Below are 112,205 nucleotides of genomic sequence, written 5' to 3' on the forward strand. Positions count from 1 at the left end.
GGAGATGGGTGGCGGACACATTTAATTAATTAATTAATTGTGACCTGTAAATGCAGAGGAATCTCTTCAAACCAGTGGAGACTTCAGCTCTTGTGGCTAGAACAACATTTATACTTTCTTTTCCTCTCTTTATTCATCATCTAAAGAGGCATGTTCCCTACTTGACTCAGAAGTATAAAACAAATTTTTTTTATCTCATGGTATTTGAGCTTTATATTCACATTTCACTATTCACCTTCCCTCATTTTCTAATTCCACCTTTTCTCCAGTCACAGGAGACACCATTCTCCCACTCTTAATCTCTCCCCCTTGGTGCCTTGTTTTCAGGTAAAATTTCTACAACGTCCATCACTTTGAGTTCTTTATTTGGAACTTTTTTTCTTTTGATCTTTCTTTTTCTTCAGGATTAATCAAATTGTAACAGGTTGCTACTTGGAGTTTCAAACCTTTCTTAGCCGCCTAGAGTCATGAATGTGAGAAGGGCAGCTGTATCAATTGAACTAACTAAATAAAGATCAGCAGAGATCTTAATTTTCCTAACCCATCATCACTTCCCTCCCTGTATCCCTACCAGCCCCCATCTTCCATCGCTTAAGGCCTGAGTATGGTAACAACCACAAGACACAGGCTGTGCTTCAAGGTTTGCCTCCTTGTTCTTGTTTTTTGACCGACCTGCCATTTCTGACAGGATTTTCCTCATTTTTCTGGCCTCCTGGAATCTCTAAAGATCCTTCAGAGCTGCTGTTCTTGAGGAAGCGAGTTTTGATCCTGCACAGAGATCTCCTCAATGTTCACAAGATCACAGACGGTTCCTCCACATTAATAAGAGGAAGATCTAGAAACTGCAACATGCTGCAGACGCCACCACCCTGCTTAAACAGGCCATAAGTTAGAGGGGCCCTTTCCTTCCACTCTGGTTGGAATATATTCTTTATTTCTGTCAGGGGAAAATCCTCGTTAACGACGAGAGACATATACACCAAAACACTGACCACTTCAATTCCAAACTCTCACTTCTTACTACCTTCCCCCCCCCTTTTGTTACGAAATACACCTCAGGGTGCAACCCTGAACTTCCACACTTCACTGGGGTTGATCAGACCCCAATAAACGCCAGCTCCCCTTCGGGTCCCAGCCACGGAAACACCGGACTGTTTTGCCTCCAGGGCACGGCAAATTCCACAACCTTCAATACCACAAATCTCCCACCCTCCTAGGGAGTTCCTTCTTACCTCAGAACCTGAAGCGGCAGTGTGGGCGAACGCTGGAAAGGAGCAGCTGTTTCAGCATGTCCTTTCCTGGGCAATGCACCAAAACTGTCAGAGGAAAAACCTCGTTAAGTACGAGAGACATACACACCAAAACACTGACCACTTCGAAGTTCTAAAGGTTTTATTAAATGTTAGTTCAATAAACAAAACTGAGTTCAAGAAGCAAACCATTACATACTTCCTTAACTTCCCATTGCAGTGAGGTCCAGCACGAGCAAGCGGTCAGGTAGACAGCTTAGCCGTGCGGCCCCGAGCCCCTCCCAACAAACCTTTTTATTCTTCAAAACCACACACCACAATTATGACGCCCAGGATGAGCTACCATCCTTGGTGCTAATTATTCACCCCTTCCCTGTTCCTAACCCTAACCCTAACCCACAGACCTTCTATCAGCACTTTACTTTGTCCATCTATTTCCAGGATTCCGGTCCATGACTGGAAACTTTAGTCCACATAGCAATTTTCTTTATTGCTCTGTAAGCTTGTTTTATTTGGTGTTAGCATTTATTGCTTTATAGCTAGTTTTATTAGTATGTTTCAATTAACAAAGACCTTAAGCATTAATAAATCATTTTTTCCCCCTCACATTTCCTTGCAGTGGTGGCTGTCCTTTTACAATGTCGTGAGGAAAAAGAAAGGCACGCTTTAAAGACAATGGATCAGTCCTTCTTCAGGGACAGGTTTCCCCAACATCCAATCCTCTCCCCCACCCCCCACCCCAATCATCCTTCTCAATCCTTGCAATTTCAAATCAGTCTCCTCTGGGGGCACAGCCAGTGAAGAAGCAGCAGCAGCAGCAGCAGCAGCAGCCCCGGCATCAGTGATTCTCCATCTCACAAGGTTTGCCCTCTGTACAGACAGAGACACTCACTGAAATCTTGCTTCAAAGTCACAAGAGTGGATTCCAGTGAGTATGAGGCTTGCAAAGCCAGGAGCCCATCCCAGGAAGTCATAAAGTAGAGTTTGTAGAAGTTGTGCGAATGTCCTGAAAGGGGGACGAGGTTAGCTCACATCGGCTGCCTGAGGAGGCCTTGAACTCTCCCTCTGTCCTTCATGTTCCTCCCCATTACCTCCAACCCTGTAACTAGCAGGCAAGAAGCAGGTGTGGGGAGAGCACGTCCTGCAGAAGCTGAGGCAAATGGGAGAAACGCCAGGAAAAGGGTGAAGTGGGGACGTCGGATGGGGCAAGGAGCCCCAGCCTGGAGTTAGGGGAAGAAAACCGGGGCAAGAGGCCAGATGTCACCAACAAATCTCTTCTCCTTCTGAGGGCTGAAGCGGTTCAGGAGAGAAAGCAGGCAGCTTGGTATTTACTCACAAGCCCCACCGCTTAACAGGGGACAAGACTTCCCATATTTTTCGAACTTGCAATCAATGAGTTCACAGACTTTCCAAAATACACTCTCCTAAATACCACCCAAATGTTTTCCATGACAAAGGGTAGGAGGAGCAGGAGGAGAAGGAAAAGGAGAAGGAGAAGGAGAAGAAAGAATCCTAGGTTGATGGGAACACAGACCCTTTCTCCAACTCCCAGCAAGCACAGCCGACTGGGGCAGGTAGAGTCTCCAATTCTTCCCAGGCAGCTTAGAAATCCTTCAAATCACCCAGACCAGCAGAGGTGACAGGTTCTCACATATACACACACAGCTTTTTTAGCATGGCAGAGAGAGAGGTTGTTCAATATGGCATGAAAACAACAGACACAAGTTTGAAACCATGGAAAGGAAATGGCATAAAAGAAACAGCCTCAGAAAATAGGAGGGCATCAAGACACTTGTAGTAGCCCCATCAGGACACAGATCCTCACGGTTTGATTCAGAAACTTGATGGGTGCACACACAGACTCAGCGGGCTCAGTAAAAGATGCAGAGGCTCATTATTAATAACAAGCCAATTATTATTATTAATATCCCTAAGGGCCAGGAAGGTAGCCAGAGCAGAAAACAAGCTAGCTAGTGCTGGAAGTGAGACTTGCACTAAAGGGGCCCTTCTCTTGGAAATTGGACTCAATCAGCCGATGCAATTGTTGCTGAAATGCATTCTGTGCTTGCCTTCCGTGGTGGTTGTGCCCACTGGGGACAAAGAACCTAAACTGGCTTAAGCTTAGAAAGCCCAAAGGGGTCTTTATTTCTCAAGTGATGGTCAGTCTGCAGAAAGTGAGGGGAAGAAATGATCAACCAGAAAAAAAGGTTATGTCTAGCATGGATGATGGATGGAGGTAAAGGGGAAGGAAGAGAGAAAGTGGATGGAGAGAGTCAAGGAGATTACAGGACAGCCCTTGGAAGAGCTATAATTTAATTAAACAAGAACCAGAAAAATGTAATAGGTTGAAGATTGCAATTATGTTGAGAAGCTTACTCCAGTTTCAACTGGAGTTTTAAAAGAACGTTTTTTGCAGCTTGGAGTTTTTCTCGCCTTCAAAATTGCTTTTTGTCCCAAGGTGTAATTTAATATCTCTCCTGCTATTCTTTAGCCTACATCTCCAAAGGCAGAGGAGTGACTTCAGATGGAGAATTCCCTCCTGCTTCTTCCTGCAACCTGTCTTGTATTGAGAGGTGCATTTCTGTGATTAGGTACTGAGTGACCGAGAGCAGGGCCTCCCGGAGAGTCTAGGAGAATCCCCAAATTGTGGCTCATTCATTGGTGCATCTCTGTTCAAAGTCAGAGATGGAATTTCTCTGGAACTCTATGGTCTACAAACCCAACCGTATTCAATCTTGCAGAAATTCACTCCGTCTGTTCCTTTCCATCCGGATTCTGATGGCCTCTATGCCACCACTTCCAGCACATCACTTGTTTGGCCTTGGGATGTGAAAAATAACTGGATACCATCAGCATACGGAGGATACCAGACTCTAGGCCAAAAGATGACCTCCCGTAGGAGTTCCATGTACATCTTCAAAAGGAGTGATAACTGGGGAGAGTCCTGGATCACGCACAGAATAACTGTCTCTGGACAGGTCTCTCTTCCACCATGACTACCTCAAAAAGAAGAACTACCACTAAACAGTGCACTTCCTCGGTGATCGTGGATAAGAAGGTGATGGATGGTTGGTGGTACTGAGAGCCATTGAGTGATCAGGGAGGGTTGCACTCCTCCAAACCCTCTCTCTCCATAACTCATTCGTAAGTGCAACTAATAGAATTTCGATGCTGTATCCTGGTTGGGAACATATTGCCAAGGAGCCAAATAATCGGCTTCCTCTCAGGCTCTCTGCAGTTGAAGAAACTCACCCTGTTATCCAAGCCAGGTCAGAAATTGGACACCACAAAGGCTTCTGGAGCTCTACAATATTTTTATGGGGTATAATAACAGAATCTCGAAAGCCTGACAGCGTTTCCTACTGACCTCCTTTACAGGATGCAGAATCAAGGCAGGATTATTTTGACCCTCTTGAGTAAGTAGAAAGCTGAATTCCATTCCCACTCTGTTCCTTGGCTCCCTCTCCTCCCCCTATTCAGGGATGCGACTTTCTCCAGAAGGTTTCTTAAAAATGGAAGGTTGGCGATAGGTCTACTGTTGTCAAGACCAGTTGGATTCAGAAGACTTCCTGATCAGGGGGACACAACAGCCTCCTTACTCCTGGCCCAATCCCATGGATTTGCACCCTTTCTCCCCTCTTTGGATTAGCACCTACGTTGCACAGAGGATCCAGCAGGGGGCTCCCTCTGCAAACAGAAGGAAACACCATGCACTTCAGCATTGGGCCACTGGAGGGAGAATGCCACAGGTGACTCTCCAGAGGAGGGAGAAGGAAGTGACATCATGTAGGTGTTGCCTCTCTAGGATGCTGCACTCTCTCTCTCTTTAACCCTTTCAGCTTCACAGGAACTAAAAAGATTGCAGGAAGGTCTATTGAAAGCAGAGCTGTGTTGCAAATCCAGGATCCCCAGGAAGAAGGTGGGGATGTGGGGAAGCCTTTCCCACACCATTTCCTGGAAAAAGCCCCTGAGAAGGGGGAGGGGGAGAATTTGCATTGCAAACTCTAGCGGGATATAAGAAAAGGTTTCCAAGGAAGGAGATACAAAAGATTGTGCCTGCATTCTCGCCATGTGCTGCATGAGACTAAAATAGGGTTGGATCCTCTGCAGTTGAACAGGAGGGTGAGTGAACCAGGACATCAACTTAAGCTATGTTCTCTCAAGGCCTGTTTTATGTGAACTAGGTTGATTTGTTTAGGCTTAGGGGATCTTGTGAACCCGCCTGCGTAGTAATAGTGTGACTTGGCTCTTAAGAAACAAGCCCTGAAGAAAGGGAAGGGGAACATCCTAAGCCAGGGTAATTCCATTAGCATTTCATTTTATGTGAACTGAACTTTCTTGGTTTGTTGGCCTGTTTGGGGTTTGGCATATTGTATGAACCGTGCTTGTACGAAAGTGTAGATCTAGGTTTTTAAAAAGCAAGGCCTTCTTTGTAAGAAAAAGAAATAGAAAATGCTCCGCAATGCATTTATTCCATGTTCCTTGATAGAAGTCAATCCCATATTTTGCAACACACACACAGACATACACACACACACGCATACACACAGGGAAGATTTACCTGCTCAATGCCACTGCAATCGTGTACCAGCTCAGAAAAATACTTCCTTGCATGGGGATGAGTGTTGTTGAATGGTTAAATCCACCACCTTCAAATTCTTGGAATTTATTTTCTTTTCCATCTCAGATACACAAACCAAAAACCATTTGTACACCCTCACATACAGACTAATTTATCTCTTGGGCAAAGAGGGCTGAATGTCTGCTGTGGTCATTCCTGCGGCTACAGTAATGTTCCAATGAATGACAAGGCTTTTGGAGATCCGCAAGATTCCTTGGATCCATTTGGAGTTGTGTTACAGGACAGAGAAAAAATGGAGAGACAACCTTTAGCGAGTGAGAGAACTGGAAAAGGCCGTTGTGCTGTTCAGCCTGGGAGCTGTGGGGAGATCCAAGGAAGAAGTGGGCAGGAGATCCTGGAGGAGGAATCCATCCATTCAGAAGTTCAGCCCTGGAACTTCAGGAGTGTTCAATACCAGGAGGCTGAGGGTCCCCGAGGACTTTGCAGCCGACTCCACTACTTTTGTAGTCGATGGTTGAGACCAGAAAAGCACACAAAAGCACAGATGCTGGACCTGGTTGTTCTGGAGCAGTTCCTGGCCCTTCTGCCCCTGCAGATGGAGAGCTGGGTGCAGGAGTGTGGAGCAGAGACCAGCTCCCAAGCGGTGGCCCTGGTGGAAGGCTTCCTCCTGAGCCAGGCAGAGGAGCAGAAGGAGCAGGTCGAGTTGCAGGTGAGAGACCTTCATCTTGGGAGCCCAGAAGAGGTTTGAATGTCATAAACAATGTGTTTGAATTCTTAACCCTTCCCTACCAGAGTTTCCTGGCATTCATAATAGGTGGAAATATTTCACTCATTCTTGTAGGCCATTGTTCCACTATCCATTCCAGAAGATAGATTTGGGACAGGCTTTCTTTTCTTACTGTGCAGCCACATTGATGGACATTGGGGGCTTTGAAGTTGTGTTTTTAGAGAACAGGAATCCACTTCATCTTGTATGATGTCGGTTATTTCTTCTTCTTTTCTCCTGCCTACCATTTCAAGTCCTTTGCTGTGGAGATCCGAGATCCTGCGGGAAGGAGGAATCCATCAATTCCCTCTCAGGAGCTGTTTTTCAGGAGGATCTCCTTGGAAGATCCAAATCAGGACACCTCAGGAGGTAATACAAGGTCCTCCCATTCCCCAGAGGGATAATCCCAGCTGTCTCATCTTCTCAGCATCTTCTGTTCTGTAGAATTCCTCCTCCTATTTTATTAATTGTGCATTTTGAAATTCTGTCTCCCTCACAGGGAAGCATGGAAGAAAGTTGACTCCTCCTTATGGTGGAGCGGAAACCGTGGTTGAACCTCCAACTCAACAAGTAAGAGGAAGAAATTTATGTATTGGATTTGTATTCTCCCTTTCCTTCAGGAAGTCAAGTGGGTGTACTCAGCACTCTCTCCTTCCATTTTTCCCTCTTGTTTGTGCTGAGTTATTTTCGTGTTCCTGAGCAATATGGCAGATTCAACTGAGAGTCTTATTGGGAAATCTCTTCTTTTAAGACCAGTACCTAACTCTCCTTGTTCTAGTTACTCTCCCTAGTTTTCAATAACTACTTTTTACACAATCCTTGAAAAGACTCATTCTTTTTGATTCTCTTTGAATTGGAATTGTGCAAGACTGCTCAGAAATAACTAAATACTCACTCTGGCACATTACCATTTTTTAAAAGCCTTGTTTAAAACCAATGATAAGAAAAATACAGACATCAGATTAAAAGATAACGGAGACTATTAAAATGGAATGAAGGTATATGGATAGAAGTCTCTGAGTACAAATTATTCTGAAACAGCACATAATCAAGGCACTTTTTGTTGCAAAATAATTTCTAATCCTCTGATTTGTGCCTGGATTTGGAAGCAAAAGAATCTAGCTTTGCAAAGGCTGAGAAATCTCCTTCTCAGGAAATTTCCTCTGCTTTCTTTTTTCCTGTTCAGCCAATGGCTCAGACTACTAGCAGTTTCCTTGAAATCTGAGGAGGAGCAGAAACTGGGTTGCCTGTCTCTGGATATTGAAGGGAGCCCACACACATCCCTGGCTGTGCTCTCCCAGCACTTTCATGAAGGTGCCCAGGATTGGTCCCTCTGGGACACCATAAACCATTTCCAGAAATGCTAGAAAGAATCCCCCCTCTCCCCTCCATTTCCTTCTGCAAACACAGGAAGAATTGGAGTCCCTGATAGCTGGGGTTTCCTAGGCCCACCTGCCAGTTGATTCTCTCTAGACATTGAGAGTCTTTTCATGTTGCATGGATGGATCGATGCAGAAGGAAAGTGGGGTTGCTTTCACTGAATGGCACTGAAATCTCTCAACTTGATAAAACCTGCCTGAAATATTTTTTCAGTCAGAAGCTTTTGGCTCTGTCCATTTTCATACCCTAAACCTTGGAATCCTACCAGGCATAGCCATTTTACTTGGTATATATCTTTGCTCTGGGTATTTGTGAACAATAGGACAGGTCTTGCAAATCCTCCGGGGCCTGTTCTCTTCTTTTTTTCTTTCTTCAGGAGGGTCTTGTGTTCTTCAAGGACGTGGCCGTATGTTTCTCCGGGGAGGAGTGGTCTCAGCTGGATCCTCACCAAAAAGCGCTGCATTGGGAAGTCATGCTGGAAAACTATAGGAACGTGGCCTCTCTGGGTAAGGGTTTCCTACCCTCCAATCAGAGAGTTCAGCAAGACATTTTGTGCTTAGACGCCAGGAGCTATTGCTTATTAAAAAGAACTTGATGTCATTTCTTGGGAGGGAGATTTAAAACATTTGGTGTTTTTCTGCTCCAAGGAAGGAAATCAATCACTGGCCCTCGGCTTAGATGCATCCTGTGCCATTTCCCAGCTGGTGACTTTTTCCATTTTTTTTTGAACAGATCAGTGAGAAAGTAGCTCCTTGGCTTGAGGAGGAGCTAAACTCCATCACACTGATTTCAGCTTTTTGGACTGACATGCTTCCCTGTCTGTCCTCGGAAGGACTGTCATTTATTCAGGCTCTTGGTTTATTGACTTTTCTTCCTTTCCATTTCTATCCTGAGCCTTGAGATGGAGGGGGAAATGTTGCTGTGTTTCCATTGCAAACATGTTGTTCAGGGTTAGTGGAAGAACTCCAGGATTTTTTTTTGCAACCATGAGATTTGGGCAAGAAAAAAATGAACAGGAAATGGGAGATAGTTTGGGTAGGACGAAAAGGATGAGTTTCAAAATCGATTTAGTTCTCACAGATTCCTCCTGTAATTCATCCCCCTCCAACAAATCTTAGGTTTTCCCCTAATAATTTCGTTGATGTTTCCCCCAATTTTTGCTTAACTCAAAGCTGACTCTGTGTGAGATTCAAATATATAAGAATAATTATAAACGAAAAGCTGCTTTAGATTTTTTTGAAGCATTTATGCCTCATGGATAGGGAAATTATCATTTCTATACTATCCCATCATAAGTATGCAAATGTGCAATATATTGGAATTTAGCCAAATTTCAGAAGGAGATTTATATGACTTCCTACAGTTTGATGTTTTTCTATAACCTTGTATCATTTTGATTTCTTTTTTCTGTTGAAGGTAATCTTGGACAGGAGAACAAAGATACCAGTGAACCATTCCAAATGATCTGGCATGGAGTTGGAACGGAGAAGCCTGCAATTCAAATAGAACGAGAAAGTCATGAGAGAAACCAGTCAAATACTGGGAATAAGGAAAGCTTATCTTCCACTGATGCTGAGATTCAAGACTTTCTTCCCTCACAAGGAAAAATAAAGAAAAAATGTATCATGAAAAGTGTACGCCTATTCAAAGACAAATTAGAAATAAATCAACACTATCCAGTCCAAACAAAAGAAGATTATATGTCCAGAGACAGTGGTAATAATTACAATTGCATTTTCACTCTTTCCCATGAAAATGGGTCCCTTACATCTCATAAAAGAATCCACACAGGAGAGAAGCCATACAAATGCATGGAGTGTGGAACGAGCTTCAGTTTTAATAGTTCTCTTACTGTTCATCAAAGGATGCACACAGGGGAGAAGTCATATAAATGCATGGAGTGCGGAAAGAGCTTCTGTAAAAACAGTTCTCTTACTGTTCATCAAAGGATCCACACAGGAGAGAAGCCGTATAAATGCATGGAGTGTGGGAAGGGCTTCAGCCAAAACAGTAAGCTCACTTCCCATAAAAGGATCCACACAGGAGGGAAGCCATATAAGTGCACAGAGTGTGGGAAAAGTTTCACTAACAGCTCTTCCCTCACATCTCATAGAAGGATCCACACAGGAGAGAAGCCATATAAGTGCATGGAGTGTGGAAAGAGCTTCTGTGAAAATAAGTCTCTTACTGTTCATAAAAGGATCCACACAGGGGAGAAGCCATATAAATGCATGGAGTGTGGAAAGAGCTTCCGTGAAAACTCATATCTTACTCTTCATAAAAGGATTCACACAGGGGAGAAGCCATATAAATGCATGGAGTGTGGGAAGGCCTTCACGCAACACAGTAGCCTAAGTTCCCATAAACGGATGCACACAGGAGGGAAGCCATATAAGTGCACAGAGTGTGGAAAAAGTTTCACTAACAGCTGTTCCCTCACATCTCATAGAAGGATCCACACAGGAGAGAAGCCATACAAATGCATGGAGTGTGGAAAGAGCTTCCGTGAAAACTCATCTCTTACTGTTCATCAAAGGATCCACACAGGGGAGAAGCCATATAAATGCATCGAGTGTGGGAAGGCCTTCAGGCAACAGAGTAAGTTTACTTCCCATAAACGGATCCACACCGGAGAGAAGCCATATAAGTGCATAGAGTGTGGAAAAAGTTTCAGTGAGGGCTTTTCCCTCACATCTCATAGAAGGATCCACACAGGAGAAAACCCATACAAATGCATGGAGTGTGGAAAGAGCTTCTGTGGAAATAGTTCTCTTACTGTTCATCAAAGGATCCACACAGGGGAGAAGCCATATAAATGCATGGAGTGTGGAATGAGCTTCCGTGAAAACAGGTCTCTTACTGTTCATCAAAGGATCCACACAGGAGAGAACCCATACAAATGCATCGAGTGTGGAAAGAGCTTCTGTGAAAATAAGTCTCTTACCATTCATAAAAGGATCCATACAGGAGAGAAGCCATATAAATGCATGGAGTGTGGAAAGAGCTTCCGTGAAAATTCGTCTCTTACTCTTCATAAAAGGATCCACACAGGGGAGAAGCCATATAAATGCATGGAGTGTGGGAAGGCCTTCAGGCAACACAGTAACCTAAGTTCCCATAGACGGATCCACACAGGAGGGAAGCCATATAAGTGCACAGAGTGTGGAAAAAGTTTCAGTAAGAGATGTTCCTTCACATCTCATCGAAGAATCCACACAGGAGAGAAGCCATACAAATGCATGGAGTGTGGAAAGAGCTTTCGTGAAAACAGGTCTCTTATTGTTCATCAAAGGATCCACACAGGGGAGAAGCCATATAAATGCATGGAGTGTGGGAAGGCCTTCAGGCAACACAGTAAGTTTACTTCCCATAAACGGATCCACACAGGAGAGAAGCCGTATAAGTGCATAGAGTGCGGAAAAAGTTTTACTAACAGCCGTTACCTCAAATCTCATGGATGTATCCACGCAGGAGAGAAGCCACATAAATGCATGGAGTGTGGAAAGAGCTTCTCTGCAAATACTTCTCTTACTGTTCACCAAAGGATCCACGCAGGAGATAAGCCACATAAATGCATGGAGTGTGGGAAGAGCTTCTCTGCAAATAGTTATCTTACTGTTCACCAAAGGATCCACACAGGGGAGAAGCCATATAAATGCATGGAGTGTGGGAAGGCCTTCAGGCAACACAGTAACCTAAGTTCCCATAGACGGATCCACACAGGAGAGAAGCCATATAAGTGCACTGAGTGTGGAAAAGGTTTCACTAACAGCTGTTCCCTCACATCTCATAGAAGGATCCATACAGGAGAGAACCCATACAAATGCATGGAGTGTGGAAAGAGCTTCTGTAAAAACAGTTCTCTTACTGTTCACCAAAGGATCCACACAGGAGAGAAGCCGTACAAATGCATGGAGTGTGGAAAGAGCTTCCGTGAAAACAGGTCTCTTACAGTTCATCAAAGGATCCACACAGGGGAGAAGCCGTATACATGCATGGAGTGTGGGAAGGGCTTCAGCCAACACAGTAACCTAAGTTCCCATAAACGGATCCACACAGGAGAGAAGCCATATAAGTGTATAGAGTGCGGAAAAAGTTTTACTAAGAGCCATTCCCTCCTATCTCATGGATTTATCCATGCAGGAGAGAAGCCAGATAAATGAATGGAGTGTGGAAAGAGCTTCAGGAGAAGCAGTGACCTAATTTCCAACACACAGACCCATTTGGGTGAGAATCCATGTAAATTCTAGCTATGGTTGGTTAAATCTATGCATTTCCTCTTTGTGTATACTGACTCGGGAAGGAATGTTTTTTGAGCCTGACCTTCACAACTGGCAGCCCCAGAGAGATTAATTTACCAATGGAAATAAAAGCAATGGGTATGTGCCTTCTTAATTATGAACTGTGGATTTTTGAAGGTACTATCATTTGAAGGTGGCCAACGCTCTTGCACGTCAGTAAGAAAAATCCTTTTTCTTCACTTTACCTTTATTTTGGGCATGTCAGATTCTGGGCTGTACAATTTGATGAAGATGTTGTCTTCATTGTGGTTTTACAAGTGAGCTTCTTGCTTGTCAATTGTTTGTTCTTCCCACTTGAGCATGCTGCTGAGAGGGATGTGTACAAGCAGACATGTAAGAGGTCCCCCAAACAGCCGAAGGAGCTGCATCTCCCTGATGCATCTCTTCAAGACAGGTTTTTTAGTTTTCCTTCTGCTATACCAGAATGCAGATAGAAGTTCAACTTCCCAGAGTTTAAACTTTCCTTCTTTTGCTTAGACTACTTACAAGTGTTTCCCACTCCCTCCCTCATTCCTGAATATGTTCAGAGGTCTCAAGCAATATTAAAATCCTAAGGTAACACAGGTTCCATCAAAGAATAGGGAGAGAGATGTTATGTGCTATTGAATTGCCCCCTGAATAATTGTGATATGAAATTAAAAGTAACAACTAAGAGGATTTGTGCTTCTAATTTCTCCCTCCCTCCCTCCCTCCCTCCTTCCTCCCTCCCCCCCCCTTCCTCCTTTCTTCTTCTTTTTTCTTTCATCTTTCTTCTTAGGTCGCTTTCTTTTTGTCTGAGTATTGTTAGGGATACTCAGGAAAATGAGAATGAAAGTGACTCCAGTGTGCTGACATTGTAAACAAGCAATTTATTGACATTTGGGAATCAATGGGGACCAAAATAACATAATATACCAAACACACAAAAATGAGAAGGGGAACTATCTCTGGGAAAAATAATCAGACTCGCATCCACGGTGCAGAACTGAGAGTGGAGGTGACCAAGATGAACGCAGAACCATGGAACTGTTTTCGGTCGAAGGCGTCTCATTATGTGAGACAATTGTCACCTATGTATCAATCACTTATTTGTGGATGAGCTTCAGGGTGAAGAATTCCTCTTTCACAAAAGGAACCAGAAAGACAAGAAGCCCTCAAAGCATGTGCAAAAACCTTTTTCAAGCATTAGGCCTTTCTATGGTATGACGAGGGCGAAGAAAAGGTCAAAATTTGATTTAAAGAAAATTAAATATAAATGGTGTGGTTACTTTCCAGGCATGTATTAAATTCTCCTCCTCTTTAGTTGCATTGAAAATTAGTAACACAGGAAAAGTTTTGGAAGGAGTTGGGTGGGGGGAGACTTCAGGATTTCAGAGGCTCATGCCGGATTGAAGATTTGTTTGATTGTTGAGATTTATCCGCGTGCCTCTGGATAGCCGCTTCTTGTGAGTAGACCAAGGGAGCTTCCGTTTTGTGGTTGGCTTTTGAGGTGAGTGGCTGGCATGCTCGCTCCCAGGCCCTGGTCAGCAGGTTCATAGGGGCCCTTGCCTCTGGCTGTTGCTGTTTAATGCCAGGTTGGTTAAAAACAAGCCCCCCCCAGTGAGGTCCTCCTCACTGAGGAGGGGTGGACTTGGCATGTATTACAGAGACCTGGCTGGGGCACGAGGGGGGGGGCCCTCTCGGAAATGTGCCCTGCTGCATTCATGGTGTGGCACCAGCCGAGATGCCAGGGCAGGGGAGGAGGGGTTGCTGTCATCATCCGAGAGTCCTTGGTGGCCTTCAGGGGCATTGCTGCACAAGTCTCTGGCTGTGAGACACTGTTTCTTATGTTGGGCTCCCAGGAGCAGTTCGGAGTGCTGCTACTGTACCAGCCTCCCTGCTTGTCATCTGAGCCCATGCCCCTCCTGGCTGGTGAAAGCAGCTCAGGAGGTGACATGCGGTTGTATCCAGGCGAGAGTTAATACATCCTTGCGGGAGGGTGTGTTTCCAGCTGCCGTCATCATGGGATGAGGTATCATCAGTATGCTGATGATACTCAATTATACATCTCAATCCCAGGTGAGGTAAGTAATGCCGTGACCGCCCTTTCGCGGTGCCTGGAGGCTGTGAAGGTCTGAATGGGAAACAACAGGCATCAGCTGAACCCTGGTAAGATGGAGTAGCTGTGGATTAATGGCTCCTCTCTATCTGAGACTTTGTCATCGTTGGTGCTGGATGGAGTAGCACTGCCCCAGACAGACCCAGTGCGTAATCTGGGGGTCCTCCTGGACTCACGACTCGTGCACGGAGAACAGGTGGCAGCCATGGCCAGCAGGGCTTTTGCACAACTTCGGGTTGTGTACCAGTTACACTCTCCTGGATCGGGATGCCCTTCGGTCACTCATGCCCTTCTTATCTCCCAGATAGACTCCTGCAATACGCTCTACCTGGGGCTACCCTTGAAGAGTATCCGGAAGCTTCAGCTGCTCCAGAACGCAGCTGTGCGAGCTACTTTTGGGGCCTGAAGAAGGACCCACGTAACACCATTGCTTCGGGAGCTGCATTGGGTACTGGTTTGCTTCCGGGTCCAATTCAAGGTGTCGGCTTTCATCTTTAAAGCCCTACATGGCATGGGACCGGGTTACCTGAGAGACCTTCTCTCCCCCACGTCTTCATCCCGTCCCACCCGATCACACAGAGAGAATATGCTCCGGACCCCCTCGGCAAAAGAGGTCCGACTGGCGGGGTCCAGAAGGCGGGCCTTCTCTGCTGCAGCCCCCGCCCTTGGGAATATCCTGCCCCCGGAGGTGAGATTGGCCCCCTCACTCCCGGCCTTTTGGAGGGATCTGAAGACCTGGCTCCGCCATCTGGCCTGGGGCGAGGAGGGGCACCATCAAGTGAGGGTTTGGCTGGTCCCTTAGAGGCCTGGCGTTGCTGCCTTGAACCATCGGCCTCCTGGATTTTTTCCTTTTATTTTTGTAAATGTGAATTATTATAGGTTTTTAATTGTGTATTTATGTATTGATTTTAACGTGTTGTGAGCCGCCCAGAGTCCCCCATTGGGGGGAGATGGGTGGCGGACACATTTAATTAATTAATAGTGACCTGTAAATGCAGAGGAATCTCTTCAAACCAGTGGAGACTTCAGCTCTTGTGGCTAGAACAACATTTATACTTTCTTTTCCTGTCTTTATTCATCATCTAAAGAGGCATATTCCCTACTTAACTCAGAAGTATAAAACAAATTTGTTGGGGGAGGGGCGGTCTCATGGTATTTGAGCTTTATATTCACTTTTCACTATTGCCTTCCCTCATTTTACGATTCCACCTTTTCTCCAGTCACAGGAGACGCCATTGTCCCACTCTTAATCTCTCCCCCTTGGTGCCTTGTTTTCAGGTAAAATTTCTACAACGTCCATCACTTTGAGTTCTTTATTTGGAACTTTTTTTCTTTTGATCTTCCTTTTTCTTCAGGATTATTCCCATTGTAACAGGCTGCTACAAAGGAGTTTCAAACCTTTCTTAGCCACCTGGAGTCATGAATGTCAGAAGGGCAGCTGTATCAATTGAACTAACTAAATAAAGATCAATAGAGATCTTAATTTTCCTAACCCATCATCACTTCCCTTCCTGTATCCCTACCAGCCCCCATCTTCCATCGCTTAAGGCCTGAGTATGGTAACAACCACAAGACACAGGCTGTGCTTCAAAGTTTGCCTCCTTGTTCTTGTTTTTTGACCGACCTGCCATTTCTGACAGGATTTTCCTCATTTTTCTGGCCTCCTCGAATCTCTAAAGATCCTTCAGAGCTGCTGTTCTTGAGGAAGCGAGTTTTGATCCTGCACAGAGATCTTCTCAATGTTCACAAGATCACAGACGATTCCTCCACATTAATAAGAGGAAGGTCTAGAGACCGCAACATGCTGCAGACGCCACCACCTTTCTTAGGCAGGCCATAAGTTAGAGGTGCCCTTTCCTTCCCCTCCGGTTGGAATATCTTCTTTATTTCCTTGCAGTGGTGGCTGTGGTTTTACAATGTCGTGAGGAAAGAGAAAGGCTTGCTTTAAAGACAATGGATCAGTCCTTGTTCACCGACAGGTTTCTCCGACATTCAATCCTCTCTCCCACCCCCCACCCCAATCATCCTTCTCAATCCTTCCAATTTCAAATCAGTTTCCTCTGGGGGCACAGCCAGTGAAGAAGCAGCAGCAGCAGCCCTGGCATCAGTGACTCTCCATCTCACAAGAGTATGAGGCTTGCAAAGCCAGGAGCCCATCCCAGGAAGTCATAAAGTAGAGTTTATAAAAGGTGTGCAAACGTCCTGAAAGGGGGACGGGGCTCTGCTCACATCGGCTGCATGTGGAGGCCTTGAACTCTCCCTCTGTCCTTCATCTTCCTCCCCATTACCTCCAACTCTGTAACTAGCAGGCAAGAAGCAGGTGTGGGGAGAGCACGTCCTGCAGAAGCTGAGGCAAACGGGAGAAACGCCAGGAAAAGGCTGAAGTGGGGATGTCGGATGGGGCAAGGAGCCCCAGGCTGGAGTTAGGGCAAGAAAACCGGGGCAAGAGGCCAGATGTCACCAACAAATCTCTTCTCCTTCTGAGGGCTGAAGCTGGCAGGCAGCTTGGTATTTACTCACAAGCCCCACCGCTTAATAGGGCACAGGACTTCCCACATTTTTCGAAGTTGCAACCAATGAGTTCACACACTTTCTCAAATACACTATCCTAAGTACCATCCAAATGTTTTCACATTCGCTCATTTATTTAACAAGATGCTTTATTCCTTGTTTTCCTCATGTATTCAATAACAAAGGGAAGGAGGAGAAGGAGAAGAAAGAATCCTAAGTTGATGGGAACACAGACCTTTTCTTCCAAGTCCCAATAAGCAGAGCCCACTGGGGCATGTACAGTCTCCAATTCTTCCCAGGCAGCTGAGAAATACTTCAAATCACCCTGACCAGCAGAGGTGACAGCTTCTCACATATACACACACAGCTTTTTTAGCGTAGCAGAGAGAGAGGTTGAAAAGAGACAGAGAGCGAGAGGGAAAGAGAGAGAGAGAGATTTTCATGGCATGAAAACAACACTCACACACATTTCAAACCATGGAAAGGAAATGGCATAAAAGAAACAGCCTCCAGAAAATAGGAGGGCAACAAGACACTTGTGGTAGCCCCATGAGGACACAGATCCTCATGGTTTGATTCAGAAAGTTGATGGGTGCACACACTCAGTGGGCTCAGTAAAAGGTGCAGAGGCTCATTATTAATAACAAGCCAATGATTATTATTAATATCCCTAAGGGCCAAGAAGGTAGACAGAGCAGAAAACAAGCTAGCTAGTGCTGGAAGTGAGACTTGCACTAAAGGGGCCCTTCTCTTGGAAATTGGACTCAATCAGCCGATGCAATTGTTGCTGAAATGCATTCTGTGCTTGCCTTCCGTGGTGGTTGTGCCCACTGGGGACAAAGAAGCTAAACTGGCTTAAGCCTTGAAAGCCTAAAGGGGTCTTTATTTCTCAAGTGATGGTCAGTCTGCAGAAAGTGAGGGGAAGAAATGATCAACCAGGAAAAAAGGTTATGTCTAGCATGGAAGAAGGATGGAGATGAAGGGTAAGAAAGAGAAAAAGTGGATGGAGAGAATCAAGGAGATTACAGGACAGCCCTTGGAAGAGCTATAATTTAATTAAACAAGAACCAATTAAAGGTAATAGGTTGAAGATTGCAATTATGATGAGAAGCTTACTCCTGTTTCAACTGAGTTTTAAAAGAATGTTTTTTGCAGCTTTGAGTTTTTCTTGCCTTCAAAATTGCTTTTTGTCCCAAGGTGTAATTTAATATCTCTCCTGCTATTCTTTAGCCTACATCTCCAAAGGCAGAGGAGTGACTTCAGATGGAGAATTCCCTCCTGCTTCTTCCTGCAACCTGACTTATATTGAGAGGTGCATTCCTGTGATTAGAAATTCACTCCGTCTGTTCCTTCCCATCTGGACTCTGATGGCCTGTATGCCACCATGTCCAGCACATCACTTGTTTGGCCTTGGGATGTGAAAAATAACTTGATATCATCAGCATACGGAGGATACCAGACTCTAGGCCAAAAGATAACCTCCCACAGGACTTCCATGTACATCTGAAAAAGGAGTGGTAAGTGGGGAGAGCCCATGAGCATGTACAAATTAGCTGTCTCTGCATAGGTCTCTCTTCCACCATACCTCAAGAAGGAGGAGAACTACCGCTTAAGAGTGTACTTCCTCAGTGATCGTGTATAAGAAGGCCACGGGCAGTGGTATTGAGAGCCATTGAGTGAACAGGGAGGGTTGCACTCCTCTAAACCCTCTCTCTCCATAACTGATCCATAAGTGGAACTAATAGAATTTCGATGCTGTATCCCGGTTGGGAACTGATTGCCAAGGAGCCAAATAATTGGCTTCCTCTCAGGCTCTCTGCAGTTGCAGAATGTCAGTCCTTTCAGGCAAGCCAGGTCAGGAACTGGACACCACAAAGCCTTCTGGAGCTCTACAATATTTTTGTGGGGTATAACAACAGAATCTGGAAAGCTGGACAGCCTTTCCCACTGACCTCTTTTACAGGATGCAGAATCAAGGCAGGATTATCTTTAGTCACTTGAGTAAGGAGAAAACTGCCTTCCATTTCCTGTCTGTTCCTGGGCTCCATCTCCTCCCTCTGATCAGGGACGCGACTTTCTCCAGAACCTTTCTTAAAAATAGAACGTTGGACATGGGTCTAACCTTGTCAAAAGCATTTGAATTCAAAGAGCTTCCTGATCAGGGGAAGACAACAGCCTCCTTCCTTTTGGCCCCACATGGAAAATGCACCCTTTCTCCCCTCTTTGCATGAGCACATAAAATCCACACAGAATCCAGCAGGGGGCTCCCTCTGCAAACAGAAGGAAAGTCCATGCACTTCATCATTGGGCCACTGGAGGGAGAATGCCACAGGTGACTCTCCAGAGGAGGGGGGAAGGGAGTGACATCACTAAGTCTTGCCCCTCTAGGATGCTGCATTCTCTTTCTCTTTAACCCTTTGAGCTTCGCAGGAGGTAAACAGATTGCAGGAAAGTCTTGCAGGGAAGAGATCCAGACTTGGCCCTGGGTGAGTGGGGGTGTGAGAGATGGTTAAAATATCTGTTATTATTGACAAATAGTAACTTGAGCATGCTAAGAGTGCAGCTGTGTGAGAGATAAGGAAGTAGTGTTAAGTGTTATGGTTATCAAATAGTGGCAGATGGAGAGGAAGTTGTCTCCTGATGTGGGACAATGTAAATACAAATGAATTTGGAGCGATCTTTATCAGTATAATGCAATTAGCTGAAACCTTGAGCAATTACCTCAATTAATTAATTAATTTAAATAAAAGGTTAAAGATGAGGTGGGAGGGACCAGGAAGAAATCCTAGAGCGGCCGGAAATACTGTACACCCAGAGTACCTTAGCCAATGGAGAAAAGGGGAAGGACTTGCAATCGGTAATGTATATAATTAAGCCGGAGTTTGTATGTGGGTGTGGCTTCTTATTTGCAAAGAAGTCCACTAGCCTTTGCAAAGGCTTCCAATAAAACTTTATTTCTGACTAACCCAGAGAGAGATTTGTGGTGCTTGTTTCACATAATTGGGGGCTCATCCAGGATCCCAACGGTCTCTGGGTAGCCTGGGGGCACCCCAGAGAAGGAAGGCATGCTGTGCTGAGTTCAGCAGTCCTTCAACAGGATTTGCTCCAGGTCCAGTACCCATGAAGAATCCCAGGCTGCTAAATAGAGGTTGGTGAAGAAGTAAAGTAAAGTGACCCCCGGAAAAGAGAGCCTCAGAGAAATCAACCGGGCAACTTTGTGCACAAACCCAGGTGAGAAATTGTGAACGGCAAAAGAAAGTATCTCCTGGGCGGTTGGCGGGTTGGGTAGTCCTGTGGGAAGGGACCTGAATGGTGAGATGTACCTAGGGATTGTGAAAATCCTGGTAAAGTGCAAAGAGAGCGTGAAAGTGAAGCGGTGTGTGTGTCTAAGTCTCTGTAGAAGTGGAATGGTTGGTCTTTAAAAGTAGTCAGCGCGTGCTGGGAGACTAACAGTGAACGGCAACCGTAAAAGTGGGTCCCTTAAACTCACTAATGGTGAATCCAACGTCTGTTGGAGGTGCTCAGACAGGAGGGCAACACGAAGAAGGTCTACAGAGGGTGCAGTTTCAGGTCAGGGAAGTGCCTAGCAAACTATGGTAAAGCACTGTGGGGGATTGCCTAGTAGTTTGTGGTAAAGCAGTCCACAGTAACCAACCTGTGTGCCTAGCAAACTGTAGTTTGTGGTAAAGCACTGTAGAAGGAGGTTGGAGTAAGGAAAATATGTTAAGAAGATCCAGAAAAACCCTGAATTTAAGATTGATCCAGAGGGCCCTTTAGGAAAATTATTACAAGGGTGGACCTCTTTTCCTTATAAGGAAATAATAGAAAAGTTGAAATTGAATAAAGACGATATGGTAAATTTGTGTTGTTATGTGTGGTGGGAAGACAAACAAGTTGCATGGCCCCATGATGGGTCTAACGACTACTTCCAGTGCCATGCTTTATATGAATATGTAAAACAAAGAGAGTGTAAGTCACTAGAAAATGAATTGAATTAGGCTTTAATCTGGACTCCTGAACAGTGGCCTGAGTCAAGCAATAGGAGGAATAGTGAGTCCCTCATGTTGCTCAATGAGGCAGTGGAGGAGGAGAGAAAACTCTTGCCACCACCATACAACCCAGAATATACCCAGGCCAATAACCAGTACCCTAAGCTCAGGAAAGAGCTTGAACAATGTCAGATCTCAAAAATTTACCCTTTTATGACAAAGAAACTGAAACAGGGGCAGAGTGTGCATAGACCTGAAACAGCAACGGCCCCTTTGTATCCAATATTGCAACAAGAGTTAAGACAATGCCAGATGAATTTAATTAATTTTCCCCTGGTGTCTGGAACTAAGAACATTGAGAAAAATAAAATGTGTCCCTTAAGAGAAGTACCTATGGGACAGGGGCAAATTGGATATGTAAATGCCCCTTTAAGTGCTGCAGAAGTAAGGAATTTTAAAAAGGAAATGAGGAATCTCATAGAGGTTCCAGTAGGATTGGCAGAACAATTTGATCAGTTTTTGGGACCAAATTTATATACTTGGTCCTAGTTGATGTCTGAGTATTCTGTTCAGTGGAGAAGAGAGGGGATTAATTAGACATGCAGCTATTGTGGAATGGGATAGGAGAAATTCCCCAGGGGAGGGAATAGTAGCAGGAGGTCAGAAGTTCCCAAGTATAGACCCTAACTGGGATAACAGCAATCCAAATGGGAGAAATAATATGAAAGATCTAAGAAATATGGTGATTCACGGCATAAGGAATGCTGTGCCTAAGTCTCAAAATTTTAATAAAGCATTTGAGATACAACAGGAAAAAGGAGAGGCACCCTCAGTGTTTTTACAGCATCTGAGAGATCAAATCAGGAAATATTTATATACTTCCAGAGGAAGTATGAATCCAGAGGACCCAGTAAATCAAAGTTTGTTAAAAGTCCATTTAGTTTCCAAAGCATGGCCTGATATTCAGAAAAAGATTCAGAAAATAGATGCTTGGAATGAGAAACCACTTGAAGAATTGTTAAAAGAAGCTCAGAAAGGATTTGTTAAAAGGGAGGTGTTGCACATGCTCCTCCCGGGTTCGGCTTATGGCCACTCACTCACACACTCACAGCCTGTCAAGGCACTTCGATCTTGTCAGCCACCTTGCTTTCTACCTGGGTTTTCCAGATCGGTGTGGCTGGAGCAGACAGACACACAGCCCTGGTCAACAGCCGGGAAATAATTAGGGATACACGCAAATCACTTCCAACCGAACACTGAGGCACAAGAGGTTCTTTGTAATACACAGAGACCCAGTGAATTTAAAGTAACAGTAAAACTTTACTGGTTGCAAGGTACATTTGCTCTTTCTCATACACACACGCACGCGCTCATCCACACTTACCCAAGTCCTTCCCAGCTGGGCTGCCAGGCACTAGCTAGGGAGAGGGAAACTGCCAAGTCTGGATCCAAAGGTGACTCAGATGACTCAGAGTGGGCAGGCTTTGGGACCCCTTTCATCCCCAAAAGTCCATGCTGGGTTGATTTCAAGTTGATGGGACTGGGGTCAGGGTTTCCATGTGCTCAGGCCCAACTTCCTTTTTTTGGTTCAGGTCCTTTGTTCCTTAACAACTTGCTTCCTTCTTATCTACCTCCCTGAAGGGATCTCATAGATAAATTTCCTGGCTTTTGTCCTCTCTGCTTACCTGCCTGCTTCATCTTTAGGTTATGGCAGCTTCAGCCTAGTCTCACAGAGGTTGAGAGAATAGAGGAAGAGAGATGGGAATGAGAAGGGAGGAGACATGAGATGGGGAAATCGAACAGGGCCCATTCGACCCCCAGCAAAGTGTTTCCATTGTGGGGAGCGGGGCATTTTATGCACCATTGCCCTAAATTACAGAGGGAAGAGAGAGTCATTCCATTGGTGACATTTGGGGATGGTGAATAGGGGAGTCAGGAGTTTCTTAAGGTCCCACCAAGAACCCTTGAAAAATTTAAAGGTGGGACCTCATGAGGAAGAATTGGTGCTTAATTTAAAACAAAGTTTGATTACTGCCCTCGTGTTGGCTTTACTGTCCCTAAACAAGCCCTTCCATCTGTTTGCAAGGGTAAGCAGAGGAACAGCTTCAGGAGTCTTAACTCAAAATTGGGGAGGTAAGTGACAACCGGGGGCTTATTTGTCTAAACTATTAGACCCAGTAATCAGAGGATGGCCAGTTTGTGTACAGGCAAGTTGCAGCCACTGCTATTTTGGTGCAGGAAAGCAGAAAGTTAACTTTTGAGGAGCATTAGTGGTAAGCACCCCCACCAAGTCAGAACAATTCTACCTCAAAGGGCAGGCAGGTGGCTTACAGATTCAAGGATTCTAAAATATGAGGCAATTTTGATGGAAAAAGATGATTTAGTTTTAACTACTGATTCCTGCCTCAATCCAGCCACCTTCATGTGGAAAGGAGAAATAGAGAACCAAGATCTTGAACATGATTGTTTATATGCAATTGTTAATGGGGAAGCTCAAAATATAGAGGAGGCAGGGTGACTACCAAACACATGGTCTGCTCAAACCTGTGAATTGTATGCTTTAAATCAAGCCTTGCAATTAAAAAAAGAAGGAGAAGAAGAAGGGTACTATTTATATAGACTCAAAGTATGCATTTGGAGTGGTCCAAACATTTGAAAAATTTGGGATGAATGAGGAATGATCAACAATAAGGGAAAGGAGCTAATTCATGGAGAATTAATAAAGCAAGTTTTAAAAAATTTACTTCTTCCTAGAGAAATAGCAGTAGTTCATGTAAATGGACACCAGAAGGGAGACTCTCTAGAAGCTAGAGGAAATAAGTGAGCAGATGAAATTGCTAAGGAGGCAGCTTTAGAACCAGAGGGTGTAAAAATATGCAATCTCATTGCTAGAATACCCACAATAGAGAAGGCTCCCGTTTTTACCAAAAAGGAGGAGAAGGGGTTAAAAGACCCAGGAGCCATTAAAACAGAGAAAGGGAAATGGGTTCTCCTAGACAGAAGAGAAATGGTAAACAAACAAATAATGGAATTAATGGCTATTCTATATCAAGGAAGCCAAAGGGGGGGGGGCACAAGCAATGAATGATCTAATGCTTAGGAAGTATGGCTGTGTTGGAATATATATTGGGGTTGTCCTCTTCTTTATCTTTTCTCAGAAATAAAGGACTTCTAGCACAAACACCACCCTTAGAATTTGCAATCCACAATATCCAACCAGGAGAGTGGGTCCTGATCAAGTCCTGAAAAGAGTCTACACTGCAACCAGAGTGGGGAGGCCCGTTCCAAGCGCTCCTCACCACTGAGACATCTGTAAGGACAAGAGAAAAAGGGTGGACCCACTGCACCAGAGTCAAGGGCCCAATGGAAGAGCCAGAACCTGAGTGGACAATCCAAACCTTAAGAGGACCCGATGGACCTGAAGTTCCAGAGAAAATAAAGTCACGCTGGAGTATGGTGTCCTGGGGATGGGGAGTTTGTTCTATTAGTCATTATTGGGTTGATTGTGGTTTGCTGTGTGGAACGTCAGTTCTTTTGTGGGGAAGAAGTGAAAGAGGAAACAGATCGTGTGGAAATGACCAATGTGTGTGAATGTGTGTGTTTTGTGATTGTAAGTGTATAACTGATTGCTGTTGTTGTGCTCAGTGTGTAGACTGTTGTGTGGTAAGAGGAGGTGTGACGACATGGATTTAAATATCATTAAGGTATAGGAGAAGGAGAATTGGAAAATGTGGAGTTATCTGACACTCCTTCTGAGCCTGATCAAGGTGAATCAAATTAAATGTTCATGGGATGATGAACTATTCCAAGAACATCCTGTGAAGTTCACAATACTTTTAGATTATGGGGATAATGACAAACAAAAGAGTTATGCAGTTTTAGAGAAGTACATGTGCACCTACAGGCCCTGTCCCAATTGGGACCAGGTCTGGTAGACTACTGAAATTGGTGGGTGGACAGGTAGCACTTCCGCCCAAATAAAGGGACTTATAGATATAAAGAAGAGAATTCCTGCTCCAAATTCTGGTGATAAAAACTGTAATCCAATTATAATTACTATAAGAAGTACCTCCTGGCAGGAACAGGGTATGGAGATGCAAATGTCTGGGTAGAATGGGTTAAGTATACTGTAAAAACCTTAAACAAAAACAATTGTTATGCCTATGCATCTGGGAAACCGGTGGTCCAAGTGGTCCCCTTTCCTTTGGGATGGAAAAAGAATTTAAGAGGAAAATGCCACCCTCATTCTCTGCAGCGTATGGAAACCACATGGCATGCCTTACCAGGCAAGGTGTAGGAATCACCACAGCTGTAGGAGAATTAGAATCCTGCACTATAATTGATGGACATGGGAATTACTCTAACCTGAAAATTCCCAGGGCTGATTTATGGTGCTATTGTGGGGGGGAGACCTTGAGATCCACACTTCCTCCCTTCTGGACAGGCACTTGTGCAATTGTACAATTGGCTATCCCATTCACCATGGCATTTGAAAAAGAAGCAATAGCTAAAGGGGCATCCCTAGCAACATCTTTTGGTGACAGAATTTATATTGACGCTATAGGGGTACCCAGGGGAGTTCCTGATGAGTTCAAGGCTAGGAATCAAATAGCTGCAGGATTTGAATCATTCTTGTTTTGGTGGGTAACCATAAATAAGAATGTGGACTGGATAAACTACATTTATTACAATCAGCAACCGCTCCTGATGGAACAATAACTAAAGCCTTACAGGGGCTAACCACTTAGGCAGAGGAATTAGCTGAGAATTCAGGGATAGATACTTCCCTGACAGGATGGCTACAATCTTGGTTTGGGAAGTGGAAAGATATGGTGGTATCAATACTAGCTTCCCTGATAGTAGTGATAGGGATTTTAACTGCATTGGGATACTGTATAATCCCCTGTGTTAGGGGCTTAGCCCAGAGGCTGAATGAAAGAGCTATATCCAAACAAATGCCTCTGAAACCACCACCTTGCAGAGAGAGTGTGTTCCCCTTAGAGGATTTAGCAGAGAACCCCAGAGAAAGGGAATGTGAAAATACGCTTTCCCAACTGGAAGGGGGGTTGGTAGCTCATCACACACTCAAGAGATGTTAGGAGCCAAAGGCAACAGGAAGCTACAATAATGTTACAAGAGCTTGACAGAAATTAATAAGTGTCAATAATAAGAGAATAAAAAGAAAAAAGGTGGATTGTGAGAGATGGATAAAATATCTGTCGTTATTGACACAGAAATACTAACTTTAGCATGCTAAGAGTGCAGCTGTGTGAGAGATAAGGAAGTAGTGTTAAGTGTTATGGTTATCAAATAGTGGCAGATGGAGAGGAAGCTTTCTCCTTATGTGGGACAATGTAAATACAAATGAATTTGGAGTGATCTTTATCAGTATAATGCAATTAGCTGAAACCTTGAGCAGTTACCATAGATGATGTGGGAGGGACCAGGAAGAAATCCTAGAGTGGCTGGAAAGACTGTACACCCAGAATACCTTAGCCAATGGGGAAAAGGGGAAGGACTTGCAATCGGTAATGTATATAATTAAGCCGGAGTTTGTAAGTGGGTGTGGCTTCTTATTTGCGACAAAGTCCACCAGCCTTTGCAAACGCTTCCAATAAAACTTTACTTCTGACTAACCCAGAGAGAGATTTCTGGTGCTTGTTTCACACAGGGGGCATCTTCCTGTGCAAAGACAGAGGGTTCTGGCACTGCAGAAGAAAGACGCATGGCAAGTATTCATCCAGCTTCAATCTTCTGAGTCCTGGGAGTGGAAGAGCCCAGATCCCATGTTTCCCTGTAGCATCTGCAGGTATCAGGAAAGGGGGAAACCAGAGCTGCAGAACAGCCCTGTTGCCCCCAGGCATAAATCTGAGATCCCCAGGAAGGAGGAGGGGATGTGCCAAAACCCTTCCTGCCCCGTTTCTGGGGAAAAGCCCCTGCGGGGGAGGGAGAATTTGCATTGCAAACTCTAGCAGGACATAAGAGAAGGTCTCCAAGGAAGGAGATGCAAAAGATTGTGCCTGCATTCTCGCCATGTGCTGGATGAGACTAAAACAGGGTTGGATCCTCTGCAGTTGAACAGGAGGGTGAGTGAACCAGGACATCATCTTAAGCTATGTTCTCTCAAGGCCTGTTTTATGTGAACTAGGTTGATTTGTTTAGGCTTAGGGGATCTTGTGAACCCGCCTGCGTAGTAATAGTGTGACTTGCCTCTTAAGAAACAAGCCCTGAAGAAAGGGAAGGGGAACATCCTAAGCCAGGGTAATTCCATTAGCATTTCATTTTATGGGAAGTGAACTTTCTTGGTTTGTTGGCCTGTTTGGGGTTTGGCATATTGTGTGAACCCTGCTTGTAGGAAAGTGTAGATCTAGGTTTTTAAAAAGCAAGGCCTTCCTTGTGAGAAAAAAGAAATAGAAAATGCTCCGCAATGCATTTATTCTATGTTCCTTGATAGAAGTCGATCCCATATTTTGCACCACACACATACAAACATACCCCCCCCACACACAAAGGGAGGAACTATCTGCTCAATGCCACTGCAATCGTGTACCAGCTCAGAAAAATACTTCCTTCCATGGGGATGAGTGTTGTTGAATGGTTAAATCCACCACCTTCAAATTCTTGGAATTTATTTTCTTTTCCATCTCAGATACACAAACCAAAATCAATTTCTACATCCTCACATCAGACTAAGTTACCTCTTGGGCAAAGAGGGCTGAATGTCTGCTGTGGTCATTCCTGCGGATACAGTAACGTTCCTATGAATGACAAGGCTTTTGGAGATCCGCAAGATTCCTTGGACCCATTTGGAGTTGTGTTACAGGACAGAGAAAGAATGGAGACACAATCTTTAGCGAGTGAGCGAACTGGAAAAGGCCGTTGTGCTGTTGAGCCTGGGAGCTGTGGGGAGATCCAAGGAAGAAGTGGGCAGGAGATCCTGGAGGAGGAATCCATCCATTCAGATGTTCAGCCCTGGAACTTCAGGAGTGTTCAATACCAGGAGGCTGAGGGTCCCCGAGGACTTTGCAGCCGACTCCACTACTTTTGTAGTCGATGGTTGAGACCAGAAAAGCACACAAAAGCACAGATGCTGGACCTGGTTGTTCTGGAGCGGTTTCTGGCCCTTCTGCCCCTGCAGATGGAGAGCTGGGTGCGGGAGTGTGGAGCAGAGACCAGCTCCCAAGCGGTGGCCCTGGTAGAAGGCTTTCTCCTGAGCCAGGCAGAGGAGCAGAAGGAGCAGGTCGAGTGGCAGGTGAGAGACCTTCATCTTGGGAGCCCAGAAGGGGTTTGAATGTCATAAACAATGTGCTTGAATTCTTAACCCCTCCCTACCAGCGTTCCCTGGCATTCATAATAGGTGGAAATATCTCACTCATTCTTGTAGGCCACTGTTCCACTATGCCTTCTAGAAGATAGATTTGGGACAGGCTTCCTTTTCTTACTGTGCAGCCACACTGATGGACATTGGGGGCTTTGAAGTTGTGTTCAGAGAACAAGAATCCACTTCATCTTGTGTGATGTCCGTTATCTCTTCTTCTTTTCTCCTGCCTACCATTTCAAGTCCCTTGCTGTGGATTTTGGAGATCCTGCCGGAAGGAGGAATCCATCAATTCCCTCTCAGGAGCTGTTTTTCAGGAGGATCTCCTTGGAAGATCCAAATCAGGACTCCTCAGGAGGTAATACAAGGTCCTCCCATTCCCCAGAGGGATAATCCCAGCTGTCTCATCTTCTCAGCATCTTCTATTCTGTAGAATTCCTCCTCCTATTTCATTAATTGTGCATTTTGAAATTCTGTCTCCCTCACAGGGAAGCATGGAAGAAAGTTGACTCCTCTTTATGGTGGAGTGGAAACCGTGGTTGAACCTCCAACTCAACAAGTAAGAGGAGGAAATTTATGTATTGGATTTGTATTCTCCCTTTCCTTCAGGAAGTCAAGCGGGTGTACTCAGCACTCTCTCCTTACATTTTTCCCTCTTGTTTGGGCTGAGTTATTTTTGTGTTCCTGAGCAATATGGCAGATCCAAGTGAGAGTCTTATTGGGAAATCTCTTCCTTTAAGACCAGTACCTAACTCTCCTTGTTCTAGTTACTCTCCCTAGTTTTCAATAACTACTTTTTACACAATCCTTGAAAAGACTCATTCTTTTTATAACTCTTTGAATTGGAATTGTGCAAGACTGCTCAGAAATAACTAAATATTCACTCTGGCACATTACCATTTTTTAAAAGCCTTGTTTAAAACCAATGATAAGAAAAATACGGAGATCAGATTAAAAGATAACGGAGACTATTAAGATCGAATGAATGTATGTGGATAGAAGTCTCTGAGTACAAATTATTCTGAAAGAGCACATAATCAAGGCACTTTTGGTTGCAAAATAATTTCTAATCCTCTTATTTGTGCCTGGACCTGGAAGCCAAAGAATCCAGCTTTGCAAAGGCTGAGAAATCTCCTTCTCAGGAAATTTCCTCTGTTTTCTTTTTTCCTGTTCAGCCAATGGCTCAGACTACTAGCAGTTTCCTTGAAATCTGAGGAGGAGCAGAAACTGGGTTGCCTGTCTCTGGATATTGAAGGGAGCCCACACACATCCCTGGCTGTGCTCTCCCAGCACTTTCATGAACGTGCCCAGGATTGCTCCCTCTGGGGACACCGTAAACCATTTCCAGGAATGCTAGAAATAATCCCCCCTCTCCCCACCATTTCCTTCTGCAAACACAGGAAGAATTGGAGTCCCTGATAGCTGGGGTTTCCTAGGCCCACCTGCCAGTTGATTCTCTCCAGACGCTGAGAGTCTTTTCATGTTGCATGGATGGATCGATGCAGAAGAAAAGTGGGGTTGCTTTCACTGAATGGCACTGAAATCTCTCAACTTGATAAAACCTGCCTGAAATATTTTTTCAGTCAGAAGCTTTTGGCTCTGTCCATTTTCATACCCTAAACCTTGGAATCCTACCAGGCATAGCCATTTTACTTGGTATATATCTTTGCTTTGGGAATTTGTGAACAACAGGACAGGTCTTACAAATCCTCCGGGGCCTGTTCCCTTCTTTTTTTCTTTCTTCAGGAGGGTCTTGTGTTCTTCAAGGACGTGGCCATATGTTTCTCCGGGGAGGAGTGGTCTCAGCTGGATCCTCACCAAAAAGCGCTGCATTGGGAAGTCATGCTGGAAAACTATAGGAACGTGGCCTCTCTGGGTAAGGGTTTCCTACCCTCCAATCAGAGAGTTCAGCAAGACATTTTGTGCTTAAATGCCACCAGCTATTGCTTACTAAAAAGTCTCCAACTCGATGTCATTTCTTTGGAGTGAGATCAAAAAGATATGGTGTCCTTCTGCTCCAAGGAAGGAAATAGGTCAATGGCCCTCTGCTTAGATGCATCCTGTGCCATTTCCCAGCTGGTGAATTTTTCCATTTCATTTTGAACAGATCAGTGAGAAACAAGCTCCTTGGCTTGAGGAGAAGTTAACCTCCATCACTGTGATGGAATGGAATTATAAAGGCCAGGCTCAGGGAGATAAACATTTGCTTAGCTCGCCAGAGGAGTGTGGGAGATACAAGAGGATGAGACTGGCACCTCCTTGAGGAATTCACACTATTGTGGCTGGCTGACTTGGGAGCTGGGGTTTCAGTCTGGGAAGATTCTTGCTGGAGGTTGTAAGTAATAAACATAGCTGAACTGAACTTGCATTGTCTCTTGGAGTTCCTTGGGCTAGGCCTGACAACAGTCTTCCCACACTCAAACCCCAGCTCCCAAGTCAACCAGCCACAACAGTGTGAATTCCTCTAGGAGGTGCCAGTCTCATCCTCTTGTAGCTCGCACGTCCCTCTGGCCAGCTAAGCAAATGTTTATCTCCCTGAGCCTGGCCTTCATAATTCCATTCCATCACAATCACACCGATTTCAGCTTTTTGGACTGACATGCTTCCCATTCTGTCCTTGGAAGGACTCTCATTTATTCAGGCTCTTGGTTTAGTGACTTTTCTTCCTTTTCATTTCTATCCTGAGCCTTGAGATGGAGGGGGAAATGTTGCTGTGTTTCCATTGCAAACACGTTGTTTAGGGTTAATGGAAGGACACTAGGATTTTTTTTTTGCAATCATGAGATTTGGGCAAGAAAAAAATGAACAGGAAATGGGAGGTAGTTTGGGTAGGAAGAAAAGGATGAGTTTCAAAATCGATTTAGTTTTCACAGATACCTGCTGTGATTCATCCCCCTCCAATAAATCTTAGGTTTTCCCCTAATACTTTCTTTGATGTTTCCCCGATTCTTGCTTAACTCAAAGCTGACTCTGTGTGACATTTGAATATATACGGATAATTATAACCGAAAAGGTGCTTTAGATTTTTTTGAAGCATTTATGGCTCATGAATAGGGAAATTATCATTTCTATACTATGCCATCGTAACATCCAAATGTGCAATATATTGGAATTTGCCCACACGTCAGAAGGAGATTCCTATGACTTCCTACAGTTTGATGTTTTTCCCGAACCTTGAATCATTTTGACTTCTTTTTTCTGTTGAAGGTAATCTTGGACAGGAGAACAAAGATTCCAGTGAACCATTCCAAATGATCTGGCATGGAGGTGGAACAGAGAAGCCTGCAATTCAAATGGAACTAGAAAGGCATGAGAGAAACCAGTCAAATACTGGGAATAAGGAAAGCTCAATTTCCACTGATACTGAGATTCAAGACTTTCTTGCCCCACAAGGAAAAATAAAGAAAAAATATATTATGAAAAGTGTAGGCCTATTCAAAGACAAAATAGAAATAAATGAACACTATCCAATCCAAACAAAAGAAGATTGTATATCCAGAGACAATGGAAATAATTACAATAGCATTTTCACTCTTTCCCATGAAAATGGGTCCCTTACATCTCATAAAAGGATCCTCACAGGAGAGAAGCCATATAAATGCATGGAATGTGGAAAGACCTTCCGTGAAAACAGGTATCTTACTGTTCATCACAGGATCCACACAGGAGAGAAGCCATATAAATGCATGGAGTGTGGGAAAGGCTTCAGCCAACACAGTAACCTAAGTTCCCATAAATGGATGCACACAGGAGAGAAGCCATATAAGTGCACAGAGTGTGGGAAAAGTTTCAGTAAGAGATGTTCCCTCACATGTCATAGAAGGATCCACACAGAAGAGAATCCATATAAGTGCATGGAGTGTGGAAAGAGCTTCCGTGAAAATAAGTTTCTTACTGTTCATAAAAGGACCCACGCAGGAGACAAGCCATATAAATGCATGGAATGTGGAAAGAGCTTCAGTATTAATAGTTCTCTTATTATTCATCAAAGAATCCACACAGGAGAGAAGCCATACAAATGCATGGAGTGTGGAAAGAGCTTCCGTGAAAACAGGTCTCTTACTGTTCATCAAAGGATCCACACAGGGGAGAAGCCATATAAATGCATGGAGTGTGGGAAGGCCTTCAGGCAACAGAGTAAGTTTACTTCCCATAAACGGATGCACACAGGAGAGAAGCCATATAAGTGCACAGAGTGTGGGAAAAGTTTCAGTAAGAGATGTTCCCTCACATCTCATAGAAGGATCCACACAGAAGACAAGCCATACAAATGCATGGAGTGTGGAAAGAGCTTCCATGAAAACAGGTCTCTTACTGTTCATCAAAGGATCCACACAGGAGAGAAGCCATATAAATGCATGGAGTGTGGAAAGAGCTTCCGTGAAAACAGGTATCTTACTGTTCATCACAGGATCCACACAGGAGAAAAGCCATATAAATGCATGGAGTGTGGGAAAGGCTTCAGCCAACACAGTAACCTAAGGTCCCATAAATGGATGCACACAGGAGAGAAGCCATATAAGTGCACAGAGTGTGGGAAAAGTTTCAGTAAGAGATGTTCCCTCACATCTCATAGAAGGATCCACACAGGAGAGAATCCATATAAGTGCATGGAGTGTGGAAAGAGCTTCTATGAGAAAAGCTATCTTACTGTTCACCAACGGATCCACACAGAAGACAAGCGATACAAATGCATGGAGTGTGGAAAGAGCTTCCGTGAAAACAGGTCTCTTACTGTTCATCAAAGGATCCACACAGGGGAAAAACCATATAAATGCATTGAGTGTGAGAAGGCCTTCAGGCGACACAGTACGTTTAATTCCCATAAACGGACCCACACAGGAGAGAAGCCATATGAGTGCACAGAGTGTGGAAAAAGGTTCAGTGAGGGCTCTTCCCTCACATCTCATAGAAGGATCCACACAGGAGAGAAGCCATATAAATGCATGGAGTGTGGGAAGGGCTTCAGCCAACACAGTACCCTAAGTTCTCATAAATGGATCCACACAGGAGGGAAGCCATATAAGTGCACAGAGTGTGGGAAAGGTTTCAGTACGAGTTCTTCCCTCACATCTCATAGAAGGATCCACACAGGAGAGAATCCATATAAGTGCATGGAATGTGGAAAGAGCTTCTATGAGAAAAGTTATCTTACTGTTCACCAAAGGATCCACACAGGAGAGAAGCCATATAAATGCATGGAGTGTGGAAAGAGCTTCCGTGAAAACTCGTCTCTTACTTTTCATAAAAGGATCCATACAGGGGAGAAGCCATATAAATGCATGGAGTGTGGGAAGGCCTTCAGGCAACACAGTCACCTAAGTTCCCATAAACGGATCCACACAGGAGGGAAGCCATATAAGTGCATAGAGTGCAGAAAAGGTTTTACTAAGAGGCATTCCCTCCTATCTCATGGATCTATCCACGCAGGAGAGAAGCCGGATAAATGAATGGAGTGTGGAAAGAGCTTCAGGAGGAGCAGTGACCTAATTTCCAATACACACACCCATTTGGGTGAGAATCCATGTAAATTTTAGCTATAGTTGGTTAAATCTATGCATTTCCTTTTTCTGTATACTGACCAGGAAATAATGTTTTTTGAATCTGATCTTCACAACTGGCAGCCCCAGAGAGATGAATTTACCAATGGAAAGAAAAGCAATGGGTATGTGCCTTTTTAATTATGAACTGTGGATTTTTTAAGGTTCTGTCATTTGAAGGTGGCCAACGCTCTTGGACATCAGTAAGAGAAAAATCCTTTTTCTTAACTTTACCTTTATTTTTGGCATCTCAGATTCTGGGCTGTACAATTTGATGAAGATGTTGCCTTCATTGTGGTTTTACAAGTGTGCTTCTTGCTCGTCAACTGTTTGTTCTTCCCACTTGAGCATGCTCCTGGGAGGGATGTGTACAGGCAGACATTTGACAGGTAATGCTGCCCCAAGCAGCCAAAGAGCTGCATCTCCCTGATGCATCTCTTCAAGACAAAGGTTTTTTAGTTTTCCTTCTGCTATACCAGAAATGCAGATAGAAATTCAACTCAACCAATCACTTCCCAGACCTTAAACTTTCCTTCTTTTGCTAAGACGTCTTAGAATTGTTTCCCACTCCCTTTCTCATTCCTGAATACATTCAGAGGTCTGAAGCAATATTATAATCCTAAGGTAAGACAAGTTCCATCAAAGAATAGGGAGAGAGATGGAATTTGACATTGAATTGCCCCCTGAATAACTGTTCTATGAAATTAAAAGTGACAACTAAGAGGATTTGTGCTTCTAATTTTTCCCTCCCTCCTTCCCTTGCAACCTTCCTCCTTCTTTCTTGTTCTTTTTTCTTTCATCTTTCTTCTTAAGTCTCTTTCTTTTTGTCCCATGTTAGGGATACTCAGGAAAATGAGAATGAAAGTGACTCCAGTTTGCTGACATTGCAAACAAGCAATTCATTGATATTTGGGAATCAATGGGGACCAAAATAACATAAGATTTAGAAAAACTACTTCAGAAAACTACTTCAGTTCTTCCAGACCGAACACACAAAAATGAGGAGGAGAACTACCTCTGGAATGTGAAGACACCAAAAAATAATAGACTCGCATCCACGGTGCAGAAGTGAGAGTGGAGGCGACCAGGATGAACACAGAACCATGGAACCGTTTTCGGTCTAAGGCCTCATTATGTGAGACAATTGTCACCTGTGTATCAATGACTTCTTTGTGGATGAGCTTCAGGGTGAAGAATTCCTCTTTCACAAAAGGAGCCAAAAAGACAAGAAGCCCTCCAAGCATGTGCAAAAACTTTTTTCAAGCATTAGACTTTTCTATGGTATGACGAGGGCGAAGAAAAGGTCTAAGTTTGATTAAAAGAAAATTAATTAAATATCAATGGTGTGGTTACTTTGCAGGCATGTATTAAATTCTCCTTCTCTTTAGCTGTATTGAAAATTAGTAACACAGGAAAAGTTTTGGAAGGATTTGGGTGGGGGGAGATTTCAGGGTTTCAGAGGCTCATGCCGGCTTGAAGCTGGTTATTCAAATGCTGCTCACCAATAGTTCTGGGTCAAAATGGAGAATAAAGAAATGGGCTGAAAGGAACAGAGAGTTAACTCCAGTCTTTCTAAATGGCGTTTTAACCACTCCCCCCCCCCTCCATTTTTCTTCCATTGTCACCTCTAAATGCAGAGGAATCTCTTCAAACCAGCGGAGTCTTCAGCTCTTCTGGCTAGAAGAAAATTTATACTTTCTTTTTCTCTGTTTATTCATCAACTAAAGAAATTCCGGTTGCCTTAAATTCTCCAAAGTTCTTAAGCTTCCTGCTCATATTTCCTGAGGCATATTCCCTACTTGACCCATAAGTATAAGAATTTTTTTTGTTGTTGCCTCATGGTATTTGAGCTTTATATTCACATTTCACTAATCACCTTCCCTCATTTTCTAATTCCACCTTTTCTCCGGTCACAGGAGACGCCATTCTCCCACTCTTAATCTCTCCCCCTTGGTGCCTTGTTTTCAGGGAAAATTTCTTCAATGTCCAGGAATTTGAGGTTTTCTGCAATTTGGAACTTTTTCTCTTCATCTTTCTTTTTCTTCAGGATTATTCTCATTGTAACAGGTTGCTACTTGGAGTTTCAAACCTTTCTTAGCCGCCTAGAGTCATGAATGTGAGAAGGGCAGCTGTATCAATTGAACTAACTAAATAAAGATCAACAGAGATCTTAATTTTCCTAACCCATCATCACTTCCCTCCCTGTATCCCTACCAGCCCCCATCTTCCATCGCTTAAGGCCTGAGTTTGGTAACAACCACAAGACACAGGCTGTGCTTCAAAGTTTGCCTCCTTGTTCTTGTTTTTTGACCGACCTGCCATTTCTGACAGGATTTTCCTCATTTTTCTGGCCTCCTTGAATCTCTAAAGATCCTTCGGAGCTGCTGTCCTTGAGGAACGCGAGTTTTGATCCTGCACAGAGATGATCTCAATGTTCACAAGATCACAGACGGTTCCTCCACATTAATAAGAGGAAGATCTAGAGACCGCAACATGCTGCAGACGCCACCACCTAGCTTACACAGGCCATATCTTAGAGGGGCCCTTTCCTTCCGGTCCGGTTGGAATATCTTCATTTCCTTGCAGTGGTGGCTGTCCTTTTACAATGTCGTGAGGAAAAAGAAAGGCTTGCTTTAAAGACAATGGATCAGTCCTTCTTCAGGGACAGGTTTCCCCAACATCCAATCCTCTCCCCCACCCCCCACCCCAATCATCCTTCTCAATCCTTGCAATTACAAATCAGTCTCCTCTGGGGGCATAGCCAGTGAAGAAGCAGCAGCAGCAGCCCTGGCATCAGTGACTCTCTATCTTACAAGGTTTGCCCTCTGCACAGGCAGAGACACTCACTAAAATCTTGGTGCAAAGTCACAAGAGTGGGTTCTGGGGAGTATGAGGCTTGCAAAGCCAGGAGCCCATCCCAGGAAGTCATAAAGTAGAGTTTGTAGAAATTGTGCAAATGTCCTGAAAGGGGGACTGGGCTTTGCTCACATCGGCTGCATGTGGAGGTCTTGAACTCTCCCTCTGTCCTTCATCTTCCTCCCCATTGGTCCCGACCTCCAACCGTGTAACTAGCAGGCAACAAGCAGGCGTGGCGAGAGCATGTCCTGCGGAAGCTGAGGCAAATGGGAGAAACGCCAGGAAAAGGGTAAAGTGGGAACATCGGATGGGGCAAGGATCCCCAGCCTGGAGTTAGGGCAAGAAAACCGGGGCAAGAGGCCAGATGTCACCAACAAATCTCTTCTCCTTCTGAGGGCTGAAGCTGTTCAGGAGAGAAAGCAGGCAGCTAGCTATTTACTCACAAGCCACACCTCTTAACAGGGCACAGGACTTCCCACATTTTTCGAACTTGCAACCAATGAGTTCACACACTTTCTCAAATACACTCTCCTAAGTACCACCCAAATGTTTTCCATCACATTCACACATTATTTAAAAAGAAGATGCTTTAACCCTTGTTTTCTTCATGTATTCAATAACAAAGGGAACAAGGAGAAGGAGGAGAAGGAGAAGAAAGAATCCTAGGTTAATGGGAACACAGACCTTTTCTCCCAAAACCCCACTGGGGCATGCACATTCTCCAATTCTTCCCAGGCAGCTGAGAAATCCTTCAAATCACCCTGACCAGCAGAGGTGACAGCTTCTCACATATACACACACAGCTTTTTTAGCGTGGTAGAGAGAGAGAGGTGGTTCAATATGGCATGAAAACAACACTCACACACATTTCAAATCATGGAATGGAAATGGCAGAAAACAAACAGCCTCCAGAAAATAGGAGGGGAACAAGACACTTGTAGTACCCCATCAGGACACAGATCCTCGCGGTTTGATTCAGAAACTTGATGGGTGCACACACAGGCTCAGCGGGCTCAGTAAAAGATGCAGAGGCTCATTATTAATAATAAGCCAATGATGATTATTAATATCCCTAAGGGCCAAGAAGGTAGCCAGAGCAGGAAACAAGCTAGCTAGTGCTGGAAGTGAGACGTGCACTAAAGGGGCCCTTCCCTTGGAACTTGGACTAAATCAGCCAATGCAATTGTGGCTGAAATGCATTCTGTGCTTGCCTTCCGTGGTGGTTGTCCCCACTGGGGACAAAGAAGCTAAACTGGCTTAAACCTAGAAAGCCCAAAGGGGTCTTTATTTCTCAAGTGATGGTCAGTCTGCAGAAAGTGAGGGGAAGAAATGATCAACCAGAAAAAACGGTTATGTCTAGCATGGATGAAGGATGGAGATGAAGGGGAAGGAAGAGAGAAAGTGGTTAGAGAGGATCAGGGAGATTACAGGACAGCCCTTGGAAGAGCTATAATTTAATTAAACAACCAATTAAAGATAATAGGTTGAAGATTGCAATTATGATGAGAAGCTTACTCCTGTTTCAACTGAGTTTTAAAACAACAACATTTTGTGCAGCTTTGAGTTTTTCTTGCCTTCAAAATTGCTTTTTGAACTGAGGTGTAATTTAATATCTTTCCTGCTATTCTTTAGCCTACGGTTCCAAAGGCAGAGGAGTCACTTCAGATGGAGAAATCCCTCCTGTTTCTTCCTGCAACCTGTCATATTGAGAAGTGGGTTTCTGTCATTAGGTACTGAGTGACCGAGAGCAGGGCCTCCCGGTGAATCTAGGAGAATCCCCAAATTGTGGCTCATTCATTGGTGCATCTCTGTTCAAAGTCAGAGATGGAATTTCCCTTGAATTGTAAGGTCCACAAATCCAAACATATTCAATCTTGCAGAAATTCACTCTGTCTGTTCCTTCCCATTCGGACTCTGACAGCCTCTAAGTCACCACCTCCAGCACATCACTTGTTTGGCCTGGGGATGTGAAAAATAACTGGATATCATCAGCATACGGAGGATACCAGACTCTAGGCCAAAAGATGACCTCCCCCAGGAGTTCCATGTCTATCTTCAAAAGGAGTGGTAAGTGGGAGAGCCCTGGAGCATGTACAGATTAGCTGTCTCTGCATTAGTCTGTCTTCCACTATCACTACCTCAGTAAGGAGGAGAACTACCACTAAACAGTGCACTTCCTCAGTGATCGTGCATAAGAAGGCCACGGTCGGTGGTACTGAAAGCCACTGAGTCATCAGGGAGGGTAGCACTCCTCCAAACCCTCTCTCTCCATAACTCATCCATAAGTGCACCTAATACAATTTCGATGCTGTATCCTGGTTGGGAACAGATTGCCAAGGAGCCAAATAATCGGCTTCCTCTCAGGGTCTCTGCAGTGGCAGAATGTCAGTCCTTTCAGGCAAGCCAGGTCAGGAACTGGACACCACAAAGCCTTCTGGAGCTCTACAATATTTTTGTGGGGTATAACAACAGAATCTGGAAAGCTGGACAGCCTTTCCCACTGACCTCTTTTACAGGATGCAGAATCAAGGCAGGATTATCTTTAGTCACTTGAGTAAGGAGAAAACTGCCTTCCATTTCCTGTCTGTTCCTGGGCTCCATCTCCTCCCTCTGATCAGGGACGCGACTTTCTCCAGAACCTTTCTTACATATAGAAGGTTGGAGATGGGTCTAACATTGTCCAAAGCACTTGAGTTCAGAAAGCTTCTTCATCAGGGGAAACAACAGCCTCCTTCCTACTGCCCCCTCCCCCATGAAAAACGCACCCTTTCTCCCCTCCTTGCATGAGCACCTGACATCCACACAGAGTCCACCAGGGGGCGCCCTCTGCAAATGGAAGGAAACACCTTGTGCTTCATCATTGGGCCACTGGAGGGAGAATGCCACACGTGACTCTCCAGAGGAGGGGGGAAGGGAGTGACATCACTAAGTCTTGACCCTCTAGGATGCTGCACGCTCTTTCTCTTTAACCCGTTGAGCTTCACAGGTAGTTAAAAAGATTGCAGGAAAGTCTTGCAGGGAAGAGATCCAGACTTGGCCCTGGGTGAGTGGGGGGCATTTTCCTGGGCAAAGAGAGGCAGAGGGTTCTTCACTGCAGAAGAAAGAGACACATGCCAAGTTCTCATCCAGGTTCAATTCAATCTTCTGAGTCCTGGGAGTGGAAGAGCCGAGATTTCATGTCCCCCTGAAACATCTTTCCATGCAGGTAACAGGGAGGGGGGAAAGCAGAGCTGCAGACCAGCCATATTGCCCCCAGGCACAAATCCGGGATTCCCTGGAAAGAGGAGGGGATGTGGTGGCCCTTCCTGCCCCATTTCTGGTGAAAAGTCCCTGAGAGGGGGGAGGGGGAGAATTTGCATTGCAAACTCTAGCAGGACAAAAGAAAAGGTTTCCAAGGAAGGAGATGCAAAAGATTGTGCCTGCATTCTCACTATTTGCTGGATGAGACTAAAGCAGGGATGGACCTCTGCAGTTGAACAGGAGGGTGAGTGAACCAGGACAGTATGCTACGTTCTCTCAAGCCCTGTTTTCAGTGAACTTGCATGACGTGTTTGGGCTTAGGGCATCTTGTGAACCCGCCTGCCTAGTAATAGTGTGACTTGGCTCTTAAGAAACAAGCCCTGAAGAAAGGGAAGTGGAACATCCTAAGCCAGGGTAATTCCATTAGCATTTCATTTTATGGGAACTGAACTTTCTTGGTTTGTTGGCCTGTTTGGGGTTTGGCATATTGTGTGAACCCTGCTTGTAGGAAAGTGTAGATCTAGGTTTTCAAAAAGCAAGGCCTTCCTTGTGAGAAAAAAGAAATAGAAAATGCTCCGCAATGCATTTATTCTGTGTTCCTTGACAGAGGTCAGTCCCAAATTTTGCACCACACATATACAAACATACCCCCACACAAAGGGAGGAACTATCTGCTCAATGCCACTGCAATCGTGTACCAGCTCAGAAAAATACTTCCTTGCATGGGGATGAGTGTTGTTGAATGGTTAAATCCACCACCTTCTAATTCTTGGAATTTATTTTCTTTTCCATCTCAGATACACAAACCGAAAACCATTTGTACACCCTCACATACAGACTAATTTATCTCTTGGGCAAAGAGGGCTGAATGTCTGCTGTGGTCATTCCTGCGGCTACAGTAACGTTCCTATGAATGACAAGGCTTTTGGAGATCCGCAAGACTCCTTGGACCCATTTGGAGTTGTGTTACAGGACAGAGAAAGAATGGAGACACAACCTTTAGCGAGTGAGCGAACTGGAAAAGGCCGTTGTGCTGTTGAGCCTGGGAGCTGTGGGGAGATCCAAGGAAGAAGTGGGCAGGAGATCCTGGAGGAGGAATCCATCCATTCAGATGTTCTGCCCTGGGACTTCAGGAGTGTTCAATATCAGGAGGCTGAGGGTCCCCGAGGACTTTGCAGCCGACTCCACTACTTTTGTAGTCGATGGTTGAGACCAGAAAAGCACACAAAAGCACAGATGCTGGACCTGGTTGTTCTGGAGCGGTTTCTGGCCCTTCTGCCCCTGCAGATGGAGAGCTGGGTGCGGGAGTGTGGAGCAGAGACCAGCTCCCAAGCGGTGGCCTTGGTGGAAGGCTTCCTCCTGAGCCAGGCAGAGGAGCAGAAGGAGCAGGTCGAGTGGCAGGTGAGAGACCTTCGTCTTGGGAGCCCAGAAGGGGTTTGAATGTCATAAACAATGTGTTTGAATTCTTAACCCCTCCGTACCAGAGTTTCCTGGCATTCATAATAGGTGGAAATATCTCACTCATTCTTGTAAGCCATTGTTCCAGTATGCCTTCTAGAAGATAGATTTGGGACAGGCTTTCTTTTCTTACTGTGCAGCCACACTGATGGACACTGGGGGCTTTGAAGTTGTGTTCAGAGAACAAGAATCCACTTCATCTTGTGTGATGTCGGCTATTTCTTCTTCTTTTCTCCTGCCTACCATTTCAAGTCCTTTGCTGTGGAGATCCGAGATCCTGCGGGAAGGAGGAATCCATCAATTCCCTCTCAGGAGCTGTTTTTCAGGAGGATCTCCTTGGAAGATCCAAATCAGGACACCTCAGGAGGTAATACAAGGTCTACCCATTCCCCAGAGGGATAATCCCAGCTGTCTCATCTTCTCAGTGTCTTCTGTTCTGTAGAATTCCTCCTCCTATTTTATTAATTGTGCATTTTGAAATTCTGTCTCCCTCACAGGGAAGCATGGAAGAAAGCTGACTCCTCCTTATGGTGGAGCTGAAACCGTGGTTGAACCTATGACTCAACAAGTAAGAGGAGGAAATTTATTTATTGGATTTGTATTCTCCCTTTCCTTCAGGAAGTCAAGCGGGTGTACTCAGCACCCTCTCCTTCCGTTTTTCCCTCTTGTTTGGGCTCGGATATTTTCGTGTTCCTGAGCAATATGGCAGATTCAACTGAGAGTCTTATTGGGAAATCTCTTCTTTTAAGACCAGTACCTAACTCTCCTTGTGCTAGTTACTCTCCCTAGTTTTCAATAACTAATGTTTTACAAAATCCTTGAAGACACTCATTCTTTTTATCATTCTTTGACTTGGAATTGTGCAAAGCGGCTCAGAAATAACTAAATACTCACTCTGGAACATTACCATTTTTTAAAAGCCTTATTTACAACCAGTGAAAAGAAAAATACGGAGATCAGATTAAAAGATAACGGAGACTATTAAAATGGAATGAAGGTATATGGATAGAAGTCTCTGAGTACGAATTATTCTGAAAGAGCACATAATCAAGGCACTTTTTGTTGCAAAATAATTTCTAATCCTCTTATTTGTCCCTGGATTTGGAAGTCAAACAATACAGCTTTGCAAAGGCTGAGAAATCTCCTTCCCAGGAAATTTCCTCTCCTTTCTTTTTCCTGTTCAGCCAATGGCTCAGACTACTAGCAGTTTCCTTGAAATCTGAGGAGGAGCAGAAACTGGGTTGCCTGTCTCTGGATATTGAAGGGAGCCCACACACATCCCTGGCTGTGCTCTCCCAGCACTTTCATGAAGGTGCCCAGGATTGGTCCCACTGGGGACACCATAAACCATTTCCAGAAAAGCTAGAAAGAATCCCCCCTCTCCCCGCCATTTCCTTCTGCAAACACAGGAAGAATTGGAGTCCCTGATAGCTGGGGTGTCCTAGGCCCACCTGCCAGTTGATTCTGTCCAGGCGCTGAGAGTCTTTTCACGTTGCATCGATGGATCAATGCAGAAGGAAAGTGGGGTTGCTTTCACTGAATGGCACTGAAATCTCTCAAGTTGATAAAACCTACCGGAAATATTTTTTCAGTCAGAAGCTTTTGGGTCTGTAAATTTTCATACCCTAAACCTTGGAATCCTACCAGGCATAGCCATTTTACTTGGTATATATCTTTGCTCTGGGTATTTGTGAACAATACTGCAGATCTTGCAAATCCTCCTGGTCCTGTTCCCTTCTTTTTTCCTTGTTCAGGAGCGTCTTGTGTTCTTCAAGGACGTGGCCGTATGTTTCTCCAAGGAGGAGTGGTCTCAGCTGGATCCTCACCAAAAAGCGCTGCATTGGGAAGTCATGCTGGAAAACTATAGGAACGTGGCCTCTCTGGGTAAGGGTTTCCTACCCTCCAATCAGAGAGTTCAGCAAGACATTTTGTGCTTAGATGCCATCAGCTATTGCTTATTAAAAAGAACTTGATGTCAATTCTTCAGAGGGAGATGAGAAACATATGGTGTTCTTCTGCTCCAGGGAAGGAAATAGGTCAATGGCCCTCTGCTTAGATGCATCCTGTGCCATTTCCCAGCTGGTGAATTTTTCCATTTCTTTTTGAACAGATCAGTGAGAAAGTAGCTCCTTGGCTTGAGGAGGAGCTAAACTCCATCACACTGATTTCAGCTTTTTGGACTGACATGCTTCTCTGTCTGTCCTCGGAAGGACTGTCATGTTTAGGTTTAATGGAAAAACTCTAGGACTTTTTTTTGCAACCATGAGATTTGGGCAAGAAAAAAATGAACAGGAAATGGGAGGTAGTTTGGGTAGGACGAAAAGTATGACTTTCCAAATTGATTTAGTTCTCACAGATCCCTGCCGTAATTCATCCCCCTCCAATAAATCTTAGGTTTTCCCCTAATACTTTCTTTGATGTTTCCCCCGACTCTTCCTTAACTGAAAGCTGACTCTGTGTGAGATTTGAATATATAAGGATAAGTATAAACGATGCTTTAGATTTTTTTGAAGCATTTATGGCTCATGAATAGGGAAATTATCATTTCTATACTATGACATCGTAAGCATGCAAATGTGGAATATATTTGAATTTGCCCAAATTTCAGAAGGAAATGGATACAACCTCCTACAGTTTGATGTTTTTCCCTAACCTTGTATCATTTTGATTTCTTTTTTCTGTTGAAGGTAATCTTGGGCAGGAGAACAAAGATTCCAGTGAACCATTCCAAATGATCTGGCATGGAGGTGGAACAGAGAAGCCTGCAATTCAAATGGAACTAGAAAGGCATGAGAGAAACCAGTCAAATACTGGGAATAAGGAAAGCTCAATTTCCACTGATACTGAGATTCAAGACTTTCTTCCCCCACAAGGAAAAATAAAGAAAAAATATATTGTGAAAAGTGTAGGCCTATTCAAAGACAAATTAGAAATAAATGAACACTATCCAGTCCAAGCAAAAGATTATATATCCAGATACAATGGAAATAATTACAATTGCATTTTCACTGTTCCCCATGAAAATGGGTCCCTTACATCTCATAAAAGGATCCACACAGGAGAGAAGCCATACAAATGCATGGAGTGTGGAAAGAGCTTCAGTTTAAATAGTTCTCTTAGTGTTCATCAACGGATCCACACAGGGGAGAACCCATATAAATGCATGGAGTGTGGAAAGAGCTTCTGTAAAAACAGTTCTCTTACTGTTCATCAAAGGATCCACACGGGGGAGAAGCCATATAAATGCATGGAGTGTGGGAAGGCCTTCAGCCAACACAGTAAGCTTACTTCCCATAAAAGGATCCACACAGGAGGGAAGCCATATAAGTGCACAGAGTGTGGGAAAAGTTTCAGTACGAGCTCTTCCCTCACATCTCATAGAAGGATCCACACAGGAGAGAAGCCATATAAATGCATGGAGTGTGGAAAGAGCTTCCGTGAAAACTCATATCTTACTCTTCATAAAAGGATCCATACAGGGGAGAACCCATATAAATGCATGGAGTGTGGAAAAAGTTTCACTAACAGCTGTTCCCTCAAATCTCATAGAAGGATCCACACAGGAGAGAAGCCATACAAATGCATGGAGTGTGGAAAAAGTTTCACTAACAGCTGTTCCCTCAAATCTCATAGAAGGATCCACACAGGAGAGAAGCCATACAAATGCATGGAGTGTGGAAAGAGCTTCCGTGAAAACTCTTCTCTTACTGTTCATCAAAGGATCCACACAGGAGAGAAGCCGTACAAATGCATGGAGTGTGGGAAAGGCTTCAGCCACCACAGTAACCTAAGTTCCCATAAATGGATGCACACAGGAGAGAAGCCATATAAGTGCACAGAGTGTGGAAAATGTTTCAGTGAGGGCTGTTCCCTCACATCTCATAGAAGGGTCCACACATACAAATGCATGGAGTGTGGAAAGGAGTTCTGTAAAAACAGTTCTCTTACTGTTCATCAAAGGATCCACACAGGAGAGAAGCCGTACAAATGCATGGAGTGTGGAAAGAGCTTCCGTGAAAACAGGTCTCTTACTGTTCATCAAAGGATCCACACAGGGGAGAAGCCGTATACATGCATGGAGTGTGGGAAGGGCTTCAGCCAACACAGTAACCTAAGTTCCCATAAACGGATCCACACAGGAGAGAAGCCATATAAGTGTTTAGAGTGCAGAAAATGTTTTACTAAGAGCCATTCCCTCGTATCTCATGGATTTATCCACGCAGGAGAGAAGCCGGATAAATGAATGGAGTGTGGAAAGAGCTTCAGGAGAAGCAGTGACCTAATTTCCAACACACAGACCCATTTGGGTGAGAATCCATGTAAATTCTAACTATGGTTGTTTAAATCTATGCATTTCCTATTTGTGTATACTGACTAGGGAAGGAATGTTTTGTGTGACCTTCACAACTGGCAGCCCCAGAGGGATGAATTTACCAACGGAAAGAAAAGGAATGGGTATGTGCCATTTTAGTTATGAACTGTGGATTTTTGAAGGTACTGTCATTTGAAGGTGGCCAACGCTGTTGCTCGTCAATAAAAGAAAAAATCTTTTTCTTAACTTTACCGTTATTTTGGGCATGTCAGATTCTGGGCTGTACAATGTGATGAAGATGTTGTCTTCATTGTGGTTTTACAAGTGAGCTTCTTGCTCATCAATTGTTTGTTCTTCCCACTTGACCATCCTGCTGGGACGGATGTGTACAGGCAGACATGTAAGAGGTCCCCAAAGAGCCGAAGGAGCTGCATCTCCCTGATGCAGCTCTTCAGGACAAAGGTTTTTTAGTTTTCCTTCTGCTATACCAGAATGCAGATAGAAATTCAACTCAACCAATCACTTCCCAGAGTTTCAACTTTCCTTCTTTTGCTTAGACTTCTTACAATTGTTTCCCACTCTCTTTCTCATTCCTGAATACATTCAGAGGTCTGTAGCAATATTATAATCCAGAGGTAACATAAGTTCCATCAATAATATGGAGGGAGATGGGATGTGATTTTGAATTGCCCCTGAATAATTGTGATATGAAATTAAAAATGACAACTAATAGGATTGTGCTTCTTATTTCTCCCTCCCTCCCTCCCTCCCTCCCTTCTTCTCCGAAGCAATATTATAATCCGAAGGTAACACAACTTCCATCAAAGGATAGGGAGAAAGATGGAATGTGATATTGAATTCTCCCACTGAATAATTATGATTTTAAATTAAAAGTGACAACTAAGAGGATTTGTGCTTCTAATTTTTCCCTCCCTCCCCCTCCCTCCCCCCCTCCTTCTTTCTTGTTCTTTTTTCTTTCATTTCTGTTCTCAGGTTCTTGCATTGAAAATTAGTAACACAGGAAAAATTTTGGAAGGAGTTGGGTGGGGGGAGACTTCAAGGTTTCAGAGGCTCATGCTGGCTTGAAGCTGTTTATTCAAAAACTGGTCACCAATTGTTCTGGCTCAAAGTGGAGAATAAGAAATTGGGTGACTTCCTGTGAGTGCCGTGGCGAGCTGATATCCTGCTAGCAGTGGGACCACATTTATGAGGAGTATGATAGCTGGATGCTGGATCCGGATTGGCAAAATCTTTCCAGAAGAATGAGAGATTGTTGAGATTTATCCCCGTGCCTCTGGATAGCCGCTCCTTGTGAGTAGACCACGGGAGCTGCCATTTTGCGGCTGGCTTTTGAGGTCAGTGGCTGGCATGCTTGCTCCCAGGCCTTGGTCAGCAGGTTCATAGGAGCCCTGGCCTCCGGCTGTTGCTGCTTAATGCCAGGTCGGTTAAAACCAAGGCCCCCTCATATGTGACTTGATCACCGAGGAGGGGTGGACCTGGCATGTATTACCGAGACCTGTTGAGGTACGGGGGAGTGCCCCTCTCGGAAATGTGCACCGCTGTGTTCATGGTGTGGCACCAGCCAAGATGCCAGGGAAATGCAGGAGGGGCGGCTGTCGTCATCCGAGAGTCCTTGGTGGCCTTCAGGGGCATTGCTGCACAAGTCTCTGGCTGTGAGACACTGTTTCTTATGTTGGGCTCCCAGGAGCAGTTCGGAGTGCTGCTACTGTACCAGCCTCCCTGCTGCATGGCAACCTCCCTGCCTGAGCTGCTGGAGGCCGTCTCGGGGCTGGTGGTGGAGTTCCCCAGGCTTATGGTTCTGGGGGACTTCAACTTGCCGTCCCCGGGACGGACCTCGGAGGCGGCTCGGGAGTTCACGGCTACCATGGCAGCCATGGGCCTGTCACAAATTGTGCGGGAGCCAACCCTAGACAGTGGCCACATGGTGGATTTCGTTTTCTTGTTGGAGCAATGGCAAAGTGATCTGAGGGGAGATTTACAGCTGTCCCCATTGTCATGGTCAGATCAAGTCCTGGTGACCCTGAGTTTCTCCTATACCAACCGCCTCCGCCAGGAGGCAGGACCCATGCGCTTGGTCCAGCCCCAGCGCCTGATGGACCCGTCAGGGTTTCAGAGGGAGCTGGGGGGTATTCCCGTGGATCTGCTGCACGGTCCAGTGGAGGGCTTGGCAACTGCTTGGAAGAGGGAGGCAGCCGGGGCCTTGGATAGGATTGTGCCTATGCAACCTCTCTTGCCACATCGGAGTTGAGGGTGCTGAAGAGGGTCAACAGATGACTAGAGCTCCGCTGGAGGAAGACAAAGACCGAATCCGACCAAACAGGTTAGAACCGCTATCAAGGCCTACACTGTGGCGATAAGAGCGGTGAAGCGCCAATAGTTCTCCACCCTTATGGCATCCTCAGAGTGCCGCCTGGCGGCCCTGTTTCTGATCACTACATCCCTCCAGGGGGATCTGGGGATTCATTTGCAGGGCCGCACGGAGGAATTTTCAGAGCATCTGCAGGATAAAATCGCTCGGATTCGTTCCAAGTTAGACTCCGAGCATGGCGCAGGGTCTGGGGAGATACCAAAGGATCGTTCTTGCCCAGTTATCTGGGAACGGTTTGATCCTGTTGTTCCTGAGGAAGTGGACAGGATCCTCCGGACTGTGGAGGCTACCACTTGTCATCTGGACCCATGCCCCTCCTGGCTGGTGAAAGCAGCTCAGGAGGTGACATGCAGTTGGATCCAGGCGAGAGTTAATACATCCTTGCGGGAAGGAGTGTTTCCAGCTGCCTTTAAAGAGGCGTTGGTGCACCCCCTCCTCAAGAAACCTTCCCTGGATGCTACCGGACTGGACAATTTCCATCCAGTCTCCCACCTCTCCTTTTGGGGGAAGACGGTTGAGAAAGTCACAGCTCCAAAGGGTTCTGGAGGAAACAAATTATCTGGACCCCTTCCAGTCAGGTTTCAGGCCCGGTGATGGAACAGAAACAGCATTGGTCACACAGTTATGGATGATCTCTGGCGGGAGCTGGATGGTGGAAGTGCAATCATCCATGCTCTCCTTGATCTCTCAGCGGCTTTCGATACTGTCAACCACGGTATCCCATTGGGACGACTCGGGGAATTGGGGGTGAGCGGCACAGTCTTGTGCTGGTTCACCTCCTTTCTTCAGGGCCAATCCTAATAGGTGGTGATAGGGAGCGAGAGGTCCCATCCTCGGCCCCTCCTTTATGAGGTGACGCAGGTTTCGGTTCTCTCTCCGCTCCTTTTCAACATCTACATGAAACCGCTGGGTGAGATCATACGTCATCATGGGATGAGGTATCATCAGTATGCTGATGATACTCAATTATACATCTCCATCCCAGGTGAAGTAAGCGATGCTGTGACCGCCCTTTCGCGGTGCCTGGAGGCTGTGAGGGTCTGAATGGGGAACAACAGGCGTCAGCTGAACCCTGATAAGATGGAGTGGCTGTGGGTTAATGACTCCTCTGTATCTGAGACTTTGTCATCGTTGGTGCTGGATGGGGTAGCACTGTCCCAGACAGACCCAGTGCGTAATCTGGGGGTCCTCCTGGACTCACAATTCGTGCGCGGAGAGCAGGTGGCAGCCATGGCCAGCAGGGCTTTTGCACAACTTCAGGTTGTGCACCAGTTACACCCTTTCCTGGATCGGGATGCCCTTCGGTCACTCATGCCTTTCTTATCTCCCAGATAGACTCCTGCAATACGCTCTATATGGGGCTACCCTTGAAGAGTATCCGGAAGCTTCAGCTGGTCCAGAACGCAGTGCGCGAGCTACTTTTGGGGCCTGAAGAAGGACCCACGTAACACCATTGCTTCGGGAGCTGCATTGGGTACTGGTTTGCTTCCGGGTCCAATTCAAGGTGTCGGCTATCATCTTTAAAGCCCTACATGGCATGGGACCGGGTTACCTGAGAGACCTTCTCTCCCCCACGTCTTCATCCCGTCCCACCCGATCACACAGAGAGAATATGCTCCGGACCCCCTTGGCAAAAGAGGTCCGACTGGTGGGGTCCAGAAGGCGGGCCTTCTCTGTTGCAGCCCCCGCCCTTGGGAATATCCTGCCCCCGGAGGTGAGATTGGCCCCCTCACTCCCGGCCTTTTGGAGGGATCTGAAGACCTGGCTCCGCCATCTGGCCTGGGGCGAGGAGGGGCACCATCAAGTGAGGGTTTGGCTGGTCCCTTAGAGGCCTGGCGTTGCTGCCTTGAACCATCGGCCTCCTGGATTTTTTCCTTTTATTTTTGTAAATGTGAATTATTATAGGTTTTTAATTGCATATTTACAGTATTTATTGCTTTTAACGTGTTGTGAGCCGCCCAGAGTCCCCCATTGGGGGGAGATGGGCGGGGGACAAATTTAATTAATTAATTAATTAATTAATAGTGACCTGTAAATGCAGAGGAATCTCTTCAAACCAGTGGAGACTTCAGCTCTTGTGGCTAGAACAACATTTATACTTTCTTTTCCTGTCTTTATTCATCATCTAAAGAGGCATATTCCCTACTTGACTCAGAAGTATAAAATGAAAATTTTTGGGGAGTGGGTCTCATGGTATTTGAGCTTTATATTCACTTTTCACTATTGCCTTCCCTCATTTTACGATTCCACCTTTTCTCCAGTCATAGGAGACGCCATTGTCCCACTCTTAATCTCTCCCCCATGGTGCCTTGTTTTCAGGTAAAATTTCTACAATGTCCATGAGATTGAGTTCTTTATTGGAAACTTTTTTTCTTTTGATCTTTCTTTTTCTTCAGGATTATTCTCATTGTAACAGGCTGCTACCTGGACTTTCAAACCATTATTAGCCGCCTGGAGTCATGAATGTGAGAAGGGCAGCTGTATCAATTGAACTAACTAAATAAAGATCAACAGAGATCTTAATTTTCCTAACCCATCATCACTTCCCTCCCTGTATCCCTACTAGCCCCCATCTTCCATCGCTTAAGGCCTGAGTTTGGTAACAACCACAAGACACAGGCTGTACTTCAAAGTTTGCCTCCTTGTTCTTGTTTTTTGACCGACCTGCCATTTCTGACAGGATTTTCCTCATTTTTGTGGCCTCCTCGAATCTCTAATGATCCTTTGGAGCTGCTGTTCTTGAGGAAAGCGAGTCTTGATCCTGTAGAGAGATCTTCTCAATGTTCACAAGATCACAGATTGTTCCTCCACATTAATATGAGGAAGATCTAGAGACCGCAACATGCTGCAGATGCCACCACCTTTCTTAGGCAGCCAGTAAGTTAGAGGGGCCCTTTCCTTCCACTCTGGTTGGAATATCTTCTTTATTTCCTTGCAGTGGTGGCTGTCCTTTTACAATGTCGTGAGGAAAAAGAAAGGCTTGCTTTAAAGACAATGGATCAGTCCTTTTTCATGTACAGGTTTCCCCAACATCCAGTCCTCTCCCCCACCCCCACCCCAATCATCCTTCTCAATCCTTGCAATTTCAAATCAGTCTCCTCTGGGGGCACAGCCAGTGAAGAAGTAGCAGCAGCAGCCCTGGCATCAGTGACTCTCCATCTCACAAGGTTTGCCCTCTGCACAGGCAGAGACACTCACTGAAATCTTGGTGCAAAGTCACAAGAGTGGATTCCGGGGAGTATGAGGCTTGCAAAGCCAGGAGCCCATCCCAGGAAGTCATAAAGTAGAGTTTGTAGAAGTTGTGCAAATGTCCAGAAAGGGGGACGGGGCTTAGCTCACATTGGCTGCATGAGGAGGCCTTGAACTCTCCCTCTGTCCTTCATCTTCGTCCCCATTGGTCCCATCCTCCAACCGTGTAACTAACAGGCTTGGGGAGAGCACGTCCTGCAGAAGCTGAGGCAAATGGGAGAAACGCCAGGAAAAGGCTGAAGTGGGGACATTGGATGGGGCAAGGAGCTCCAGCCTGGAGTTAGGGTAAGAAAACAGGGGCAAGAGGCCAGATGTCACCAACAAATCTCTTCTCCTTCTGAGGGCTGAAGCTGTTCAGGAGAGAAAGCAGACAGCTAGCTATTTACTCACAAGCCACACCTCTTAACAGGGCACAGGACTTCCCACATTTTTCGAACGTGCAACCAATGAGTTCACACACTTTCCCAAATACACTCTCCTAAGTACCACCCAAATGTTTTCCATGACATTCAGTCATTTATTTAAAAACAAGATGCTATAACCCTTGTTTTCCTCATGTATTCAATTACAAAGGGAAGGAGGAGCAGGAGGAGAAGGAGAAGAAAGAATCCTAGGTTAATGGGAACACAGACCTTTTCTCCCAAGTCCCAACAAGTATAGCCCACTGGGGCATGTACAGTCTCCAAGTCTTCCCAGGCAGCTGAGAAATTGTTCAAATCACCCTGACCAGCAGAGGTGACAGCTTCTCACATATACACACACAGCTTTTTTAGCATGGCAGAGAGAGAGGTTGTTCAATATGGCATGAAAACAACACACATTTCAAACCATGAAAAGGAGATGGCAGAAAACAAACACCCTCCAGAAAATAGGAGGGCAACAAGACACTTGTAGTAGCCCCATCAGGACACAGATCCTCACGGTTTGATTCAGAAAGTTGAGGGGGGCACACACAGACTCAGCGAGCTCAGTAAAAGATGCAGAGGCTCATTATAAATAATAAGCCAATAATAATTATTAATATCCTTAAGGGCCAAGAAGGTAGCCAGAGTAGAAAACAAGGTAGCTTGTGCTGGAACTGGGACATACACTAAAGGGGCCCTTCTCCTGGAACGTGGACTCAATCAACCGATCCAATTGTTGCTGAAATGCATTCTGTGCTTGCCTTCCGTGATGGTTCTGCCCACAGGGGACCAAGATCCTAAATTGTCTGAAACCTAGAACACCCAAAAGTGTCTTCACTTCTCAAGTGATGGTCAGTCCACAGAAAGTGAGGGGAAGAAATGATCAACCAGGAAAAAAGGTTATGTCTAGCATGGATGAAGGATGGAAATGAAGGGGAAGGAAGAGAGAAAGTGGATGGAGAGAATCGAGATTACAGGACAGCCCTTGGAAGCGCTATAATTTAATTAAACAAGAACCAAATAAATGTAATAGGTTGAAGATTGCAATTATGATGACAAGCTTACTCCTCCTAAAGCTTACTTTAATATTTAATAATAAACTCCTAAAGCTTACTTTAATATTTCTCCCGTTATTCTTTAGCCTACATCTCCAAAGGCAGAGGAGTCACTTCAGATGGAGAATTTCCTCCTGCTTCTTCCTGCAACCTGTCATATTGAGAAGTGCGTTCATGTCATTACGTAATGGGTGACCGAGAGCAGGGCCTCCTGGTGAGTCTAGGAGAATCCCCAATTGTGGCTCATTCATTGCTGCATCTCTGTTCAAAGTCAGAGATGGAATTTCCCTGGAACTCTATGGTCTACAAAGCCCCTTTTTGTCTATAATTATCCTTATATTTTCAAATCTCACAGAGAGTCAGCTTTGAGTTATCTAAGAATCAGGGGAAACATCAAAGAAAGTATTAGGGGAAAACCTAATATTTATTGGAGGGGGATGAATTACGGCAGGGATATGGGAGAACTAAATTGATTTTGAAACTCATCCTTTTCATCTTACCCAAACTACCTCCCAATTCCTATTCATTTCTTTCTTGCCCAAATCTCCTGCTTGCAAAAAAAACATCCTAGAGTTCTTCCATTAACCCTAAAGAACATCTTTGCAATGGAAACACAGCAACATTTCCCCCTCCATCTCAAGGCTCAGGATAGAAATGGAAAGTAAGAAAAGTCACTAAACCGAGAGCCTGAATAAATGACAGTCCTTCCGAGGACAGACAGGGAAGCATGTCAGTCCAAAAAGCTGAAATCAGTGTGATGGAGCTTACCTCCTCCTCAAGCCAAGGAGCTACATTCTCACTGGTCTGTTCAAAAAGAAATGGAAAAATTCACCAGCTGGGAAATGGCACAGGATGCATCTAAGCAGAGGGCCATTGACCTATTTCCTTCCCTGGAGCAGAAGAACACCATATGCTTTTCATCTCCCTCCGAAGAATTGACATCAAGTTCTTTTTAATAAGCAATAGCTGATGGTATCTAAGCACAAAATGTCTTGCTGAACTCTCTGATTGGAGGGTAGGAAACCCTTACCCAGAGAGGCCACGCTCCTATAGTTTTCCAGCATGACTTCGCAATACAGCGCTTTTTGGTGAGGATCTAGCTGAGACCACTCCTCCCTGGAGAAACATACGGTCACGTCCTTGAAGAACACAAGACCCTCCTGAACAAGGAAAAAAAGAAGGGAACAGGCCCAGGAGGATTTGCAAGATCTGTACTATTGTTCACCAATTCCCAGAGCAAAGATATATACCAAGTAAAATGGCTATGCCTGGTAGGATTCCAAGGTTTGGGATATGAAAATGGACAGAGCCAAAAGCTTCTGACTGAAAAAATATTTCAGGCAGGTTTTATCAACTTGAGAGATTTCAGTGCCATTCAGTGAAAGCAACCCCACTTTCCTTCTGCATCGATCCATCCATGCAACATGAAAAGACTCTCAGCGTCTGGAGAGAATCAACTGGCAGGTGGGCCTAAGACACCCCAGCTATCAGGGACTCCAATTCTTCCTTTGTTCGTAGAAGGAAATGGTAGGGAGAGGGGGGATTCTTTTTGGCATTTCTGAAAATGGTTTATGGTGTCCCCAGAGGGAGCAATCCTGGGCACCTTCATGAAAGTGCTGGGAGAGCACAGCCAGGGATGTGTGTGGGCTGCCTTCAATATCTAGAGACAGGCAACCCAGTTTCTGCTCCTCCTCAGATTTCAAGGAAGCTGCTAGTAATCTGAACCATTGGCTGAACAGGAAAAAAGAAAACAGAGGAAATTTCCTGAGAAGGAGATTTCTCAGCCTTTGCAAAGCTGGATTTTTTGGCTTCCAGGTCCAGGCACAAATAAGAGGATTAGAAATTATTTTGCAACAAAAAGTGCCTTGATTATGTGCTCTTTCAGAATAATTTGTACTCAGAGACTTCTATCCACATACATTCATTCGATCTTAATAGTCTCCGTTATCTTTTAATCTGATCTCCGTATTTTTCTTTTCACTGGTTGTAAATAAGGCTTTTAAAAAATGGTAATTTGCCAGAGTGAGTATTTAGTTATTTCTGAGCCGCTTTGCACAATTCCAAGTCAAAGAATGATAAAAAGAATGAGTGCCTTCAAGGATTTTGTAAAACATTAGTTATTGAAAACTAGGGAAAGTAACTAGCACAAGGAGAGTTAGGTACTGGTCTTAATAGAAGAGATTTCCCAATAAGACTCTCACTTGGATCTGCCATATTGCTCAGGAACACGAAAATATCCGAGCCCAAACAAGAGGGAAAAATGGAAGGAGAGGGTGCTGAGTACACCCGCTTGACTTCCTGAAGGAAAGGGAGAATACAAATCCAATACATAAATTTCCTCCTCTTACTTGTTGAGTTGGAGGTTCAACCACAGTTTCAGCTCCACCATAAGGAGGAGTCAACTTTCTTCCATGCTTCCCTGTGAGGGAGACAGAATTTCAAAATGCACAATTAATAAAATAGGAGGAGGAATTCTACAGAACAGAAGACGCTGAGAAGATGAGACAGCTGGGATTATCCCTCTGGGGAATGGGAGGACCTTGTATTACCTCCTGAGATGTCCTGATTTGGATCTTCCAAGGAGATCCTCCTGAAAAACAGCTCCTGAGAGGGAATTGATGGATTCCTCCTTCCGGCAGGATCTCGGATCTCCACAGCGAAGGACTTGAAATGGTAGGCAGGAGAAAAGAAGAAGAGATAACGGACATCACACAAGATGAAGTGGATTCTTGTTCTCTGAACACAACTTCAAAGCCCCCAGTGTCCATCAGTGTGGCTGGAAAGTAAGAAAGGAACGCCTGTCCGAAATGTATCTTCTAGAATGGATAATGGAACAATGGGCTACAAGAATGAGTGAAACATCTCCACCTATTATGAATGCCAGGGAACTCTGGTAGGGAGGGGTTAAGAATTCAAACACATTTGAATTTATCACATTCAGACCCCTTCTGGGCTCCCAAGACGAAAGTCTCTCACCTGCAACTCGACCTGCTCCTTCTGCTCTTCCAGCTGGCTCAGGAGGAAGCCTTCCACCATGGCCACTGCCTGGGAACTCGTCTCTGCTCCACACTCTCGCACCCAGCTCTCCATCTGCAGGGGCAGAAGGGCCAGGAACTGCTCCAGAACAACCAGGTCTAGCATCTGGGCTTTTCTGTACTTTTCTGGTCTCAACCATCGACTACAAAAATAGTGGAGTCGGCTGCAAAGTCCTTGGGGACCCTCAGCCTCCTGATATTGGGTGCTCCTGAAGTTCCAGGGCTGAACTTCTGAATGGATGGATTCCTCAGCTACGAGGATCTCCTGCCCAATTCCTCCTCGGATCTCCCTGCAGCTCCCAGAAGGGCCTTTTCCAGTTCGCTCACTTGCTAAAGGTTGTGTCTCCATTCTTTCTCTGTCCTGTAACACAACTCCAAATGGCTCCAAGGAATCTTGTGGATCTCCAAAAGCCTTGTCACTGATAGGAACATTACTGTAGCTGCAGGAATGACCACAGGAGGCCATTCAGCCCTCTTTGCCCAAGAGATAAATTAGTCTGATGCGAGGATGTACAGATTGTTTTCGGTTTGTGTATCTGAGATGGAAAAGAAAATAAATTCCCAGAATCAGAAGGTGGTGGATTTAACCATTCAACAACACTCCTCCCCATGGAAGGAGGTATTTTTCTGAGCTGGTACAGGATTGCAGTGGCATTGAGCAGATAATTCCTCCCTTTGTGTGTGGGTATGTCTGTGTGTGTGTTGCAAAATATGGGACTGACTTCCATCAGGGAACATGGAATAAATGCATTTTGGAGCATTTTCTATTTCTTTTTTCTCACAAGGAAGCCCTTGCTTTTTAAAAACCTAGATCTACACTTACCTACAAGTAGAGTTCATACAATATGCCAAACCCCAAACAGGCCAACAAACCAAGAAAGTTCACTTCACAGACAACGACATCCTAATGGAATTACCCTGCAACCTGTCATATTGAGAAGTGCGTTCATGTCATTACGTAATGGGTGACCGAGAGCAGGGCCTCCTGGTGAGTCTAGGAGAATCCCCAAATTGTGGCTCATTCATTGCTGCATCTCTGTTCAAAGTCAGAGATGGAATTTCCCTGGAACTCTATGGTCTACAAACCGAACCGTATTCAATCTTGAAGAGATTCACTCCGTCTGCTCCTTCCCATCCGGACTCTGATGGCCTCTATGCCTCCACTTACAGCACATCACTTGTTTGGCCTGGGGATGGGAAAAAGAACTGGATATCATCAGCATAAGGAGGATACCAGACTCTAGGCCAAAAGATGACCTCCCGCAGGAGTTCTATGTATATCTTCAAAAGGACTGGTAAGTGGGCAGAGCCCTGGATCACGCACAGAATAGATGTCTCTGGACAGGTCTCTCTTCCACCATGACTACCTCAAGAAGGAGGAGAACTACCACTAAACGGTGCACTTCCTCAGAGACCGTGCATAAGAAGGTCATGGTCGATGGTAAGGATGAAGGATGGAAATGAAGGGGAAGGAAGAGAGAAAGTGGTTAGAGAGAATCAGGGAGATTACAGGACAGCCCTTGGAAGAGCGATAATTTAATTAAACAAGAACCAATTAAAGATAATAGGTTGAAGATTGCAATTATGATGAGAAGCTTACTCCTGTTTCAACTGAGTTTTAAAACAACAACATTTTGTGCAGCTTTGAGTTTTTCTTGCCTTCAAAATTGCTTTTTGAACTGAGGTGTAATTTAATATCTTTCCTGCTATTCTTTAGCCTACGGTTCCAAAGGCAGAGGAGTCACTTCAGATGGAGAAATCCCTCCTGTTTCTTCCTGCAACCTGTCATATTGAGAAGTGGGTTTCTGTCATTAGGTACTGAGTGACCGAGAGCAGGGCCTCCCGGTGAATCTAGGAGAATCCCCAAATTGTGGCTCATTCATTGGTGCATCTCTGTTCAAAGTCAGAGATGGAATTTCCCTTGAATTGTAAGGTCCACAAATCCAAACATATTCAATCTTGCAGAAATTCACTCTGTCTGTTCCTTCCCATTCGGACTCTGACAGCCTCTAAGTCACCACCTCCAGCACATCACTTGTTTGGCCTGGGGATGTGAAAAATAACTGGATATCATCAGCATACGGAGGATACCAGACTCTAGGCCAAAAGATGACCTCCCCCAGGAGTTCCATGTCTATCTTCAAAAGGAGTGGTAAGTGGGAGAGCGCTGGAGCATGTACAGATTAGCTGTCTCTGCATTAGTCTGTCTTCCACTATCACTACCTCAGTAAGGAGGAGAACTACCACTAAACAGTGCACTTCCTCAGTGATCGTGCATAAGAAGGCCACGGTCGGTGGTACTGAAAGCCACTGAGTCATCAGGGAGGGTAGCACTCCTCCAAACCCTCTCTCTCCATAACTCATCCATAAGTGCACCTAATACAATTTCGATGCTGTATCCTGGTTGGGAACAGATTGCCAAGGAGCCAAATAATCGGCTTCCTCTCAGGGTCTCTGCAGTGGCAGAATGTCAGTCCTTTCAGGCAAGCCAGGTCAGGAACTGGACACCACAAAGCCTTCTGGAGCTCTACAATATTTTTGTGGGGTATAACAACAGAATCTGGAAAGCTGGACAGCCTTTCCCACTGACCTCTTTTACAGGATGCAGAATCAAGGCAGGATTATCTTTAGTCACTTGAGTAAGGAGAAAACTGCCTTCCATTTCCTGTCTGTTCCTGGGCTCCATCTCCTCCCTCTGATCAGGGACGCGACTTTCTCCAGAACCTTTCTTACATATAGAAGGTTGGAGATGGGTCTAACATTGTCCAAAGCACTTGAGTTCAGAAAGCTTCTTCATCAGGGGGAAACAACAGCCTCCTTCCTACTGCCCCCTCCCCCATGAAAAATGCACCCTTTCTCCCCTCCTTGCATGAGCACCTGACATCCACACAGAGTCCACCAGGGGGCTCCCTCTGCAAATGGAAGGAAACACCTTGTGCTTCATCATTGGGCCACTGGAGGGAGAATGCCACACGTGACTCTCCAGAGGAGGGGGGAAGGGAGTGACATCACTAAGTCTTGACCCTCTAGGATGCTGCACGCTCTTTCTCTTTAACCCGTTGAGCTTCACAGGTAGTTAAAAAGATTGCAGGAAAGTCTTGCAGGGAAGAGATCCAGACTTGGCCCTGGGTGAGTGGGGGGCATTTTCCTGGGCAAAGAGAGGCAGAGGGTTCTTCACTGCAGAAGAAAGAGACACATGCCAAGTTCTCATCCAGGTTCAATTCAATCTTCTGAGTCCTGGGAGTGGAAGAGCCGAGATTTCATGTCCCCCTGAAACATCTTTCCATGCAGGTAACAGGGAGGGGGGAAAGCAGAGCTGCAGACCAGCCATATTGCCCCCAGGCACAAATCCGGGATTCCCTGGAAAGAGGAGGGGATGTGGTGGCCCTTCCTGCCCCATTTCTGGTGAAAAGTCCCTGAGAGGGGGGAGGGGGAGAATTTGCATTGCAAACTCTAGCAGGACAAAAGAAAAGGTTTCCAAGGAAGGAGATGCAAAAGATTGTGCCTGCATTCTCACTATTTGCTGGATGAGACTAAAGCAGGGATGGACCTCTGCAGTTGAACAGGAGGGTGAGTGAACCAGGACAGTATGCTACGTTCTCTCAAGCCCTGTTTTCAGTGAACTTGCATGACGTGTTTGGGCTTAGGGCATCTTGTGAACCCGCCTGCCTAGTAATAGTGTGACTTGGCTCTTAAGAAACAAGCCCTGAAGAAAGGGAAGTGGAACATCCTAAGCCAGGGTAATTCCATTAGCATTTCATTTTATGGGAACTGAACTTTCTTGGTTTGTTGGCCTGTTTGGGGTTTGGCATATTGTGTGAACCCTGCTTGTAGGAAAGTGTAGATCTAGGTTTTCAAAAAGCAAGGCCTTCCTTGTGAGAAAAAAGAAATAGAAAATGCTCCGCAATGCATTTATTCTGTGTTCCTTGACAGAGGTCAGTCCCAAATTTTGCACCACACATATACAAACATACCCACACACAAAGGGAGGAACTATCTGCTCAATGCCACTGCAATCGTGTACCAGCTCAGAAAAATACTTCCTTGCATGGGGATGAGTGTTGTTGAATGGTTAAATCCACCACCTTCTAATTCTTGGAATTTATTTTCTTTTCCATCTCAGATACACAAACCGAAAACCATTTGTACACCCTCACATACAGACTAATTTATCTCTTGGGCAAAGAGGGCTGAATGTCTGCTGTGGTCATTCCTGCGGCTACAGTAACGTTCCTATGAATGACAAGGCTTTTGGAGATCCGCAAGACTCCTTGGACCCATTTGGAGTTGTGTTACAGGACAGAGAAAGAATGGAGACACAACCTTTAGCGAGTGAGCGAACTGGAAAAGGCCGTTGTGCTGTTGAGCCTGGGAGCTGTGGGGAGATCCAAGGAAGAAGTGGGCAGGAGATCCTGGAGGAGGAATCCATCCATTCAGATGTTCTGCCCTGGGACTTCAGGAGTGTTCAATATCAGGAGGCTGAGGGTCCCCGAGGACTTTGCAGCCGACTCCACTACTTTTGTAGTCGATGGTTGAGACCAGAAAAGCACACAAAAGCACAGATGCTGGACCTGGTTGTTCTGGAGCGGTTTCTGGCCCTTCTGCCCCTGCAGATGGAGAGCTGGGTGCGGGAGTGTGGAGCAGAGACCAGCTCCCAAGCGGTGGCCTTGGTGGAAGGCTTCCTCCTGAGCCAGGCAGAGGAGCAGAAGGAGCAGGTCGAGTGGCAGGTGAGAGACCTTCGTCTTGGGAGCCCAGAAGGGGTTTGAATGTCATAAACAATGTGTTTGAATTCTTAACCCCTCCGTACCAGAGTTTCCTGGCATTCATAATAGGTGGAAATATCTCACTCATTCTTGTAAGCCATTGTTCCAGTATGCCTTCTAGAAGATAGATTTGGGACAGGCTTTCTTTTCTTACTGTGCAGCCACACTGATGGACACTGGGGGCTTTGAAGTTGTGTTCAGAGAACAAGAATCCACTTCATCTTGTGTGATGTCGGCTATTTCTTCTTCTTTTCTCCTGCCTACCATTTCAAGTCCTTTGCTGTGGAGATCCGAGATCCTGCGGGAAGGAGGAATCCATCAATTCCCTCTCAGGAGCTGTTTTTCAGGAGGATCTCCTTGGAAGATCCAAATCAGGACACCTCAGGAGGTAATACAAGGTCTACCCATTCCCCAGAGGGATAATCCCAGCTGTCTCATCTTCTCAGTGTCTTCTGTTCTGTAGAATTCCTCCTCCTATTTTATTAATTGTGCATTTTGAAATTCTGTCTCCCTCACAGGGAAGCATGGAAGAAAGCTGACTCCTCCTTATGGTGGAGCTGAAACCGTGGTTGAACCTATGACTCAACAAGTAAGAGGAGGAAATTTATTTATTGGATTTGTATTCTCCCTTTCCTTCAGGAAGTCAAGCGGGTGTACTCAGCACCCTCTCCTTCCGTTTTTCCCTCTTGTTTGGGCTCGGATATTTTCGTGTTCCTGAGCAATATGGCAGATTCAACTGAGAGTCTTATTGGGAAATCTCTTCTTTTAAGACCAGTACCTAACTCTCCTTGTGCTAGTTACTCTCCCTAGTTTTCAATAACTAATGTTTTACAAAATCCTTGAAGACACTCATTCTTTTTATCATTCTTTGACTTGGAATTGTGCAAAGCGGCTCAGAAATAACTAAATACTCACTCTGGAACATTACCATTTTTTAAAAGCCTTATTTACAACCAGTGAAAAGAAAAATACGGAGATCAGATTAAAAGATAACGGAGACTATTAAAATGGAATGAAGGTATATGGATAGAAGTCTCTGAGTACGAATTATTCTGAAAGAGCACATAATCAAGGCACTTTTTGTTGCAAAATAATTTCTAATCCTCTTATTTGTCCCTGGATTTGGAAGTCAAACAATACAGCTTTGCAAAGGCTGAGAAATCTCCTTCCCAGGAAATTTCCTCTCCTTTCTTTTTTCCTGTTCAGCCAATGGCTCAGACTACTAGCAGTTTCCTTGAAATCTGAGGAGGAGCAGAAACTGGGTTGCCTGTCTCTGGATATTGAAGGGAGCCCACACACATCCCTGGCTGTGCTCTCCCAGCACTTTCATGAAGGTGCCCAGGATTGGTCCCACTGGGGACACCATAAACCATTTCCAGAAAAGCTAGAAAGAATCCCCCCTCTCCCCGCCATTTCCTTCTGCAAACACAGGAAGAATTGGAGTCCCTGATAGCTGGGGTGTCCTAGGCCCACCTGCCAGTTGATTCTGTCCAGGCGCTGAGAGTCTTTTCACGTTGCATCGATGGATCAATGCAGAAGGAAAGTGGGGTTGCTTTCACTGAATGGCACTGAAATCTCTCAAGTTGATAAAACCTACCGGAAATATTTTTTCAGTCAGAAGCTTTTGGGTCTGTAAATTTTCATACCCTAAACCTTGGAATCCTACCAGGCATAGCCATTTTACTTGGTATATATCTTTGCTCTGGGTATTTGTGAACAATACTGCAGATCTTGCAAATCCTCCTGGTCCTGTTCCCTTCTTTTTTCCTTGTTCAGGAGCGTCTTGTGTTCTTCAAGGACGTGGCCGTATGTTTCTCCAAGGAGGAGTGGTCTCAGCTGGATCCTCACCAAAAAGCGCTGCATTGGGAAGTCATGCTGGAAAACTATAGGAACGTGGCCTCTCTGGGTAAGGGTTTCCTACCCTCCAATCAGAGAGTTCAGCAAGACATTTTGTGCTTAGATGCCATCAGCTATTGCTTATTAAAAAGAACTTGATGTCAATTCTTCAGAGGGAGATGAGAAACATATGGTGTTCTTCTGCTCCAGGGAAGGAAATAGGTCAATGGCCCTCTGCTTAGATGCATCCTGTGCCATTTCCCAGCTGGTGAATTTTTCCATTTCTTTTTGAACAGATCAGTGAGAAAGTAGCTCCTTGGCTTGAGGAGGAGCTAAACTCCATCACACTGATTTCAGCTTTTTGGACTGACATGCTTCTCTGTCTGTCCTCGGAAGGACTGTCATGTTTAGGTTTAATGGAAAAACTCTAGGACTTTTTTTTGCAACCATGAGATTTGGGCAAGAAAAAAATGAACAGGAAATGGGAGGTAGTTTGGGTAGGACGAAAAGTATGACTTTCCAAATTGATTTAGTTCTCACAGATCCCTGCCGTAATTCATCCCCCTCCAATAAATCTTAGGTTTTCCCCTAATACTTTCTTTGATGTTTCCCCCGACTCTTCCTTAACTGAAAGCTGACTCTGTGTGAGATTTGAATATATAAGGATAAGTATAAACGATGCTTTAGATTTTTTTGAAGCATTTATGGCTCATGAATAGGGAAATTATCATTTCTATACTATGACATCGTAAGCATGCAAATGTGGAATATATTTGAATTTGCCCAAATTTCAGAAGGAAATGGATACAACCTCCTACAGTTTGATGTTTTTCCCTAACCTTGTATCATTTTGATTTCTTTTTTCTGTTGAAGGTAATCTTGGGCAGGAGAACAAAGATTCCAGTGAACCATTCCAAATGATCTGGCATGGAGGTGGAACAGAGAAGCCTGCAATTCAAATGGAACTAGAAAGGCATGAGAGAAACCAGTCAAATACTGGGAATAAGGAAAGCTCAATTTCCACTGATACTGAGATTCAAGACTTTCTTCCCCAACAAGGAAAAATAAAGAAAAAATATATTGTGAAAAGTGTAGGCCTATTCAAAGACAAATTAGAAATAAATGAACACTATCCAGTCCAAGCAAAAGATTATATATCCAGATACAATGGAAATAATTACAATTGCATTTTCACTGTTCCCCATGAAAATGGGTCCCTTACATCTCATAAAAGGATCCACACAGGAGAGAAGCCATACAAATGCATGGAGTGTGGAAAGAGCTTCAGTTTAAATAGTTCTCTTAGTGTTCATCAACGGATCCACACAGGGGAGAACCCATATAAATGCATGGAGTGTGGAAAGAGCTTCTGTAAAAACAGTTCTCTTACTGTTCATCAAAGGATCCACACGGGGGAGAAGCCATATAAATGCATGGAGTGTGGGAAGGCCTTCAGCCAACACAGTAAGCTTACTTCCCATAAAAGGATCCACACAGGAGGGAAGCCATATAAGTGCACAGAGTGTGGGAAAAGTTTCAGTACGAGCTCTTCCCTCACATCTCATAGAAGGATCCACACAGGAGAGAAGCCATATAAATGCATGGAGTGTGGAAAGAGCTTCCGTGAAAACTCATATCTTACTCTTCATAAAAGGATCCATACAGGGGAGAACCCATATAAATGCATGGAGTGTGGAAAAAGTTTCACTAACAGCTGTTCCCTCAAATCTCATAGAAGGATCCACACAGGAGAGAAGCCATACAAATGCATGGAGTGTGGAAAAAGTTTCACTAACAGCTGTTCCCTCAAATCTCATAGAAGGATCCACACAGGAGAGAAGCCATACAAATGCATGGAGTGTGGAAAGAGCTTCCGTGAAAACTCTTCTCTTACTGTTCATCAAAGGATCCACACAGGGGAGAAGCCATATAAATGCATGGAGTGTGGGAAGGCCTTCAGGCAACAGAGTAAGTTTACTTCCCATAAACGGATGCACACAGGAGAGAAGCCATATAAGTGCACAGAGTGTGGAAAATGTTTCAGTGAGGGCTGTTCCCTCACATCTCATAGAAGGGTCCACACATACAAATGCATGGAGTGTGGAAAGGAGTTCTGTAAAAACAGTTCTCTTACTGTTCATCAAAGGATCCACACAGGAGAGAAGCCGTACAAATGCATGGAGTGTGGAAAGAGCTTCCGTGAAAACAGGTCTCTTACTGTTCATCAAAGGATCCACACAGGGGAGAAGCCGTATACATGCATGGAGTGTGGGAAGGGCTTCAGCCAACACAGTAACCTAAGTTCCCATAAACGGATCCACACAGGAGAGAAGCCATATAAGTGTTTAGAGTGCAGAAAATGTTTTACTAAGAGCCATTCCCTCGTATCTCATGGATTTATCCACGCAGGAGAGAAGCCGGATAAATGAATGGAGTGTGGAAAGAGCTTCAGGAGAAGCAGTGACCTAATTTCCAACACACAGACCCATTTGGGTGAGAATCCATGTAAATTCTAACTATGGTTGTTTAAATCTATGCATTTCCTATTTGTGTATACTGACTAGGGAAGGAATGTTTTTTGTGTGACCTTCACAACTGGCAGCCCCAGAGGGATGAATTTACCAACGGAAAGAAAAGGAATGGGTATGTGCCATTTTAGTTATGAACTGTGGATTTTTGAAGGTACTGTCATTTGAAGGTGGCCAACGCTGTTGCTCGTCAATAAAAGAAAAAATCTTTTTCTTAACTTTACCGTTATTTTGGGCATGTCAGATTCTGGGCTGTACAATGTGATGAAGATGTTGTCTTCATTGTGGTTTTACAAGTGAGCTTCTTGCTCATCAATTGTTTGTTCTTCCCACTTGACCATCCTGCTGGGACGGATGTGTACAGGCAGACATGTAAGAGGTCCCCAAAGAGCCGAAGGAGCTGCATCTCCCTGATGCAGCTCTTCAGGACAAAGGTTTTTTAGTTTTCCTTCTGCTATACCAGAATGCAGATAGAAATTCAACTCAACCAATCACTTCCCAGAGTTTCAACTTTCCTTCTTTTGCTTAGACTTCTTACAATTGTTTCCCACTCTCTTTCTCATTCCTGAATACATTCAGAGGTCTGTAGCAATATTATAATCCAGAGGTAACATAAGTTCCATCAATAATATGGAGGGAGATGGGATGTGATTTTGAATTGCCCCCTGAATAATTGTGATATGAAATTAAAAATGACAACTAATAGGATTGTGCTTCTTATTTCTCCCTCCCTCCCTCCCTCCCTCCCTTCTTCTCCGAAGCAATATTATAATCCGAAGGTAACACAACTTCCATCAAAGGATAGGGAGAAAGATGGAATGTGATATTGAATTCTCCCACTGAATAATTGTGATTTTAAATTAAAAGTGACAACTAAGAGGATTTGTGCTTCTAATTTTTCCCTCCCTCCCCCTCCCTCCCCCCCTCCTTCTTTCTTGTTCTTTTTTCTTTCATTTCTGTTCTCAGGTTCTTGCATTGAAAATTAGTAACACAGGAAAAATTTTGGAAGGAGTTGGGTGGGGGGAGACTTCAAGGTTTCAGAGGCTCATGCTGGCTTGAAGCTGTTTATTCAAAAACTGGTCACCAATTGTTCTGGCTCAAAGTGGAGAATAAGAAATTGGGTGACTTCCTGTGAGTGCCGTGGCGAGCTGATATCCTGCTAGCAGTGGGACCACATTTATGAGGAGTATGATAGCTGGATGCTGGATCCGGATTGGCAAAATCTTTCCAGAAGAATGAGAGATTGTTGAGATTTATCCCCGTGCCTCTGGATAGCCGCTCCTTGTGAGTAGACCACGGGAGCTGCCATTTTGCGGCTGGCTTTTGAGGTCAGTGGCTGGCATGCTTGCTCCCAGGCCTTGGTCAGCAGGTTCATAGGAGCCCTGGCCTCCGGCTGTTGCTGCTTAATGCCAGGTCGGTTAAAACCAAGGCCCCCCTCATATGTGACTTGATCACCGAGGAGGGGTGGACCTGGCATGTATTACCGAGACCTGTTGAGGTACGGGGGAGTGCCCCTCTCGGAAATGTGCACCGCTGTGTTCATGGTGTGGCACCAGCCAAGATGCCAGGGAAATGCAGGAGGGGCGGCTGTCGTCATCCGAGAGTCCTTGGTGGCCTTCAGGGGCATTGCTGCACAAGTCTCTGGCTGTGAGACACTGTTTCTTATGTTGGGCTCCCAGGAGCAGTTCGGAGTGCTGCTACTGTACCAGCCTCCCTGCTGCATGGCAACCTCCCTGCCTGAGCTGCTGGAGGCCGTCTCGGGGCTGGTGGTGGAGTTCCCCAGGCTTATGGTTCTGGGGGACTTCAACTTGCCGTCCCCGGGACGGACCTCGGAGGCGGCTCGGGAGTTCACGGCTACCATGGCAGCCATGGGCCTGTCACAAATTGTGCGGGAGCCAACCCTAGACAGTGGCCACATGGTGGATTTCGTTTTCTTGTTGGAGCAATGGCAAAGTGATCTGAGGGGAGATTTACAGCTGTCCCCATTGTCATGGTCAGATCAAGTCCTGGTGACCCTGAGTTTCTCCTATACCAACCGCCTCCGCCAGGAGGCAGGACCCATGCGCTTGGTCCAGCCCCAGCGCCTGATGGACCCGTCAGGGTTTCAGAGGGAGCTGGGGGGTATTCCCGTGGATCTGCTGCACGGTCCAGTGGAGGGCTTGGCAACTGCTTGGAAGAGGGAGGCAGCCGGGGCCTTGGATAGGATTGTGCCTATGCAACCTCTCTTGCCACATCGGAGTTGAGGGTGCTGAAGAGGGTCAACAGATGACTAGAGCTCCGCTGGAGGAAGACAAAGACCGAATCCGACCAAACAGGTTAGAACCGCTATCAAGGCCTACACTGTGGCGATAAGAGCGGTGAAGCGCCAATAGTTCTCCACCCTTATGGCATCCTCAGAGTGCCGCCTGGCGGCCCTGTTTCTGATCACTACATCCCTCCAGGGGGATCTGGGGATTCATTTGCAGGGCCGCACGGAGGAATTTTCAGAGCATCTGCAGGATAAAATCGCTCGGATTCGTTCCAAGTTAGACTCCGAGCATGGCGCAGGGTCTGGGGAGATACCAAAGGATCGTTCTTGCCCAGTTATCTGGGAACGGTTTGATCCTGTTGTTCCTGAGGAAGTGGACAGGATCCTCCGGACTGTGGAGGCTACCACTTGTCATCTGGACCCATGCCCCTCCTGGCTGGTGAAAGCAGCTCAGGAGGTGACATGCAGTTGGATCCAGGCGAGAGTTAATACATCCTTGCGGGAAGGAGTGTTTCCAGCTGCCTTTAAAGAGGCGTTGGTGCACCCCCTCCTCAAGAAACCTTCCCTGGATGCTACCGGACTGGACAATTTCCATCCAGTCTCCCACCTCTCCTTTTGGGGGAAGACGGTTGAGAAAGTCACAGCTCCAAAGGGTTCTGGAGGAAACAAATTATCTGGACCCCTTCCAGTCAGGTTTCAGGCCCGGTGATGGAACAGAAACAGCATTGGTCACACAGTTATGGATGATCTCTGGCGGGAGCTGGATGGTGGAAGTGCAATCATCCATGCTCTCCTTGATCTCTCAGCGGCTTTCGATACTGTCAACCACGGTATCCCATTGGGACGACTCGGGGGTGGGGGTGAGCGGCACAGTCTTGTGCTGGTTCACCTCCTTTCTTCAGGGCCAATCCTAATAGGTGGTGATAGGGAGCGAGAGGTCCCATCCTCGGCCCCTCCTTTATGAGGTGACGCAGGTTTCGGTTCTCTCTCCGCTCCTTTTCAACATCTACATGAAACCGCTGGGTGAGATCATACGTCATCATGGGATGAGGTATCATCAGTATGCTGATGATACTCAATTATACATCTCCATCCCAGGTGAAGTAAGCGATGCTGTGACCGCCCTTTCGCGGTGCCTGGAGGCTGTGAGGGTCTGAATGGGGAACAACAGGCGTCAGCTGAACCCTGATAAGATGGAGTGGCTGTGGGTTAATGACTCCTCTGTATCTGAGACTTTGTCATCGTTGGTGCTGGATGGGGTAGCACTGTCCCAGACAGACCCAGTGCGTAATCTGGGGGTCCTCCTGGACTCACAATTCGTGCGCGGAGAGCAGGTGGCAGCCATGGCCAGCAGGGCTTTTGCACAACTTCAGGTTGTGCACCAGTTACACCCTTTCCTGGATCGGGATGCCCTTCGGTCACTCATGCCTTTCTTATCTCCCAGATAGACTCCTGCAATACGCTCTATATGGGGCTACCCTTGAAGAGTATCCGGAAGCTTCAGCTGGTCCAGAACGCAGTGCGCGAGCTACTTTTGGGGCCTGAAGAAGGACCCACGTAACACCATTGCTTCGGGAGCTGCATTGGGTACTGGTTTGCTTCCGGGTCCAATTCAAGGTGTCGGCTATCATCTTTAAAGCCCTACATGGCATGGGACCGGGTTACCTGAGAGACCTTCTCTCCCCCACGTCTTCATCCCGTCCCACCCGATCACACAGAGAGAATATGCTCCGGACCCCCTTGGCAAAAGAGGTCCGACTGGTGGGGTCCAGAAGGCGGGCCTTCTCTGTTGCAGCCCCCGCCCTTGGGAATATCCTGCCCCCGGAGGTGAGATTGGCCCCCTCACTCCCGGCCTTTTGGAGGGATCTGAAGACCTGGCTCCGCCATCTGGCCTGGGGCGAGGAGGGGCACCATCAAGTGAGGGTTTGGCTGGTCCCTTAGAGGCCTGGCGTTGCTGCCTTGAACCATCGGCCTCCTGGATTTTTTCCTTTTATTTTTGTAAATGTGAATTATTATAGGTTTTTAATTGCATATTTACAGTATTTATTGCTTTTAACGTGTTGTGAGCCGCCCAGAGTCCCCCATTGGGGGGAGATGGGCGGGGGACAAATTTAATTAATTAATTAATTAATTAATAGTGACCTGTAAATGCAGAGGAATCTCTTCAAACCAGTGGAGACTTCAGCTCTTGTGGCTAGAACAACATTTATACTTTCTTTTCCTGTCTTTATTCATCATCTAAAGAGGCATATTCCCTACTTGACTCAGAAGTATAAAATGAAAATTTTGGGGGAGTGGGTCTCATGGTATTTGAGCTTTATATTCACTTTTCACTATTGCCTTCCCTCATTTTACGATTCCACCTTTTCTCCAGTCATAGGAGACGCCATTGTCCCACTCTTAATCTCTCCCCCATGGTGCCTTGTTTTCAGGTAAAATTTCTACAATGTCCATGAGATTGAGTTCTTTATTGGAAACTTTTTTTCTTTTGATCTTTCTTTTTCTTCAGGATTATTCTCATTGTAACAGGCTGCTACCTGGACTTTCAAACCATTATTAGCCGCCTGGAGTCATGAATGTGAGAAGGGCAGCTGTATCAATTGAACTAACTAAATAAAGATCAACAGAGATCTTAATTTTCCTAACCCATCATCACTTCCCTCCCTGTATCCCTACTAGCCCCCATCTTCCATCGCTTAAGGCCTGAGTTTGGTAACAACCACAAGACACAGGCTGTACTTCAAAGTTTGCCTCCTTGTTCTTGTTTTTTGACCGACCTGCCATTTCTGACAGGATTTTCCTCATTTTTGTGGCCTCCTCGAATCTCTAATGATCCTTTGGAGCTGCTGTTCTTGAGGAAAGCGAGTCTTGATCCTGTAGAGAGATCTTCTCAATGTTCACAAGATCACAGATTGTTCCTCCACATTAATATGAGGAAGATCTAGAGACCGCAACATGCTGCAGATGCCACCACCTTTCTTAGGCAGCCAGTAAGTTAGAGGGGCCCTTTCCTTCCACTCTGGTTGGAATATCTTCTTTATTTCCTTGCAGTGGTGGCTGTCCTTTTACAATGTCGTGAGGAAAAAGAAAGGCTTGCTTTAAAGACAATGGATCAGTCCTTTTTCATGTACAGGTTTCCCCAACATCCAGTCCTCTCCCCCACCCCCCACCCCAATCATCCTTCTCAATCCTTGCAATTTCAAATCAGTCTCCTCTGGGGGCACAGCCAGTGAAGAAGTAGCAGCAGCAGCCCTGGCATCAGTGACTCTCCATCTCACAAGGTTTGCCCTCTGCACAGGCAGAGACACTCACTGAAATCTTGGTGCAAAGTCACAAGAGTGGATTCCGGGGAGTATGAGGCTTGCAAAGCCAGGAGCCCATCCCAGGAAGTCATAAAGTAGAGTTTGTAGAAGTTGTGCAAATGTCCAGAAAGGGGGACGGGGCTTAGCTCACATTGGCTGCATGAGGAGGCCTTGAACTCTCCCTCTGTCCTTCATCTTCGTCCCCATTGGTCCCATCCTCCAACCGTGTAACTAACAGGCTTGGGGAGAGCACGTCCTGCAGAAGCTGAGGCAAATGGGAGAAACGCCAGGAAAAGGCTGAAGTGGGGACATTGGATGGGGCAAGGAGCTCCAGCCTGGAGTTAGGGTAAGAAAACAGGGGCAAGAGGCCAGATGTCACCAACAAATCTCTTCTCCTTCTGAGGGCTGAAGCTGTTCAGGAGAGAAAGCAGACAGCTAGCTATTTACTCACAAGCCACACCTCTTAACAGGGCACAGGACTTCCCACATTTTTCGAACGTGCAACCAATGAGTTCACACACTTTCCCAAATACACTCTCCTAAGTACCACCCAAATGTTTTCCATGACATTCAGTCATTTATTTAAAAACAAGATGCTATAACCCTTGTTTTCCTCATGTATTCAATTACAAAGGGAAGGAGGAGCAGGAGGAGAAGGAGAAGAAAGAATCCTAGGTTAATGGGAACACAGACCTTTTCTCCCAAGTCCCAACAAGTATAGCCCACTGGGGCATGTACAGTCTCCAAGTCTTCCCAGGCAGCTGAGAAATTGTTCAAATCACCCTGACCAGCAGAGGTGACAGCTTCTCACATATACACACACAGCTTTTTTAGCATGGCAGAGAGAGAGGTTGTTCAATATGGCATGAAAACAACACACATTTCAAACCATGAAAAGGAGATGGCAGAAAACAAACACCCTCCAGAAAATAGGAGGGCAACAAGACACTTGTAGTAGCCCCATCAGGACACAGATCCTCACGGTTTGATTCAGAAAGTTGAGGGGGGCACACACAGACTCAGCGAGCTCAGTAAAAGATGCAGAGGCTCATTATAAATAATAAGCCAATAATAATTATTAATATCCTTAAGGGCCAAGAAGGTAGCCAGAGTAGAAAACAAGGTAGCTTGTGCTGGAACTGGGACATACACTAAAGGGGCCCTTCTCCTGGAACGTGGACTCAATCAACCGATCCAATTGTTGCTGAAATGCATTCTGTGCTTGCCTTCCGTGATGGTTCTGCCCACAGGGGACCAAGATCCTAAATTGTCTGAAACCTAGAACACCCAAAAGTGTCTTCACTTCTCAAGTGATGGTCAGTCCACAGAAAGTGAGGGGAAGAAATGATCAACCAGGAAAAAAGGTTATGTCTAGCATGGATGAAGGATGGAAATGAAGGGGAAGGAAGAGAGAAAGTGGATGGAGAGAATCGAGATTACAGGACAGCCCTTGGAAGCGCTATAATTTAATTAAACAAGAACCAAATAAATGTAATAGGTTGAAGATTGCAATTATGATGACAAGCTTACTCCTCCTAAAGCTTACTTTAATATTTAATAATAAACTCCTAAAGCTTACTTTAATATTTCTCCCGTTATTCTTTAGCCTACATCTCCAAAGGCAGAGGAGTCACTTCAGATGGAGAATTTCCTCCTGCTTCTTCCTGCAACCTGTCATATTGAGAAGTGCGTTCATGTCATTACGTAATGGGTGACCGAGAGCAGGGCCTCCTGGTGAGTCTAGGAGAATCCCCAGTTGTGGCTCATTCATTGCTGCATCTCTGTTCAAAGTCAGAGATGGAATTTCCCTGGAACCCTATGGTCTACAAACCGAATACATCTAAAGCCCCTTTTTGTCTATAATTATCCTTATATTTTCAAATCTCACAGAGAGTCAGCTTTGAGTTATCTAAGAATCAGGGGAAACATCAAAGAAAGTATTAGGGGAAAACCTAATATTTATTGGAGGGGGATGAATTACGGCAGGGATATGGGAGAACTAAATTGATTTTGAAACTCATCCTTTTCATCTTACCCAAACTACCTCCCAATTCCTATTCATTTCTTTCTTGCCCAAATCTCCTGCTTGCAAAAAAAACATCCTAGAGTTCTTCCATTAACCCTAAAGAACATCTTTGCAATGGAAACACAGCAACATTTCCCCCTCCATCTCAAGGCTCAGGATAGAAATGGAAAGTAAGAAAAGTCACTAAACCGAGAGCCTGAATAAATGACAGTCCTTCCGAGGACAGACAGGGAAGCATGTCAGTCCAAAAAGCTGAAATCAGTGTGATGGAGCTTACCTCCTCCTCAAGCCAAGGAGCTACATTCTCACTGGTCTGTTCAAAAAGAAATGGAAAAATTCACCAGCTGGGAAATGGCACAGGATGCATCTAAGCAGAGGGCCATTGACCTATTTCCTTCCCTGGAGCAGAAGAACACCATATGCTTTTCATCTCCCTCCGAAGAATTGACATCAAGTTCTTTTTAATAAGCAATAGCTGATGGTATCTAAGCACAAAATGTCTTGCTGAACTCTCTGATTGGAGGGTAGGAAACCCTTACCCAGAGAGGCCACGCTCCTATAGTTTTCCAGCATGACTTCTCAATACAGCGCTTTTTGGTGAGGATCTAGCTGAGACCACTCCTCCCTGGAGAAACATACGGTCACGTCCTTGAAGAACACAAGACCCTCCTGAACAAGGAAAAAAAGAAGGGAACAGGCCCAGGAGGATTTGCAAGATCTGTACTATTGTTCACCAATTCCCAGAGCAAAGATATATACCAAGTAAAATGGCTATGCCTGGTAGGATTCCAAGGTTTGGGATATGAAAATGGACAGAGCCAAAAGCTTCTGACTGAAAAAATATTTCAGGCAGGTTTTATCAACTTGAGAGATTTCAGTGCCATTCAGTGAAAGCAACCCCACTTTCCTTCTGCATCGATCCATCCATGCAACATGAAAAGACTCTCAGCGTCTGGAGAGAATCAACTGGCAGGTGGGCCTAGGACACCCCAGCTATCAGGGACTCCAATTCTTCCTTTGTTCGTAGAAGGAAATGGTAGGGAGAGGGGGGATTCTTTTTGGCATTTCTGAAAATGGTTTATGGTGTCCCCAGAGGGAGCAATCCTGGGCACCTTCATGAAAGTGCTGGGAGAGCACAGCCAGGGATGTGTGTGGGCTGCCTTCAATATCTAGAGACAGGCAACCCAGTTTCTGCTCCTCAGATTTCAAGGAAGCTGCTAGTAATCTGAACCATTGGCTGAACAGGAAAAAAGAAAACAGAGGAAATTTCCTGAGAAGGAGATTTCTCAGCCTTTGCAAAGCTGGATTTTTTGGCTTCCAGGTCCAGGCACAAATAAGAGGATTAGAAATTATTTTGCAACAAAAAGTGCCTTGATTATGTGCTCTTTCAGAATAATTTGTACTCAGAGACTTCTATCCACATACATTCATTCGATCTTAATAGTCTCCGTTATCTTTTAATCTGATCTCCGTATTTTTCTTTTCACTGGTTGTAAATAAGGCTTTTAAAAAATGGTAATTTGCCAGAGTGAGTATTTAGTTATTTCTGAGCCACTTTGCACAATTCCAAGTCAAAGAATGATAAAAAGAATGAGTGTCTTCAAGGATTTTGTTAAACATTAGTTATTGAAAACTAGGGAGAGTAACTAGCACAAGGAGAGTTAGGTACTGGTCTTAATAGAAGAGATTTCCCAATAAGACTCTCACTTGGATCTGCCATATTGCTCAGGAACACGAAAATATCCGAGCCCAAACAAGAGGGAAAAATGGAAGGAGAGGGTGCTGAGTACACCCGCTTGACTTCCTGAAGGAAAGGGAGAATACAAATCCAATACATAAATTTCCTCCTCTTACTTGTTGAGTTGGAGGTTCAACCACAGTTTCAGCTCCACCATAAGGAGGAGTCAACTTTCTTCCATGCTTCCCTGTGAGGGAGACAGAATTTCAAAATGCACAATTAATAAAATAGGAGGAGGAATTCTACAGAACAGAAGACGCTGAGAAGATGAGACAGCTGGGATTATCCCTCTGGGGAATGGGAGGACCTTGTATTACCTCCTGAGATGTCCTGATTTGGATCTTCCAAGGAGATCCTCCTGAAAAACAGCTCCTGAGAGGGAATTGATGGATTCCTCCTTCCGGCAGGATCTCGGATCTCCACAGCGAAGGACTTGAAATGGTAGGCAGGAGAAAAGAAGAAGAGATAACGGACATCACACAAGATGAAGTGGATTCTTGTTCTCTGAACACAACTTCAAAGCCCCCAGTGTCCATCAGTGTGGCTGGAAAGTAAGAAAGGAACGCCTGTCCGAAATGTATCTTCTAGAATGGATAATGGAACAATGGGCTACAAGAATGAGTGAAACATCTCCACCTATTATGAATGCCAGGGAACTCTGGTAGGGAGGGGTTAAGAATTCAAACACATTTGAATTTATCACATTCAGACCCCTTCTGGGCTCCCAAGACGAAAGTCTCTCACCTGCAACTCGGCCTGCTCCTTCTGCTCTTCCAGCTGGCTCAGGAGGAAGCCTTCCACCACGGCCACTGCCTGGGAACTCGTCTCTGCTCCACACTCTCGCACCCAGCTCTCCATCTGCAGGGGCAGAAGGGCCAGGAACTGCTCCAGAACAACCAGGTCTAGCATCTGGGCTTTTCTGTACTTTTCTGGTCTCAACCATCGACTACAAAAATAGTGGAGTCGGCTGCAAAGTCCTTGGGGACCCTCAGCCTCCTGATATTGGACGCTCCTGAAGTTCCAGGGCTGAACTTCTGAATGGATGGATTCCTCAGCTACGAGGATCTCCTGCCCAATTCCTCCTCGGATCTCCCTGCAGCTCCCAGAAGGGCCTTTTCCAGTTCGCTCACTCGCTAAAGGTTGTGTCTCCATTCTTTCTCTGTCCTGTAACACAACTCCAAATGGCTCCAAGGAATCTTGTGGATCTCCAAAAGCCTTGTCATTGATAGGAACATTACTGTAGCTGCAGGAATGACCACAGGAGGCCATTCAGCCCTCTTTGCCCAAGAGATAAATTAGTCTGATGCGAGGATGTACAGATTGTTTTCGGTTTGTGTATCTGAGATGGAAAAGAAAATAAATTCCCAGAATCAGAAGGTGGTGGATTTAACCATTCAACAACACTCCTCCCCATGGAAGGAGGTATTTTTCTGAGCTGGTACAGGATTGCAGTGGCATTGAGCAGATAATTCCTCCCTTTGTGTGTGGGTATGTCTGTGTGTGTGTTGCAAAATATGGGATTGACTTCCATCAGGGAACATGGAATAAATGCATTTTGGAGCATTTTCTATTTCTTTTTTCTCACAAGGAAGCCCTTGCTTTTTAAAAACCTAGATCTACACTTACCTACAAGTAGAGTTCATACAATATGCCAAACCCCAAACAGGCCAACAAACCAAGAAAGTTCACTTCACAGACAACGACATCCTAATGGAATTACCCTGCAACCTGTCATATTGAGAAGTGCGTTCATGTCATTACGTAATGGGTGACCGAGAGCAGGGCCTCCTGGTGAGTCTAGGAGAATCCCCAAATTGTGGCTCATTCATTGCTGCATCTCTGTTCAAAGTCAGAGATGGAATTTCCCTGGAACTCTATGGTCTACAAACCGAACCGTATTCAATCTTGAAGAGATTCACTCCGTCTGTTCCTTCCCATCCGGACTCTGATGGCCTCTATGCCTCCACTTCCAGCACATCACTTGTTTGGCCTGGGGATGGGAAAAAGAACTGGATATCATCAGCATAAGGAGGATACCAGACTCTAGGCCAAAAGATGACCTCCCGCAGGAGTTCTATGTATATCTTCAAAAGGACTGGTAAGTGGGCAGAGCCCTGGATCACGCACAGAATAGATGTCTCTGGACAGGTCTCTCTTCCACCATGATTACCTCAAGAAGGAGGAGAACTACCACTAAACAGTGCACTTCCTCAGAGACCGTGCATAAGAAGGTCATGGTCAATGGTAAGGATGAAGGATGGAAATGAAGGGGAAGGAAGAGAGAAAGTGGTTAGAGAGAATCAGGGAGATTACAGGACAGCCCTTGGAAGAGCGATAATTTAATTAAACAAGAACCAATTAAAGATAATAGGTTGAAGATTGCAATTATGATGAGAAGCTTACTCCTGTTTCAACTGAGTTTTAAAACAACAACATTTTGTGCAGCTTTGAGTTTTTCTTGCCTTCAAAATTGCTTTTTGTCCTGAGGTGTAATTTAATATCTTTCCTGCTATTCTTTAGCCTACGTTTCCAAAGGCAGAGGAGTCACTTCAGATGGAGAAATCCCTCCTGTTTCTTCCTGCAACCTGTCATATTGAGAAGTGGGTTTCTGTCATTAGGTACTGAGTGACTGAGAGCAGGGCCTCCCGGTGAATCTAGGAGAATCCCCAAATTGTGGCTCATTCATTGGTGCATCTCTGTTCAAAGTCAGAGATGGAATTTCCCTTGAATTGTAAGGTCCACAAATCCAAACATATTCAATCTTGCAGAAATTCACTGTCTGTTCCTTCCCATTCGGACTCTGACAGCCTCTAAGTCACCACCTCCAGCACATCACTTGTTTGGCCTGGGGATGTGAAAAATAACTGGATATCATCAGCATACGGAGGATACCAGATTCTAGGCCAAAAGATGACCTCCCCCAGGAGTTCCATGTCTATCTTCAAAAGGAGTGGTAAGTGGGAGAGCGCTGGAGCATGTACAGATTAGCTGTCTCTGCATTAGTCTGTCTTCCACTATCACTACCTCAGTAAGGAGGAGAACTACCACTAAACAGTGCACTTCCTCAGTGATCGTGCATAACAAGGCCACGGTCGGTGGTACTGAAAGCCACTGAGTCATCAGGGAGGGTTGCACTCCTCCAAACCCTCTCTCTCCATAACTCATCCATAAGTGCACCTAATACAATTTTCGATGCTGTATCCTGGTTGGGAACAGATTGCCAAGGAGCCAAATAATCGGCTTCCTCTCAGGGTCTCTGCAGTGGCAGAATGTCAGTCCTTTCAGGCAAGCCAGGTCAGGAATTGGACACCACAAAGCTTTCTGGAGCTCTACAATATTTTTGTGGGGTACAATACCAGAATCTGGATAGCCTGACAGCCTTTCCCACTGACCTCTTTTACAGGATGCAGAATCAAGGCAGGATTATCTTTAGTCACTTGAGTAAGGAGAAAACTGCCTTCCATTTCCTGTCTGTTCCTGGGCTCCATCTCCTCCCTCTGATCAGGGACGCGACTTTCTCCAGAACCTTTCTTACATATAGAAGGTTGGAGATGGGTCTAACATTGTCCAAAGCACTTGAGTTCAGAAAGCTTCTTCATCAGGGGGAAACAACAGCCTCCTTCCTACTGCCCCCTCCCCCATGAAAAACGCACCCTTTCTCCCCTCCTTGCATGAGCACCTGACATCCACACAGAGTCCACCAGGGGGCGCCCTCTGCAAATGGAAGGAAACACCTTGTGCTTCATCATTGGGCCACTGGAGGGAGAATGCCACACGTGACTCTCCAGAGGAGGGGGGAAGGGAGTGACATCACTAAGTCTTGACCCTCTAGGATGCTGCACGCTCTTTCTCTTTAACCCGTTGAGCTTCACAGGTAGTTAAAAAGATTGCAGGAAAGTCTTGCAGGGAAGAGATCCAGACTTGGCCCTGGGTGAGTGGGGGGCATTTTCCTGGGCAAAGAGAGGCAGAGGGTTCTTCACTGCAGAAGAAAGAGACACATGCCAAGTTCTCATCCAGGTTCAATTCAATCTTCTGAGTCCTGGGAGTGGAAGAGCCGAGATTTCATGTCCCCCTGAAACATCTTTCCATGCAGGTAACAGGGAGGGGGGAAAGCAGAGCTGCAGACCAGCCATATTGCCCCCAGGCACAAATCCGGGATTCCCTGGAAAGAGGAGGGGATGTGGTGGCCCTTCCTGCCCCATTTCTGGTGAAAAGTCCCTGAGAGGGGGGAGGGGGAGAATTTGCATTGCAAACTCTAGCAGGACAAAAGAAAAGGTTTCCAAGGAAGGAGATGCAAAAGATTGTGCCTGCATTCTCACTATTTGCTGGATGAGACTAAAGCAGGGATGGACCTCTGCAGTTGAACAGGAGGGTGAGTGAACCAGGACAGTATGCTACGTTCTCTCAAGCCCTGTTTTCAGTGAACTTGCATGACGTGTTTGGGCTTAGGGCATCTTGTGAACCCGCCTGCCTAGTAATAGTGTGACTTGGCTCTTAAGAAACAAGCCCTGAAGAAAGGGAAGTGGAACATCCTAAGCCAGGGTAATTCCATTAGCATTTCATTTTATGGGAACTGAACTTTCTTGGTTTGTTGGCCTGTTTGGGGTTTGGCATATTGTGTGAACCCTGCTTGTAGGAAAGTGTAGATCTAGGTTTTCAAAAAGCAAGGCCTTCCTTGTGAGAAAAAAGAAATAGAAAATGCTCCGCAATGCATTTATTCTGTGTTCCTTGACAGAGGTCAGTCCCAAATTTTGCACCACACATATACAAACATACCCCCCCACACAAAGGGAGGAACTATCTGCTCAATGCCACTGCAATCGTGTACCAGCTCAGAAAAATACTTCCTTGCATGGGGATGAGTGTTGTTGAATGGTTAAATCCACCACCTTCTAATTCTTGGAATTTATTTTCTTTTCCATCTCAGATACACAAACCGAAAACCATTTGTACACCCTCACATACAGACTAATTTATCTCTTGGGCAAAGAGGGCTGAATGTCTGCTGTGGTCATTCCTGCGGCTACAGTAACGTTCCTATGAATGACAAGGCTTTTGGAGATCCGCAAGACTCCTTGGACCCATTTGGAGTTGTGTTACAGGACAGAGAAAGAATGGAGACACAACCTTTAGCGAGTGAGCGAACTGGAAAAGGCCGTTGTGCTGTTGAGCCTGGGAGCTGTGGGGAGATCCAAGGAAGAAGTGGGCAGGAGATCCTGGAGGAGGAATCCATCCATTCAGATGTTCTGCCCTGGGACTTCAGGAGTGTTCAATATCAGGAGGCTGAGGGTCCCCGAGGACTTTGCAGCCGACTCCACTACTTTTGTAGTCGATGGTTGAGACCAGAAAAGCACACAAAAGCACAGATGCTGGACCTGGTTGTTCTGGAGCAGTTTCTGGCCCTTCTGCCCCTGCAGATGGAGAGCTGGGTGCGGGAGTGTGGAGCAGAGACCAGCTCCCAAGCGGTGGCCTTGGTGGAAGGCTTCCTCCTGAGCCAGGCAGAGGAGCAGAAGGAGCAGGTCGAGTGGCAGGTGAGAGACCTTCATCTTGGGAGCCCAGAAGGGGTTTGAATGTCATAAACAATGTGTTTGAATTCTTAACCCCTCCCTACCAGAGTTTCCTGGCATTCATAATAGGTGGAAATATTTCACTCATACTTGTAGGCCATTGTTCCACTATGCCTTCTAGAAGATAGATTTGGGACAGGCTTTCTTTTCTTACTGTGCAGCCACACTGATGGACATTGGGGGCTTTGAAGTTGTGTTCAGAGAACAAGAATCCACTTCATCTTGTGTGATGTCCGTTATCTTTTCTTCTTTTCTCCTGCCTACCATTTCAAGTCCTTTGCTGTGGAGATCCGAGATCCTGCGGGAAGGAGGAATCCATCAATTCCCTCTCAGGAGCTGTTTTTCAGGAGGATCTCCTTGGAAGATCCAAATCAGGACATCTCAGGAGGTAATACAAGGTCCTCCCATTCCCCAGAGGGATAATCCCAGCTGTCTCATCTTCTCAGCGTCTTCTGTTCTGTAGAATTCCTCCTCCTATTTTATTAATTGTGCATTTTGAAATTCTGTCTCCCTCACAGGGAAGCATGGAAGAAAGTTGACTCCTCCTTATGGTGGAGCTGAAACTGTGGTTGAACCTCCAACTCAACAAGTAAGAGGAGGAAATTTATGTATTGGATTTGTATTCTCCCTTTCCTTCAGGAAGTCAAGCGGGTGTACTCAGCACCCTCTCCTTCCATTTTTCCCTCTTGTTTGGGCTCGGATATTTTCGTGTTCCTGAGCAATATGGCAGATCCAAGTGAGAGTCTTATTGGGAAATCTCTTCTATTAAGACCAGTACCTAACTCTCCTTGTGCTAGTTACTCTCCCTAGTTTTCAATAACTAATGTTTTACAAAATCCTTGAAGACACTCATTCTTTTTATCATTCTTTGACTTGGAATTGTGCAAAGTGGCTCAGAAATAACTAAATACTCACTCTGGCAAATTACCATTTTTTAAAAGCCTTATTTACAACCAGTGAAAAGAAAAATACGGAGATCAGATTAAAAGATAACGGAGACTATTAAGATCGAATGAATGTATGTGGATAGAAGTCTCTGAGTACAAATTATTCTGAAAGAGCACATAATCAAGGCACTTTTTGTTGCAAAATAATTTCTAATCCTCTTATTTGTGCCTGGACCTGGAAGCCAAAAAATCCAGCTTTGCAAAGGCTGAGAAATCTCCTTCTCAGGAAATTTCCTCTGTTTTCTTTTTTCCTGTTCAGCCAATGGTTCAGATTACTAGCAGCTTCCTTGAAATCTGAGGAGGAGCAGAAACTGGGTTGCCTGTCTCTGGATATTGAAGGGAGCCCACACACATCCCTGGCTGTGCTCTCCCAGCACTTTCATGAAGGTGCCCAGGATTGCTCCCTCTGGGGACACCGTAAACCATTTCCAGGAATGCTAGAAATAATCCCCCCTCTCCCCACCATTTCCTTCTGCAAACAGAGGAAGAATTGGAGTCCCTGATAGCTGGGGTTTCCTAGGCCCACCTGCCAGTTGATTCTCTCCAGACGCTGAGAGTCTTTTCATGTTGCATGGATGGATCGATGCAGAAGGAAAGTGGGGTTGCTTTCACTGAATGGCACTGAAATCTCTCAACTTCATAAAACCTGCCTGAAATATTTTTTCAGTCAGAAGCTTTTGGCTCTGTAAATTTTCATACCCTAAACCTTGGAATCCTACCAGGCATAGCCATTTTACTTGGTATATATCTTTGCTCTGGGAATTGGTGAACAATAGGACAGGTCTTGCAAATCCTCCTGGGCCTGTTCCCTTCTTTTTTTCCATCTTCAGGAGCGTCTTGTGTTCTTCAAGGATGTGGCCGTATGTTTCTCCGAGGAGGAGTGGTCTCAGCTGGATCCTCACCAAAAAGCGCTGCATTGGGAAGTCATGCTGGAAAACTGTAGAAATGTGGCCTCTCTGGGTAAGGGTTTCCTACCCTCCAATCAGAGTTCAGGAAGACATTTTGTAGTTAGATGCCATCAGCTATTTCTTATTCAAAAGAACTTGATGTCATTTGTTTGGAGGGAGATGGAAAAGATATGGTGTTCTTCTGCTCCAGGGAAGGAAATAGCTCAATGGCTCTCTGTTTAGATGCATCCTGTGCCATTTCCCAGCTGGTGAATTTTTTCATGTCCTTTTAAACAGATCAGTGAGAAACTAGCTCCTTGGCTTGAGGAGGAACTAAACTCCATCACACTGATTTCAGCTTTTTGGACTGACATGCTTCCCTGTCTGTCCTCGGAAGGACTGTCATTTATTCAGGCTCTTGGCTTAGTGACTTTTCTTCCTTTTCATTTCTATCCTGAGCCTTGAGATGGAGGGGGAAATGTTGCTGTGTTTCCATTGCAAAGATGTTGTTTAGGGTTAATGGAAGAACTCCAGGATTTTTTTTTGCAACCATGAGATTTGGGCAAGAAAAAAATGAACAGGAAATGGGAGGTAGTTTGGGTAGGATGAAAAGGATGAGTTTCAAAATTGATTTAGTTCTCACGGATCCCTGCTGTAATTCATCCCCCTCCAATAAATCTTAGGTTTTCCCCTAATACTTTCTTTGATGTTTCCCCCAACTCTTGCTTAACTCAAAGCTGACTCTGTGTGAGATTTGAATATATAAGGATAATTATAAATGAAGAGGAACTTTAGATTTATTTGAAGCATTTATGCGTCATGAATAAGGAAATTATCATTTCTATACTACTCCATCGTAACCATGCAAATGTGCAATATATTGGAATTTGGCCAAATTTCAGAAGGAGATTCCTATGACTTCCTACAGTTTGATGTTTTTCCCGAACCTTGAATCATTTTGACTTCTTTTTTCTGTTGAAGGTAATCTTGGACAGGAGAACAAAGATTCCAGTGAACCATTCCAAATGATCTGGCATGGAGGTGGAACAGAGAAGCCTGCAATTCAAATGGAACTAGAAAGGCATGAGAGAAACCAGTCAAATACTGGGAATAAGGAAAGCTCAATTTCCACTGATACTGAGATTCAAGACTTTCTTGCCCCACAAGGAAAAATAAAGAAAAAATATATTGTGAAAAGTATAGGCCTATTCAAAGACAGATTAGAAATAAATGAACACTATCCAGTTCAAAGAAAAGAAGATTATATATCCAGAGACAATGAAAATAATTACCATTGCATTTTCACTCTTTCCCATGAAAATGGGTCCCTTACATCTCATAAAAGGATCCACACAGGAGAGAAGCCATACAAATGCATGGAGTGTGGAAAGAGCTTCAGTTTTAATAGTTCTCTTAGTGTTCATCAAAGGATCCACACAGGGGTGAAGCCATTTAAATGCATGGAGTGTGGAAAGAGCTTCTGTAAAAAGAGTTATCTTACTGTTCATCAAAGGATCCACACAGGAGAGAAACCGTATAAATGCATGGAGTGTGGAAAGATCTTCCGTGAAAACTCATCTCTTACTCTTCATAAAAGGATCCACACAGGGGAGAAGCCATATATATGCATGGAGTGTGGGAAGGCCTTCAGGCGACACAGTACGTTTAATTCCCATAAACGGATCCACACAGGAGAGAAGCCATATAGGTGCACAGAGTGTGGAAAGAGTTTCACTAACAGCTGTTCCCTCACATCTCATAGAAGGATCCACACAGGAGCGAAGCCATACAAATGCATGGAGTGTGGAAAGAGCTTCCGTGAAAACAGTTATCTTACTGTTCATCAAAGGATACACACAGGGGAGAAGCCATATAAATGCATGGAGTGTGGGAAGGCCTTCAGGCAACAGAGTAAGTTGACTTCCCATAAAAGGACCCACACAGGAGAGAAGCCATGGAAGTGCATAGAGTGCGGAAAAAGTTTTGCTAACGGCCGTTACCTCACATCTCATAGATGTATCTACGCAGGAGAGAAGCCACATAAATGCATGGAGTGTGGAAAGAGCTTCTGTCAAAAGAGTTCTCTTACTGTTCATGAAAGGATCCACGCAGGAGAGAAACCGTATAAATGCATGGAGTGTGGAAAGAGCTTCCGTGAAAATTCTTCTCTTACTCTTCATAAACGGATCCACACAGGAGAGAAGCCATATAAATGCATGGAGTGTGGGAAGGGCTTCAGCCAACACAGTAACCTAATTTCCCATAAATGGATCCACACAGGAGGGAAGCCATATCAGTGCACAGAGTGTAGGAAAAAGTTCAGTACGAGCTCTTCCCTCACATCTCATAGAAGGATCCACACAGGAGAGAAGCCATATAAATGCATGGAGTGTGGAAAGAGCTTCTGTGAAAACTCCTCTTTTACACTTCATAAAAGGATCCACACAGGAGAGAAGCCATATAAGTGCACAGAGTGTGGAAAGAGTTTCACTAGCAGCTCTTCCCTCACATCTCATAGAAGGATCCACACAGGAGAGAAGCCATACAAATGCATGGAGTGTGGAAAGAGCTTCCGTGAAAACAGATCTCTTACTGTTCATCAAAGAATCCACACAGGGGAGAAGCCATATAAATGCATGGAGTGTGGGAAGGCCTTCAGGCAACAGAGTAAGTTGACTTCCCATAAATGGATCCACACTGGAGAGAAGCCATATAAGTGCACAGAGTGCGGAAAAAGTTTTACTGACAGCCGTTACCTCACATCTCATGGATGTATCCATGCAGGAGAGAAGCCACATAAATGCATGGAGTGTGGAAAGAGCTTCTGTAAAAACAGTTCTCTTACTGTTCATAAAAGGATCCACACAGGAGAGAAGCCATATAAATGCATGGAGTGTGGAAAGAGCTTCTGTAAAAACAGTTCTCTTACTGTTCATAAAAGGATCCACACAGGAGAGAAGCCATATAAATGCATGGAGTGTGGGAAGAGCTTCATTAAAAACCATTCTCTTACTGTTCATAAAAGGATCCACACAGGAGAGAAGCCACATAAGTGCATGGAGTGTGGAAAGAGCTTCTGTGAAAATTCGGCTCTTACTCTTCATAAAAGGATCCACACAGGGGAGAAGCCATATAAGTGCATGGAGTGTGGGAAGTCCTTTAGGCAACATAGTAACCTAAGTACCCATAAACGGATCCACACCGGAGAGAAGCCATATAAGTGCACAGAGTGTGGAAAAAGTTTCAGTGAGGGCTGTTCCCTCACATCTCATAGAAGGATCCACACAGGAGAGAACCTATACAAATGTATGGAGTGTGGAAAGAGCTTCTGTGGAAATAGTTCTCTTACTGTTCACCAAAGGATCCACACAGGAGAGAAGCCATACAAATGCATGGAGTGTGGAAAGAGCTTCCGTGAAAACAGGTATCTTACTGTTCATCAAAGGATCCACACAGGGGAGAAGCCGTATCAATGCATGGAGTGTGGGAAGGGCTTCAGCCAACACAGTAACCTCAGTTCCCATAAACAGATGCACACAGGAGGGAAGCCGTATAAGTGCATAGAGTGCGGAAAAAGTTTCACTAAGAGCTCTTCCCTCACATCTCATAGAAGGATCCACACAGGAAAGGACCCATACAAATGCATGGAGTGTGGAAAGAGCTTCAGTTTTAATAGTTCTCTAACTATTCATCAAAGGATCCACACGGGGGAGAAGCCATATAAATGCATGGAGTGTGGAAAGAGCTTCCGTGAAAACAGGTATCTTACTGTTCATCAAAGGATCCACACAGGGGAGAAGCCGTATCAATGCATGGAGTGTGGGAAGGCCTTCAGGCAACACAGTAAGCTTACTTCCCATAAAAGGGTCCACACAGGAGAGAAGCCATATAAGTGCATAGAGTGTGGAAAAAGTTTTACTAAGAGCCATTCCCTCCTATCTCATGGATGTGTCCATGCAGGAGAGAAGCAGGATAAATGAATGGAGTGTGGAAAGAGCTTCAGGAGCAGTGACCTAATTTCCAGTACACAGACCCATTTGGGCGAGAATCCATGTAAATTTTAGCCATAGTTGTTTAAATCTGTGCATTTCCTATTTCTGTATACTGACCAGGAAAGGAATGTTTTTTGAGTCTAACCTTCACAACTGGCAGCCCCAGACAAATGAATTTACCAGTGGAAACAAAAGCAATGGGCATGTACCTTTTTAATTATGAACTCTGGATTTTTGAAGGTACTGTCACTTGAAGGTGGCCAACGCTCTTGTACGTTAGTAAGAGAAAAATCCTTTTTCTTAACTTTACATTTATTTTGGGCATCTCAGATTCTGGGCTGTACAATTTGATGAAGATGTTGTCTTCATTGTGGTTTTACAAGTGAGCTTCTTGCTCGTCAATTGTTTGTTCTTCCCACTTGAGCATGCTGCTAGGAGGGATGTGAACAGGCAGACATTTGACAGGTGATGCTCCCCCAAGCAGCCAAAGAGCTGCATCTCCCTGATGCATCTCTTCAAGACAAAGGTTTTTTAGTTTTCCTTCTGCTATACCAGAAATGCAGATAGAAATTCAACTCAACCAATCACTTCCCAGTCTTTAAACCTTGCTTCTTTTGCTTAGACTTCTTACAAATGTTTCCCACTCCCTTTCTCATTCCTGAATACATTCAGAGGTCTCAAGCAATATTATAATCCAAAGGTAACACAAGTTCCATCAAAGAATAGGGAGAGAGATGGAATTTGATATTGAATTGCCCCCTGAATAATTGTGATATGAAATTAAAAGTAACAACTAAGAGGATTTGTGCTTCTAATTTTTCCCTCCCTCCCCTTCCTACTTCTTTCCTCTTCTTTTTTCTTTCGTTTTTCTTCTTGGGTCTCTTTCTTTTTGTCCCATGTTAGGGATACTCAGGAAAATGAGAATGAAAGTGACTCCAGTGTGCTGACAAGCAATTCATTGACATTTGGGAATCCATGGGGACCAAAATAACATAATATAAAATTTAGAACAACTACTTCAGAAAACTACTTCAGTTCCTCCAGACCGAACAGACAAAAATGGGAAGGAGAACTACCTCTGGGATGTGAAGACACCAAGAAATAATCAGATTCACATCCAAGGTGCAGAACTGAGAATGGAGGTGACCAGGATGAACATCTAACCATGGAACTGTTTTCAGTCCAAGGCCTCATTATGTGAGACAATTGTCACCTATGTATCAACGACTTATTTGTGGATGAGCTTCAGGGTGAAGAATTCCTCTTTCACAAAAGGAGCCAGAAATACAAGAAGCCCTCCAAGCATGTGCAAAAACTTTTTTCAAGCATTTAGACCTTTCTATGGTATGACGAGGGCGAAGAAAAGGTCTAAATTTGATTTAAAGAAAATTAATTAAATATCAATGGTGTGGTTACTTTGCAGGCATGTATTAAATTCTCCTTCTCTTTAGCTGTATTGAAAATTAGTAACACAGGAAAAGTTTTGGAAGGATTTGGGTGGGGGGAGATTTCAGGGTTTCAGAGGCTCATGCCGGCTTGAAGCTGGTTATTCAAATGCTGCTCACCAATAGTTCTGGGTCAAAATGGAGAATAAAGAAATGGGCTGAAAGGAACAGAGAGTTAACTCCAGTCTTTCTAAATGGCGTTTTAACCACTTCCCCCCCCCCTCCATTTTTCTTCCATTGTCACCTCTAAATGCAGAGGAACCTCTTCAAACCAGCGGAGTCTTCAGCTCTTCTGGCTAGAAGAAAATTTATACTTTCTTTTTCTCTGTTTATTCATCAACTAAAGAAATTCCGGTTGCCTTAAATTCTCCAAAGTTCTTAAGCTTCCTGCTCATATTTCCTGAGGCATATTCCCTACTTGACCCATAAGTATAAGAATTATTTTTGTTGTTGCCTCATGGTATTTGAGCTTTATATTCACATTTCACTAATCACCTTCCCTCATTTTCTAATTCCACCTTTTCTCCGGTCACAGGAGACGCCATTCTCCCACTCTTAATCTCTCCCCCTTGGTGCCTTGTTTTCAGGGAAAATTTCTTCAATGTCCAGGAATTTGAGGTTTTCTGCAATTCGGAACTTTTTTTCTTTTGATCTTTCTTTTTCTTCAGGATTATTCAAATTGTAACAGGTTGCTACTTGGAGTTTCAAACCTTTCTTAGCCGCCTAGAGTCATGAATGTGAGAAGGGCAGCTGTATCAATTGAACTAACTAAATAAAGATCAATATAGATCTTAATTTTCCTAACCCATCATCACCTCCCTCCCTGTATCCCTACCAGCTCCCATCTTCCATCGCTTAAGGCCTGAGTATGGTAACAACCACAAGACACAGGCTGTGCTTCAAAGTTTGCCTCCTTGTTCTTGTTTTTTGACCGCCCTGGCATTTCTGACAGGATTTTCCTCATTTTTCTGGCCTCCTCGAATCCCTAAAGATCCTTCAGAGCTGCTGTTCTTGAGGAAAATGAGTTTTGATCCTGCAGAGAGATCTTCTCAATGTTCACAAGATCACAGACGGTTCCTCCACATTAATATGAGGAAGATCTAGAGACCGCAACATGCTGCAGACGCCACCACCTTTCTTAGGCAGCCAATAAGTTAGAGGGGCCCTTTCCTTCCACTCTGGTTGGAATATCTTCTTTATTTCCTTGCAGTGGTGGCTGTCCTTTTACAATGTCGTGAGGAAAAAGAAAGGCTTGCTTTAAAGACAATGGATCAGTCCTTTTTCATGTACAGGTTTCCCCAACATCCAGTCCTCTCCCCCACCCCCCACCCCAATCATCCTTCTCAATCCTTGCAATTTCAAATCAGTCTCCTCTGGGGGCACAGCCAGTGAAGAAGCAGCAGCAGCAGCCCCGGCATCAGTGACTCTCCATCTCACAAGGTTTGCCCTCTGCACAGGCAGAGACACTCACTGAAATCTTGGTGCAAAGTCACAAGAGTGGATTCCGGGGAGTATGAGGCTTGCAAAGCCAGGAGCCCATCCCAGGAAGTGATCAAGTAGAGTTTGTAAAAGGTGTGCAAATGTCCAGAAAGGGGGACGGGGCTTAGCTCACATTGGCTGCATGAGGAGGCCTTGAACTCTCCCTCTGTCCTTCATCTTCGTCCCCATAGGTCCCGACCTCCAACCGTGTAACTAGCAGGCAACAAGCAGGCGTGGCGAGAGTATGTCCTGCGGAAGCTGAGGCAAATGGGAGAAACGCCAGGAAAAGGATGAAGTGGGGACGTCAGATGGGGCAAGGAGCCCCAGCCTGGAGTTAGGGCAAGAAAACCGGGGCAAGAGGCCAGATGTCACCAACAAATCTCTTCTCCTTCTGAGGGCTGAAGCTGTTCAGGAGAGAAAGCAGGCAGCTAGCTATTTACTCACAAGCCACACCTCTTAACAGGGCACAGGACTTCCCACATTTTTCGAACGTGCAACCAATGAGTTCACACACTTTCTCAAATACACTCTCCTAAGTACCACCCAAATGTTTTCCATCACATTCACACATTATTTAAAAACAAGATGCTTTAACCCTTGTTTTCTTCATGTATTCAATAACAAAGGGAACAAGGAGAAGGAGGAGAAGGAGGAGAAGGAGAAGAAAGAATCCTAGGTTAATGGGAACACAGACCTTTTCTCCCAAAACCCCACTGGGGCATGCACATTCTCCAATTCTTCCCAGGCAGCTGAGAAATCCTTCAAATCACCCTGACCAGCAGAGGTGACAGCTTCTCACATATACACACACAGCTTTTTTAGCGTGGCAGAGAGAGAGGTTGTTCAATAGGGCATGAAAACAACATTCACACACATTTCAAACCATGAAAAGGAGATGGCAGAAAACAAACACCCTCCAGAAAATAGGAAGGCAACAAAACACTTGTAGTAGCCCCATCAGGACACAGATCCTCACGGTTTGATTCAGAAACTTGATGGGGGCACACACAGACTCAGCGGGCTCAGTAAAAGATGCAGAGGCTCATTATTAATAACAAGCCAATGATTATTATTAATATCCTTAAAGGCCAAGAAGCCAGAGCAGAAAACAAACTAGCATGTGCTGGAAGTGAGACGTGCACTAAAGGGGCCCTTCTCTTGGAACTTGGGCTCAATCAGCCGATGCAATTGTTGTTGAAATGCATTCTGTGCTTGCCTTCCATGGTGGTTGTGCCCACTGGGGACAAAGAACCTAAACTGGCTTAAACCTAGAAAGCCCAATGGGGTCTTTATTTCTCAAGTGATGGTCAGTCCACAGAAACTGAGGGGAAGAAATGATCAACCAGAAAAAAAGATTATGTCTAGCATGGATGAAGGATGGAGATGAAGGGTAAGGAAGAGAGAAAGTGGATGGAGCGAATCAAGGAGATTACAGGACAGCCCTTGGAAGCGCTATAATTTAATTAAAGAAGAACCAAATAAATGTAATAGGTTGAAGATTGCAATTATGATGAGAAGCTTGCTTCTGTTTCAACTGAGTTTTAAAAGAATAATGTTTTTTGCAGCTTTGAGTTTTTCTTGCCTTCAAAATTGCTTTTTGTCCTGAGGTGTAATTTAATATCTCTCCCGCTATTCTTTAGCCTACGTTTCCAAAGGCAGAGGAGTCACTTCAGATGGAGAATTCCCTCCTGTTTCTTCCTGCAACCTGTCATACTGAGAAGTGCGTTCCTGTGATTAGGTAATGAGTGACCGAGAGCAGGGCTTCCCAGTGAATCTAGGAGAATCCCCAAATTGTGGCTCATTCATTGGTGCATCTCTGTTCAAAGTCAGAGATGGAATTTCCCTTGAATTGTAAGGTCCACAAATCCAAACGTATTCAATCTTGCAGAAATTCACTCCGTCTGTTCCTTCCCATCCGGATTCTGACGGCCTCTATGCCACCACTTCCAGCACATCACTTGTTTGGCCTGGGGATGTGAAAACTAACTGGATATCATCACTATATGGAGGATACCAGACTCTAGGCCAAAAGATGACCTCCCGCAGAAGTTCCATGTACATGTTTAAAAGGAGTGGTAAGTGGGAGCGCCCTGGAGCATGTACAGATTAGCTGTCTCTGCATTAGTCTGTCTTCCACTATCACTACCTCAGTAAGGAGGAGAACTTCCACTAAACAGTGCACTTCCTCAGTGATCGTGCATAAGAAGGCCACGGTTGGTGGTACTGAAAGCCGCTGAGTGATCAGGGAGGGTTGCACTCCTCCAAACCCTCTCTCTCCATAACTCATCCATAAGTGCACCTAATACAATTTCGATGCTGTATCCTGGTTGGGAACAGATTGCCAAGGAGCCAAATAATCAGCTTCCTCTAAGAATCTCTGCAGTTGCAGAATGCCAGCCCTTTCAGGCAAGCCAGGTCAGGAACTGGATACCACAAAACCTACTGGAGCTCTACCATATTTCTGTGGGGTATAATAATAGAATCTTGAAAGCTTGACAGTGTTTCCCGTTGATCTCTTTTAAGAATGCTGAATTCCATTTCTTGTCTGTTTCTTCCCTTCCTCTGCTCTCTCTACACAGGGATGTGACTTTCTTCTGAACGTTTTTAAAAATGAAAGGTTAGAGATGGGTCTAACGTTGTCAGAAGCAGTTGGATTGAGAAGGCTTCCTGATCAGGGGGAAGTGACAGCCTTCTTCCTCCTGGCCCCTAATAGGAAGTGCATCCTTTCTCCCCTCTTTGCATGAACACCTGATCTCCACACAGAATCCACCAGGGGTTCCCTCTGCAAACGGAAGGAAACACGATGCACTTCAGCCTTGGGCCACTGGAGGGAGAATGCCACAGGTGACTCTCCAAAGGAGGTGGAAATGGAGTGACATCACTACGTCTTGCCTCTCTAGGATGCTGCACTCTCTCTCTCTTTAACCCGTTGAGCTACACAGGAGGTAAAAAGGTTGCAGGAAAGTCTTACAGGGAAGAGATCCAGACTTGGCCCTGGGTGAGTGGGGGCCATCTTCCCGTGCAAAGGGAGGCAGAGGGTCCTCACCCTGGAGAAGGAAGAGACACATGCCAAGTCCTCACCCAGGTTCGATCTTTTGAGGCTTGGGAACCGGGAGAGCCCGGTTCCCCTGCCACCCCTTTCCATGCACGTAACAGGCAGGGGAGAAAACAGAGCCATGTTGCCCCCAGGAATAAATCCAGGATCCCCAGGAAGGAGGGTGGTGATCTTGGGGAGCCCTTCACACCCCATTTCCTGGGCAAAGCCCCCGAGAGGGGAGAGAGGGAGAGTTTGCATTGCAAATCTCAAGCAGAAAATAAGACAGGGTTTGCAAGGAAGCAGATGCAAAAGATTGTGTCTGCATTCTCCCCATGTGCTGGATGAGACTAAAATAGGGTTGGATCCTCTGCAGTTCAACATGTCTTAGAAGGGTGAGTGAAGCAGGACTTCATCTTAAGCTACATTCTTTCAAGCCCTGTGTTTTATGTGAACTCAGTCCCTGAGATTGGTTGACTTGTTTGGGCTAGGGCATGTTGTGTGAACCTGCCCGCATGTAATAGTATGACTTGGATCTTAAAAAGCAGACCTTGGAAAAAGCAAAATGGAACATCCTAAGCCAGGGTCATTTCACTGGCCTTTCATTTTATGTGAACTGAACTTTCTTGGTTTGTTGGCCTGTTTGGGGTTTGGCATATTGGATGAACCCTGCTTGTAGGTAAGTGTAGATCTAGGTGTTTAAAAAGCAAGGCCTTCTTTGTAAGAAAAAGAAATAGAAAATGCTCCACAATGCATTTATTCCATGTTCCTTGATAGAAGTCAATCTCATATTTTGCACCACAGACACACACATACCCACACACAGAGAGAGGAATTATTTGCTCAGTGCCACTGCAATCCTGTACCAGCTCAGAAAAATACTTCCTTCCATAGGGAAGAGTGTTGTTGAATGGTTAAATCCACCACCTTCTAATTCTTGGAATTTATTTTCTTTTCCATCTCAGATACACAAACCGAAAACCATTTGTACACCCTCACATACAGACTAATTTATCTCTTGGGCAAAGAGGGCTGAATGTCTGCTGTGGTCATTCCTGCGGCTACAGTAACGTTCCTATGAATGACAAGGCTTTTGGAGATCCGCAAGATTCCTTGGATCCATTTGGAGTTGTGTTACAGGACAGAGAAAAAATGGAGAGACAACCTTTAGCGAGTGAGAGAACTGGAAAAGGCCGTTGTGCTGTTGAGCCTGAGAGCTGTGGGGAGATCCAAGGAAGAAGTGGGCAGGAGATCCTGGAGGAGGAATCCATCCATTCAGAAGTTCAGCCCTGGAACTTCAGGAATGTTCAATACCAGGAGGCTGATGGTCCCCGAGGACTTTGCAGCCGACTCCACTACTTTTGTAGTCGATGGTTGAGACCAGAAAAGCACACAAAAGCACAGATGTTGGACCTGGTTGTTCTGGAGCAGTTCCTGGCCCGTCTGCCCCTGCAGATGGAGAGCTGGGTGCGGGAGTGTGGAGCAGAGACCAGCTCCCAAGCGGTGGCCCTGGTGGAAGGCTTCCTCCTGAGCCAGGCAGAGGAGCAGAAGGAGCAGGTCGAGTTGCAGGTGAGAGACCTTCATTGGGGGAACTAAGAAGGGGTTTGAATGTAATAAACAATGTGTTTGCATTCTTAACCCCTCCCTACCAGAGTTCTCTGGCATTCATAATAGGTGAAAATGTTTCACTCATTCTTGTAGGCCATTGTTCTGTTATCCATTCTAGATATGTTTGGGACAGGTGTTCCTTTGTTACTTTCCAGCCACACTGATGGACGCTGAGGGCTTTGAAGTTGTGTTCAGAGAACAAGAATCCACTTCATGTTGTGTGATGTCGGTTATTTCTTCTTTTCTCCTGCCTACCATTTCAAGTCCTTTGCTGCGGAGATCCGAGATCCTGCGGGAAGGAGGAATCCATCAAATCCAGCTCAGGAGCTGTTTTTCAAGAGGACCTCCTTGGAAGATCCAAATCAGGACACCTCAGGAGGTAATACAAGGTCCTCCCATTCCCCAGAGGGATCCCAGCTGTCTCATATTCTCTATGTCTTCTGTTCTATAGAATTCCTCCTCCTATTTTCTTACTTATACATTTTGAAATTCTGTTTCCCTCACAGAGAAGAATGGAATAAAGTTCACTCCTCCTTATGGTGGAACTGAAACCGTGGATGAACCTCCAACTCAGGTAAGAGGAGGAAATTTATGTATTGGATTTGTATTCTCCCTTTCCTTCAGGAAGTCAAGCGGGGGTACTCAGCACTCTCGCCTTCCATTATTCCCTCTTGTTTGAGCTGGGATATTTTTGTGCTCCTGAGCAACATGGCAGATTCCACTGAAAGTGTTATTGGGAAATCTCTTCTTTTAAGACCAGTACCTAACTCTCCTTGTGCTAGTTACTCTTCCTAGTTTTCAATAGCTAATTTTTTACAAAACCCTTCAAGAGATCCTTTCTTTTCCTCAAATGTTTCTTCGGTCAAAGGCTTTGGGCTTTGTCCTATTTCTCATGTAAACCTTGGAATCTTACCAAGCATAACCATTTAAATTAGCACATATCTTTGCTTTGGGAATTTGTGAACAATAGGACAGATCTTGTGAATCCTCCTGGACCTGTTCTCTTCTTTTTTTCCTTGTCCAGGAGGGTCTTGTGTCCTTCAAGGAGGTGGTTGTGTGTTTCTCTGAGGAGGAGTGGTCTCAGTTGGATCCTCACCAAAAAGCACTGCATTGGGAAGTCATGCTAGAAAATAGCAGGAATGTGGCCTCTCTAGGTAAGAGTTTCCTACTCTCCAATCAGAGAGTTCAGCAAGACATTTTGTGCTTAGACGCCATCAGCTATTGTTTATTAAAAAGAACTTGATGTCAATTCTTCGGAAGAAGATGAAAAACATATGGTGTTCTTCTGCTCCAGGGAAGGAAATAGGTCAATGGCCCTCTGCTTAGATGCATCCTGTGCCATTTCCCAGCTGGTGAATTTTTCCATTTCTTTTTGAACAGATCAGTGAGAAACAAGCTCCTTGGCTTGAGGAGGAGCTAAACTCCATCACACTGATTTCAGCTTTTTGGACTGACATGCTTCCCTGTCTGTCCTCGGAAGGACTGTCATTTATTCAGGCTCTCGGCTTAGTGACTTTTCTTCCTTTTCATTTCTATCCTGAGCCTTGAGATGGAGGGGGAAATGTTGCTGTGTTTCCATTGCAAAGATGTTGTTTAGGGTTAATGGAAGAACTCCAGGATTTTTTTTTGCAACCATGAGATTTGGGCAAGAAAAAAATGAACAGGAAATGGAAGATAGTTTGTGTAGGAAGAAAAGGATGAGTTTCAAAATCGATTCAATTCTCAGAGGTCTCTGCTGTAATTCATCCCCCTACAATAAACCTTAGGTTTTCTCCTAATACCTTCTGCGATGTTTCCCCTGATTCTTGCTTAACTCAGAACTGACTCTGTGTCAGATTTGAATATATAAGGATAATTATAAACGAAAAGGTGCTTTAGATATTTTGAAAGCTTTTATGGCTCATGAATATTGAATTATCATTTCTATACTATGCCATTGTAAGTATGTACATGTGCAATATATTGGAATTTGGAAAATTTTCAGAAGGAAACTTATATGACTTACTATAGTTTAATATTTTTCCCTAACCTTGTATCATTTTGATTTCTTTTTTCTGTTGAAGGTAATCTTGGGCAGGAGAACAAAGATTCCAGTGAACCATTCCAAATGATCTGGCATGGAGGTGGAACGGAGAAGCCTGCAATTCAAATGGAACTAGAAAGGCATGAGAGAAACCAGTCAAATACTGGGAATAAGGAAAGCTCAATTTCCACTGATACTGAGATTCAAGACTTTCTTCCCCCACAAGGAAAAATAAAGAAAAAATATATTGCAAAAACTGTAAGACTATTCAAAGACAAATTAGATGGAAATGAACACTATCCAATCTCTACCAAAGGAGAAGATTATATATGTAGAGACCATGGAAAAAATTGCAATTTGACTTTCACTCTTTCTCCTGATAATGGGACCCTTAGAACTCATAAAAGGATCCCCACAGGAGAGAAGCCATATAAATGCCTGGAGTGTGGAAAGACCTTTACTAATAGTAGTAAATTTACTTTCCATAAAAGGATTCACACAGGGGAGAAGCCATTTAAGTGCTTGCAGTGTGGAAAAAGTTTCAGTGAGAGACGTTCCCTTACTTCCCATAAAAGGATCCACACAGGGGAGAAGCCATATAAATGCATGGAGTGTGGAAAAGCCTTTACTTATAGCAGTCATCTTACTTCCCATAGCAGGATCCACACAGGGGAGAAGCCATATAAATGCATGGAGTGTGGAAAAGCCTTTACTTATAGCAGTCATCTTACTTCCCATAGCAGGATCCACACAGGGGAGAAGCCATATAAATGCATGGAGTGTGGAAAAACCTTTACTTATAGCAGTCAGCTTAATTCTCATAAAAGGATCCACGCAGGGGAGAAGCCATATACATGTCTGGAGTGTGGAAAGACCTTTACTTACAGCAGTCAACTTACTCGCCATAAAAGAATCCACACAGGAGAGAAGCCATATAAATGCATGGAGTGTGGAAAAACCTTTATTCAGAGTATTCAGCTTACTTCCCATAACTGGATCCACACAGGGGAGAAGCCATATAAGTGTATAGAGTGTGGAAAGGGCTTCAGTCAAAGAAGTTACTTTACTTCCCATAAAAGAATCCACACAGGGGAGAAACCATATAAATGCATGGAGTGTGAAAAGGGCTTCCGTGACAATGCATCCCTTATGAGACATAAAAGGATCCACACAGGGGAGAAGCCATATAAATGCATGGAATGTGGAAAGACCTTTATTCAGAGCAGTCAACTTACTCGCCATAAAAGGATCCACACAGGGGAGAAACCGTATCAATGCATGGAGTGTGGGAAGGGCTTCAGCCAACACAGTAATCTTTCTTCCCATAAAAGGATCCACACAGGGGAGAAGCCATTTAAATGCATCAAGTGTGGAAAGAGCTTCAGGAGGAGCAATGGCCTAATTTCCCATACACAGACCCATTTGGGTGAGAATCCATGTTAATTCTAGATTTAATTGGTTTAATCTATGCATTTCCTATTTACATATACTAACTAGAAAAGGAAGTGTGGAATTGACCCTCACAGCTGGTAGCCCCAGAGAGATGAATTTAGCAATGAAAACAAAAGCTATGAGACATGCCTTTTTAATTATGAACTGTAGATTTGAAGGCCCTGTCATTTGAAGGTGGGCAATAAGAGAAAAACTAAGTGTATGTTTATTCCAGTTTCCAGTTGGGGTCAATTCCAAGAAAATGGCCATTTTAGGCATCTCGGATTCTGGGCTATGCAATTTTATGAATACCTTGTCTTTATTTTGTTTTTACAAGTGAGGTTCCTGGTCTCCAGGTGTTTGTTCCTGCCATTTCATCATGGTTCTGGGAGGGATGTGAACAGGCAGACATTTGACAGGTGATGCTCCCCCAAGCAGCCAAAGAGCTGCATCTCCCTGATGCATCTCTTCAAGACAAAGCTTTATTAGTGTTTCTTCCGCTATCACAGACACGCAGATAGAAATTCAACTCATCCAATCACTTCGCAGAGTTTAAACTTTCCTTCTTTTGCCTCGTGTTCTTACAGTTGTTTCCCCCTCCCATTCTCATTGCTTAATAGCTTCACAGTTTATCAGAGGACCCTACACTTCTCTGTCCTCAAAAAAAAAATTGGAAATGGTGCAGCAGAGAGATTCTGGGGTCTGAAGCAATGTTATAATCCAAAGGGAACTCAAGTTCCATCAAAGTATACAGAGTGAGGTGGAATGTGATATTGAATTGCCCCATTGAATAATTGTGATATTGAATTAAAAGTGACAGCTAACCGGATTTGTGCTTTCATGACTTTCTTCCTTTCTTCCTTTCTTCCTTTCTTCCTTTCTTCCTTTCTTCCTTTCTTCCTTTCTTCCTTTCTTCCTTTCTTCCTTTCTTTTTGTTTCAAGTTAGGGATGCTCAGGAGAATGAGATTGAAAATGATTCCAACGTGCTGACATTGTAAACAATCAAGCAGTAGGGGAGACATTTGGAAGTCACTGGGGACCAAAATCAAATAATATGTAATTAGGAAAAGCTACTTCAAAAATTTGGAGCAAATATCGTAGCTTCTTTTTTTTTTAATACAATTTTAAAAATTTTAATTAAAAAAATTTTAATTAATTTTTAATACAATTATTAAAAAATTAGAAAGGAGATAAAAAACTAATAGAAACTATTATAAAGTAAGAAAAAGAAAAAGAGGGGGATCAAAGAAAGAGCAAAGTGCAAAAACAACAGAAAAAATAAAATACAAAGTAGCTTCTGATTTTCTTTACCGCAGTTGTACTTATAATTTTACCTCTTGCCCTATGCTTATAACATATCTCTATTTTTTCTATAATCTATTCTTTCTAATTGTCAAAACCATAAGTTATAAGTGCATTTTTTCTGTTTCACACAAAAAGTCTATAAGGGGTTTCCAGTCAGCAATAAACATAGATATTGTCTTTTTTCTAATCAAAGCAGTCAGTTTAGCCATTTCAGCAAATTCCATCATCTTCACCAACCATTCTTCTGTTGTAGGTAGTACTGAGTCTTTCCATCTTTGCACATATAATAATCTTGCTGCAGTTGTCATGTATAAAAACAAAGTTCCATGTCCTTTTTCAAACTGTTTATCTATCAGTCCCAAAAGAAAAGCTTCCAGTTTCGAATAGAATAGAATAGAATAGAATAGAATAGAATAGAATAGAATAGAATAGAATAGAATAGAATAGAATAGAATAGAATAATAACTTTATTGTCATTCCATTATACACTATACACCAAGTGCATAATAAAATGAAATTCCTTTGCTTACAATCATACACTAAAATACAGTTGAGATACCTAAGTTACTATAAATATACATTCTATACATTTGATATTAAACATTCAGACATCTAACAGCCTGGGGGACAAAGCTATTTCTGAATCTGGCTGTTCTACATCGGAGAAGCGGAACCTCTTCCCAGAAGGTAACAAAGAAAACAGGCCATGATGAGGATGGGAGGCGTCACTGACGATCTTTCGGGCCCTAGACAAACAGTGCACGTATGCTAGGTCTTGGATGAGAGGCAGAGAGATCCCAATTCTCTTCTCTGCTGCCCTTACTACCCTCTGCACAACTTCCTGTCTGAGGCACTACAGCCTCCATACCAGATGGAAATACAGTTAGTGAGTACGCTCTCTATAGTGCCTCTATAGAAAGTAAGGAGAATGGAGGATGAGAGATGTACTTTCCTCATCGGGCACAAAAAATGCAAATGTTGCCACACTCGTTTCACCAAAAACGCGGTGTTAAGGAACCAGGTCAGACTATTCATTAACTGTATATTAACAAATTGTATATTGTTAATTGTACATTAACCTTTAAAATCCCCTGAATTAGCATATGTATTTGAATCCAAAACTTTCTAGCTTTTTTACACGTCCGCCAGACATGATAAAATATCCCTTCTTTTTGTTCACATTTCCACCATAATTTTGAGGTACCGTTATACATTCTAGACGGTTTCTCTGGTGATATATAGCAATGCTACATCACTTTGTAACAATTCTATTTAAGAGTATAACATAATGTAAATTTCAATCCTACCACCACATTATTTATTTATTTATGTATCAAATTTATATGGCTGTTCATCTCACAAAAAGTGACTCTGGGCATCTTATAACAAGATATGAAACAATAAATATATCAAAAAAATCATTATTAAAAAGTTTAAAAAATCATAAAGCATACAGGAGATGAGATGTTAACAGCAATAATGGAGCCACCATATGCTTTATGATTTTTTAAAACCTTTCATTAATGACTGTGTTTCTGATATATTTATTGTTCTGTATCTTGTAAGCCGCCCAGAGTCACTTTTTTGTGAGATGAGCAGCCGTATAAATTTGATATATAAATAAATAAATGTCATTAGCCCGGGGAAATGGCTCTGTTGACCTAGAACTCAGCTACCTAATCTTCTACACAGAAGAGAGATCTGTTCATATTTTCTAAACAGAACTTTCAGTCCTATCCTATGATGGGTCCTATCCTACATTGGGCAGGATCCAATTCTAATTTTGGGGTGGCATCAGCCTCCTAATTCATTAAATGACATCATAGTTGGAGACTTACAGTTACAATAAATTGTCATTTGTCCCCATTGTTTATGTGAAATGGATCACACAGGATATAATTTGAGCATCATGAGGAGAAGAAAGCCTTTGTCTTCCAATAGATTGCCATACTGTAGGAAACAGATGAGTGGGAAAAAAGCATATCTTGAAATGCCACATTGGAAGTAGGCAGATTTCTATGAGGACATTGTCTGTTGTTAAGAAAACATGTAGATTCTCTCACACCAGTGATATCTCCTAACATACTTGGCAAACATGTCACATTGCTATATAAATTATTTTACATATTCTTGCCTAGGGTTACCAGATCTCTGAACAGGCAAAGGAGGACATGGGCAAGGAAAGGAGAACAAATGGGGAGGAAGGAGGACACACTGTTTAACTTCCTTGGCAACTGCAACAAAAATTACAGTGAAAAACTGCAAAAAATGTACTTAAATCTACATGTATATGAAATTCCTTTTTCCAGCCACAGAAGGACTGGTTTTCCAATTGCAGGAATGTGCTGGAGCTGGTTAGGAGGCAAAAGCCTTCAGCATGTAACTGATTATGGTCTTGTCGATTTCAGGCAGCAATCAAGCTGGGGGGGGGGGGATACTAATCAAATAATGAAGGTCGCAGAGCTGAGCTTGTTCGCGTGCCCTCAGCAGGAGAAAAGCTGCTCAGGAAGAGATACTCAAAAAGCCAGACAATATTTGATTTTAAGATGGAGGACATGTCCTCATTTTGCTAGATCTCGTCAGAAGATTGGACCTTCTAAAATACCTGCTCTGTGTGTGTGTGCTTCAGCAGTTGCATTGAGAGGGGACACTTGAATAGGTGTCCCCCTCATCATTTCACCCCTATCCCGGCATGGAGGCAGCCTGCAGTTGCACCTTTCTGCTGCTCAGGAATCTGGAATGCTTTGCAGCTTAGGCTGGCATGAGACCAGCAGAGTGATTGCTCTGCTGCGTCTGAATTCACTCTAGATAAGACCTGTGCTCCTACTGGTCACTGTAAGGAGCAGCTAGCATGTCCCTTCCCCTCCAGTCACTTGTTGCTGGCCTCCACGGCTGTTTCTGGGACCTCTGCATCTGGAGAGGGAATCATGCACACATAAAGCTTGAGCCTCACTGTGTTTTGCAAGCTAGGTCTTGGGCATTAAGTGGGTTACTTCTACATCTGCAACAAGCAGTGCTCTGAAGCACCAGCTCACTGCTTCCTAATCACATGCAACTGGTATACCAACAGTTTAGGGCAAGCAGCAGTTGTTCAGAGAGGATTGGAACTTTCTTTTTTCCCCACTGGTGGACTGGCAAAACTGGACCTCCTTTTTATTTAAAACAGGGTTCCTGTCATGACCCAGGCTCAGGACTCAGATTCTGAATAAGCTGCTCCAGTGGAACCTGTGGAATGTCAGCCTCAGGAGACACCAAGCTAGGAGCCACATGAGGCTGATCAAAAGCAGGCACCACCTGGACAGCTGGAACAGTCAGATGAGGATGATGTAAGGCCTCCCAGTCTCCACACCCGATGAAGAGAGCAGAGAGTCTGTGAGGCTCCTCACTAAGCAAGGGAGTAACTCTCTTGATTAGTGACAGCTGGCTGCAGTCTGATTTAAGAGGCAGCCCTGACCCACCTTCTTTTTGCTAGAAATCATGTCTGATCTCCGGCTCTTGAGTTATGTTCCTATGAATCCTGTTTGTGTAAGAAACCTTGAACCCCTGACTTTGGACTGGCTGACAACCTGACTCCGCTGTCAGAACCTTGGACTGATTTTGGACTCTCCTTCGGCATGCTCCTATTTGAAAACAATCATTCAGGCAAGCATCTGTGACTTTGGTTTGCTTGCTTTGACTGTTATTATCTCTTGACCTTGAGTAAACTGTGATTTACCATACCAACTGTGTGTGAGTCAGTTATTGAAACCTGAAGCAGGATAGTTCCTGGTAAACCACAGAAATGGTGGACCTTTTTTCTTTTTCTTTTTTCTTTTTAAACCAAGTGAAATTGATGAAAGTTCTACCAGTTTCCCCTCCTAGCCCAAGAGGCAGAGAATAGGAAGGTGTCGAGTAGAGCGGGAATCAATAGAGGGGTTTATACCAAAAGTCTATCGGTGCAAACGTCTGGTGTTTGCTTTCTTAGCATGGGTGGGAGGCATAAAGAAGCCAGAGGAATCCACCAATCAGGGGGACTGATAAGGAATGTGCAGATAGGATACAGGCCAGCAACATTGCCAAAGCTGAAGAACCAATAAGAATCCACTCTGCAATTCCTTAAACTAGTTTCATTCCCACCGAGTTTCAGCATGGGAAACAAGTAGCTTAAGGCTGCTGTGCAGAAGAGCCTTATGTGTCTGTGCTTGTTATAATGGCCTATAAAATGGAAATCATGTCTTCTAAAAGTCTATGTCAGCAGGCCTGATACTTTGGAGTAGAAGACATTATTTTTTTCATGCTGATGGAAAGCAGGAAACCTTAAAACAGATTCTCTTGCACTCTATTTAGGGAGTCTCTTCCACAACAGAAGACTAGACAATCCAAATATGCCATCAGGAGTATGTTTCTTTCAAAGGAAATAATACAGGAAGGGAAGAATAGAATAGTACCATTGAGTTAAACTTCTAAAGATAAAATTATAATCACCACTTTGTGCAATTTCTAGGCACCCAATTACACCCCAGGCAAACCTGGCTTAAGTCATGTATTGGCTCAGTGCCTGGAATTGCAATAAGTTTGTTAGTTGTATAAAAGCACACTTCATATGTTCCTAATGATTACCCTCCCTTAAAGCAGCTGCTCTTTTCTAGATTGTCTCTTTTGATCTATACCTCTTGCACAATTAAGTGAAAAGTCATTACAATTCTACAATACACCTTGTTCTTTTGCTCCTGCACACTAACATGGCAAAACCTCTGGAAACTCTTTCCCATAAAAAATAGTGTAGAATCTGGTGAAAAAGTTCCCCAAAGCCCAGCCTATACATTATGCTTTGCAGGATAACACTTCATTTTGAATCAAGAGTAGCCTTCCCAAGGTAGAAGAGGTGCTGGACTTCAGCTTCCATCAACTATAGCTATTATGGCAAAGAACTGTGGAGATCTGTGATGGCATCAGGTTACTGACTTGCTTCACAACTGGCCAGTCTCAAAACACCCATTTCCTGGAGGGGAAGCTGGTGAGAATTCTCCCTCATTATCACTGGGTTCCCTACCACCCTGTCTCCTCTTACTGGACTAGGAACATATTTTCAAGTAATGGCCTGAGCTGTAGCCGGCACTATTTTTTTCTTTTAAGAACACCTAAGGAACCCAATGAAGAACAAAAGCATTTTGGATATCAACTAGATATTAGAAACTGGTTTTTCTCCCTGAAGCATGCCAATTTCATATGTATTTTTAATAAAGGTATCTAAACCAAAATTAAAAGTCAAGTGGGACAGGGAGCCAAAGAAATTGTTGGTGTAAATTTAGATGCTAGTCACTTGCCCTTTGATTGTAATCTGCTTGTTGTAGAACTCAGTAACTAATTCTTCAATATCTGGCAATTTCTCCAGTACTTTTTTTTTTAATAAGCACTGTCTGCTCAGTACCAATATTGTTGAAGGCCACAAGGAATATATCATTCCCAAAACTATTAATGCAATACCCACAAAGATGCTGAGGGACATTAGAAATCCCTGGAGTACAGGGAAATCCATGTTAGGCAGTTATTTGTTGCCTTTGAACGATAAATGTAGAAAATAGAGTGATCTATCAAAATCTTAAGATAAAAGAGATAGGGACATATAATTTCTGCATTTAAACGGTGCCTTTCTGCCACATTGCCTGAGGTCGTTTATTATTCCAAAAAGTATTTTGAAAAGGAGAGCTGTTTTAAAGGCTTAGGGTTCTCACTAGTCATGTTAGATGTGCATTCCTTCAATCCTCTCTTGTTATTTGCTTTTCTCAGATCTATTTTCCCCCCAAAAAAGATGAATTCTGAGTTCTGTACGCTAAATGCACCTTAAGTTTCTTTTCTATTTCTTTAGCTCCAGGGAAGTCCACAGGGGAGATCAAAAAAGCTAAAGGAGTGTGTGAGAAGGCATGATTGAAGCCCCACCTGTTTTTACATGTGTGCAATTGTGGAAGGAAAGCCTTGCAGTGGCCAGCATGAGGTCTTCCTTCCCTTTACTGTCCCCCTTGGGACCTTAAGGCAGCCTGAAGAGCACTGGACTAGATCTGGTTTCCAATTATAAAAGGAAAATTCTGCTAGTACCAGAACATGGGTGTTGCACGTGTGTTTTGGACAAAGATTTGCAGCCATCAGCTCAACAGGCAATGGACGGTGAAGGAAGAGCAGGCTTAGACTTCACCAAACCAGCAGCGGCAGGTGAGCTGAAAGGAGAAGCAGAGCCCAGCAATTTCACCACTCCAGCACCCACCCTGAGAAGCTACAGCCAACCACCAGCCGGTAAAGCATCTTCCTTTTCCCACCCCAGCACACTCTGAGAAACTGCCAAGCCAACACTTCAACAGCAATTCAGAAGAGCAGCTGACAGCAACAGAAGCCAACTAACTTCAAGGTGGCTAAAGACTTGGTTATGAGCTCAGACAGCAAAAGAGAACAAAATTGTTCATAGGACTGTTTAGGAATAAGGCATACCTATAGACATTAGTATAAGTATAGCATAATATAGCAAAGGCTTAGTGATAAGTGTTAAGGTAGAGGTTAGGAAAAGAAGTTTGTTAAGCTTTTATGTAATAAAATCCTGCCTGGAACCACAGGGAAGACCCCACCTGTCCCTTTGTTGATGGTCCGAACCATTTCTCAAAAGAAGTCCCTCACAGCAGTGCCCATCAAAACAGGCTAGACGGGGACTGAACAGTCACACCTGCCATTTTTACTTCTTCACACACACAAACACAACATGGCCACTTTGTCTGAGTCAGTCCTTCCATTTGCTCAGACAAATATTCAGTTTTGTTGCCCAGATGGAGGCCCTTACAGGAGCATTGGCTGAAGCATAATCTTTGAAGCGGGCCATGCAGTTGGGCAGAGGTTCTCAAACGGCGGAGACAACTTTTCAAAAAGAGGATCAGGTTTCTGCAGGGAAACCAGGAGCAGTGCCATAATACACGTCCTCTTTCCTCGGGCAAGCTCGCGCTGGGCAGCTGCAATACCAAAATGTTTAAGAACCCCAGTAGCATATTGATTAAATTTCAATGATTAAACTTTAAGTTTAAATTATTTAAAAAGATCTTACCCCGCCATAGCCGCAAATATAAGCCCTTTCAGTAATGTATTACTGATAAAATTATTAAACCTTTTAATATTTGTTCTGGAGGAGGCTTCCTGAACCACCAGATGTGCTAAACTGACACCACAATCCCAGCACGCATGGACAAAGGGAAACCAGACTGAAGCAGGCTTTTGAAGACCACCTGTAGTACAAGTGTGAGCTACTCACTCTTAGTTGAAACTTCAACACAATCAAAGCCATTTACCTGTTATGAATGTTGCTCCTCAGATGAACCACAGGTACTGCATGCATGATTGACCAGTACCTACACACACACACACACACGTTGAAGGAGTGGTAGAGATTCTGTGATCAACTGACCAAACTACTTGACTAGAGATTCTCTGATTAATAATCTAATATTGCTCTTACACAGGCAGTGTTCTTCAACTTGCCCGCTGATTCATCTGGGCATGAGAATTATTTTTATTAAAAAGGCTGGCCCAGAACCTGTAGACTTGCAAAACAGCATTTGTCATTTGCCAGCGATGCCAGTAGGCGATGCTTTCTCCCGAGAAAGAAGCAAAGATGCAAACCTGCTAGCTACTCCCCTCTGCAGATGAGTAGCCTGTATGCCGAGAGTACAGAGGGAATCTCCAGCCATTCTTCAATCTGGTGGTGGCAATTTACAGTTAGTTAAAACAATCATTCTGACATTCTTTCACTTACTCAGTCTGTTTTGTTTTGTTTTACAAAAAAGGCATTCAATGCTGTACATCAGGGATTACCGTGCCACTGAATATTTGTGTTACCAATTAAATTTTCTTTCATTCTTTTATCTTGCATTTGAAGTACTGGTTTTAAAACTCAAGATGTGATTGAGATTAGTTTCAACATGTTTCTGTCTTTGTAAGTTAGTTTTTTTTTTTTTTTTATCCGCACTCAGTCATTACCGACTCTGCGGTGACTGCTTTGGATGGGTCCTTGCAGTTTTCAAGGCAAGGTGTTTCGGAAGTGGTTTGCCAGTGCCTCCTTCCTAGAGCAGGTGCCGCCAGCATTTTTCCTCCCACCGGAGTGAGGGTACCCATTTATCTACTCACGTAAGTTTTTGATCTGTTGGGTTGACAGGAGCTGGGGAGGAACAGGAGCTCACTCTGCTAGGCAGAAGGCTGGGCTCGAACCACTGAACTGTCAACCATTTCTGGCCGGCAACTTTCAGCGTCATTAAGCTGCTGCGCCACCACGTCCCCTAAGTTAGAGTTACATGCTCATTTTTCATTGCTTGCTGATGTGTGTGTGTGTGTGTAAGCCTGGGTCTGGGTTTACAGTTAAATTTTGCAAAAATAGGTGTTTTTTTCTGTGTTCTTTTTCCTTGCATTTAGGGCACTGATGTTAAAACAATAAAAATAAAACTTGATTAAGGACTTGCTTCAAAATGTATCTGCCCTTATAAATTAGAGTCATTTTGCATTGCTTGCCGGTGGATTGTGTATGTGTGTGTGTGTGTGATTTATTGGGGTATCATAACCAGATACTACTGGGGGGATTAGGGTTCATGACCTGGTGACCTCCAAACTCTTAGGGTTTGAAAATGTTTACTTTGATGACTTGGGGTTGGCAGACAGACTTCCTTGGGTGGGATTAGGGTTGATGCCTAGTGACCACCTCACTGCTAGGGTTAGGAATGCCTGAGATGTAAATATTGATGATGTCAGTGATCAAAACAACTGATAAGCTTCCATTATAGGTTAGTAAAATACTGTAACCACTAACTTTGTTTTCAAAGAGCTAATGAAGTCTAAAGGCCAGACACTTCTATGGAATCTCTAGAAATTTTCTTGTACGTATCCTGATAAGCTACTGAACGTAAGCCTGATGAGTTTTGCACCTAAGCAGCACCTGATCCAGTTCTGACTCACCTCTGCTGTTTTTTTTTTTTTAAACAAAAGTACTGGTTTGGGAATTGGAATGATTTAGACTTATTTCTTTATCCTAGGAAGCAGCATTGCCCATCTGTCACCCTGCTAGGTATGCATACTGTATGTACCAGGATCTTAAGGAGAGAAAATAACATTAGCTCAGTGATGGAGAGAAAAGAGAGAGCGGACAGGAATTTGGCAGGGGAATTCAACTGAGCAGAGAGTAAAGGAAGAAGAGAGCGAAAGTGCTAGAGGGTTGGAGAGGCTGCTTGACTGCTGCTTGGTGCTGCTGATTCCCTATAGCATGGGATTGGAGCACTGCTTGCTACTGACCCAGCTGAGGCAGCTTCAGGGGACATATAAGGAAACGAACTCCCCCGAGAGTGAACTTACAGAGCAAACAAACAGCAGAGTTTTGCACAGGAGTTCCAACTTTCCAGAGAAGGAGAAAGGAAAAGAGAGTAGGAGAACCCAGAAGGTGGTGAGAAGATATTCCCCACTTACAGGAACCTCTAGTACTAGAAGATGATGTTAGATCAGCACTCTGGTCCTTACGAAGTCAGAAGGCTACAGAAATTGATGGAATATCCACTGAAATTGGCACGGAACAGAAAAAGAATCAGTCAAGGTTCTAACCAAGCTATGCCAGCAAATCTAGAGAATGACATAGGGTCTGGAAAACAAACTCTATAAGGAATGATTAAAGGATCTTCAAGTACTTGAAGGCTGTCATGTAGAAGAGGGAATGGACTTATTCTTTATTGTCCCAGAAGGCAAGACCAGAACCAGTGGGTTAAAACTATAAGGAAGTAGGTTCAGAAGTAGACATCAAGAAGAACTTTCTGAGTATATGAACTGTCAGCTAGTGGAACAGGATGCTACAAGGTGGTGAATTCTCCTTCACTAAGATATTGAGACGCTACAAAGATACTTAGTGGATCCAGCACTAAGTGGGAGTGGGGGAAGTTGGACTAGATGACCTCCTTCAACTCTATGTTCCTATGAACAACCCTCTGCATTGACTAATATTACATTTTGCAACAAGGTTTAGAAACAAGGCTTAGAAACAAAGAAAGTACTTTTATATCCTGACTCTTATCTGAGAACAGTGCTCATTAATGTAAAGAAAATAATAATAATGGATTATGTTGGAAGACCCCCAATTTGTGCATACGTGTATTATCCACAAAGCACTCCTCTTCCCCAACATCCACGCATTACCTGCTCAGTTTTGTAATGGGTGAGTATAAATGTGTCTGTGTAGCTGTCTCTGTGAAATGCTTAATTGTAATTAATAAAGCTTTTGCATGTTAACAAAGACTCTCTTTGTGCTGTGTGTCTCCTTGAGCATTTCAATACTCCACGAGATCCTGAAGTCTTGTACCTCCGTTAATAGTATATCCACTAATAAATTCCCTCACCATCATCTCCAGAGCAGGAATGTGCTTAAACATATATCTTCAACCAGTCATGCTGGGTGACTTTGAGCAGTACAGCTCTCCTGACTTCCCATTCACCCCACTTCCAGCTGCATTGCCCCATCCCCACTCTAGAAGAGTACACTAGAAATAGAGGGGATTATTCACTGAGCTCCGGTCCAGAAAAGCAACCCCCCCCCCCCACAAGCTCATGCAAGGAGCAGTCAGTGGAGATCCAGGCTCAATTAAGTCCAGAGTCCTTAAGGCAGTGTTTCTCAACCTCAGCAACTTTAAGATGTGTGGACTTCAACTGGCTGGAGAGTTCTGGGAGTTGAAGTCCACACATCTTAAAGTTGCTGAGGTTGAGAAACACTGCCTTAAGTTTCCGGCGAAGAACTTTGGACATAACATACTGATGGAACAGTGGGAAAATATGTGGTTAAAAGGATTGAAATTTCCATGATGTTATAACTTAAAAGAGAATTTTTATAAAATGATGTACCATTGGTATATGACTCCATAAAAATTGTCCAGAATGTATAAAGGTACTCCAGATTTATGTTGGAAATGTGGACAACATGAACGGTCATTTTAGTTCATCTTCCATATGCTACCCTTTTAAGTACTCGAACTTAAAAGCTTCAGCAATGGCTTGAGAGTAGGGAACTTTTTAAAAAATGTCAAGAATTCCATTAACCAATGTGACATTCACATTGTCACTTCTGTTCATGTGAATGAGGCAGGGCATCATAAGTCCAACTTTCCAAATAACTTTTAAACTCATAGTTACTGCTAAGATCCCTGCATGTCATAAAAAGAGGCATTATGGATCAACCTAGTCTTGTAGACTGAACCTGGTCCAGCAATCTACAATCATCCTTATCCATCAGGTGTATTTGGGAAATAAATAGGGTCATCCTCTTTTTAAAGTATTACCTGGCAGCTTGGAACCATAATTCTTCTCTCTAATTTAGGAAGTATAGATAACTAATTGCACTTCAGGTCTGCTCAGAAGTTTTCATTGCTGATGATTTCTGTTGATTGGAGCTCCTTTATTTTTTAAAACTTCAGGTGTAGTCTCAGGAATAGTCACAGGACTGGTCAGTGAGATGGAAATCAGGCCACTCAGCTGAGCAATTTTCCTTCTTTATAAGTCAAAGTGGTAAAGTCTTCTCTCCGTGATGAAGGAAGTTCACATTCCTGAACTTTAATCATTACCTGAGTTAGAGTTTGGACCAACATGTCTTGAAATGTCTTATACCATATTACAAAAATACAATCAGGACTTGGAACTTCATTCAATTTCAGTTGTTTAATTGCCTCTCTAGTCTTGTCTTCAGTTATAAGTTGATTAAGAATGTCTTCTTATTGATCTCTAAATTTGTATGTATTTAAATATTCTTCCATCTTTTCCAGAACTGTTCTTTGTTTACTATGTAACCTGGAACTGTAGTTAACAAATTGTTGCATCATTTCTTTTGTCATAAAAACATCTTTGGTTCCATCTCAAATAGAAGTAATCGTTCTTTTATTTTATTTATTATCAGATTTATAGTCTGCCTTTATTTGTACAACTCAAGGCAGTGAACATACCTAATACTCCTTCCTCCTCCTATTTTCCCCACAACAACATCCCTGTGAGGTGGGTTGGGCTGAGAGCAACTGATCCAAAGTCACCCAGCTGCTCTCACAGAGGACTACGACTCAGAGTCTCCCGGTTCCTAGTCCAGCACCTTAACCACTGGATCTCAGTTAACTCGATAGCTCCATCAAGTTCCTTACACACTTGGTAGATCAACAATCTATCTGACTTGCTGCCTTTTTCAAAATATTTCTGTCTGATAAAATTCAGCTTCCGATAGGTCTCCTTTATTTCCAATAAATCTAACTGATTCGGTGCTTATTTATTTATTTAATTTATTTATAAATCTAAAATTGGGTTAAATTTAGGCCTTGATTCTAATGGTTTCAAATCATTCACTAATGCATCCTTCTGTTTCTGCATGGCTTCCTTTCTGTTTGGTGCCCAAGGGATAAACAGTCTCTCATAAATGCTTTGCCAGCATTTCATACTATACACAAGGAAACATCAGGAGTTAAACTGACTTGGAAGAAGTTCTTTAGTTCCTGATAGCACTTCAGATATTAAACTGTGATATCAGGAACTAAAGAACTTCTTCTAAATCAATTTAACTTGTAATAATAGTAATTCGTTAAGTCTCCACCTATTCAATCTGGGAATTCTTTATTCACTCTCATAATTATTGGCTTGTGATCGGCACTAAATAGGAGCTGCCACTTCCATGTGTACAAGGCTGATTTACATTTTTATTACATTTTATTTATTATATAATAATTTTATTTATTATATAATGAATGTAATTTATTACAAATTACATTTGGATTTGTAATTACAGATCCAGCACACGTTTCTCCCTGAACAGGTTTTATGCACTGAAGAGTGGTAGGTGCACTCTCTCTCTTTCTCTGAATGGTTATATCTCCGTAAGTCTAGGAGATATAGCAATGACATATAACTGAAACATTTTTGAGGGAGTTTGCTTGAGTTTCTTTTGGTTTAAGGGGGGACATTCATCTCTCCCTCTACGCTTTCAAGAAGTATTTAAAACATATTTCATAGAGCTTTATTTTGTTATCATTCACAACGTACATTGAACCACGTGTTATTTTTCCAGATTGGGTCTGAGAGTATAATATTATGAATCTTCCTTCCTCTTTTGGACTTGTCTGTCTAGAGTCCATGGTCAATTTTTCACAGATACAGCAACTCCATTTCTTTTCATCTATCCAAGGCCACACATTGTTGACCAAGTTGTTTCCATTCCAACAGACTCCCATTATTATTTTAGTAAGCATCTCTTGCAGGTGCATAACGCAAATTTGTTTTTGTGCGTTCTGTCAGCATCACCAACTGAGTACACAAAACCTTTGCCTCCATCTGTACATAGGAAATGAAGTAGCTCATTTATATGTAATCTTTTTTTCCTGAAGAGTACTTGTCAAAAATCTCAAATTTCTCTTCTTTCTTTCCGGAGATACATCTAGTAAAATCTCAATAATTGTATCTCCAAGTTTTAAAGAGTCTTACTTTTTTTTAGATCCAGTATTAAAATGTATGAATTTGACAAGTATATCCTATGGTAGCTTTCTCCTTTATTCCGTAGGTTTCTTGAATTTGCAGAGCTTCGTGTATGTCCAAGTCAAGATAACTCTTGAGTAATTTTTTCTTTTTAGATCTTCTTTATCAAAATCCTCAGGTATAACCTCTGCACTTTAAATTATTTTTATATAATTCTGTTTTGACTACTGTAATTCCAGTTCGGCCTCCGATGTATTCAATTCTACCTGAGACTTCTGAACTGCAAACCTTTCCAGTCCTACCAGTCATTCGTTTATCATATATGCCCTTTATATCAGCTTTGAGGGTATTGAATTTTGCTTCTAGCTCTTTATGTGTTTGTTGAATTAATTTAGAGAGATTCCCTTCCATTGTATACAACTCTCTATAAGAAATTCTTTAAGTTGAGGAAAGGAGGCCAAGGAATCAAGCTGGGCTTCTTCTTGGATTGTTCTCTGTAATGTTTCCTCTTACTCCTGTTGGAAAAATAATAAGTAATCTTATGCTTAGAATTTCTATTCATTAAATTAAAATAAAGCAGATTAAAATATTAAAGTAGGAAATAAAAAACAAGTTTAGTATTACAATAATATAAAAATGACTGAATAGTATGCCATGAGAGGAAAAAACATAGAAAGCTTTTAATATTAGCTTTAATAACATAAGATATTAAATTCAATTAAAATGTTTATATGTGAGCATTTTATGTAGCTTCAAATAAATGTTCCTTATGTTGGAGCTCCATCTTGTGGCTAAAAGGAAAAAGAAGTCAAGCTGGATTCAGCCAGATGGAACAGTAAGTTTAAAAAATTATTAGTT

At 44.1% G+C, this 112,205-nt stretch overlaps 8 protein-coding genes across 26 annotated transcripts; 6 read left to right on the forward strand and 2 right to left on the reverse strand.

The window, feature by feature from the left end:
• The first annotated feature begins 5,100 nt into the window (after window positions 1-5,100).
• On the forward strand, window positions 5,101-13,929 carry LOC148216757 (uncharacterized). 2 transcript variants are annotated; one of them, XR_015794993.1, is made up of 7 exons: window positions 5,101-5,372; window positions 5,938-6,541; window positions 6,853-6,967; window positions 7,098-7,168; window positions 8,355-8,484; window positions 9,395-12,205; window positions 13,037-13,929. XR_015794993.1 is itself a non-coding variant. In XM_088134449.1 (6 exons), the coding sequence occupies exons 2-6, from the start codon at window positions 6,050-6,052 to the stop codon at window positions 12,139-12,141; spliced, it is 3,555 nt and encodes a 1,184-aa protein (XP_087990575.1). In that variant the 5' UTR covers window positions 5,101-5,372; window positions 5,938-6,049; the 3' UTR covers window positions 12,142-13,023. The 2 variants fall into 2 exon arrangements, 1 of the variants encoding a protein (XP_087990575.1); XM_088134449.1 differs by lacking the exon at window positions 13,037-13,929 and having other exon boundaries at window positions 9,395-13,023.
• Window positions 13,930-26,966: 13,037 nt separating this feature from the next.
• Window positions 26,967-36,091, forward strand: LOC107326677 (uncharacterized). Its single transcript, XM_088134450.1, has 5 exons — window positions 26,967-28,108; window positions 28,418-28,532; window positions 28,663-28,733; window positions 29,921-30,050; window positions 31,382-36,091. Exons 1-5 carry the CDS (start codon window positions 27,431-27,433, stop codon window positions 33,622-33,624), a joined length of 3,237 nt encoding a protein of 1,078 aa, XP_087990576.1. The 5' UTR covers window positions 26,967-27,430; the 3' UTR covers window positions 33,625-36,091.
• Window positions 36,092-39,786: 3,695 nt separating this feature from the next.
• On the forward strand, window positions 39,787-46,266 carry LOC148216758 (uncharacterized). The gene is given in 6 exon segments (XM_088134453.1): window positions 39,787-40,054; window positions 40,608-41,211; window positions 41,521-41,635; window positions 41,766-41,836; window positions 43,023-43,152; window positions 43,956-46,266. Coding segments are annotated over 5 exon segments (2,451 nt in total). The 5' UTR covers window positions 39,787-40,054; window positions 40,608-40,719; the 3' UTR covers window positions 45,599-46,266.
• A 4,764-nt stretch (window positions 46,267-51,030) lies between these two features.
• On the reverse strand, window positions 51,031-58,581 carry LOC148216759 (zinc finger protein 449-like). Of its 6 annotated transcripts, XR_015795003.1 has the most exons (7): window positions 58,303-58,581; window positions 55,654-56,248; window positions 55,227-55,341; window positions 55,026-55,096; window positions 53,446-53,481; window positions 52,737-52,828; window positions 51,352-51,568 (listed from the first exon to the last, which is right to left on the reverse strand). XR_015795003.1 is itself a non-coding variant. In XM_088134466.1 (6 exons), exons 2-6 carry the CDS (start codon window positions 56,176-56,178, stop codon window positions 51,533-51,535), a joined length of 783 nt encoding a protein of 260 aa, XP_087990592.1. In that variant the 5' UTR covers window positions 56,179-56,248; window positions 58,303-58,581; the 3' UTR covers window positions 51,352-51,532. The 6 variants fall into 6 exon arrangements, 4 of the variants coding, with proteins under 4 accessions (XP_087990591.1, XP_087990592.1, XP_087990593.1 ...); XR_015795004.1 differs by lacking the exon at window positions 53,446-53,481; XM_088134466.1 differs by lacking the exon at window positions 52,737-52,828.
• A 212-nt stretch (window positions 58,582-58,793) lies between these two features.
• LOC148216760 (uncharacterized) lies at window positions 58,794-65,565 on the forward strand. Its single transcript, XM_088134454.1, has 6 exons — window positions 58,794-59,003; window positions 59,836-60,439; window positions 60,749-60,863; window positions 60,994-61,064; window positions 62,252-62,381; window positions 63,185-65,565. Exons 2-6 carry the CDS (start codon window positions 59,948-59,950, stop codon window positions 64,738-64,740), a joined length of 2,364 nt encoding a protein of 787 aa, XP_087990580.1. The 5' UTR covers window positions 58,794-59,003; window positions 59,836-59,947; the 3' UTR covers window positions 64,741-65,565.
• A 3,622-nt stretch (window positions 65,566-69,187) lies between these two features.
• LOC148216761 (zinc finger protein 449-like) lies at window positions 69,188-77,854 on the reverse strand. 10 transcript variants are annotated; one of them, XR_015795000.1, is made up of 7 exons: window positions 77,546-77,800; window positions 74,898-75,492; window positions 74,471-74,585; window positions 74,270-74,340; window positions 72,693-73,084; window positions 71,969-72,060; window positions 69,192-70,800 (listed from the first exon to the last, which is right to left on the reverse strand). XR_015795000.1 is itself a non-coding variant. In XM_088134462.1 (6 exons), the coding sequence occupies exons 2-6, from the start codon at window positions 75,420-75,422 to the stop codon at window positions 70,765-70,767; spliced, it is 783 nt and encodes a 260-aa protein (XP_087990588.1). In that variant the 5' UTR covers window positions 75,423-75,492; window positions 77,546-77,800; the 3' UTR covers window positions 69,197-70,764. The 10 variants fall into 10 exon arrangements, 3 of the variants coding, with proteins under 3 accessions (XP_087990587.1, XP_087990588.1, XP_087990589.1); XR_015795001.1 differs by having other exon boundaries at window positions 69,196-70,800; window positions 72,693-72,728; XR_015794999.1 differs by having other exon boundaries at window positions 69,188-70,800; window positions 71,969-73,084.
• A 182-nt stretch (window positions 77,855-78,036) lies between these two features.
• Window positions 78,037-88,362, forward strand: LOC103051076 (uncharacterized). The gene is made up of 6 exons (XM_088134448.1): window positions 78,037-78,246; window positions 79,081-79,684; window positions 79,994-80,108; window positions 80,239-80,309; window positions 81,498-81,627; window positions 82,536-88,362. The coding sequence occupies exons 2-6, from the start codon at window positions 79,193-79,195 to the stop codon at window positions 85,532-85,534; spliced, it is 3,807 nt and encodes a 1,268-aa protein (XP_087990574.1). The 5' UTR covers window positions 78,037-78,246; window positions 79,081-79,192; the 3' UTR covers window positions 85,535-88,362.
• Window positions 88,363-91,382: 3,020 nt separating this feature from the next.
• LOC148216762 (uncharacterized) lies at window positions 91,383-98,215 on the forward strand. 4 transcript variants are annotated; one of them, XM_088134455.1, is made up of 6 exons: window positions 91,383-91,555; window positions 92,470-93,073; window positions 93,377-93,491; window positions 93,619-93,686; window positions 94,137-94,266; window positions 95,176-98,211. In XM_088134455.1, the coding sequence occupies exons 2-6, from the start codon at window positions 92,582-92,584 to the stop codon at window positions 96,576-96,578; spliced, it is 2,208 nt and encodes a 735-aa protein (XP_087990581.1). In that variant the 5' UTR covers window positions 91,383-91,555; window positions 92,470-92,581; the 3' UTR covers window positions 96,579-98,211. The 4 variants fall into 4 exon arrangements, with proteins under 4 accessions (XP_087990581.1, XP_087990582.1, XP_087990583.1 ...); XM_088134456.1 differs by having other exon boundaries at window positions 91,386-91,468; XM_088134457.1 differs by lacking the exon at window positions 91,383-91,555 and adding an exon at window positions 91,573-91,899.
• The last annotated feature ends 13,990 nt before the right edge of the window (window positions 98,216-112,205 follow it).

The sequence above is a fragment of the Python bivittatus genome, unplaced genomic scaffold (assembly GCF_059951505.1).
Source record: "Python bivittatus isolate LINGU-HERP-01145 unplaced genomic scaffold, Pbiv_v1 ctg000080_np1212, whole genome shotgun sequence".
Classification (NCBI taxonomy): Eukaryota; Metazoa; Chordata; class Lepidosauria; order Squamata; family Pythonidae; genus Python; species Python bivittatus.

Coding starts and splice junctions, on each gene's coding strand:
- LOC148216757 (XM_088134449.1), top strand. CDS start 6,050: ATGAATGACAAGGCTTTTGGAGATCCGCAAGATTCCTTGGATCCATTT. Junction 6,542..6,852: donor AGGAGCAGGTCGAGTTGCAG/GTGAGAGACCTT, acceptor TACCATTTCAAG/TCCTTTGCTGTGGAGATCCG. Junction 8,485..9,394: donor TAGGAACGTGGCCTCTCTGG/GTAAGGGTTTCC, acceptor TTTCTGTTGAAG/GTAATCTTGGACAGGAGAAC.
- LOC107326677 (XM_088134450.1), top strand. CDS start 27,431: ATGGGGATGAGTGTTGTTGAATGGTTAAATCCACCACCTTCAAATTCT. Junction 28,109..28,417: donor AGGAGCAGGTCGAGTGGCAG/GTGAGAGACCTT, acceptor TACCATTTCAAG/TCCCTTGCTGTGGATTTTGG. Junction 30,051..31,381: donor TAGGAACGTGGCCTCTCTGG/GTAAGGGTTTCC, acceptor TTTCTGTTGAAG/GTAATCTTGGACAGGAGAAC.
- LOC148216759 (XM_088134464.1), bottom strand. CDS start 56,178: ATGGCCTCCTGTGGTCATTCCTGCAGCTACAGTAATGTTCCTATCAGT. Junction 55,342..55,653: donor AGGAGCAGGTCGAGTTGCAG/GTGAGAGACTTT, acceptor TACCATTTCAAG/TCCTTCGCTGTGGAGATCCG. Junction 53,482..55,025: donor TTGAACCTCCAACTCAACAA/GTAAGAGGAGGA, acceptor CTTTTTGAACAG/ACCAGTGAGAATGTAGCTCC.
- LOC148216760 (XM_088134454.1), top strand. CDS start 59,948: ATGAATGACAAGGCTTTTGGAGATCCGCAAGACTCCTTGGACCCATTT. Junction 60,440..60,748: donor AGGAGCAGGTCGAGTGGCAG/GTGAGAGACCTT, acceptor TACCATTTCAAG/TCCTTTGCTGTGGAGATCCG. Junction 60,864..60,993: donor AAATCAGGACACCTCAGGAG/GTAATACAAGGT, acceptor TCTCCCTCACAG/GGAAGCATGGAAGAAAGCTG.
- LOC148216761 (XM_088134461.1), bottom strand. CDS start 75,422: ATGGCCTCCTGTGGTCATTCCTGCAGCTACAGTAATGTTCCTATCAAT. Junction 74,586..74,897: donor AGGAGCAGGCCGAGTTGCAG/GTGAGAGACTTT, acceptor TACCATTTCAAG/TCCTTCGCTGTGGAGATCCG. Junction 74,341..74,470: donor AAATCAGGACATCTCAGGAG/GTAATACAAGGT, acceptor TCTCCCTCACAG/GGAAGCATGGAAGAAAGTTG.
- LOC103051076 (XM_088134448.1), top strand. CDS start 79,193: ATGAATGACAAGGCTTTTGGAGATCCGCAAGACTCCTTGGACCCATTT. Junction 79,685..79,993: donor AGGAGCAGGTCGAGTGGCAG/GTGAGAGACCTT, acceptor TACCATTTCAAG/TCCTTTGCTGTGGAGATCCG. Junction 80,109..80,238: donor AAATCAGGACATCTCAGGAG/GTAATACAAGGT, acceptor TCTCCCTCACAG/GGAAGCATGGAAGAAAGTTG.
- LOC148216762 (XM_088134455.1), top strand. CDS start 92,582: ATGAATGACAAGGCTTTTGGAGATCCGCAAGATTCCTTGGATCCATTT. Junction 93,074..93,376: donor AGGAGCAGGTCGAGTTGCAG/GTGAGAGACCTT, acceptor TACCATTTCAAG/TCCTTTGCTGCGGAGATCCG. Junction 94,267..95,175: donor CAGGAATGTGGCCTCTCTAG/GTAAGAGTTTCC, acceptor TTTCTGTTGAAG/GTAATCTTGGGCAGGAGAAC.